General features: G+C 41.8%; 2 protein-coding genes across 2 annotated transcripts; one reads left to right on the top strand and one right to left on the bottom strand.

Annotated features, from left to right (window-relative positions):
• The first annotated feature begins 3,855 nt into the window (after positions 1-3,855).
• On the top strand, positions 3,856-28,752 carry TXNDC5 (thioredoxin domain containing 5). Its single transcript, XM_053946727.1, has 10 exons — positions 3,856-4,210; positions 8,706-8,855; positions 11,597-11,702; positions 12,962-13,058; positions 15,372-15,487; positions 17,645-17,731; positions 20,574-20,714; positions 23,487-23,569; positions 26,364-26,493; positions 27,067-28,752. The coding sequence occupies exons 1-10, from the start codon at positions 3,990-3,992 to the stop codon at positions 27,187-27,189; spliced, it is 1,254 nt and encodes a 417-aa protein (XP_053802702.1). The 5' UTR covers positions 3,856-3,989; the 3' UTR covers positions 27,190-28,752.
• Positions 28,577-114,732, bottom strand: BMP6 (bone morphogenetic protein 6). Its single transcript, XM_053946714.1, has 7 exons — positions 114,306-114,732; positions 53,591-53,783; positions 41,355-41,503; positions 39,957-40,154; positions 32,138-32,214; positions 30,107-30,217; positions 28,577-30,015 (listed from the first exon to the last, which is right to left on the bottom strand). Exons 1-7 carry the CDS (start codon positions 114,730-114,732, stop codon positions 29,866-29,868), a joined length of 1,305 nt encoding a protein of 434 aa, XP_053802689.1. The 3' UTR covers positions 28,577-29,865.
• Positions 114,733-144,179: the final 29,447 nt, after the last annotated feature.

Consider the following 144,179-nt stretch of genomic DNA (forward strand, 5'->3'; position numbering starts at 1 on the left):
TGTGGGATGGTACTCAGGCATGAATGGGAGCTGTTGGCTTGTTCAGTCTAGCAGAACAAAAGAGAGAAAGGATGTCACTACTACCTCTAAATACTATTAGAGGGGAAAAGAGTATGTCATTGAAAATTCAATGCTGGCAGAGGAATGCCCTGGTATGGATAAGCTATAAGTAAATATAGGCTGACTATGAAAAAGTTCATAATTCTAGGCAAGGAACTAACTTTCAGAGAGGGGTAGGCAAAAATACCTCCAACCTTTTGCTTATTTTAAAGTAGAGATGAGACAATTTACAAATATGGTTGTATGATGCTATTATCTGGCAGAATGAGGACTAAAATTATCCACTCTGAGGTCTTTTTCAGTCCTAGGCTCCTTGGTCCTACAAAGCATTTACATCAGACTTATGCATTGCACAGCCTCCCTGAGCACATACTACCCGCTGAGGACTTTCTTTGGCCAAGCACATGTGGATAAATAATTTGTTTTTCCTGTTTGACCTCTGTAGGTCAAAGCTTCCACCAGGAATAAGGTGGTGCCTCTTAGCCAGAGGGATCTGACTGCATGGGGAGTTAAGAGGTAGTGGGCTAGGTTGGAGGTATCAGGATTATTTCTCTACAAAGCTTTTGAGATTGTGCTTCCAGAACTGAGATCAAGAGGACATTGGGAGATGGCATATGTGCACAGGGTCTGTAGGATTCGCTGGAAGGCATAATCAGCAGTGACTCTGACATCCAAGGATGAGCCTTCATGTTTATAAACATTGTGGGCTAATTGCTGTGTATTGGCAATTTCCTCTCCATTAGGAGGTTAGTCTAGATCAGTCTTTGCAACCATCAGCTACCATCTGTAGCTTTGTCTTTCCTAATGTTTTTTTACCTCCAGATGCATGTTCTCACTCAAAATGAGTTTCTGTGAGCTGCTGACCAGTGAGAAGCAATTGCAGCAAGCATAAGTGGTTGATGTTGGTGTTCCATAACATTTACTCTTGGACAGGCAGAGGGAGCAGGGAGCTGGAGTGAGGTGGTGGACAAAGTAATTGAGTTTTAATCAAAATGCAAATCAGCAAGCAGGAAAAACTAACTTATATAAACAATATTAAACTTATAAGCATTTTATGGAGAGGAAAGAGGTGTTCTCAGAGATTATTGGCAGTTCTGACCTAGTAGTAGTTCTGGCTAATTTACAAGAGCTTAACTACAATCTGTACCTGTTCCTCTAGGGAATGTTATTTTATATTGTACTCACATTTCTACTGAAAGTGATGTCATATTGCTGTCCCTTTCTCTGTGGTATGTCCCTTAGATGGAAGCCTTAATTCCACACATTCGTTAAAAAATATTTTAAAATAGCTTTTAATTAGTCCATTTTTAATTAAGGTAAGAGGATCTGTAATTTAAAAGTCTATTTTTTAATATGGTAAATGTACAGAGAAAAAGCAGATCAAAAATACCTTCTTGGGGAAAAGAAACAGCTCTCTTAAAAACAGGAGGTACTTTCTGTGGTTAGACAACTCACCTGGTTGTATCGACACTTGTATTCTGCAAGGTCTGAGAATTAGTCATTCTCACTCTTTCTGATACTGCCTTTTCGTTTAGGGGGTTTGTTGGCTTTTTTCATATGCTGAAGAGGGAGATAATCTGCACTTGTATTTTTTTTTCTTTTCTTTTATGCATCATTTTTTTAGTCAATCACTTAATTTAAACACCACAGAAAGAAACTTTGTTTAAAGAAAGGGCTACTGCTTTGTATTTAATCTTAGTGATTTGAAATTAAATTTTGATTCAGGTGATTAGCTACTTTTCTGGACACTCTAGGTTTGTCCTTTCTTCTAGCTTGGCAATAAGTGTAGTTTGAGTCTTTTGTAGTTTGTTTCATGTATACATAATGAGGAATTTTTGAAGACTAATTTTGAGGCAGATAATAGCTTTAGAAAGCAATTAAAAATTTCAAAGAAAAGACATATCATTTTAATTTCTATTTTTTGGGGGGGCGTGGGGGGGGGGGGTTAAGAAGTGATTTTTGTTGACTCTAAGGATGGCCTTTGTGGCATAAAAGTGAGCTGAGCAACCAAGAGTTGCTCTAAGCAAAAACCAGCCCAGGAAATGAGATGGATGTTACACAAGTACATGGGCAGCACAGCCAGGTCCTTCCTTGTGTTAGTCCTGTGGAAGAGGGGATGTTAGAGTGAAGCGTTCAGTGATGAGATTATGTGGGGAAAGAGGAGTCTGGAGGACAAAATTTGAAGTGAACTCTACCTGTCTGGGCACTTGACTGCAAGTAGCAGCTTGTCAGCGAGCAGAGCAGTGCCAGGATGAGCCTGTCTTGCTGGTTTTGAGTCCTGATATTACACCAACACAGACCACTGCAGGTACAAAGGTCAGATATGTATCTGAGTGCACATGTGCATGATGAATTATTTAGTTTTTCATAAAAGTGTATTAGGTGAATCCCTGATTATTACCCACTTCGCTATCACAAGCTCAATGACTTGAAGTTCAAATCTAAACTGAAAATAATTAAAATTGAAGCAATTATAGAAATGCTCTGGGACCTCCAACACAAGAAAGTTATGGGTCTGTTGGAACAAGCCCACAGCAGGGCCACAAAGATGCTGAGAGGGCTGGAGCACCTCTGCTATGAAGGCAGGCTGAGAGAGCTGGGATTGTTCATCCTGGAGAAGAGAAGGCTCTGGAGACACCTTGGAATAGCATTCCAGTACCTAAAGGGGGCCTGCAAGGGAACTGGAGAGGGACTTTTTACAGGGACATGGAATGATAAGATAAGGGTAAGGGCTTTAAGGTGAAGGAGGGTAGGTTTAGATTAGATTAGGTATTGGGAAGAAATTCTTTACTGTGAGAGTGGAGAGGCCATGGAGCAGGTTGCCCAGAGAAACTGTGGATGCTCCATCCCTGGAAGTGTTCAAGGTCAGGTTGGATGAGGCTTTTCTTGTGGGAGCTGTCCCTGCCCATGGCAGGGGTTTGGAACTAGATGATCTTTAAGATCTCTTTGACTCCAAATCATTCTGTGATTCCATGAAACACAATTCCCTTCTCCCAGTGTTACATCAGCTTGCAGCTATCTCATACTGATCTCCTTGTCCTATTATTTGCTGCTACTATTATTACTGTTTACTGATTATCGTTACTCTGTTGCAGTTCAAAAACCTTCAAGCAGTGCGAGCGCCCATTTGTTCCCTTCCGTCAGAAGTAAGGGAACCAAGCCAAGGGAATGGAGACCTGTTTCCAGTTGGGCATGGAGCTGGGACTGAGGACCTCGGGGGCCAGGCTTTCTCCCAGAGGCACAGCACCGTTACTGACCTGGCTGGTACCACCACACCTGCCTTCTCATCACTCATTTATGGTACAGAAAGCTTCATTGCACTGTGTCTGCGTGTGTAAATATATACCCAAAAATTATTATTTGACATTGTAATATAAATCCATGGATCCATATAACTAATATATAATATAAAACAGATATTACATGTTATAGAAATAATACTTTAAGGCCTTTATAAAATTATTTATTTCCAGAAACGAGTTTGTGTATAAAAAGATGTAAAATTTGCTATTGTTTTAAATTCTAATATAGATATATGGATCAATAGAATCAAAATATAATATATATATAATCAATATATAATATAATAGATACTATTATATGGTATTTAAATAAATTTATAAAATTAAGGATTAGAAAAATTAGCATGTTTATGTATTAAAGAATATAAAACCTGCAATTATTTTACACTTTAATATGGATGCATAGAGCAATTTAATTACTAAGGAGCATAAAATAATAGATGTCGCGTTCTATACAAACAACACTTATACAGAATGGTGTATTTCCAGACAGGAGGGTCCGGCTGTGCGTGAGGGGGTGCCCGAGCAGAGGGGGAGGGAGGAAGGCGGGCGGGGGCGGGGGCCGCGGGCGGGGCGGAGGCGGCAGCGGCCGCCCGGGGCTTTGCCCGCTCTCTCTCCGGCGCTGCCATGGCTCCGCTCCGCTCCGGCCCGGCGTGGTGGCGCGTCCTGTCCCTGGCCGTGCTCGGCCCCGTGCTCTGCGGCCGCCCGGCGCGGGCCGAGCCGGAGCCGGGGCCGGGGCCGGGCCCGGCGGCGGCGGAGGACCCGCACGGGCGGCACCTCTACAGCGCGGAGATGCTGCGGCACGGCGCCGCCGCCGCCCCCCACTTCGTCATGTTCTTCGCCCCGTGGTGGGTACCCGAGCGCGGCGCGGCCGGCCCGGCCCGCGCCCTCCGCCCGCCTCTTCCCCGTTGACGTGGCGGCGGGAGGCGGCGGGGCCGGGCCGGGCCGGCGGGGAGGCCGCGGGGTCGCGCTGCCCCGAGCCCCGCGGCGGGGCCGGCGGGCGGACTGGCGGGGAAGGGCAGCCCCGGGGGCCGGGAAGGGCCGGGACGGGGGAGTGGGACCCCCGCGTGTGCCCGGCCCGGGCCTCGGCGGCCGTCACAGAGCCACGGGCTCAGCTAGGTTGGAAAAGACCTCTGAGATCATCAGGTCCAACCTACGGCGCCCGAAGCCGCCCCCGGCTGGGGCTGCGGGGGGAGCTGCTTCGGCGTGCCTCGAAGAGACCGAGAGCTGTTGCATCTTGGCCACCATCACTTACTTATCCTGTGCCCAAGCTCGCAGATGCTTTCATTGCAGAATTTATGTTCTCTTTGCATATACAAAATTTAAGGGTAAATTTGCTGTTAACCACCGTGCTGCGTCCCCAAGGCCGCAGGTTTCCTTAGGAGAGCTGGAGAGTTAATTAGATTTGCGAGAGACCCACTGTGGGCTTTTGTCCTGGACTGGTACTTTTGGCACGAGAATCGTTGAGATGAATGAGGGAACGGTGCTTTGCTGGACATTCCTAGTCAAGAGCACAGCACTTCTCATCACTGGGTCTTTCTCATGGTTGCTCATATTCTTCTCTTTGCCTCTTCCCCTACCCTTTTTTATCTTACTGATATCCAGTAGATGTTATTGGGAGTTCTATTGTTAGGGTTGTTAGGTTTCTTTTTTATTTTTTTTTCCTCCCAAGTTTTGTTTAATCTAGATAAAATAAAGGGAACAATGTGCAAAAGTTATGTTTTGATCCAAAGTTATCCATTGCTACATGGTGCCATTTAGGCGTATGAGTCTTTGAAATCCATAGCAGGAAAGCATTTCCTTTGAAAACTTTTTTTTTGTTATTAACATTGACTTATTTATGCCATGTGAAAATGTTAAGTAAAAGCTTGAAAGAGCAGATGCCTTTGTTCTCTGAAGATCACAAAAGTGAAGGATGCCTGACTTGCTGGTGAAGGACTCCTGCCTGAGAGTGCAGTAAGGCTTAAGAAATGCCTGTGCAGAGCAGGAGTGCTTCTGTTCTCTTCTGTACTCAGGTGATGATGTCTGTGTCTGTCCACTCTTTGACTGACTCTTTTACAGGCATCCCTAAAACCAGATGAGCTCTCTCTTATCCCGAGACACTATTTGTAGGAGACCCTCTGCCAAAAGGGCAGTTGCAAAATCCAGTATATGCTGCACATCCTCAGTACAGATCAAAGGGAGTGCTGGCAGAGTTGGATCACACTGTGCCCTTGGGAGGGCTGAAGATCTCTGCCCAGCTTAAGTGTGAGGGAACTGTGTTGTTTACCAGATTTCTCTGGTATGTTCTCTTCATCCTTAGAAAATCCTCCAGATCTCTGGTTCTTGGCTTCAGGGCCCTTGGTCTGGATGTCTGGCTCCTGACAGGCAGTAATAGGGCCAGGTTTCAGGTCCAAGGGAAGAGCAGAACAAAGGGAACATCCTGAGAGAGGTGCTTATACACACCAGGAGTTTGTCAGTAGGATCAGATGGGCAGCCTGACAGTGCTGGAGTCTATGTTAGAGCCTCTTACCCTGTTCTGAGGTGATGTGCTAATCTCCTAATGCTTCCCACAGGCTGTTGTCTGTAGTTCCAAGGCAAACAGCCCAACCTTCAGCTGGGATTGTCTTTCAGATTTATGTGGGTGCTGCTAATGTTGCATCATCAATGCTACCAGTAAGTGCTGGGTTAGAGCCAACACCGCCCTTCTCTTCCAGATTCTTGAAACAAATGTTGCTGAGGACCTCACTCAGAAACGGTGGTGGTACACGTGAGGGCCTACATTTGTTTCAAAGATGGCAGGATACTCCAAGAAGAGAGCATTCCAAGTCATTTGCCATCAGATATTATAAGGTTTTTGTTCAGAAGGCTGTCCCACTTGGTAGGTACACTTGGGGATAGAACAGGTTACTCTCTTGGTGGCACAAAATATTCTTAAGTTGTCTGCCATGCCAGTTGCATTTCTACAGAGGAGTGAGGTTCCCCTGGTTCCTTAGCAGGAAGGAATGTCAACTGAGTAGTTTCACTTCATTATTTTGACTCTTACGGGTCTTTTCAACCCATGTTCTTACTTGGTAGACCTGGCAAGTCCACTGAGCTGCAGCAGAATTGATCACCAGAGTTCGTTGTTGTTGAATCCAACTCTGTTGACTGGATTTTACTTCAGTTGAATTCTTCTGTGCAGAGCAAGACTGGTCCTGGGCTGCTTATACCATGTCTATGTTTTTAGCTGGATAAGGATTTGAGCTGTGCCTTGCTGAGGAGCTGCCCTTGCTGGCTGCAGGGCTCAGGCTCTACTAGTGGTCCCCAGAAAAGTCTGTGTTAGTCTCTTTTGGATCTTCATTTGTGCTTGTCAGTGGAGGTTGAGGATGCTTACAACTTTCTAGCCCAGGTAGGGATAAAAGAGCAGAACTCCTCATTGACACCCAGGTCTCCACTGTCCCCAGCAGCTCCTGCAGCCCCACTAATGTGTTGTAGAGTGGCAGCAGTAAAGGACTGTGTAGGTGCATGGGGTTGAGGGAAGCATGTGATATTGCATGGTCTTGCTCTTTGATTTTGCCCTCCTTGATTTTATATATATTTCCTTGGAAACTTCAGAAAAAGTGTTTTCAGGACTGTCATGTATTTCCTTCTGTATAATACTGTTTTGGTTTTTTTCAAACTGGGAATGACTAACTAGTCGATTACTGATTCAGATAGGAACATTTTTTCCTGCTTTAGTCTCAGTTTTACCTTCCATAATCCAAAGAAGGAAGGAAAGGGGTGTGTATAGCAGAGATCACAGTGTTAAGTAGGGACAAGGCAACTCTGTTGTGCTTAAAAAACAGGAGGTTAATTAATTGTGATTCCCTTCACTAGTTTTCCATGCTCTGTTCTCTAACACCAGCCAGTATTCATTTGGTGTTTTGAATCACTACATCTGCTAGGGGAAAGGATCAGGGTATCCAAAATCCTCCTCTTAATTCAAGCTCTGTGAAGGAGTTGACTATGGAGGGACTTCAGTCAGAAGTTAAATATTTAAGGAATATTTGATTTTAATAAGAACACATTGTATCCCTTCACCAGGACACTTCAAAATAAGATCACAAGATTGTATTCAGCCACATCATGGGAGCATGTATGACCCACTGTGCCTGACTGTTACAGGACCTTATTAAGATCAGAAAAAATTCTTTCTCTTAAAGTAAATCTCAGGTTTTTTTTTTTTTTTTTTTGTTTTTTTGGTTGGTTGGTTTTTTCTCTTAATGATCTCAGGAGAGAAAGGTGTGAATCCATGCAACTTTTCTGCAAGTGTACTCAAAATCATTTGTATGAGTGAAACTAATTTAAGTCCAAGCAAAGTTCTCCAAAGTCCTAATGGTGATTTAATTGTTGCTTACAAAGTAGATGTTGAACAATTACATATTGCAACATGTAAATTGTTGTATTTACACGCTGTAAATGCCAAGCAATAACTGTTTTCATACTGTCAGTCTGAGAATGTTTTCTGTTACTCCAACTTTGTATTTCTTAGATGTCTTGGAGGGTTGGAAAAAGCAGCCATTAAAGAGAATTGAAAATCCATTCCTTAAAACTTTCCATCATTCTTTGAGGAACAGAGTATTGCTATAATGATTTGAAAGACTAGGAAGACAGTGAGAAGAATAATAGCTTTTTTTTTTTTTTTTGGTTCTGGGGAGGTGCTGTTTTAGGAACTATATGAGGCCAGTTTTCTGTGTATATGCAGGTATAAAGAGTTGATGGTGTCCTGCTGGGGCAGAGCATAGGATGGGAAGATTTTCACAGAATATTCTGAACTGGAAGTGACCCACAAGGGTCATTAAAATTTTGGGAAACTGTATTGTGAAATTGGATGTGATGTTTCTTGACTTGTGTGTTATAATTCCTCTGAAGCATAGAAGCGCAAGTGGCATTACAAAGAGGCTAGAAACTATTATCTTCTTACCTACTTGCTAAAAAAAAGAGTAATTTTGAAATATTAGAATGTAAAGAAAGTTGGGCAACCTTGCAGTTTTTTTTCTAGAAAGCTGAAAGACTGACAGTGCTTTGATTAATAGCCTTACTAAGTTCGGGGGGTATTCATAGGATTAGTACTGTAAAAGGAGAGTACCAAGAGGTTCTCAAATCTTGATGATTTTTACACGAGATGTGTTTGCAGCATGCTACAGTTCTTAATAGCATTTACTGTTGCTTCGTGTAACAGTGCTTGAGTATGGAAGATTTCTGATGTAACTGATTTAACTTTTAATTTTAAAATTTGTTTAAATTTATCAAAATCACCATTCTGCATATGACTTTTCCATGGGCTCATTCCCCTCTAAGTGGGAGCAGCTATTAAACAGTATCTTGTTCCTCCTGTCACAGGTGTGGACATTGTCAGCGCCTCCAGCCAACTTGGAATGATTTGGGAGATAAATACAACAACATGGAAAACCCACAGGTCTATGTTGTTAAAGTGGATTGTACTGTAGATATTCCACTGTGCTCTGAATTTGGCGTGCGAGGATACCCTACGTAAGTATAGAAAGAAATCTGCTCCTATTTTTCTTTTTTAGTTTTCCATGATCCTCTGCCAATTTCTTGAAGCTAACTTCTAAGCTATATTTTTTCTGGATTTCTTTGTAGCCCTTTGGACCTGCTATATTCATTTTAAGCCTTTTTGCAATGTTGCCAAGTATCGTGTGATACATAGTACTCTTCGGCTTTTTTTTTTTTTCCTTTTTTTTTTTTTTTTTTTTTTCTTTCAAGAAGCTGTTTTATGTCTTGGAAGGTGGCTGTGTTTAACTGAAGTCCAGAATTTTCCTGTTCTTTTGTGTGGGAGTACCTCTTTCTGAAGCAACAGTACATTGTGCAGCTGTGATATGCATGACAGAGCTGGTTTCTACTAACAGTACTTTTAAAAGTAACTTGCCACAAATTTTTCAGTACACTGCATCCTTCATAATTGCATTATAGGTGGTCTCTTAGATTTTTAGTGAACTTAGTGCTTATAAAGCAATAGTATCACTTAGCATAGCAGAGGTGATATTGTGTGAATTTTTTTTTTTTCTAGCTAAATTTGCTTATATTGGTCTAGTATTTTAAGGTTGCTATGTTTATGCTGTTATCAAGGATGTATGTCTCACTACCTCAGCTTTGGTAGGCAGAACATGGTCTAGAGTATCTATGAGAGGTCAGTGCCTTTGGGTTAGATGTGTGTTCCCTTTTAAACTGAGAGAAAAGGAGCAAAAGGATTTCTTTTTCACTCGTGTCTTCTTTAAAGCTTCTTGTAAATATGGATGGGATCCTTTCAACTGCTTTATTAATTACTCATTTTAGAGGTAATAAGTGGAGATTGTATAGATGATTATCTATAGCCCTTCCACAGGCTGTATTTTTCAGTTTCCTTCCCTTTGCTCACTTTGTCTGGTGTTTTTGCCAACCCCAGCAACAGCGTAAACTTTTCATTCGCTCCTGGCTGCACTCACTTGGACGCCGATGTGTGTGACTGAGTGGAAGTTCAGAGTTATAAATAGCATAGTCCTTGTTGAGATAGGAATTATCCTTAAGGGCAGTGTGTGTCATGCTTCCACTACAAATACCAAGAAAGAATGAATATTACAGCTCTGAAGCTCTTGAATATTCAAGACTGAATATTACAGTTTTCATATCTTCAGAAGTGAGCATTGGTTGTTGTTGCCTATTTGCATAGATTATATTATGATGCTGTTCCTCTTAAAATAGAGTGGCAGAGATTTTTGAGTAGGAAAAAATCAATGGATGTGTAATTGCTGGAGGGTTTTTTCCCCTCCCTCCTCTTTAAGGTCATTGAATACATAGGAATAGTTAGTGCTTGCTTTTATCTATTTGAAAAGTTAAAAATAATAAGGCAGTTATCTGCTAGGTATAGAAATACAGCAATGAAGGGGAATTCATGGTATCACATCTCTTCCTATTTGAGTCAGGTTTGAACGAGCTTGTTTCTAAAAACCTCCAGCAAGGGAAATTTCACTGCTTCCTCAGGCAGAGGAATTGTTGCAAGTCCAGGTTATGTTGATCCCTACACTGCTTTTCCAAACACCTGTCAAAGGAAAGGTTGCATCCTCTTTTCATCCCCTCAGAGAAAAAATGGCTGCACTTCCTATTACAGTTGTCTCAGGATTATTTGGTGCTGCAAAATAAATATTCTCTCAACTGAACTAGAGAAAGCTTAACCTTGTTTGCAGAAAATAAAGGTGCAGCTAGCTTTTTTTAAGATGTTACCTGAATTTGTTTTGTTACTTTTCAAAAGTATTGCCAGGAGCTGTGTTTTAGATGTTCTTCTTTTTCATTTCTTTTTCTTCCTTATTATTCTGACTTTCTGTCATCACAAGGAACATTCAAGAGTACCTTGAACAGAAAAAACAGTGGGAGCTCTTATCTCTTTTGAATGTATTTGCATTATGTGGTTTTTCAACACTTTCATATGTTCATTTCTTCCAACTGTGGAAGAAGAAGAGAGAGAAAAACATTTCAGGAAACTAAAGAAGCAGTACAAAATGACAGCTTGGCAAGGGGAACTGAGGGCTAGGTGATAGTAGTAATTGAAACTCTGATTTGCTTTAAAAAATAAGAATAGGTCAGAATTCAGTATCACACCTTTATTAAATATACTTCCAATTTTAACTTAAAATTTAGTAGTAGAAATTTTATGTAGTCTATGGAAAAGTTTTGATGGTGATTATTGAACGTTATAATCATGGAGTCTGGATGCCTACAAGCAGTCATCTTCTTGTCCTATTGACTTGTCTCAATGTGTTTTTAATCAGTTTAATACCACATGACAAGCCCTGCACTATAGCAGCAGTCAGAGAACAAGAGGTGAAAAAGAAATTCCTGGGAAAATAAACACTAGATAATTTTCTTTTGGTGATGGAGAAAGGTGAACAAAACAAAACTGATGCTCTTTGACAAACTGAAATAGGATTAATAGAACTGAATGCTGCAATTTTTAAATTGCTCTTTCTTATTGATCAAAATAATATTTCATTACACTGATTTTTAACTTGGTATGTCTTATTTTCTCTTTTAAAAATCTCCTTAAAGCTTACATGGGAAAGAAAGAGGATCTTTTAAGTTCCAGCTATGTCACTTTAATCTGAAAGGGGTGCCTGATGCTGATGTTAATAGTCAAGAGATCTGTTGCTGCAGTCTGAGATGCATTGCCATGGATTAGCAAAGCACGTTTCCTGTGTGAAAATTTTTGCCTCACTCTTCTCTATATTTTGACCCTTTAGGCTAAAGTTGCTTAAGCCAGGACAAGAACCTCTGAAATACCAAGGCCCTAGGGACTTCCAGGCACTGGAAAACTGGATGTTGGAGAAACTAAATGAGGAACCATCTGTAAGTCTAAAGGAAATAATATTTTCTGCAGGCTTACTTATCTATCATTTCTTTAAGTTAGGTTTCAATTTCCAGGAGGAAATCTGCTCCTGAGAATAAAAGTCAGGTTGCAGTACCAATCTGAAACGGCTTACATGTAAGTCAGAGCAGTAATTAAAATTGTCATCCTGTGACCTGCTCTCTTTCCTGCTTTTAAAATTGCAGTACATAATGCAGTTTTAATGCTTATACATTTGACATTTTAAGTTACAGTCCTTGCTGTCAATTAATTTGACATTTAATGTTTCTAGAGTAAGAAAAGCAATTTAGCTCTAATGCATTATAAATTGCATTTGTGTTGGGCCTAATTACCTCTAAGAACATAGATGCCATCTTTGGCTGAGGTACTTTCGGATAATATTGTGGCCTAAAGAAAAGGTTTTAAGTGATCAGTTAAGTAAGGTAAGCTAATACCATCACTAGGAGAATCCTTAAGTTTAGGGGTATAATTCACATATGGGAGCCAAGCCTCACCTGAAATTAAATTTTTGATTGCTATTTCTAATCAAGAGAAAGCTTAAGTGGTTGCTGAACCACAGTTAGAATGTGATTACATTTAAACAAACACTATATTTTTAATAATTGAACATTAAATGTCAAATTATTTTAAGAAATACACTTTGAGGTTCCTAAAAAAATCTTTTTTGCTATAGGGTTAGAGTCTAGAAAGTATTCACTTGCTTTTGCTGAAATGCTCATGCGTTTCTTGCAAGTTATATATATTAAGTGTTTGCTCTATTTCCATTGTTGTGGTCTTCATGGAGCCATTAGGTAGACAGCACTAGGAGAACAGAAAGTAGCTTTTGCACTATTTTTAAATAGCCCAGAGACCACTGAAATTAGTGTGATGGCAGTTGTGGATGATGTGTGATGCTCTGGAGGCACTGTTATATAATTTAAGTGTTCTAATGTATGGTGATGCAATGAATGCTACAGCAATTATTGTGCCCTGTGACTGTACTAGAGTACAGTGAAAGACTGGTATTCCACAGACTCTAGTAACTCTCTTTTATGTGGCAGTCCTTTTCATCTTTTGCTTTCATGTAGTTGTTTTTTAGGAAACATTAGGTACCTAAATCAAGCTAAATTAGGACATTGCTTTAGGAATTTAAAATTTCAGAGTCTATGGCACTATCACAGAATGGTGTGATACAAGAAAAGAAAATGTTGTGTATTTGCTGTAGAAGAGAAATAAAAGTTAATTTTTTTCTCATGAATAGGACCCTGAATCTGATGTGGAACCACCAAAAACCCCTGAACCTAAGCAGGGAATGTATGAACTCTCAGCAGACAATTTCAAGATGCATATAGCAGAAGGTAACCTTTTTTCTGAACAAGAGAAACTTGGTTACAGAGACATTAGTAGTGGGAAGTCTGCATCAGAAATGTTAGTTTTCAGAGTACCTGCTTCCCACTTTTATTTTACGGTAATACCTAGTGAAAGAGGATGAAACTGCAAACGAAATAAAAATGGTGGTTAAATTGGTTAAATTACATATTGCAGACTATGAGAAAGTTGAAGTACAGCACTCAGAATGCAGTAAAATTATGACTTCTAACTCCAGGGCAGAAGCTAGTGGGGCCTGCTCAACTAAACTGTCTCTTTTCCTGAGTTCCTTGCTCAGTCACAGCCTTGCCACTTTGTGTTTTTGCAAGTCCCATTTCCTCCTTCCCTAAGGTGCTGGCTTGTTCTTCCTCCCAGGCTGTTATTCTGGATAAGTATAATCCACCCGCTTCCTCCTTCCAGCCCCCATCCCACTCCAGTCTGGCCTTTTATTTGATATTCTTTAGCTTCCTTCCTCCAGAATTTAATGTGGGCAAAACACTTTGTCTGTCGGGCTATTTTAAAAAATATTTTGTCTGGAAGCTTTAAAATTAATGCCAGGAGGGATACCTAATATGGGAAATTTCACCACTCACATGATGTTTTTTTAGACAATGAGCAAAATCTTAGAATACAAACTTTGGGCTGGCATGACAACAGAGGATCCTACTTTCTCCATCTGTAATCTGAAAAAGAAAGGCTGGATAAAATTAAATGTTTGCCCATTTTGAAATCACTAGGGAGGTTGAACTCGAACTTCTTAAAGTAACCATTAGCTCATTAGAAATATTTTCACGTGTAAAACAGCATTTTGTGCAGCTAGCTTAAAATTTCCCAGCATATCTGGCTTAATGTGGAATTCAATCAAAATTCTCAATTAATTTTCCTCTAAGCCATCAGCGATATGCTAAGCATTTGTCAACTTAACTACCTTCTCCGACTGTAAAGTTCAGTGCATTGTAAATGCTTTAGTGTTTTTATTATGTATCCATTGGCCTTCATAGAGGAGACATTCTCATGGTCATATGTGATGGTTAAACAGGTTTACAATCATCTGTAAATCTGTTGTCCTCTCCTGACTTCAGTTATGAGAAGTTCAGTGCTTAAATTTAATGTGAGCCTCAGCAGTTACACCAGCAAAATTGACTTCTGTTCTTAAATAGCTTCCTTTTACTTTTTTGCTGCTCTGGGACAAAAATAAATTATGTTGTTTTCTATTGAGGAGAGTATGTCAGAGTAAATGGTAAAGAATAGCTGATTTTGACTAGTATTCTTATTAATTCATGGGAAATTTAATTTTGCAGTTTACTTGACCAATACAGAGCATGTCAATCAGTTTGAAAATCTTCTACATGCAGACCAGTCAAGTCCGGTCTTTCTTCTGACCTTCCTTTGTGGACAAGCCTTCAAACTAGAAATTAATTCAATACCAGCCCCAAAGCATTCTTCAAAGGATTATGAATAATTCTGCTAAAAAGAGCTTTTCTTCAGTTGCTGGTGTTTCCTGCAAATTGATTTTTTTTTCCTTATTTTAATTAAGTTCATTTTTATTTCATTTAATAGAGCCTCGCCTAGATATATTGCAAAAATGTGCAGCAATTTGAATTAATTAATCTTAATTGAAAGAAATTACATATTCTAGTACTCTGCAATCAATTATATATACTTTTAAACTAAATCTTAGTAGGAGATAGCACAGGGACTCTCCCCTGCATAAAATGCCACATACATCTACTAAAGGCAGAAATTTCTGAGTAGTTGACATGAAAATTCAAATAGCAGGGCAGAAAAAGAAGAATGGAAAACTGAAAAACATTTTTCAGTTAATTCATGGACTTAAGTTTACTTAGGAAACACCATTGCATGAAGATGAAGTTTAATACTTCAATTTATGCTGTTATCAACATATATTCCATGGTAGTTCTTTCTACTCTGTAACAGGGCAACTGATTGACATGGTAGAATTAAACATTAAAGTAAATGGTTAGGTTTAAAGTATCAGTTTTAATACCTCTCTTGTTGGCTTGAGATTGTGAAGCTGTTTGAATTTTCAGGAAATTTGGCAACGCTGTGGGACTGCATACAGTATTGAAAACCTAATTGCTGAAGTATTTTGTCCTGGCCTTTGATTCACAGTGTTTCCTATCTCTAACTCAGGAAATACCATGATAAATTTGCAGCCTGAGATTAGTACCTAGGCTTTAATTGCAACCAAGTTCATTCCAAATTAGCTAAATATATATATAAATATATATATATATATATAAATATATATATATTTTTTTTTTTTTTTTTTTACTTAAAAGGTAATCACTTCATCAAGTTCTTTGCCCCTTGGTGTGGTCACTGCAAGGCTTTGGCCCCGACCTGGGAACAGCTGGCTCAAGTCTTTGAGCATTCGGAAGCTGTCAAAATTGGTAAGGTAGGTGAAGCACTCTTAGTTTGATAATATGGTTTCTGTCAACATACATTTCAGCCAAGAATCATGCCTTTTGTGCTATGATTTGCAAATCACAATTCTTTTGTTTGTCACCTCTTAAATCCTTTTATAGTCATAGTTCATATTTTTGTTTTGAGATGGTCATGTTTTTTTCTCACACGTCCACAGTTAGCAGAACCTCCCCCATTTTAAGCCAAGCCTTGTTGCAAACAGAGCTGCCTCTGTATTTCAGAGACCTGGGAACAAGTCTGATATTTCAGATGCAGGGAACAATATTTTGAGACTTGTTTTTTATTATTCATTTGCTTTGTCAGAACTTGATAGACTTCAGTATTTGAGTGGGAAAGTGACTTCTAATTTGTTCTTTGCAGCATTGGATTCCTTAGCAATCTTTAGCCCTACTGGGTATTTATGATTAGTTATTTCTTTGTTGGTTTTGGTTTTTTTCCTCTTTTTCCCCATAAAACTTTTAAAAGGTTTCAGGGGGTCTTACACCTTAAAAATTGATATCTTGTCCTGCTTTACTTATTTCCCTTAGGGTTGATAACCAGGTTCTGTGGGGTATTTACAATGGGAGCTTGTTACTTGTACGTGGAGTGACTACTATGCAGAGGTATGGAGGTGGTCTGGCAATTGCAGTTACTGGCTTTATTTGCTGACCCATACCTAAGTCCAGGTGGCTCATGATGGGAATCCCTCTGTTTCTGCCAACCGTGGAAATCGATCTGGGGTCAACTTCCATGTCCCTAAACTTTCACAGTGGTTCCACTGACCTGAAATACTGCCTGGCAGCAGTGTTGTCAGTCCTGCAGAGGGACTCTCCCTCTGCTGTCTCCCCTGCCTCTGCCCTTGCAGCACTTTCAGCTGCAGTAGGAGGGATGAGTTTGTTTTTGTTTTTGTTTTTGTTTTTTTATTGCTTTTGAAAATCTGTTAATTCAGGTATGCTGTATATGTACAGCACAGGCCAGCAGAGTTGAACTTTAGAGGAGACATACATACATACATACATACATACATATATATATATATATATATATATATAAGCACAGTTGAACTTCAGAGAAGACACACAAATATATACATATATATATATATATACACATACCAGGTGGATATAAAGTTAGATTTCCTCTGAGAATGGAATGTCAGAAGCTTTTTCTCCTTTGAATCTTTCTGTACTTTTTGATAGCCTTGTTTGCTGTCTGATGAAATCGTTGCTTAAATATCTTTATGAAGTTACTGTTCTCTGAGAACAGTACCAGAGTTTTCTCTGAGTTACCCAGAGAAAAATAAACAATAAATTTCCAAAGTTTCTGTTTTAATCAGTTGTCTATGGTGTTTGCAGTTCGTATTACTGAGATTTGCTTAGTACCTCCACTAAGATTTGTCTTGATGCCTAGACAATTTTATGTAACTGTATAGCTTGTGAAATATATCTTGAAGCATGTCTTGGCTAAGATTTTAAGTCTGTAAGTAAACAGGAAACACAACTGTTTCTAAGAAGGTTGAACTATGACCTTCATCTAATTTCGGGGAAATCTTTAATCTTTAGAATTGATCTTCAGTGAAAAGCTAATAAACAAGTAACTTTACAGACTGGTTTGTGACATATTAGAATTGACTGTTGCTATGCTCTTGGAGCTTCCCTTGGAACACAGTTTACTTGCTAGCTGTTGACATCCCTTCTGAAGTCTTTAAAGAGTACTCTTTAAAAAAAAATGGGCGAGCCAGTATGTCTTCACTGTAAAGCTCTCTCACATTAGTGTTTTGTGTCTCATTGTCCATGTACTGATTTTATTAGCTGAGAATACCAAGTACTTTTTAATTGAAATATTTAATTATGTCTTCATTGTTCTTTGTAATTGCTACTACTTCCTTCTAGCCATACTTCCCTCCCCGATCCCTCCTTAAAAAAAAAAAAAAATCAAATACACACAGAGCCTCCCAATTACACAACCAAACCACTGTTTGGAAGACAGACATAATCATTCTCAAGACAGTACTTAGTATTGAGTTTTGCCAAGCCTTGTATTGCTTGTTCCTGTATTTTTCTGAGCTTTTAAACAAGGGAGGCTGTGATGCTTGTTGTATGTTTATTTTAGGCACTGAATAGTTTTGGATTTTATTCCCAAAATGTAGGTCGACTGTACCCAGCATTATGAAGTCTGCTCTGAAACCCAAGTTCGTGGTTATCCCACACTCCTCTGGTTTAGGAATGGTGAAAAGGTGAGTCTGCAAGTTCAGCAAAAGATCACACCATTTTTCTCTGAATAGTATTTGGACTATGCTTACATCCTGGAAAAAAAATTTGCTTGTGAGAGAAAAGATGTTGGATGTTCATTTGGGTACTAGAAGAGGTAGACTTTGTCCACAGATAAAAGTTAAAGGTTTTTGTTCTCTGTTTTGCAAACAACTGACATAATGTTCATAAATCTGTAAGCAGGATCTCCAGTTATGCTGCTATATGAGAGAATTCTGGGTTTACTTTATCATAGTATTTTGCTTTGTATGAGATACAAAAATGTAACTGAAATAGAAATAATAATAAAGTATGTAATTTTCACAATGTGTGTCAGAAGGTTCTCACCTCTACGTGGTGCCCATCTGCTGAGTGATATCTAGAGATGCAAATTTTCTTTCTTATATAAACCCAAACATTTCACATGACACTTGCATTTCACATGCAAGTGAGAATCTTGTGGGCCCACTTGACATTTTTCCTTGCAGCAATTCAGAGAACTAAAATATTCTAAAATTATGGGGAGATAAAGTATTTATAAATACCACATATCTGAACATCAGTAAACAAACATTTTCTAAATTGTTGTGTTATTTATGCTATATTTCATAATTTCAAGATTAGTTAAATATATTCAATGGATATTAAAAACAGGCCTGCAAGAGAACCCAGGACTACACTTCTAGCTCTTACATGCTAAGTTCTTGGCAGGTAGAAGGAAGAGGGGGTTTTCTCCCATTCATCTTGCATTCCTTTTTGAACATTTACAGTATCAGCAACCTTAAGTTTTGTTACTTGAAACAGTGTAGTGGCCACTGCTTGTGGCAATTTTCTGGCATTCTAAAGAGAAACTGGCCATTAGTACACAGCATATGAGGTTTGGTATAAGGACCCCTATAAGATCAGACACTAGGGAATTTAAATGAAGCAACCCCTGCGTTTTTGAATCCCAACCAGGTTCACGTAAGCGCGCAGCCTTGTGCTCTCTCAGGGCACACACGTCAGCAGCACAACTGGAAGCTGAGGGAGTGCTCAAATCAAGCATGTGCAAGGCTAGAGGTTTTCAGTTAATTAAACCTTAGTTTAAACGTTGTAATAAAGTTGAAGTTGGAGTTCCTTGGAGTTCTTTCAATCAAGAGTGCAGTGAAAGAAAAAAACCCACTGCTGTTGCATTTGGTAAAGCTGAACTTCGGTCTTAAATCTGAACAATGTATTTCAGTTGACATCAAACTGTCTTCCCCTGCTGGCAGTGTGGCATTTCTTGGTGGAATACTGCTACCAAAATCATATGTTCCTCCATGGGCTGATATATTTGAAAAAACACAGAACAACCTCAACAATTTTCCAATAATCTGGCCTAGAAATTCATGAAACTCTGTCTGGCAGCTAGCTATCTCCTGATCAGTAAGGGGAAGTAGGAGAACTGATTCAGTCATCCAGCCTTATCTGTAGAACCTTCATCCCCTTTGCCATAACTGAAATCTGGCATCACACCACTGCTGTTGGTGAGATGCAGCAGATACCCTGGGAGGAACCCTGACCCTGCCCTGCTGACATGGGTACAAACGAACAGGTACCAGCTTCTCTCTCCTTAGGGATTGACACCCAGTGCCAGGAAAGGGGTAGTAGTTACAGGAAACATTGTCTATTACAAAAGGAAAATGTGTAGAAAGAGTTCCAATGAAAAAGGAAATTTGAAGAGATGTCTGCTCTTCCTTCTAATGTATGGAAAATTGTATGTTGTTTCTTAAAGAATGTTCCTCGTCTGCAAGAGGAAATACATCTTGCAGCCCACACCACATAGGACCACATCTCAAGAATTCTATCCAAAATGGATATGTAATGCCTCAAAGATATGATCTCTCTTCTGAACAGGAAAATTAATACTAATTTTCACAGACAGCCCTGAGGCAAATCATGCAAGAGCCAAATTGGAGAGGGCTGACAGTGGGTTTGAGATTGAAAGCTGCTCACAAGTGCTCTGATTTCTTGTTCTGACAATCTCTTGATTGTCTTGTTCTCTGGATTTGGAAACTACCTGAAATATGGGGAAGCATCCAAGGTGAACTGTGGCCTCTCAAAGATCTGGCTGGCTGACTGCTTTATGTGCAGGTTAAAAAATAGGATTAGACTTCTGGGACAGTGGTGCCATTGGAAATGTCTGCCCTGAAGCAGGCTGCTGTTGTCTTTTGCTCTCAGGTGAACCTAGGTGTCCAGAGTGCAATACCCTACTCTTGGGATTTTCCAAGGAGTTGTGGCAGGTCTGTAGGCTAGAGGAATGACTGTAGTCCAGAGACAGGCAAGTTAAGGTTTTCAGCCCTGTCAAAGCACTGTGTAGAGCTCACAGGGTAACAGAGACCACACCCAAACCACAGTGGATATTTTATTGTTCCTTGTAGTAGAGTTAGATTTAACAAAAAAAAAAAAAAAAAAAAAAAAAAAAAAAAAAAAAAAAAAAAAAAACCCAAAAAAAACAAACAAACAAAAAAAAAAAAAAAAAAAAAAAAACAAACAAAAAAAAAAAAAAAAACAAAAAAAACCTTTGAAAAAACTGTCTAGGGTGAGACCAGAAGGTCCAAGTGGAAATGTTTCAAAAATTTGCTTCTATGTTTCTAAAATACCTTTCATTTCCCTTTGGGTACTGAAGAATCTATGGCAAAAGCTGAAGACATGTAGTGAATGGAATGTCATAGAGAAGTTTAAGAACTAGATAATAATATTTATTTATTTATATGCTTACCCTTGGCAATCTTATGTCTTGCTTGTAATTATTTATTTGCTACATCAACCTGCATATTGAAGGTTGCACAAACTATTTGCTAATTGTAGGGTGACCAGTACAAAGGGAAGAGGGATTTTGATTCTTTAAAAGAATATGTGGAGTCCCAACTACAGAGCTCTGGGAAAGAGCCACCAGCAGATAAACCTGTTGAAGCCCCACAGCCACCTGCAGAACCCACCCATGTTGAGGTAAGTGTTCCTGCACTCTGCAGCAATGTAAGGTGTTCAGACTGTTAGAGCTGCCTGAGCCTTCCATGTGTTTCTCTCTCTGATAGCTTGACAATTTCTGGATGTAAACTGTACCAAATATTTCCCTGGTTATTTTTTTGAGTAATCAGTGGAATCAGATAATAAATCCTAGATATACTTTTACTAACCTGATGAATTGGAGAAGGGAAAAAAAATCTAATTCCTATTTTATGGTTGCAATAAATTATTTAGATACAGGCATAAATGTGGTCCTTTTGGCCCATGGAACTGCTGCCACCTGGGTCTGTATGACAGCATATTTCACCACTGTAGAGATGAACATTTCTTGCAACATTATCACTTGAACCCTGGAGGATGGTGCACACTGCTAAGCCCCTAAAAAAAAGCCAGGGTTCTATACTTAAAAATCTATTTGCAGAAACAATGAACAAAGATTATGAAGACCAGTACCAATATGGTAAGGTAATATGCCCTGTGACAAGAAAACTCCTTGGGGTTTGGAGACTTATTTTTTTCTTGGTTGTTGGAGCTACAGGCCTATGTTGTGAAGAAATTGACAGAAATAACCTTTTTACAATTGTAGTTCATGTCATATAATTTTCTGTCTTTTCTAATCCCTTTCGCATTTCATCTGCCACTTTTCTTGGAGATGAATGAAAAATTGGTGAGGCTGAGAAATTAGGGATGGATTTCAAACATAATTTTTCCTTAAATGTGCAGAACATACTTTCTGCCTATCAAATAAGGGACAGGGATTGGCACTTCTTTATGATATAGATAATTAGGCAACAATATTATAAATACAGTTTCTATGCAGCTTCTTACAGGAGAATATTACCTTTCCCAGCTGACTTCTTCAGCAGCATTACCCATCTTGCATAAAGTGGCTTACCAAACATTACAGACCACATAGATTTGCAATTTTCATACTCTTCAATTTTTATTTTCTTAATTGACCTCATATTTGGAAGATCCCAATGAGCTGGTGTTAGTACAATGCTGGAAGTAATTAGTTGTCTTTCTATTTTTATAGAAATAACACAAACCAAATGTAACACAAATTCCCACTTCTGCCTTGCATTCACCAGCACACACACAAGGAGGAAAGGATTGTTGGGGGACTTTTTTGCCAAATAATAGTAGACATAGTGTAGGATTCAACTTGTCCTTCCAACTTTTATCTTCAGACCCCCTGACTCTTTGTTTTCATGAATTTTGAAACAAGGGGCCAGCCCCTGTAGCCAGCAAACACTGACTGCATTTGCCATCAGTTGACAACAGGCAGCAAAAGCAATGAGTTCCCACTCCAAATTTGTGTCCCAGTGTTGGCCCCCTACTTGGATTTCCCCATGTCTTATATAGCCCAAGTGCTTGCCAGCCCTTTTACAGAAGCTGTACTTTTACATCCATGAGACTTCTCTACTGCCAGACATGGCTAAAATCATTCAAAAAATGATCCTGATGGATTAAGGCAGTGTGACCAGCAGATGCTCAGATTATGTGATTGCATTAGATGTCTTTTTTTGAGACACAGAGCTAAAATTGAGATATCTGATATTAAATTCCTTTTTGTCGTTATATAGTTCACATTGCTCTTCTGATAGTAATCTACAGATCTTTAAAATTCGTTTTACTGTGCAAATCATGGGGAAGTTGTTACTAATCAGGTTTTCAAATTTTGTATCTTAGATTGTATATTATGTTTTGAACATCAGTTTTAGATATCCATTTAGGAAAATCAGAGTAGGAGCACAGTGCTTACATTTTGCTTCCTTTAATTATTTCTGATTATTTAATAATTAGAAAGTATAAAAGTATAATTTCTATTTTCTAAATAATTATTTAGAGGTAAAAATACTTCAGCATAGTGAAATAATTCCATGAACTAACAGTTATTTACAGAAATATTTAAAGGTACTGGATAATTTGGATTTTCAAATTTATTTTTGGCTTCACAAAACTTACTGGAGTTAAAATAGAATTGATAATACTGTCGGCTGTGATCTTGTTTTTCTTTTCTTTCATTTGATTTTGAAGCTTTTATAGGCATGAGGTGCATAAATTTGTTTTTAATCCCTCCCACCCTTAAAGGTCTCACACAAAAAATGAAATTGCAGTCTCATATGAGAGCTCCATGCTCTCATATGAGACTGCAAGCAATGTGCTTTCCTCCCATCATTCCCTTGCTCCTGATATTATCAGGATTAGAAACATTTCCTGGCACCCATGCAAGTGTGGTGTTGGGATGTCCTCTTGACAGGCAAATCTGTGTTTCTGGTAACAGTTTTTTCTGTGCATGCAATGCAGGGGAAGAAAGAACAGAGAGAACAGCTCTTGAGACACCACTTGTGCGCCTTGAACACCTCATTAAAATCTCAATGGCCATTACCTGCTTGAAGCCAGGTCCTCTAAGGGCTGTTCCTTGAAACATAGTGTATTAAAATTAATGTGATTTTTTACAATTACTGAAAATCTGGATACAGGCAAATCCTTTGAAAATAGGAAAGTTTTGTTTCTTCAGTTATGGATGAGATTCAGTGTAAAATACACTTTTCTCTGCATCTCTCTGGGGAAGGAAAGCAGCTGAGAAGTAAAAGGCAGGTCTGCTGCTGCTACTCTTGTTTATATTACCAACAATATTATCTTTTCCAATTCCAGTTTCCCTTTTAGGAAGGTAAAAGCTCAGTAGGCTGATGTTGTATATACAAAAATTTTTGACTTTTTTTTCTCTTTTTCTTTTTTTGGGGGCAGGCTGCAGTGCTTTCTCTCTCTGAAAAAGACTTTGATGCAACCATTGCTAGGGGGATCACCTTTATTAAATTCTACGCTCCATGGTAAGAGGTTTGCAGCTGTTGCTGTTCAGGATTATTGCTGGCCTAAGATGTGAGTGCGATAGTTGGTGTAGGTCTTTGAGCTGTAGTACTGTATTTGTTGTCTTGATCTAAACTGTGAATTAGCTGAAGAATGTGTGTATTGGCAAGAGTCACAGCAAAAAAAAAGCTCAGTCTTGTTTAGCTCCCTTGAGCTGCCTCTCTGTGGAAAGGCTGACACAGAAGCTTTACCGTGTCAGCCTCCAGGTACTGCTGGGGTAACAGGGAGAGTGAAGCTTTCTTTGCAGGTGCAGCATGTTCCTATCCCTGAGTTAGGGTAAGATGAGGGGAGCATATCACCATATCTCAGTGCTGAGAAAGGAGAGGATGCTTGCCTTAGGGCACTCTCCAGCCTTGCTTGGAAGCCTCATTGGAGCACCTGAGTTTTGATACAGACTGTTGTACTATGGATAATTAGCTGCCTGTTACTCCTCAAATAACTGTCCAAAAACTAATTTACACAAGTGGCAATTTTAAGATGTTCTTAAGAGTGTATGTTCATGCAGTATGTTCTTAGAGGGACCCAAGGTAGAAGTGCCCAGTGCAGATGGTATAGGTGTAGATGCCCAATGGAACGCATTAGAGGGGGAACTGAAAGTCATGTCTGGCATCTGCCATTTCTGCTGTATCCAGCAGAGCCTGGGACCCCAGATGGGTTAAGACCTCCGTATTACAAACTTGTAGAAAAAGTATTTCCCCCTTTTTCTTACTATTCCTTTTCTGAGACAAAAAGAAAGTTTCACGCTTCTCTCTCTGGTTTATAGAATTCATCTTATTTGTGCCTCTACTGAATTTAATGAAACTTGCATGCCATCTTGCTCATCCATTGCTGGTCTTTTAGCCAACAGAAGGAAGCCTAGTGTAGGGGGAGAGATTAAAATTAAGCTGTATTTCACTGTGTGAAAGATAACACATGTCTGATTTAATCACTAGCATTCCATTAACATGATGTATAAAATATAAAAAGACCTTTTGTTTAAGTTACAAAAGGCCCCATTACAAAGCAACACAAGCAAATGCCACCCATATTTAGATGTGCTCAGGCATCTCAAAATATTGCCATTTAACTTCAACAGTAGGCATGAATGTGTTTCTTAGTGTAGGCAAGAATTACCTGGGAGCATTTAATTTCACTTAAGCTCAATGCTGCAGGCTTTTCCCATGTTGTCACCTTTTGCTGCTTGAGAACCACTGCTATGCTCTCTTCCATTTGTAAGATCTGCTTTTGGATGTGAGCAAGTATCTGTCACCACTGGGTTAAGAAATGTCCTGCCCATAGCACGCACACCCCTCATCGTTTACTGCTCTTTCCTCACTGTCTTTATCCCCTCTGTAGTCTTGGAGGGACTTAGTCTGTGCCTGTGCTGCTTCTGCCCCACCTGCAGAACTGGCTGGGAAATTCAGTTCACACCTGTGCTCAAGAGCAGCTTTCAGTCTGATTTCTGAACCCAGGGCTTGTTGGCATACCTACTAGTTCATTACCTGGAGCAACTTTTTCTGGGAGAGTTTGAGATCAAGAAATTCTACCCTTTTGATTATCTTTTATTAACAATACCATGTCCTCATCTCATGAGATTCTTGTGGGATGCTGCTGGATCTCACAGATAGGATCAGTGTTGGATGGCAGGCTGAGAAACAGCGGTTTCATGATGTAGAGTCACCAGTGTGTGCTGCCTGGCTGCAATGCTCAGAAAGCCACCATTTAGGAAAATGCTTCCTATATTTATGTAGCTCGTATCCTAGTTTTGGCTCTGAAAGTCAGGCTTGTGACTGCCTGTAGTGCTCTGCATATAAATGACCATATTCCCTTCCAAGTGGATTAACTTATGTAGGGCTCAGTGAACACTATTATGTTGCTTTCTAGCTCTGCTGTTCAGTAAGTTTTGGATAAATATTAATGTTAACTTGCATCGTAAGCACAAAATCATCCCGTTCTCATAGTTTTTGTGCATGGTCAGAAATGCTTTTATACTGTCCCTGTGTATTAACAAGGTAGTTTAAATATACACTGGCTTGCATTAAGAAAACTTGTGCTGAGACATCTTTCATTATTTTTGTAAATGCCCTGATCCAGCCTCAAGGCAATTATGAGTCTATTTTAATAACCCAATTAAGGTGCAGCTGGGTTAGAACAGTATGAGCAATTCAGATTTAAAGTCTAAAGTTCTTTGGGAATTCTTCTTAAAGGCAGTAAGAAGTTCACATTAGGAACTTGATTAAGCCAAGTTAAAATATAAACAAAATGAATGCTAGTGGTCAAGGAGGCCATTAGGAACTGGAAGGAATTTAATAGGGAAATTAAAATCTCATTTACCTAATTAAAACTCAGGCTATGTAGCTTTAGCATGACTGGCATGTGCTACCTGAAAAATTAATTCATACTACAGACATTCTGTGTCTTCCTAAAAGCATTTTTGTTTCCAAGAGATCTTTTTTTTTTTTTTCCATTTAAGTATTCGCTGTATTTGTCTTTATTTGGCTTCATATTCTTCTGTGGGGTAAAATGTTAATGTACCAAGATCTGGAATACCATTCTAGGCAAGACTAACAAAGGTCAGAAAGTACTTCAGTGCTTAACTTAAATAAAATCACTTGTTTTCTTAGCTCATTTACTGACATAATAGTGCAAGGGAGTTGGAGGGCCAAATCATTAGGGGATAGGAAAGGTTGCTAGTTAAACTTACAGCAATTGCAGCAAGACAGTAGAGATAAAGTGGGAAGTGTATCTGCTAAACAAATATCCCTCCTTTGCTTCTAGGTGTGGTCACTGTAAGAACTTGGCTCCAACCTGGGAGAACCTTGCCAAAGAGCAATTTCCAGGTTTGACTGATGTCAAAATAGCAGAAGTGGACTGCACTGTGGAACGTAACGTCTGCAACAGATTTTCTGTAAGTGTGAAAGTTCTGAAATGAAGGGGACAGTACTATGTTCCAGATGTTGAAGGGTCCAGTGTGCAGCCCAACTGGCTGCTGCACTCCAGATGCCTGGTGACAGTACAGCTGTGGTCTCTGTTAGCCAAAAAGAGGCAGCTGGTGACACCATTTTGTTCCTGAACTGTTTGTTCGGGCTTGGTCATTTTCATTATTGGACAAAGCTGAAGAAGTCCCTACTTTAGGAAACCTCTCTCTCTGAAAGCACTAAAGCTGTCTTGCGGTATCCAATGCTGAATTCTGTTCCTAGAAAAGAAATGTCTTTTAGAGCTGTTAGGCAGGCAATTGAAGACAGAGCTGAGGCTGTCATTCCAAGAGCCTAGAGGAGCATGTATTACCCCATTCTTAAAAATGTTCAGAAATTGCAGGTTGGCATTGAAAGTTCTGCTGTGGGTTTGTTTTTTTTTAATTAAAATGGCTTATTGTTTTAGAGGGGTTGATGGCTTTTCAGAATCAGGTAAATATGAGTGATGGATACAAGTTTGAACATTATTAATAGCAAGTTTCTTTTTTTGTGTGTGTCTTTTGAAGGTACGTGGTTATCCTACACTTCTGCTTTTCCGAGGTGGAAAGAAAGTCAGTGAACACAACGGAACAAGAGACCTTGAATCACTGCATAACTTTGTCTTGCGTCAGGCAAGGGATGAACTGTAATAGAAGTCTGGATGCTCTGTCCCTGGCTCTGTACAGTAGCTGAGGGATTTCTATCTTTGCTAATTTTCAAATAGTGTATTTGGGGGGGTGGGGCTTTTTTTGTTTCTTTGTTTCTAGGAAATTGAATGTACTAAACTTTGGTATCTTCCCCTTGTGTGTGTGTTAGAGACATGTCTCTCTGTGTGTGAAGGAAAGCTAACAAGTTGTTAGTGTGCAAATCAAGAGTATTTTCAGCATTGGTAGTTGCACTGCATTTCTGCAATGAAAGTGTAAATGGTTTCCTTTGAGACCAAAATACGTTAAGAAAACCAACTGAAGGGCAGCAGTAGAATATTTTTGTCTTCATGTTAGATCTGGTTAAAAAGTAATCCTTACAAACTTCTTGCCATTACTAGAAAGGCAAAAGCTACAGCTGTGTTGAGTCACTTTTGCCTCTAGAATTATACTTAATCCTTATTTGTCTCAATATAGCTGCTGAAAGGTTGAAAACACACACATCTTTGGAAGATACCAGGCCACCATGAGCTGGTTGTTTCCTGTTAATCCTCTCAGCATGGGAGGTCTAGCCATAATGAAAGTGATGGTACTGTAACATGTGCCTGAACGTTACTGATGCCATAGTGTACATGTGTCAGGTGCATTTCCATAGGCTTCTGCCATCCAGCTCCAGAGGCACAACTATGCTCTACTTCTCTAGAGCCAGAGTGAAAAAATAGGTGCTGTTACAACTGCTCCGTTAATGGTAAATGATCAGTCAGACTCCGGAGCTTACAATGTGTTTCCTACCCCAGCCTGAATCCAGACATTGTGCTGACCTGCTCCTTAGTCAGAGTACCTAGAGAACAACAAATAATATAATGTTTAATATTTTTTCCATTCAGCTCTTCTGCAGTAGTGTAAAATAGTTCCCCCTCTCTTCTTGAGCCTTAACATTTTCTCCAAGCTGTAAGCATTGATAAGTTTGAATTCTAGGACCACACATTTTGTGGTGTCTTGGATTATAATATGAATCTATTCTTTGGTGCATAAGATGTTCCATGTTAGACTTAACTGAAAGCCAAAGAATTTAAATTGCAGAGACTGTCACAATACAAAGGCAACAGCAAACCAAGGACTGAATTCTGCTGTCTCATGTGCACAGAAACTCATGAGGAATGAGGATTGCTGCAGGCTAATTTGACTAATCTGTCAAGATGCTGGGTTTTGTCCATCATATGGAGTAAGTTGGGTTGCTTTTTTTTTTTTTATTTAAAAAAAAGGCAAAACATCAATGGACTTTTAAACCAGTGAATTTCTCCTGGTTCTTCACTTTACTGTCTGTCCAGAACTTTTGATTCTGTTCAGTCTGAAAATATGTGAAGGTGAAAAAGCCACAGTGAAAGCTAAGTGTTGTACTGGCAGATGTATTGCATCAACATGTGTACTTCTGCCTTTCAGGAAGCCTTTATTATGTTTTAACAACTTTCTAGTGAAGCACAATCTCATGAGTTTCTTGTATAAAATCAAAGTGGTACAATTGTTTACACTGAGATTTTTTCTAAATAAAAACTTCTTAAAAAAGCAGTCTTTCTATAAATGATACAGCACAATGAATATACAGTGACAAGTGCAATAAATTATAGCTTGTATTTACAAGAAGCCTTTTAAATGCAAGTAGAGGTAAGTGCATTTAATACAAGTTTAATATTGATCAAAACAATTTGCTATTAGCTTCTGCTAGACAAACCATGGCTCTACACTGCATATCCTTTATACCAGTTTGTTAGTTGCATGAGTTGAAAGGGAAAGATTGCAAATGTTGTTGACATTCTGTCTTCCTGTAAACAAACTGTCCAGCTAGAGAACGAATGGTCCCTAAGCTTTTACTTCTGAATTACAGCTGAAGAAGTGTCCTGACTTCCTTCCTGGGAAAGTGGTAGTAGATGAGGCAGCTCCACGTGGGGAGTGGAAGGAAGTTGCATAAGAGCAAGTGTATAAATTTGTATGCCCAGTCAGATGGTGAGCTAGGAAGACCAGACAAGGTCTGAGTTCATGGCAATGTTTCTAACACAGGGTGCAGCCATGCCATCTTACACCTGCAAGATCAGAGTCAAACAGTGCTGGGAGCATAAGAGAACTGAAACATCTGCTTTGGCACAATTTTAGATGTTTACTGTCATGACAGAAGTCAGAAGACTAACAGTCTAGGTGCAGTAACCTGTCCCTCTGGCCACAAGGATCTTGCATGAGATGTACACTCAATGTCTGAAGTGCTAACACCACTTTCTTTAGCTTCTCTGCCTCTTCCCCTCATCTTCCCTCCCTGCCCGCAAAGAAAGACCACACTTGTTTTGGGTGTTGAGTGCTTATCTGTTTAAACTGCAGCACATATCCAAGCACCTGCTACAGGTCACTCTTCTTTGTGAGATTAGGACCATCCCAGCCAAATAAAGTGTCAGGGCATTTTGCTGCTGCTGAGCTGAGCTGGGCAGCCACCATGGTGTGGGGTCTGTAAGAAGTCCAGCAGTCTACTCCCACCCTGGGGGGTGGTCCCCACACCCCCTCCTCCCACAAGGCACATACATGGTGTTCTGAAGGGTTGTTCATCACATGGTTTTTTTTCCCAAGGTCGTGAAAACAGGGAGGGTTGTATCCAAGTTCATGGTAGCATTACAGAGTCCGTGTGAAGACTGTTTGTCAGTGACATCCACAAGCTCTTACTACCATATTCCTGTATTTCTTCAAGATTACATTAGAATTATCATCGAAGTAAAGGACAGATATGGCATTTAGTTTGGTAGGTGCACAGCATGGTTTGGGAACGTAATCAGGATTCATAAGATGAACCTGTTGCCAAGAAAGAAAACACAACTGAGACACTGGTATATTGTTTACAAATTCACCTGGTGCTTTGGCACTGAGCTGCCTGGAGACTTACCAGAGTTTGTACAATGGCATGATTGGTTGCATTCATATGGGCGTTGAGTGGGAACGAGCACTCCCCATCACAGTAGTTGGCTGCGTAGCCTTTTGGAGCGATTATCCAGTCCTTTTTAGGGAAACAAACAGAACATGGTTCAACAGACAACTGCACACAATTAAGAGCAGCTGAAAATTTTCCACTAACTTCTTCCTTGAGGGTGAAAATGTGTTTTCACTGAAACTGCTCGGGTTTTAGTTGGGTTTTTAAAATTTCTTTTTGTGTGCCACTTTTTGTGTGTCAAAAAAGTCCTTCTCCATGGACTTTTTCTGATTTTAATGTCTAGAGAATGATGTACATCTATGTACAGCTCAACTACCATTGACTAAGAGGGCTTTACCCCTAAAACTCTCATTGGGTTGCATTGTGGGGATTGTGGTTTGGAAGCCTTTATGTTCCAACATTTCCTGCAGGCCCTCTGGCTGAAATACCTTTCCTAGGTTGAGTCACAGCCACAGCTGGTGTCCTGCAGAGAGAACCTAGCTTATACACTCTTATAGAGGGACACTACTCTGCTAAAGACACTGTGGGAGATCTTAGCTGCCTAACAGCTTCTCCACATCTGCCAGACTCCTAAAAGAGGGGCAGGACAGCCAGCCTGAGCTGCATGAGCAAGCAGGTGGCCCCAGTGGCAATCTGAATGCCATGCTAGGCAAAAAGGGGACTCTTCACCAAAGGAAGCTTGTCTGCTGCTGACACAAAAGAGCCAAAGGAAAATTAAAAGCAGCACCACAGAACAGAAGACACTTGACCTCCCTTGGTGTCGGGCTGTGCAGGTCACCCTGCAGAAGGACATACTGGTATGTTTCACATGCATGTATCTCTTAGGCAATTTCCACTCTACCTGACAATTACCTGAGTGCCTGAATTTTGCTACAGTAGGCCTGAGCAGCTATGCACTCTTGCTGTGGCTTTGCCAGCCAAGTTTGTTCTGAAGGAAATAGCAGTGCCCAATGACTACAGGGGGTTCTACCTTGCCTTGATCATCTTCCTACAAAAAGTAGGACCTGGATTCCAGCTCTTACAATAAGTCCTACTGTGGCTGTGGCCTTCCTTTGGCAGCATCTTACCTTTCTGCAACTAGAATGGTGAAGGTAGTGCCTTCACAATCATGAACTTCCCAACTGGAATCCACTTCCTGCCCAAAAGCCAGGCAAGTAAGATAAGGAAGAGGTGGAACGACTGCTCAAGTGAAAAGCTACCCGTAAGTAATGGGGAATGGAGTCAGCACACACCCACAGCTGCAGCTACTGGGCTGGAGTTGACACATGAGCTACAAAAAATGCTGCTGTCCCATTAGCTGAGAGAGGATTTGCATGTGTTGGGTATTACAGAAGCAGCAGGGACAGCCCTGGCATCCTGAATTATAACCTGGTGAAAACATTAGCTGATAGAAATGGGACCTCCCTCACGAGTGCTGAATGAAGGAATGAAAAAAAAAATTAAAAAAGAGAAGGTGAGGACATTCTTGAAATGTGATGTTTGTTTGTACTATAGCCTTGTCCTAAATAACTTACTCTAAATGACTTTCTGGCCTCATGGTGTTGCAACTAAACTCAGTCTTCAGTCTACCTACCGCAGGCAGTGCTAATTGTGGGGCAGGGATTGTGGAGGATTTCAAACAATGACCAGGGTTAAAATCAGGGTGATTGCTAGAAGAAAATTTAGTTAAAATCACTGCTTAACATCAGATTGTTTTCCTTATCATTAGAGGTACACAGATATAAGCCCTTGCCCGTACTGTGACTCCCATGAGTGACAGAGAATGACTGTATACTTGAATCCCATAAAGTATCAAGCTTTCTCTGGGTCTTATCAAATGTCACAACTATCAATATTTATTTGCCCTTCTCTGTGACTGGTTTTAGTGAGGAGGCACAAGGGACATTTTAAAGCATAATGGCAGACTTGAGTGGAATTACCGTGACACTGTTTAGATAACATTTCATAACAAAATGTCTGGTTTACCCAGAGAGAAACATCACACACCTGCCATCCCAAGTCTTGGAAGCTAACGTAAAGCTCATGCTTTCTGCACGCTGTTTTTAAGTCACTGCTGTTGTAATCTGTTAAAAGAAAAAGATCAAAACAAGAATTTAGAAAGTAAAACAGACCAAGCATTGCTGGAGGGCACATCTGGCCATATGCATTGCATGCTGCGGGCTCAGCAGCGAGAAGTGACGAGCTCCCTCAGCAGCTAAAAGGATAAGGGTGTTGAGGGACATCCACAGCAGGGCTGAAGCTTTTAAGATGCCTGTGGGAATGGAGGAACCCAAGTAACAGTGACTCAATTATAGTTACTTGAGCTGTCTTTAAAGTGCTTGGAAAACACCTCCAGTGAAACGACTTCTTAAAAATAAATCTACTGCTTCAACCCCACACAGGCTGCATCCCTACTGGGTGCTCACACTCACCCCACTTCCTCGGCTCCCATTTCTGTACATGTGCTGGGGAGCTCAATCTACACACACTCACTGAGAGAGAGAATTACAGCCCCAGGAAAGTTAATCATCACCTGGTGCCCCTGCACCAGTCTGCAGAAGTCCTTAAACAGCTAAGGTGTCCCATAGGCAGGGAAGTCATGTCCTTGTTCCTCTCTGTGCCTTACCCTAGCTTGCCCCACACAATTCATATGACCCATGGCACCACCTCTGCCCTTGGACCTTTACAAACCATGCTCTGAAAAACACATTTCTCCTTTCCATAAACTGCTTATCTGAAGATGACATAGCACTTGACATACTCTCACCATTCACTTGCTCCTTATTGTCAATAAAGTGGGGACATACGATGCAAAGACCTGAACAAGACCCTCTCCCTTGCCATGGCACAATGTATGAGGATGTTTCAACCATGCAGGAGCTGCTCCTGATGATCCCACAAACTACAGCTATTGACAGCGAGTGGAATTTCCCATTTATATTTGGAAAGAGAGGCAGCTCGGCATGTGCACACCTGAAACCACAGTGAGCAGAGGAGCTGAGCTGTGACAGACGGGCCTTTCACCTCCAGGTGGCTGCACAGATCTACCCTGATGGGGGGTTGCTGTCACACCTCAGGTGGCTGCTGGACCTCAGCAGCCACAGAAACCACCCTTGCAGTGAGGTGACTTGGCCACCAGCTACAGCTGCTGATCCTGTGCTTTGCACCCAATGGTAGGCACGAGAGAAAGAGATGGCAACAAAATCAGCCAAGCAGCTTGAGAGCCCAGGTCACTGTCCATGTTTTCCTTCCATGCCTTTCCAGAGGGGCCTTCTCCTCCTTCACAGCTCCCATTTGCAAGTAAAGGCATCCTGTCAGCAGGCAGATGCCACAGGCTGATGCCCCTGCCTCCTGCTGCCCTGGGCCTTTCGGCTTACCAGCCCCCTGGTGCTCCCAGCATGGCTTGAAAGGGCACCCTCCCAGTGCAGCTTTCCCCAAATGTGGCAGCTGGGATAGAAAAATATTTTTAGTGATTTTTTTTCCTTGGCTCTGAATAAGCCTTTCTTTTTCTGCCCTCCAGCACCATTCCCCCTCCCCACCCCCACCCCCCCCCCCGCCCTCAAGTTTGGGAACTACAAATGCAAATATTTATTCAGAAGAAAAACTATAATACTAAAAGCACATCCAACTGACATTAAGGGCAGCACAGCAGTACAGCTGGGTAGAGTTAACACTGAAGGCTGAAAAAAACCCTACACCTCAAACCCAGCTTCCCAACCACCAAAGATTAGAGAGTTGTTTTTAGAAGCAGTTGGGTTTTAAACTCTGAGGATTGCATTTCAGACTTTGAATAGCTTCGCTTCAATCACGGATTTAATCAGGTGAGCAGAGCTGGTTAACAGCCTGCTGCAGCATAAACATTCGCTCTTCCAGGAGCACGCGGTAGCAAGAACGGAGGCGAGTCTCTCTATTCAAGCTTTCCATTTTCAAACCAGACATACCCAGTAGAAACCAGGGTGTGGTGGTTTATTTCAGATGAAGCTTTCCAGTCCCTGGCTCAGCCCAGGAGCTCATTTCCAGCATGAGATGTTTCAAAATTATTTGGTCATAATGAGGGAAAAAAATGAGAAGATTCTTTTCGTGATCAACGGCTTTCATTAAAGCATGTGAGAACACAACTTTATTGTTCTTCAATGGGATATATAGACTGTTTAGAGGAAAATCATCTGTATTTGACAGTGGAATTGATCTGTTCACAACTGAGTGGGTAAAATGGTGCTACATTCCAAATCCAGCTACAAGTTACCGAAATCTGCTTCAGGAAAGGGAAGAAGGCAAGGGAGGCAGAGAAAACAGGAGTGGGAAGGAAGGCTGCAAGCAATCACAAGTTTAAGAAAACACAGGGGTGGAAAAAAAAGAGCTGCTTAAGAAGCTACACCAAGCAGAACATGTTATGAACGTGTCCTCTCTCACACTACCCCCAAAAACTCTCCTCAGCTCATTGGTCAGAGTCACTTGATTCACACTCTGCATGGAGCCCTGGCTGCTCTCCACCCAGGGCAGATGCAGACAGCTCTACCTCCTCATTTGCCCAGCCTCAGCCTTTGCTTTTCTAAACATCAACACACTAAACATCCCCTCTCCCTGGTTTTACACTCTTCCCCGCTTAACCCTCACCCCAAGATCCCCTGTCCTCTTTTCTTGTTATGTGTTTGCCTCCTATGTTTGCTTTATGGAAGCTATTTTAGCCCAACTTTAAGTAAGTCACAAATCTTTAAGTAACCCTTAGCAGTGGCTTTCTGAATTGGGGAAAAAGATGCAGCAGTACAGATGTACATAATCATGACCCATTCCGTACGGCTGGGGGCTCAGCATATGCCCTACACTGGGCATACATCCTGAAATCCCATCAGTTATGGGTCTGAAAAGAAGAGGAATACACAGAGTCACAGGGTTTTTGGCAGTGAGCTAAAGCTCATTGAGCTACTGAAGTTGGCTTTCACAACACATTTTCTGCAAAGCCTGGAAAGCAGCATCAGCCACCCCAGGCCAGCATGCTCAGCTGTTTTAGCCCAAATTGCCACTTGGGGTGGTTTGCCGTGCAAGATCCAACTGCCAAGAGGCAACAGGGTTTGTGTCCCTTCCCACCAGCCTTGCAGCAGGGAGCCAGGAGGGCCAAGAGCAGGCAGTCTGCAGAGGGGAGGTGCTGCAAACAACTGCCACAGGGCTGGCCTACGCTGCCATGGCACAACTGGCAGGGACTGCTCACCAGAAGCCTTCAGCATCTCTGAGAGTTTAGGGAGCTGCTTTGGGAGCTCCTGTAGGCTCATTGTGGGCTTAGCAAAATTGTCTCTATTTTTTCCCCTGAACATACCAATTCAGAAACACTAACTTGGCACTTACAAGGCACTGCTTTTAATCATGCTGCAAACAATTTTGTCTAAAACAGAGATTCAAAAAAAGCTCAAACCCCTAGTTCTGCACTTAAAAATAACTCCTGGAGCAGTATAGTTAAAACAGCACAGTTAAGACGGCTTGTCTCTGTGGTGTGTTTGCACTGAATGTTGTCTGCCTTCACCAGGACCCAAGTCTGACTTTCTGCAAGCACAGATGTTTCTCTTAAGGCTGGACACTGGCATGTGTGTTGCTGAAAAGGGTGAGAGAACAGCCTGACCCTAATGGTCTTCCTCCTACAGATACTTATGCACCCACCTTGGATTTCCTATAACCTCTCCCACTTTAAGTGCTGGCAAAGAACATATAAATATTTACTGCGGTCGATCCATCTGAGAACACCCTCGCTGCTCCCAAGGTGCCAGTTTACCAAATTCCACACAGTAATTAATTGCTTCTGTGATTCAAAATAGCTTTGACAGAGGTCTCCAAGGCCAGCCCCTTCTTCTTGGTGTTTGACTTTGGTGATTTGTCCGGATAAAGCTGGTGTAAACTGATCACACAGTTAATAACAGCCCAGTTCACATGAAAGTGATCTGCCTGGGAGGGAAGAAGGGGAGATGTTGGGCTGATGTGAACCCACATGTGAAGGCACATATAGAAATGCTGGCCATGCTGCTCCAGCCTCCATCCAAACACTGCACTGAAGGGAAAACTATACTGGAGGCAAGATTAACTGCCAGATAACAAAGTTTATTAACAAGGCCCTTGCCATCATAAAAGCATTTGCCTTATTTGCCTTCAGTGTTTGTGCATGCTGCCCTTTGCAATAGCTGGTTCCTGTACACATGGGGAAATCTGTCTGGTGCAGTGCATGTCTGCTGGAAGGAAAGGCCACTTGAAGGATTTCACCATTTTTCATGGAGCACCTCACATCAGTCCAGGGGGCATTAAAGAGAAGGACCTGAAAAGAGGCCTGGCTTGAATTTCATTCAGAGCAGCAAGTGCAGCCCAAAACCAGGCATTTAAATTCTCTCTATGAGGAGGGGCTGACAGGAACGGATGTGCCTGGAGGCTGACATGCAGAAGAGAAGTATTATCGCCACTGGAGAGAGAGATAGCCCTGTGCAAAACCCATAAATCATGGAGTTGGCTGAAGAGCAGAGGTTCACCGCCTGTTACGCTGGACAGTCCCATCTCTTCGGTCAGCTGGAGGGGTCAGCAAGAGTCTGAGAGCACGAGTTCAAGCCACTGCAAGGTTCATATGAGCCAGGGCCTCTAGACCCTGCAGACAACAGCAGAGAAATACCTGCGGGCTCCTCCCACCCACCGTGTCCCTCCATGTCCGGGGCCAGACCTGGCATGTGACTTCTTGCCTCAGCAGATGAAAATACTCCCTTTTCTTCCTGCTCATCCTCCTTCTGCAGAAGAATTGAGGCTCCAGGAATGCATTGGTGCAGGACTCTATGTCAAAGCAGTTTAAAACCATGGGGGTTGCTCAGTTCTGCTTTTTATAAGCCAGTGATAATTATGTGTTTATAATACATGGAAATAAGCATTCTTGGCAAAAAAAAAAAAAAATACAGACCATTGAGAACCTTGTGCCACAGACACAGCCTTAGCATCTGAGCTCTTGGTACTGACTGCAGGACAACTGTGCATCAAAGGGAGCATTGTGGGGTCTATTTAGGTCCCTTTCCCACACACAGCAGCATGCCCTCACTTAACTCCCTGCCTCCCCAGGTCCAATACCAGCCCAGCAGCACACTTCATGCACTCCAAACTGATTGAAACCCTTGCCATATCCAGACACTTGCCATATCTAGTAACTGGGGCTTTTTAAAACATATTGCCCCAAAACAACTCACAGCATCTTTTGGGAAAGGGGTTCCTTTTTAGACTGAAAAAAGAAAACCCCATGTATTGATTAACACAGAGGAAGGAAGTTGCAGTCTACAAAAAACACCCATCAAAACCAAAACCTGCCTTGCTCTGCAGAAAAGAAACTGCTCTCAAGCCCTGGTAGGGAACAGCAATCCTACCTTGGGGAAGAGCACTGACCAAAAATCTGACAAGATGTGAGATACAACAAGAGAAGAAGATGCACAGGCAAGGAGAGGCACAGAAAGGAACTGCAGCATCCCAGCTCTGCACCCACTTTGGGTCCAGATGCATCAGGGCACCCTCAGAAGTGCTAGGCAGCCTTCAGGATAATCCCTGAGGTTGCCTACCGCTGTGTCCTGGGGCAAATGCTTCCTCAGCCCCACCATGCACCAGGATTTTTTTATCCCCCCAGGTTAAAAAAAAAAGAAAAAAGCCCTGTGATCTCTAACACTACAAACACTTTTTGGTCATTGGTGCCTCTTGGGCCGTTAAATCAACCACTTCTTAAAGAGAACAGAATCTGAAAGTATCACACTTAAAAAGGAAAACAAGATGATGTAGTCTCTCTTTTCTAAACACAGAAACCAACCAAACATACATCTTAAATTTAAATTCCCCTCCTTTCCCCTGCCTTAAATCTACAGTCTCAATGATACCTTGTTGACTACAAGTTGACTACTGCACTGCCAAATTCCAGGTTTTAAATTAAAGCTGGCCCAGAAAAGGCCTTCGAGACCACAGAATGCCAGCTATTTTCCTTTTTTGTCGTTTTAGAATTTTATGACCTGATGCGTGTTGTAGTCAAAAAAGCAGCAAGGTACAAATGACCCTTTTTGCCCAACATATCTGCTCCCTCTGGGGAGCCCCTCTGGGGCTTTGAGTCACATCACCTGATTTAATAGTGTGAAAATTTTGTTTCAGCACTGTGAAGTTTGCAGAGCCAGGGAGAGAAAACTGGAGCTTATCCTGACTCCAAGTGCCAATAGCACCACAAAGCAGCAGTGCAGCACGTAACTTTCCCAAAGCACCGTGAATGCATTAAAAAATTGGCTCTTGTGAAGGGAGCACAGAAGCTGAGCCTACCTAAGTGGGAGAACTGCCTGCATAACAGCTGGGCTTACAACACCCAGATGAATAAACTACCTGTGCCCTTGGCAAGCTCATAATGTGGGAAAGTAACCCAGCAAGCAGCTACGATGCCCAGCTTTACAACTGGAAAAAGTGCGGAAATCTGAAGGAGGACCAAAGCAGGTCTCAGCAACTTAGATCCACAGAAGGTGTTCCCATGGCAGATTAGATGATAACTCCTCCAGAAATGCCAAGTTGTCATTGGCCAGCATCCCCCAGGGAGCTTAGGCTGCAGAACCGAGTTGTTTCTCCTGCCTTTAAAATCCACAAAGGACATCTCTCACCCAGCCGAGTCTGGCACTTGCATGGCATGGCATTGGAACCCACAGCCACACTGCAGTGTGAGCCACAAGGACATGCAAAGGCCACTAGTGGCCAACTGCTGCTGGCACACACTAGCCCAGAGGGCAAGTCCATCACCACAGTGGGCTGGAGCAATTGAACAAACCCTGGCTACCAGCCCTGGAAGGGCTCCCACCCTGGCTCTGCTCCCTGCAGCATGGAACCACCTTGGGTGCAAGCATGGCTCACCCACAATCCAAGCATGCAAGAGCAGGGAACAGCCTACATATTCCCATCAGCTAAGCATCAGCAATACTGGCTCATCTCCCTCTGCTGTGTTTGGACATGGACTAAAAAATACAGCTGCCTCTCTTCCTTGGGGCACAGTCATTTCTAGACATGGGAAAAACAGGGATCCTATTGAAAACGAAGGGGGCAGCATAAGCAAATTAATCAAGCAACTTGGAATGGGCTGAAATGTTTGAGAGAAAAGAAGGTACTCAGTGAACGATGGGTTTCTAGCACTGTGGTGATGGAAAACAGACAAGACCAAGAAGACAGAAAACTCTTGATTTTTGCTGAAATGTTATCGTTACTCTATTGCCCCACCAGCCCACAACAGCCCTCACAAGGCTGCTGTACAAAACCTGCAACATGCAACCTCTCCACAGCAAAAAGGCAAACTTCTTTGCCTGCCTGGAAAGGTACTTCTGTACCATGTGTACACTGATGTTCTCACAATATTGAAAAAATAAAGCATCTCATGCTGTTCTTCCATGTTTTTCCAAGGAAAACTGAAAAAGGACTCTGCTGAGAATGCAACACCATAAATCTCAGTGTACACAGAGATAGAGTCTTTTAAATACTGCATTTCACGGGGCATAATTCTAGACAAATACTGCATAGCACATAACCTGCAAGCACAAGAGTTGTGGTTAAAATACCTCACCACCTTGAATTCAATGGATGCAACTTCACATGGGGGTCTGGGCTCCATGCTGGATTCAAGAGGACTCCTGTAAGTTTCATTAAGTCAGACCTCCTCTTCAACAACCTTGCAGATGTAACCTACACCCCCAAGGAGAGCATCCCATCTCATGACCCCCTTCTTGTTTCTGCCCTCCAAAGCATCCAGAGCCATTACAAGAAATCATCCCAGCTTGTGCTGCACGACTGATTACCCCTGTTCCATGATTACCTGTGACACTGGACACCCTGGAAACGTCCTGAGTCTGGGTGGAGCGGTTCCGGCTCTGCTGCCTGCGCCTGCTGGTCGCTGACCTAGTGGTGCGTAGGTGAACCTCGCTCACTTTGAAGAAGGCCACCATGAAAGGCTGCTTGTCATAAGGGCCATCTCGTCCTACCAGCCCTGCTTCTCTAGGGTTTACACTGAAACCTTCAAGCCAAACAGAAAAGGGAGAAAAGTCAGAGAAATGGTGCAGTTGTGTTGCTCCTTTCAGCAACCCGGTATCCCCATAAGCAGGGTCTCCTCTCTTCTTGCTCATACTCTTCTTTAAACACCAAACATTCCTTTCCTGCCACCATAACCTATGGACATTTTTATGACAGGTCTCCACCTATGCTGAACAAGACTTCACTGCAGCATCTGGTTCCTTGGTTCCCCTCTGGCATCTCTAGTCCCAGTTTGGCAGTAAAGTTATATAGATATATATAGATATGTAAAACATTAAACTCTGATGTGTCATTACATTAGTCTTGCTGTCTGTGAAATACAAGCAGACATGAGATTAGGAGATGTCTAGGAACAGCAGAGGGCAAAGAGATGGTGTGCTTTTGCCAGGAGCACAGTGATGGGCTCTCAGCCCAGCTGGGGAGGCAGAGTTTGGCACTAACATTTCCTCAGGGAGAAGTGGACAGCCCCTTTAGTCTTACTTGACATCACAGGTGTATTAAACTGCAGCATGAAACAACAGAAAAAAACAAGGCTGGAGATGGGTTCCTTTAGAATACAGATGTCACTGTCACCTTCTGCTCATCTAGATCCTCTCCATTGCTTATCTCCCAACACTCAATTTCATGCTCTTTTGCAGTATCTTCTTTTCTTTTCCACCTTTCAAAGTTTCAGTAGGCTGTGAAATGCTGCCATTACAGCTGCCCCACACAGCAACCACATCAGTGCAATCTCCAGCAGTGCTCCCACATCAGCTTTGATCCTGGCAGCCACAGTAGCCATGACAGCTGACATAAACCCACATGGGGAGGTACATACCTCTGCCTTTTCTCTTCCTCTCATCCCGAAACCTCACCCCACATGGCATCCCAGTTCCATGTCCCCTTCCACCTCCAACCCAGAAACTGACACCCTACTCAAACCCACCTCCACCAGCTGGTCCTGGTACTATCTAGGGACAGCTGACCTCACTTATGGGGAAGGACATGTCCATCACAGGACAGCCAGGAACCAAGAGCCCAGCACCTGTATCCTCAAGACATCTTACTCGTGGTGTTGGCTACAGCTGCCTTAGGAATGCAAAGTGTTCACCCTGCCTCATCCCAGCAGAGCTCCGCTAGCACCACTTCCAGATGGCATCCAAGAGACTGAGGGGTGACTTGTGTCACCTGGCCCATAACCTACCATCCCGGGTCACCACGCTCAGCTGCAGTCCCATATTGTGTTGGGGGTTCATCACCCACATGTTGCTGGTGGCAGTGACGTCAAACTCCAGCCAGCCCTCTTCCGATGCCCACACCGCCCGTGTGTCCAGCAGAAACAGGTCAGAAGCCCTGCAGAGAAGGGTAAGGACAAGATTGTGAGGTTGGGGAATCTCTCTCCCAGCTTTTGCGGTCACAGAAACAAAATCCAAAATAGATCTTAATTATGTTGATGTCTAAAACAAAACAATGTCTCAAATCTGCCTGTTTGTATCCAGAGTTTTGCCACATACTTCCACATGTGAAATTCAGGATTATAAAGGTTTTCACCATTTCTAAGACAGAGGAAAGCAATCCTACTCCCCAGGGCTGTCCATTTCTCCACCAGCAAGGGATGAGTAAGGCACTCTTCTTCCTGAAGAGTGCACAGCTAGCCCTGACATTACTTCATTCATACATTTATTACATTAACAGCCGGTGGAACCACCAGCATGACCAGGCATTCAATGGCTTTTGCCACAGGAGTATCATGGTTTAAGCTCCCCATACACAAACACAGGCTTACCTCAACTGATCAGAATAAAGACCCAAATAAACAACTGGCCAAGCATCAAACAGTGAAGGAAAATGGACCTCTAAAGGCCTCTAAAGACATTTTTATGAGGCTTATCAACAACAATTGGACACCTTGCTCTAAGGCTGCTGGTCTTGTACCACCTTCATGGGCTTCAGCTTCAAATGCTTTTAAGTCAATAACTTTTTTGCAGCACCAAGTACTCACCCAAACTCTATTCAATGAAATCAGCTGCAGAAGAAATCCCATGTACATTTTCTTACTGTATTAGAGATGTAACTTTCCTGTGCAAGAAAGCCACAATTCCTACCCTTTACCCGTGGCCATCACCACAAAATGGATACCAGGTGTCAATCCCATCTTCATCTCTTTTCCCCACTGGATTTTTTTTCTAACAATGCAAATGAGGAAGCAGGGTACCTGTCTCTCCTACCCATCAAAGGTTAAGTTCAGAAAAAAAAAAAAATTAATTATGTTTTATTTTTGGCCAACTGCTATGTCATACTGCCCAGCAGCTTGGTTTGCATGAGATCACACATGGAAAAATAAGCACTTAAGTGTACTAGAGCTCCTAGTGCAGCTATTTTTAGAGCATGGAGGCTTTCCTCCACCTCACTGGTAGCCGCACACTGTGGTTGACTCAGCAGCCTTTCCTACAGGAGTCTTTGCCACCGTTCCTCCAGCAGGAAGAGGGCTCAGGATCAACTCTGGCCTTCACCTCCAACAGCAGCAAGCAGCTACAGCTGGTCAGCTGCTACATGTTTTGGAAACCCTAAGGTTGAGAGATCTGGGCTATCCCAGGCAGGATATTTAAACTGAAATGTTGCTTAAAGGCAACTGCAAACAGCAGCTGCAGCTGTGACCACTCTTTCCCTCTTTTAAGAGAGGAATGAACTTCTAGATCATTCCCACCTCTGAATATGACCTAAACATTGGGCCTCTCCAATGCCTGAAGTCAACTATATCTGAAAAGGGGTTTTCCTAGCACCTGTTCTGACCTTCCTCCTCACACCAGTTGCTTCCTGATCTCTGTAACTCCTCTACACAAGGAACTCTGTGAGAGCAAACATTGAAACACACACATAGTAGTCAGGTCTAAATAAACACAAAGAGGAGGTTGAAAGTTTACATTCCCACTGCCTTGACCTTTGGGAAGGCACTTGGACATCAGAGACCTATAAAGCCAAAATGGTTCACATGGCATCATGTAGCCCACTCCCTGAACTCCAGGCAGGATCACCTACAACCATGTTGTTCCTGAGAGATGTTTGCCTGACCTGATCTTGTATATCTCCAGCCTTGGGAACTCTCTCATCTTTCCAGGAAATTGAATGGGCTTCATGTGACCTTAAATGCCACAACAATATCCCCTTCTTACTACAACAATAGCTTCAGTCTCCCTTTAACAAGCCCTGTTTTATAGACTTTCACTTCTCTCATTGCTTTTTATTGACCCAGCTCAGATCAAGACCTCACTGATGCTGAGTACAGTGGAAGGATAATCTTTATACATCTCACAGACTGTGCCTCTACTCATACACCTCAGAATATGATTTTGGCTTCTTCACAAAACTCACACTGTTTACTCATGTTCACCTTGTGATCCACTATAATCCTTGGATTCATGCTGCTGAACTGCAAAGGACACTGTCATTCCCTGGGGTGTATCTACATCAATGATTTTTCATGTCCAAATGCAACTGTCCTTTCCACCAAATCAAATTTCCCCCCAGCCCACCTCAGACTGAACCTCCACAATTATTAGATCGCCTAAAATACAGACTTGCCTTCCAATGGGTATGCCCCATTTTAGTGTCCTCCACAGATATAGTAAGAAAACTGCCCGACCAGAGAACAATTCTACCAAACAAGAATGAGCCACTTTATCTCAGTCTGTCACTCTCCCTTTGGAAAGATTTTGATTCCTTTGTAAAATGAAGAAAAACGGACCATCGGGCTTTCCAGTCCAGTTAAATCTCTGCGAAAAGTCCCATATAGGACTGGTTTTCAATCAGCTCTGCTATTCAGACGACTTTTGCATTGTGCGACTGGATGAAGGTTCACCCCTCAAGTATTTTAGGGCATAGTGGATGTGTAGGCAACACATCTGAGTACCTTTTCTTTAAGCCTCTTTTCAATCAACATTTGTCACCCAAGCCTCAGCAGGCTGCACAGAACTGCGTATCATTACTAGTTTCCGTTTTGGCATGAAGGTTTTAAAAAATATTCAGTCATCTATTTCCAAAGACAAAATTAGGGAGGAAGAGGGACAAAAAAAAATTTACTCACATAACAAAACCTCACAGCTATTTAACTGTGTGTCTTTAACCACTCCTTTACATTTTTCAGAACAGAAATCTTGTATGCCCCTCCACACTTAAGAAAATCACCTCAAATTTGGCCAAGCAGGAAGTACTTGAAAATTGCAACCCACAAAGGCTCAACAGAGATTCAGCTCTTAACAACAAAATTCTCTGGACTTTTTGCATGCAGGGAACATACTTTCCCATCCCTTTCCCCCCTGGTAAACCAAATACCGTGAATCACCTGAGGGGAATCTGCTCTTTCCTACAGCTGTGTGGCTAAGAGATACCCCTGCTGCTCCTGCAAAAAAAGGTGTATGATGTCTGATCTTGAAATGGACACTGGGAAATCTCCCAGACTAGTCTCTGGTCAAAGAGAAATAGGAAGGAAGGTTAAAGAGAATGAACATATCATCTCAACCCCTGGTCAAAGGGAAAGAATATCTCATTAGACAGGGAAAGGTGGAGGGTTTTTTGTAGTCATGGGGGACACAGAGACATGTAAGGACTAGATGGAGAGACCTTGGATAAAAAGTCTGCAGAGAAAAAGGGATTACAAAGATTTTCATCTGCACAACAAGAATGAGGCCTTATAGCATGTGCAAAAGAGAAATAGTTTAGGAAGCAGTCAAACATCATGCGGAAGGCACTACACATAAGTAGATGCAAGTCCACAGTCAAAGCAAAATTTAAGAGTGAACAAGAAAGTGAGAAATGGATCATATATGAACAAGTCACACAAAAAGTATTGAATTTCTAGTCATTAAATGACAACATTGATCCTGTGCAGTGAGGTGGGCAGTGGCCTTCCAAGAGGAAGCAGCAACTGTGTATGTGGTCACATTCATGGAAGGGTGTCTGAAAGCTTCAGCTTTTGAGAACAACAGAGGCAAGATGGAACCTGAGGGAAACAGGAAGAGAGTGTGAGGAACAAGAAAAACTAGAAAAATAAAAGCTGGAAGAACTTTTTGAGCCAGCATCACTGAAGAGAGAAGAAGAAGTATCTGCTCTTAACATAGGCTGAAGAAAGCAGGGTCAGTGCAAAGGTTTCATGCCTAAGCAACCCCAGATGTCAAGGACATCAAAGGACCTCCGGCATCTCCACAGAACTTTAAAATTCAGTATACAGAAGATAAATTTCATCAACAGAACAGGCAGCTTCTTATCATATTCTCTGTCTAAACCTGCCTCTGAGTTTTCACACAGCTACTGTCACCTCACTGTTACTAGTGGGCCCAACAGTCGCATCTTTATTTTCAGTGTGCTTGACATCTGGATGAGTCCAGTTACTGATTTCTATAGGAAGGCTGCTGCAGGCATATTATGTATTAACCTTTTATTATTAAAGAGAAGTAAGTGAATTGGAGAAACTGAGGTGATGAGCTGAAACAACTTTCCTGATCCAAGAAAGTAGATTAAATAGGAAGATGCAAATTAGAGACTCCCAGCTCAAAACAGGAGCTCTTTGCTCTGCATCAAGGCCCTGAAGTATGGCTCAAGTCTCAAGAAATAAAATGGGAGTGTTTCCATGGCCTTCAGAAGACTTTGGAGAAGGATAGAGAAGCAAAGGTCAACAGAGCAATCACAAGTGGCTGCAATAAACAGAACCGAGTACACAGTTTACTGGAGAAAATATGGACTGTGTAATTCAGAAGGCAGGATTTAGCTCCAGTGTCCTCAGAGAGCAGATTGGTCTGATATAAATATAAAATATAGCTACTATTCTTAATGCCAGCATCCCAACCATGTACTCGGGGCATTTATAGGAGAAACAGAGTGCATTTAACTTCAGTGCTTTCCCCCTCTAAGATAAATATTTTGTTAACTGAAATCTCTGTGTAAACCTTTCAACAGAACGTCTCTAGGTGTTAATTCTTTTTAATTAAACACTAATTAAATTAGAATTCAGTCAAATTACTAACCAGGTCAAGTGGTTTCTCTTAGTTACTATACTTAGTGAAATGTTCACATGAAAATAATTTCTCTGTTCTGGATACACATTACAACATGGAACTTTGCTACAGGAAAAACACCAAAGCTATAAAAAGCTAAATTTAAAGACGCATCTGTTGAAGAAGTTTTTTTTTTTTACTTTCCCACCCTCCCTGGCCTTCTTTCCCTGAGCAGACAGAAGTTTTACCAGGGAGACAGTGAGAACAAACAGAAATCTCACCTTCAAAATGACCAAGTTAAAGGGCTTGTATTTTAATTACATGTCTTGGAACAACATTTTTGGCCCAACTTCAAAGCTTGCAATTATCCAGGTGTTTAAAGGATTGTTACGCATCAACAGCCATTTACCAAAACATTAATTACTATTAGTCTCTAAAACTTTCCTCAGCTCAACCTTTTTGTTTACTTTTATTCAAAGACAAGTTGACATAATTGTCTAGACTGCCTAGCAGCAGCTTCTCAAAAGGGAATTTTGCACAGAAGTGTGTGGAACGTACATTTTAATTAATACACTTTCTAAATGCTCTTCTGCACACCTCAGGATTAGCGTCTTTAGTTTGTGGTGACATCAACTTTCTGTAAATTTATCCTGTGTATAGTAAATTATCAAGATTATTTGCTCTTATCTACCTTCAATGGGCAAATAACACAACTGACTTGGTGTTACAGAGTTGGATGGAGCTCCACATAGATAAAACTTTGAAACTGCAGCCTCTTCAGACCTGTAGATCCCCCATCTTGCAGTAGATGTAAGCATGACTTCAAATTTAAAAGTGTTTATTACTTATAGAATGGACCTTATGTGGAGCTCCCACAGCACGAGGTACTGCCAAGAGATGCAATACAAAACCTTAACAACTTAGTGTATCTAAATAACCAGCACATTTACTGTATCTAAATGACCAGCACTCCAAAGACTTAACAGCAGCACAGAAAATTTAATCTATCAGTGCTCCCCTGAAAAGAGAGCCTCAGGCAGGGGAATGCCAGCACCTGGAGTGAATTACCATGGAAAGCAAAGGCAGTCTCTACTGTTTCATGAGAAGTGAGGTTCAGTTTAACTGTCCTGCAGAAGCAATGCCACCTGCGGGCCAAAAGGCCAGGAGAGATGTACACAACCTGTAAGAGTTTCTTAGAAACAAGGAAGGAAATATGGAGAAATGTCAACCTACAAATGAAGTTGCTTCCAAGGTGGAAGAGAAGACCAGCAGCTGGGCATTGATTTGCAAGGACTGAGGAAAAAAAGCACAGAATGGAGATGTTGGAACATTCTGGAGGAGGTCTGCAATTCAGCATAGGGAAGGGAAAGTCATCCTGGATTCATCCAGACATGGAAAAGTACAAGAAGGAATGGGTAAGCTCAGACTTGCACCTCCACTGCTCCCTCTAATGAGCAACCCTGTGCTGAAAAGGATATTCTGTAACACTGTGTCCATTGCCTCTGGCAGAAAAGTCTCCAAGGGCAGAGGGTTAAGTCTTCCAGACTCACCAGAGAGAAGCAAGGTGAAACCCAGGTTTCAGAGCTGCTGCTGGCAAAGGGTGGAAAATCAGAGCCTAGAGCTAGAAGAATCTAAGACTATGGGAAGTTCAACCTACAGGTACATGATAATCCTCAGTAAAGTCAATACAAATATCTTGGTGCAAAGGTGTCCCAACCCATTCAGCTTAAGGTCTTGAGCTTTACAAATCTGAGGAATTAGTATTTTACCAATTGGAACAGTTAAAGAAAAAAAAATAATCCCAAATCATAGGAATAAGAAATATATTTACCTTTTTTTTTACTTTTTACTGCAATTCTATAAGAAAAAGGAGCATTCCAGCTGCAGTGACAGCTATATTACTGCACTTCAAAGTTTAAATTCAGTTTGAGGCACAAAAATGGGGGAGAAGACAAAGGAGTAGTACTTATCTTTGTCCATTAAGTAAAGAAATAAAGCACTGATATGGCATTCTTTAGTTTAGATAGAAAGTGCCAGCTGGTTATGGAACCAGTATGTTCCACCCAGAATAACTCTGACTTTCAAACTACTCTAAACCAACCAGCCTAAAACACAACAAATCACATACCCACAGTGGAAGCTGAACTGAGATGCAGACAGATGCCCCTCTATAGCATCATGGAAACAGCTCCATCATATACAAATATATGCACACTATATACAGATCTGACCCCAACTTGAAACAGATTGATGCTAGCTTTGTCATTTGTATTACACAACCCATTCCAAAACCCAGTCAAGGAGGGTTATTTATTTTCAAAGCTATAAACACTGCAGTTGAATCAATTTGCCCTTTAGATTAGAAGCTCGGATCACATTTGTATAAATATCCTGTTGCAAAGAGGAAGACTTTATTACCACTATAACTGGCAGCTAAAACCAACAAGCGCCTTAACCCTTAAGGAATTGTGTTCAGTAGAACAGGAACATGGTCCCCAGGCAGTTGCTCTGCAGGGCACATTTATGTCCACACATGTCTTTTCATGTAGGAGGAATCTTCCTGACCATCATGCTCCCATATTTCATTCCGGGTGCAAACAAAACTGTTTAATAAACTGACCATTAACGTACCGTATCTTCCTTTGATCACTAACACAGGCCACTGTGTTTTTCATAGATCAGTTGTTTGGACAGTGTGGGAGTGTTTTGAGGTCTGCATTAGCAGGATATTTACACTTGAAAACATACTGATGATCCAAACCAAGGACTAACATCTTTGATCAACCATAAACTGCCTTCCCTAGTCCTGACCTGACACCTCTCTGGGTGAGGGCATGGAAGTTTAAGAAAGAAACTGTTTAAATAATGATCAGTTTTCAGGGACAAACTCATTTCTTCCCTTCCCTTGTAAAGGTCTTGTTTACACGGCATTCCACTCCCAAGAGGTACCAGAAATCACAGAGGGCTTTGCTGGTTCTTCCACAAAATCAGTCCTGCACTTTGGACTCAAGTCCAGGTGCCAGGTTTAGCTGTGTGTTGGTACCACACAAGGGAGGAGAGTTGAGGCTGTGTAGCTCCTGCCTGCTGAAATTAAACAGCCTGTCAGAGATGGCCAAAGTGGGACAAGCATCTGGAAGCGGACACCACTTGCCTTCCTAAACTGGTGCTTTGGCAAACGTCCCTGTTTTCTGCATATTCCAAAGAATCAAAAAAAAAAAAAAAAAAAAAAGATCCCACCCTAGTGTTCAAACATCCCAGTCTCTTAAAACTCTGGGGGGGTCAGAAACTGAAGGGCAGCAACATCCGCCAGATGTGTCGTCCATTCCCTCTCCCAGCATCAGTCCCTACAGCCCCACAGCCTGTTTCAAAACCCAGCCATCCCCCTCAAAGCAAACCAGATGTCACCTCAGCCCTGCCTGGTGAAGCCTCTTCTCCACACAATCCAAAATGCATACCACCGATGGCTGGCCACAAGCTTGACCCATCCATCCTGAGGATTTCATTAATCTCCTCGCAGCATCCCACTGACAGCTCCAGCAGTTTGTGTTATGACAAAACGTGGCCGTTAACCACGGTTTGGTTAAAAAACAAAAGCTTCATTTCTAGGCACTATTTTTCTTACCTTATGAAAGGGTGGAAGGAATGAGGAGATGAAAATATTACTGACACAAGTGAGTCAGTATTAAAAATGTTTTCTTTTTTGAGAGAGAATGTACATAGACCACACTGTCCTCTACGTGAGTTTAACTGCCTGGAGCCCCCACAGGTATATTTTTCGTATTTCTGATGGGATAAGGTCACATTTCTGCCCAGAGGTTTTTATGCGATTTCAATCAGCATTGATCTCTGATCATTCATGCTCTCTTTCCATACGTGTCTACCTAGAAGACAGCCTCAAATGGGCCCATATAGTCCCTGGTATTAGCCTTGTCTACAGTGGCAAAAATCAGTTTGGTAATTCAGTAACTGGCAGAAATTTTAGCCTCAGGCTTGGTTCCATTTTTAGCCAACAGGGAGCAGCCAGCAATGCCTCCCGAATCCATGCAGCAGTGCACATCTGGGCTGGAGTCACACGCTCACACTGTTACTGTCCAGATGAGCTTTTTTTTCCCCTTGCTCCAGTAGTACTGAATTAAGCCACTTCATTACACTTAATTGGAGCCAAGGGATACTTCCAAGCTCTGAGCTTTACTGAAGATTTCTCTTATCTCCTGCCCTGTCAAACTTGTTTCTTTGACAGAAGCAGGCAGGATCCTTTTTCTTTATATTTTTCCCCAGAGGTGCGTGCTGCCTTTCTCTTGTAGACTCCTGGTTTAAATCTATACATGCCAGCTGCCCTCTTAAGAATCATTTGTGCTCAGAAGTATTTTAGGAGCTACCAACAATTGCTCCAGACAACTGTTAACCTCATAAACACCAAGATTAATATGGTGTCTTTGAACTGCCTCTGAAGACTTCAAATGTTAACTGAACAGGCACCTTCTGCAGCCCTTAGAGAAGAATTGTCCTAACCAGAAGGGATATATGTCAGAAAAATAAGATGAAAAAAGATGTGACATCAACTCCTCTCTCTCACCTGCTAGTTCACCAGCTAGACTTCAAGATCTGTATAGACTCCTCTTCTAAAATGTCATTAAATGTCAGGAAAGATCAAGTTGTTGTTCAAAACCATTAATCTAAAGGAAGTGTGACACAACTTTTTTTAGTAGCTTTTGGTTTTTTAAGTCAAAGGCAGCTGTTATTTTCTGGCTCATAAGATGTTTTCTAAAATTCAATAGAAGCCTTACAAATATTTAGCAAGTTCCTTCAAAACCCAGTGTTTTCTTTTCCTTATAATTTAACCTTCCAGTGTTCTGATCTGGAAAAGAGAACACTGTATTCCAAATTAATCCACTGAGACAAGAGGGGAGAAAAAAACATTTTGGACTTTTTTCCCTCGAGTAAAAGCAAGTAAGTGAATGGATGGTCAAAACCCATAATCTCTCAAATAATATAGTTTCTTCAGGCATACCAGAATAATCTGAGGCATTTTCCCCCTCCATGCAGAGATATTAGCAAACAGCTAAATACATTTTTTTAGTATTTGTTGTCAAGAATGTTTAGAGGCCTAAGTCCACCCAGGTCACCAGTTAGGGTGAATGTTTGTAGCCAATGGAGTCAGACCTCAACTGAATGTAACACTGAATATGCAATATGCAGCTTCTACTATCTTAACTCTTTTAACATCTGCATATTTTCAATATAAAGGGGACAATTAATAAATATATATGCACTTTTATTTACAGATTATGTACAGAAAATAGAAGCCTATCCATGTATTAATAGAGAATCACACTTTTCAAATATGATTTTATATGTTACACGTACATGAAAGAGTCCTTTAAGCTGAAAGGAAAAAAGAATGGAAAAGGGCATGTCCTTTCTACAGCTGCAAGAATCTGTGAGCCACATCTTGTCCACCTCTGTGAGGATGATGTGACAAGTCCCACACACTCATCTGAAGTACAAAATGCTTTAGCCAAACATCTCCCTCCTCACCAGTAAAAGTAAATAAATAAAGCAGGAAAAGAAACAAAAAGGGAGCCTTGAGGGACTGGATGAGTCAGAGGTTAGTAATGAACTACAGACACTCATCCCTGGGCCAGTGGCTCACGCCTAGCCCCTGTCAGGAGGGACAGGGAATTGCTGGCAGTCTGGGCCTGGAGGAAGCCACATTAGGATTCCCAGTCCCAGCAGCGGGATCCCCTCAGCATGGCCACCAGCAACGGCAAAAGGAACATGGCAGAGGGGAATGGAAAGATCCAAAATACTCGCCAGCTCTTGGACAGAGACCACCCTGGTGATCCCCCATCAGGTGCCCCTGCCTCTGCTCTGTCTGTAGGGAGGCCTCTAGCACCCAGGAATGCCCAGGACATGCAGATGCCAAAGGACATGTCACAGCTTCGCAGTGCAATCCCATTATGGCATGCTTCTGGTATGGTGTGTGAAACAGAGATACAAAGTCTCAGCATCATTGTTGCACACAGCCACTTTCAGAACAGAGAGTTTGTAAATTTGTTAGGAACAGAGTATACTAGGGGCCATATCCTGTACTTTATCCAATACTTTATTCTCTTTCCCACATTGTCTTGCTTGCTCAGTTTACTATGAAAAAATGTTATATCCACATAAAAGTTGACAGTTCTCTTACTCTGTGCCCTGCTTTACTGACTGTCACAGAGCAGCGTATCAATTTCTTCCACAGACACTTGGCAGAGGTTTCTTTCTTGCTCCAGAGGTGGGATCTCTACTTCTGGAAAATGAAGCAGACTAACACTCGCCATTTCTCCTGCAATGTGTCTCCAAATGAACAATATATCTAATGTCTATGAAATCTGCATGACTGACTGGACTTTGATCAGTTCTTCAACTGGGCACTGATGTAACATCCTAACCAGCAGGCACATTACCCCAGGAGGCTCTCCAGCAATCTGCAAGTTGAAGCACAAAGGGAACACTGATCTCCCAAAACCCATACCTTCCTCTCCATCACCTATTTACCCAAGTATTTATCTCTTTTCCCCAGAATCCACACTCCCCACAGAACAACCATGAGCTATTTGATGTTGTCCTAAGGACTGCCAATCATCAAAGGCCAATCCCTCCAAATGGTACCAGTGGAAAGGCTGGAGAAAGAAGGAGCAGAAACGAAAACGCCCATGAAGCCTTCAAAGAGAAAACAAACGGAGGTTTTTTTTAAACACTGCTGGTTTTGATTTCTTTTTTTTTTTTTTTTTTAATGCCTGCAGCAGAGGAACAGTTACAGTCCTGACAAGTCTCGGTAGAAGTAATGAAACACTTTTGTACCACAGCATTACTCTGACATTTAATTGACCATGTATTTCCATCTTTTAGCCTTACATGATTCCTCCATCTGAAACATTACTCTTTTAAAATTAATCACTCCATTTACACTTGTTTGGATTTTTGTGTCACAGTTTCTACCCTGCCTCTCTCACTTTTCCTCTCTCATTGCCACTGAAAGACCAGAAATTATTTTGTACCTGTGGTCAGCATGTTGAATTTTCTTCAGCTTTATTTACTTTAATATAAGTCCAGCTGAGAGCAGATCAAGTCTGAGCTAATTACCAGTATTTTTCTAACAGGCTGCTAGTATTAAGTTGAAAAGGGATATGTGAATTTCAGTATACAACAGCAATGCCAGCAGTACTTTAAAAATCTACTGCTTCTCAACAGATTCTTTCTTTATTTAAAGACAAAGCAGCTAAGTCACACCCTCATTCACACCCTACCATGCCCATTTCCCATAAGGAAAGGACCATGCAATAACATAACCCTGTTAACATGAAAAAACCTGATATTTATTTTCAGCCCTATCGATATTTATGCATAAGCTCAGCCTTCTCCAGGACAGCAACTGGTGGCACACAGTAAGGTCCCTCTTGCATACCTGTTCTGATGTTCCTGCAGCACCTGGTAGATGCTGATAAGGAAGGTTTGGTTTATAAAGCTTCCCACAACGCAGTCCTTGTAGATCCGAAACTCAGCAGCTGTGACGGCCTCGCCCTCAGGAATCTGAGACAAATTAAATTTGAATTCCTTATGGTGCCGCTGGTGAGGCGTGAACTCCTTGTCATACTCAACTGCAGATGGGAAAAGGAAAGAAAAGGAAAAAAAAAGGAACCATGACTAAAATTTAACAACAAAAGGTTTCTACATGCTGCCACCTGTTCCTTCAAAAAAAACAAGAATCTTGTTTTTTCTCCAAAGATAGCCCTGTTGAGTGTCAGGAAAACTTATGCAATTAAAGCTTTTCAAATACAGTACTAAGTGAAGATGAATGTTCCTCCTCTATAGCCAATTCCTTTGGGATTTCCTGTTTTTTAAAGAAAAGTCAGCTTTGACAGGTGAAATATGACCATGCATTTTGCCCCTATGGAAAACTCTGAAGCTTGGGACCACTCCCAGCATTTTCCACCTGTGGCTCTCCATGTTCTTTACAGCATTTCCCTATGTCTCATAGCCCTCTTCCAAGCAAGGAGACAAGTAGCTCCATTTTGCTTTAGCACACACAGGCACAGGCAGAACCAAGTGATAGCACCAGGTCAACCAATTCCCTAAGTGCCCTAAAACGTCCTGTTTTCTGACTCCCAGGTTTGTACACTAGCCATTGGACCAACTTGTGAGTGAGTATGATTAACATGACATTTATTTTGAGGGTTAAAGTCAGCCAGAGCTCTCCCTCCTTTGCAGAAGCTTATTTAAGAAGGAGAGAGGTGAAGAGTGACCACTTTTGGTTGTTGGTCTTAGATCTCCTTGGGTACACTCTCAAGCATAGGATTTAAGACAGACACAAAACAGAATTCCTCCTTCTTTAGGTCTCAGGATTTTCTCTGTTTGGGGCTCCCTTTGCAAACTCTGCTTCCAGTCCCACTCTTGTATTACTTGATTACATCTCAGTTTAGTCTGACTTTGATTAATTGTTTGTTATTTTTTCTAATTTTCTACTAGAAATTGCTTAAAACATTAACATACTATATAAACATACAAAATTAAATCTTTACAGGCCTGAGGGGACAAAAAGTAAAAACAAAAAGCTGTTCCCACCAGTGGAACTCAAGGAGTGTATGTCAGTGATGAATAAGTCACCATTACATTATCATTAGGGACATGATTACATGCAGAGGCAGCAAGGGAAGAACAGATCCCTTTTAATGTTTGTCTTTGTGGTCACTTTTTGTTGTTCGCCCCTGCCTCCATTTAATACATCAGACTGTAAAGGCATTCAGAGGCCTACTCTAACAACATCCCCGTGAGGTAAGCAGCAATGCCTGTTCTCCAGCTGGGACACTGAGTCACCAGGAGAGTGACTTGTCCAAGGACAGGCGGTGGAGGCTTGCGGCAGGGCCAGGAATGACAGCCAGCGTGCTTGAGGTTCGGCACTTTACCCACAGGTTACCTCCCAGAAGAACAGACATCTCCCAGCTGCTGGAAACAGCCCACAGAGACTTTCCCCTCCACCTTGCCCAATTGCCTATTCCTCCTCATTCTCCAGTCACAGTTTTGTCAGTCCTCTCCCTTTCTTTTGGCAGCCCTTCCATGTGAGCTACCTCATCTGGCTGGGTCCACGTCCTGGCTCCCTGTGAGAGAGTTAGTCACATCCTTCTCTTTGAAGCTCACCTGGAAATCTTTTCACCTCTTCGTGACTGCTGCCAAGCATTCTGTGGGACACCACATTGGGGGATGCTGTGTTAAGGGCTGCCACAAGGCAAACAGGCAAATTCTCAACTGCTGTCAGACACCGCTGCCAATTTTGTTAGTCTTGCACTGCATCTGTCTGAGCAGCGCATATGTCAAACAAGAGACAAATGAGGATGATTGGGCTCTATGGCTTCCAGAAATGAGGTTGTGACACCCAGCATCTCTGTCACCAAGGCCACCAAGAGAGACTGCACCAAGGCCAATGATGGTAACACTCAAAGCTCAATTCCAGCGTCACCAGGAATTACCTCTCTGGCTATTGGTTATGGGTGATCTGGGCTTCCCTTTGGAACACCTGCCCCTGTGTTTAATGGGGATCAATTCCGGCAATATCGGACTGGTTGGTGTCACTTGCATGTGCACCCTCTGAGACAGGACCTGAGCTGCCCAATCACTCTCCATCCTGAGGAGAGTCCCACAGGATGCACTTCCCAAAAAAGAGGAGCCATGTACTTTGAGAAACTTGTAAGTAGCCAACCAATGAGAAACTGCGTTGGACTTCTTGCAGCAGGATGTGCCCAGCTTGGCCCATTTACTCGCTGCTAAAAGATGAGAGGATGTAATTAACGGTGAGGGAATGTCTAAATCCACAGGTTTGGAGAGGCACACGTATGAAGCAACAGTTCTCAATTTAGACCTCGCTACATCCTTGCTCATGGGTGCAGTGACCAGCTGAAACCCACAGCCTCTTCTGTGCTGTCACAGGGATGAGCTGACCTACAGGCAAGGTGCAGTGAGATGGCTTTTCCCCAGGCTCGTGGCTGAGGATGATAAAGAAGAAGCAGGAAGACCAAGCGGAAGGACACAACCAGGATAAGCAACAGAACTCCATCAGGGTGTCAGAAAGCTAAAATTACACCAGAGACAGCAAAGGAGTCATTGATGCTTCCTGCCAGCTCTTGCCCCACATCAAGATGTGATATGGTCTCTCTCTCTGTGCATGAGAGAGCCTGGAGCTGTCCCACACAGCACACAGCTCAAAATGAGCCCAAACATCACTTTTTGTTGTTCCTTTCTGACCTCAAACCGGCTACAATGGCCTGACCTCCACTCACCACTACAAAATGAGCAGTTTAAAAGTGATATAACCAAACTCTAGTCCTTTAAATCAGTATTTTCCCACACTCTCTCCTAAAAAGTCAAACACAAGTCACAAGAAGAAGGAAAGTCCACCAAAACAACTACCACAGAGCATGACAAGTAGCAGTAGGTATGATGCTTGACTCCAATTACCCTTTCCCAGTTTATAACTTGCCTGATATATTCACAATAGTATTTTCCTGTTTTTTTCAAACTTTCTTCCTTTATCCCTGTCCTTGCCCAAATACGCCACACAATCATAGAAGCTGACTAAACTGATTACAGGGGAAACATTCAGACTGATTTCGTTATCAGGCTTGGCAGAATAAACAACCCGAAACACACAAACAAGGAAATCTTTTTTTAATCCTTCAGTTTAAGCAATTCAGCTCATTCTGTTATAAGAAAGGCAGGTTTCTGATATAAGAAAAAAAATACTGCTAAGCTGATGGTGTCCTCCTCCACTGGGATCAGTTCAGAAGCAGCCCAACAACATCACAGGATGGAAAAAAGCCTACATTAAGCTTGTATGAAGCAAGTATAAAAGTTTAATGAGTTGGAAAGTTTTTCTGGCTATGTATCTTCCCATGATACAATGGAGGGTGGATTTTTTTTTTCTTTGTGGGAGTGGTGAGATATTTAAGTTCTATACACTCATTGTCACCCCATCAAGCTAATAATCAACTGTTTTCATTCAGCAAGACAGCTTAAAAATATAAAATGCCAACAGTCCTTCTCTGGGGGTTTTTTGCCCCCTGGAAACTCTTCATTTTTAACAAAGAAATCAAGTTTTAAAACAGTAAAATTTGGAAAGGCAAGATTCAAGCTATGGTTCCCAGGAATCACTGCAACCCAGTCTGGATTGCTATTGCATTACAATGCATCAGATCAGCTTGTATTCAAAATACAGACAGCATACACCAAAATGCAAGGCAACAGCAAAAAGCAGAAATAATTTCTCAAGCTACTTTCCCATTATTATTTTTTCCACATGAATACATTTGGGTCAGTCTGACCGGTGATGTGAAATCCAAACCTAACTTCCGTCTGACGATGGACATAAGAATGTCCCAACTGTGCAAAGCTTTTGCAGGGAAAATCAGGCAGCTTACAGCTGGGGCAGGTTGGAAGGTAGAAGCCCTGAGTGGTGTTGGGCTCCTATAACCTTTTCCCAGAGTGCTGGCTAGAACACTAGGACCAAGCCAGGCAGAACCAGTCTTTGTAAGGCCATGGCATGAACTACAGCCTATAAAATTCATCTTCATGGTCAGACTGTATTATCCCAAACACTACTATTCTTTTGCTGGAGTAAGTCCTTGGAGGTTACAAATCCAGGCCTGCACATATCAGGGCGAGTTGGGAAAGCAGATGTCAAACAGATCTTAGCCCATCATCAGCCAGAGGGACTGCCCACTCCACCATGCAGGTTTGCCCCCATCCTGGCTGGTGGCTGTTCCTTTGCTTGCAATGCAAAGGAAGGTGTGAGCTCTGGACATTGCACTCACCCCTAACTTTTCAGTAGAGCCCATTTCTGAGCAGACTGGCAGAGTGTGCAGAAAGAGTTAACAGAGAAGCCTGCCAGTAGCTCTTTACATTCCCCTTAACAAATATTTTTCAATATTATACAAACATAGCACTATTGTTGAGCAGTTAAAAAGGCAAGAATGGCAAAATTAGGGTCACTGTGGTTTTGAATTTTGTGTATTCTAGTTCTAACCCAGTGTTGCAATAGCCAATTTCAGCACAAAATGTCCCTGGTTTAAAAATAGCGTGCTGCTTACAATACTTGTTACTTTAAAAACACTGCACAGAAAAAAAAAAAAATTGAGAAATTAACACATCTGTTTTGGCAACTATACCATCCTACTTCCATTTGACTGTATGGCACACAGGACCAAAGGAAGCATAAGCCTAATGACAGTCATGGAAATAAATTCTCCTTCGCATTGGAATTTTAGGCATTTCTTTTTGGATCTAAATTAAACCAGTATGCAGAAATAACAGGTCAAGAGCCTTTCCTGAGGAAACACAATTTTCACTTAGAACAGCAGCACCACGTATCATGATATCTGGTGATTTTCTCCAGTTCTCAGCTGCTGAGAAAAGTGTTAGGTCAAGTGCTCAGTTGAGAATTAAAACACTGGCTTAAGAAAGTCTCTAGCTCAAACTCTAGGTAATAAAGCCAAAAATACTAACCTAGAGCTCCAGAAGTAATTTTTTGAAAATAAATTTCCTATATAAATAATTATTATTTCCATGACACTGTGGTTCCTTGGAGGGTGCAGAGAAGGAGTGGGGTTACAAATTATTAAGATAGGACTATTTAGGACATTCTGCATCTGTCCTGACCCCAGCAAAGCTGAAACTACTGAAAAATCTTTTTGCACATCAAGATCTTTAATGGTGACTTGGTTTCGCAGGGCCACATGCTCCAAGAAAAGCAGCCAGGATTCCTAATCTGCTTGTGCAAAGTGAGTTTTGCATAAGTGTTCCTGAATTCAGTTTGAGAACAAATCTAAGTAGTTCCTATTTATTTATTCTCAGCCTTCACACATGACCCACTCCCAAATAAAATGAGAAAACATCTGAAAACTGGAATTGCTAACAGGAGATTCACCACCACATCTACATAATCAGCACAAAGTCAATTCCTCTGTATTACATCACCAACCTCTGCTCTAAGTCAACAGCATTTATCACATCTGGAGCAATGAAGCAGTGTATTATGCCTCAAATGCTTTAAGCATTACTAAAGCTCCAACAGTCCCCTCTAATAAATGGACTGTGTACATATGTGAGTGATCTACTGCTGTGAACTTACAGTGGCATCACCAGAATTTCTTCAATACTGGCAGACAATTGCTTGCACAGAACAAAAGTCATGTAAGCTTAAATCCTCCCTTTTTGATCTTGGTCCACAGTTGATAGTTGCTTCTTTAGAAGCAAAAGAGAGTAAGAATGTGGGCATTTGTACACCAAATCTGCAGGATGTCCAGCTTTAGACTCAGTCTTCACTTGGGCCTTACAATTTGCCTTCTGTTTCACAGTGGATCTACATGGATGGGGTCTGCAGCGCATTCTTTTTACTCTGAAGAGATGCCCACAATGTGCCCGAAGGCTTGTTTGTGTTTTCCAAATCCATCAGGTCAACCTAAAAAAAGATACCAAGTCTCTCCAACAGTCCCACATCTCTGACAGATGATCACAACTGCAGAAGCACTGTTACTCTTAAAGATTAAAGCTGACATTTCTTCCTAAAATAAGCAGCATTTCCTAAACATTGTTTTAAAAACTGCAGAGTACAACACAAAGAGCACAATGTATCAGTTTAATGTCTTCAAATAGGATGAAGACAGAAAGGTTTTACAGGTACTTGCTGCTGTTTAACAAGGAAACAGAAGTTACGTTGCTTTAGGTGGACCTACAGGTTCAAGAGCAGGTCAGCAGCAAAAACAGATGTCTCCAGAAAGTAGTGAGGATGCCTCAGAAAAGGATCACTGCTGCCTGTTTTTCACACTTCCATATACACAATGTGTGCCACTGTCACTTGGGCACCAAGATAAAGAGATAAGTGGTCCATCCCACTGCAGCAACAGCCTAAATCCACTACTGCTTATGGACAGAACTGATCAATTTCTCTTTACTCTAAAGACCCAAAAGAAAGCAAAACCTTCCCGTTTTCAAAACTATGATTTATTAACATACAGGTGGTGAGAAGGACAATTCTTTAAGAGAAGAAATTCGGAGACATTAAAATACAAGGTCTGAAAGCAAATCCTTTTCTGCCCAACATGCACAAGAGGTGGGGAGATAATTTCTTCCCACCTTGGTCTCAGCCCAGCAACTTCAGCTACTGTCTGTGATCGCAGTAATTCTACACAGCCTCTCAGAATCTCCTAAAAATGACTGTTTCTTTCTTTTACCCCAATCATGATGAGGGATTCATGACTTACATCAAGTCCACTACCTACAGCTCCTGCTGCTGCTCTTCTACATGCCAGATCTCTCCAAATTCCACCCCCCCCCCCAGCTCCTTCACCCATTTATGAAAAGCAGAATGAGCAAAAATAACTAATTCCAAAAAGAAGCTGTCCCTCTTCTTCTCAGACACCTCCCCTGGATTTTCAGTACAGTATCCCAAACAAACTGACCAAGGTTTGTTCTCATGGATAAGAGCACATAAAAGTTTGCCAGACCTCTCCGATGAACTTATCCCATATCCACAGGGAAAAAAAGCAGTTTTTAACATAAAAAAAAGTCAAGATACCCACGGTTCAGTCTGGCATTACACCATTTGCTGATCCCTCTGGGTCCAGCTGAGGTGGGTTAGACACAACAACCAGATGTGCAACCATAAATCTAATGCAGTTTTAAGTAAATGCCTAGACACCTGTTCAATAATATGAAGATTCAAGGCCAACAAATTCCAAAAGGATGTTTTCTTCAAAACAGCTCTAATATCACATCTGGGCCTACACAATATAAAGTGGAATTATTCCACTGGTTTTGGTGGAGTGATGCCAGTTTACAGCCAATGAAGACCTGGCTTTATGCTCAATAGCTGTGTGTGCCAGCAAATAATGACTCAGAAAATAACCCATCATTAATCCAATCCCAATGCAATTATGGAGATTAAATTTAAACAATAGCAAAATAGCTTCAGAGGAGGAGGGGTTTTTTACTTTTGGATGAAAAATGCAACTGAGCTCTTCTCTGTTTCTTTCTGCTAGGAATCAAGTTGGAATCGGCTTGTAAAATCAGATTAAAATAGTTGCACAACAGCTTCCTTTCAGGATTCTTGAACCAAAGACAGTCTAAAAATCAAAATAATGCCCTAATCAAATAGATAATACCCATGAGACACCAGAAAGTACTAAAAAGGCATTTTCACATTTTCACAAAGATGCCTACTGTACAGCCAGTTAAGCTTTCCACTCTGCAATGGGAAGAGGCAGCAGTGGGGACCAGCCTTGCTCTAGCACATGATGGGAAAAGTTAAAGCAAAACTGAGGAGAAGGAGAGCCCCTGGCAAAGTGCTTGGGGGCAGCTAAGCCAGGAGGCTGACTGCAGGCCACCAGCACCTCTGCCACCAACACTGACTTTTGGGCTTCCTGGGCTGTCCCCCTTGCAATAACAGAGATCGCTTTGCAACTGGTTCCACAGCCACCTCCCCTTCATTCCTTCCCCACAGCTTCCCAACACAAATGTTAACAAAGCTGGTGTTTTCTTTCCATATGCTGGCACATATGGCAGGTCCCTGCACTGCAAACAGTGTTGTATCTTAGGAACACAAAACATCTTTTTGCTTAAGAGATGCCAAACTGCTTTATCAAAGGCACTACTGTTTGCATTTTTGTGGCAATATTAATGCAGTTCCCACTGAGAAGCTGATAAAGACCCTGACTGCAAAAACAGCCCTCTGGAAGAAGTGATCTGAAGCTATTTTTGTATTGCATTTCCAAATAACTTGTGATTAAAATAATATTATGCTTTTCAAAAAGCATTTCTATTTCACAGCCAGGCTTCATGCGTGCAGAGCCAGCTTGCAGGAGGGGAGAAGCCGATGCTGTCAGCCATCGGCACAGAGACATGATCAGAACTGCTCTGCAGCTGTGCACATGGTGGGAAGACAACTCTCCTACTGCTCCTGTTTGCTTCCTTGGCTTAGCATTGGCTCCTGTGTCCATACCCACACAGTAACTGCCTGGGACACTCAGAGCCGCCCATAGAAATCTTCTCGCAGCATTTCCCACCCTCCAGGTTTGCCACAGGTCACGCTGCATTTCCTGCTGGCATGGCCACTGGCATCCAGCTCCCTGGAAGTGCAGCTGCCCCGAGTACGCTGACTGGGTCTGGAAATATTTTCAGAATTTTTTAAATGGCATAGTCATCTCGCACCATCTCTCAAAATTATCTGTCCTTCTGCAGGAATTTAAGCCAGACAGACCAATTCACTTGCAAGTTTGAGCTAAATTTCAAAATACACGTTGTGCAAAGAGGGGAAGTTTTTTTAATTTATGGGCATTACCCACTCTGCTTTTCTTGCAGGTGAGGTTTTATGTTTTTTGGTATGACTGTGACTCAACCAGCAGCAAGTAGGAAAGCAGGCAACAGATGAATGTTTGCAATTTAAGTTGCAAGCTTTCATTTTGTTGAGCATTCATCTCTTGGCATCACAGGCAGGTTTCAGATTTTTGTTTAATAGCCCAGCTGAGAAAGATATCTCCTGAGCACAATGCAATCACTCCCCATAAAAATACTGTCCAGAGCGCTTACAGTTTTATAAATTTTTGGAAAAGTTTGATCCAGCACTCAAGACTCAGATACATAGAAGAATTCAGCCCTGCTCCAGAGATTGTCAGGCTGTCCTGGAGACTACACCACCACTGTAAGGGCATGGCCATTGCTGACACAACTTGTGACTCCAACACCACAAAATGCTGTTGCCTCACTTATTGTTCAGTATTTAGTATTTTACACAGGGCTCCAATTTCAAATGACTGAACTAAGCAGCATCCAGCCAAAAGACCACCAAAGATCATGGGCTTTGGGGAATGGGCAGGGCACTCTGTGAGACAGCATGAAGAACAGCAGACTTGGCATGAGCCAGAGAACAGTAGATACAAGAAAGGAGGAAGCACTGCCCCTAAGGAGGGCAGAAAGTGGCTGCAGGGATAAAAAGAGTAAAATCATGGTCTGGAGATCCCACAAATTCCCAACCTTTAACATGACTACAAAGCAAACACTCTTTGTGACAGTCAAGGCAAGAAGATGCTACAATTCGGAAGACTGAGAAGAGCAAATGCATGAAGTGCCGGAAGAAACAATTAAGTGTTTTAAAGATTGTTACTCCTGGCTATGTATATTGTCCAAGGAACAGCACGGTTTGTAAGCGAACCTCCCCTCAGTGCATCCATTCACTATGTGCTGGCTTGGCACACTGATCCAGAGGAAGGGGTTCCAACATGTCACTGGGTGGGAGATTCTCAACCACCACTGGGGTGGAACACCATCACGGTGTTAGGACAACTCCTTGTGCCAAATGGAAGAAACAGCACCTTGGATGACATTGATCTACACAGAAATACCAGAGCACCTTTGAAAAACCTACTATTTCTCTTGCCACCCTTCTTAATTATCATTCCTTCCTCCCTGTCCTTCTGTCCTGGTCATCCTGACAGGTTCCCTGTAGGTTCAGGCAAGACTCTCTCAGGCCAGGAAGCTGGCAAAGAGAGAGGATGGGCAAAGAAGGACGGAGGAGGCAAACGAAAGTCTCACCACTTCCACAGCCTTCTCCAGCAAAGGCAGAAGGGCCGTGAAGCCGCTCATTGTGCAACCCTAACACATCTGGGAAGTGGTCAAGAGCAGCAACCATGAAAACGGAAAGAAACCCCCCAGAAATCCCAGATTATTTTACATCCCTTACAGAAATATGAGGTAAGTGTTCCTCCTTCTGAGGCAATAACACCTTGCAAAGCCCTCTCTCTACACTAGCCCTGTGTCATTATTTGCCCCCAGCATGCATGCAGCCAGAAAGAACCAGAGGGAACTCTTGGCATGGCTTGCTCATAAAAACCGAGTTCTCCTGCCCTACCGTGCCACTGAACTCCCTCCCATTTTTTAATCTGTCTACTGGCCATGCCAGCAGGGAGCAATCTGGGAAGTGACTTTTTTACCTCTGAAACCTCATCTGCTGTCAACCAACATAATGATGCTGCAGAGAGCCAAGCAGCCGTCAGACGTTTAAAAATTTGCAGCCGCTGTGGGCGGTTGGAGCAGAGGTCAAAAAATGGTCATTAATAGTTTTACCTAGCCTGCAGCTTTCAGCTGCTCAAAACACAGCCTTAAAAAGAAAAGAAAATGACATCACATAGCTTTAACAATCTGCTTAGGAGTAAAGAATTTCACTCTTTAAGAAAAGAAATAAAGAAAAAAAAAAAAGCCTTGACAAAAACGCCTTTGGTCTAAGCCTTCCTTTTTCATTATTTTTCATATTCCCATATCCCACAGTGACCAGAAGCATACTTGGAATGTCTCTGTCCATCTGATAAAGCCATCAGTGGCGGCAGCCCCGCGCCGGGCCTGCAGGGGACACAGCTCCTATTCCCGGCTGCAGAGCACAGTACCCAGCCCAGGTGAAAGCCAGGGAGATGCAATGCTTTGGGAATGATGGGAGACTCCCAGTCAGGGTAGGAAATCCTAGGCAAAAAGTAAGACTTGAGGAAAAGCACCATTAAAAGAACTATTAAAAGGGGATTTGTGGAATAATCCTTAGTTCCACATAGTTGGCCTGACTTACACACAGTAGCATAGCTGGGTAACTCACCTGAAAAACATCCAGCAGGAAAAGGGACAGACTGCCAAGTACTACTTTTTTTTTTATCTCCCCTTTCTCCCCACCCCCTTCACTTTCACCAAATATGTGCAGCAATCCTTGGGCTCTAGGCATTTAAAAATCAAAAGTTATCTACAAATGTTCTTAAAGTAATAGCACATAAATTGACTCCAAAAGGTCTCAAGTTAACAAATAAGAAATTAATAAACTTCACTGGTTTAAAAAACAACCTGTTATGTTAGCATTTCTGGCTTTCAGTTTATCTTGCACTTTTTCTGTAAGTTATCAGGTTCCTGGAGACAGAATTTAAAAAGAAAAAAAAAAAAAAAGAAAAAAGAAAATGTGTTAAAATTTTCAGCAGAGCTGCTTGCCCACAAATTAATTTTTAGACATTTGGCTTCTGTATCTTCACTCCTTGCAATCATGTCCTGGCTGTTTGGCTGTCCCAGCATTTCTCTGCCCCACCCAATCCAGCCTTGTCATCACTGATTTTATTTTTCCGCTCTTCTCTCTTAGTAATGCCCTCCTCTCTTGCCTTGGCTGGTCGCATGCCATCCTTGGAGAAAAACATCAAAACACTTTAAAATTTGAATATACATAAACATATAGAGAGAAATCAATTTAAATTGATTTAAATCAAATTAAACTATTTTCTTCTTAAAATACATATTTTATGTTTTGTTGTGCCTGAAGTGTTTTTTAATGTTGTCAACAACTAAATTACCCAGACACAGATTTTAGTTTATGACTCAGTTTATGATTTAGTTTGTGACTATTTATTTTAGGTTATGACTTTAGGCACATTGGTTAAAAAATTACTTTTTTTTTCCTTAAGTCCTTTAAAATTTTTTTTTAAGTTACAGCAGGAGGGTAATGCTATGTATCTGACAGTATTAACAAGATTCCATGGAGACAGCTGCCATACCTACTCAGTTTTTATTTGTGTTTAATAAGAAAACCATCAACCATAAGAAAGTTTGGATCAGGTTAGCACGTCAAAGCACACTTTTTGCAAACATATAGACAGTGGGAAGAGTTGAAAAGCATCAGACGTTTTTAACACAATTTTACTGAATCTTTTTCTCTCCTGTACACTAAGCCACCCTAACAAGTGGGGTTGTGGCTTCAGCAAGTGAATCTTTTTATGGCTAGTCTCTCATAGACCCAGCAAGACTAAAGATTTTACAATGTTTGCATGCAGAGAAAAAGCCAATTAATTACATGGCAAGTCTTAGTGAAGAACTTCCTCCAGTCAAAACAGGACAACAGGAACCTCAGTGTTATATAATTGATGATATTAGCTGCAGCTGCTATCATCCTTGAAGAAATCTCCAACTCAGAAACAGCAGTGATGAAGTACTCCAAGATGAGTAATAATATGCTTGATATTAAGGGAGGGGGATAAAACAGATTCTAAAAAATGTGCTCTCTGGTACAGTAACAGTCTCAGATAATTGTCACGCAGAAAACACTGAGGGATACCAAAAGAAAAATGCACCACATTTTAAGTGTTGTCTCCATGAAACTGAAATTGAGGAGGGGAGAAGTGGGTAGAGAGGAAATCTCTTATATTTGCCTAACCTGTATGAATGCTAATGCTCACACGTGTGTTGTAACAAGACTGGGGACTTTGAAAGCTCTAATCAGTAGGTGCATGAGCAAATATTTATTCTGATCTATTCCAACTCTGTGGTTTGTAAATCCCTAAGAAAAAAAATTGCAGAACAAACCAGTCTAGACCACAGAATTTGGCTACTTTATACTAGTTGGAAAATTACAGGAAATAGACCAACTCATGAAGGGATTATTTGGTGGACTTTTTTGTTTGTTTTCTGAAGACCTGTGACTACCTGATATATGTGCACTTGTTTGAGTAGCTGAGAAGAATTCTTTTGAGCATTCTTTCAAGCATAATCACTGCAATATTGAATTCCACATGCTTGATATCTTGGTGAGGTGTTGATGTATATAACCTTCCAGATTCTTTCTGACCCACACTTTTCATCTGAAGACATTATAAAAAAAAAACAAAAAAAACCCCAACCCTAACCTGAATAATATCGTCTCTGTATTTCAAGATCCTGAAGAGCTTGTAGCAACATTATTTTTCACCCTGGTACTCAAATGCATGGAAAGAATCACTCAATATCTTTCCATCAGAGGAAAATCTGAGATGGAAAATATTTTAGATAGAAGGTTTATCTTACTGGGGATAGCATCCATTCAAAGTGTTAGAATGTCTTTCCACCAAATATTAGAAAATCTTTTATATGGGATGAAAAGTTTCTGCCTTTACCATGTGGAAAATATCAATAGCTTGAGGAACTCTGCTTTATGCTGAGCCAGAAAGAGGCTGGGTGAAACAGTGCTCTCAGCTTCTACTGTAGGCACTGAGATAAGGCTGGGGATCTAAAAAAATCCTGGCAAAGACAAAATATTTTCTAATAAGTATTTCCATAAGAAATGCTTTTCTCATAATTATGCTCTTAATATTTTGGAATCTGAAATATATTTTTTTCTACTAGGGAAAACAAAAAAAATAAAAGCACAGTAAGTTTTTTCAGTGGGAAGAAATGTTTTTCAAAGGCAAGATTTTATTCTCTATACAAAAAACCTTGATAATCAACAACAGTAAAAATTATACAAACCTTTTTGAGTAACTATTTTAACCTCATACGCCTAGCTCAATTTTATGAAAAGTTTCTTTCCTCTGTCACTGCCTTTCTGCTGTTTCTTCAGCAGAGCAGCAGCAGCTGGGAAGGCTGCCCTGCATCCAATGCATTGTTTGTCATAGGATCAACCCAAGTTGCATCTCACCCAAAATGGCTCAGGGCACGGGCAGTGGCCTGATAGCTGACAGTTTGGCTGACCTGAGATAAGGTTATTACCCCCTGTGATTTGCTACACTCAAATGTTTGGTTTGGCTCAGTGTCCGAAACAGACCAGTCCTGTTTGGGTACCATGGGATTACAAAGCACAGATATCAAGGTGTTTAGTCAGGTATCTGAAGCAGTAGGACTATTTAATTTTTAAAAAAGGAGTCAACTGTATTCTGCATACAGAAGAAAGTGTGATTGAAAGGCTTTGAAGAGACAGTCAAGTGTGAATTCTGCTTTCAGAAAGGATCGAAGGGAGAAATATTATCTAGTCCATCCATAATGCAAGTTTAGCTGGATTTGCTAAGGTTTTTAGTTTGGTTACATTGCTAACAGCAAAATGTGCACTGATAAACTTCCCCAACTAGTACATATATAAGTGTGGAATCAAGTACATGCCGATTCACTTTGAATTAAAAAAAAAGTTTTGCTATTTTTAAATAAAGAGAAACATGAATGCAATAGTTCCATGCCTTAACACTTAGAACCTGCTGTTAGGTACAAATAGCCAATGCTCAGATTAACATTCTGCGCTCCTTATTCATGATGTCCTGTATGCAGAACAGCAGTAGAGGCTAAAGCTGCATTTCTGTATGGCTCAGGTAAAGCTATGGGATGTATTTGCACTATATCCTTCTTCAAAGACTGGCATTTCTTTTATATGCAGTTTTAATGTTTTATTTTCTGACATGAAATAGTTTTCTTCTTAAAACTGAAAGTTTCTGAAAGGCTGCACACTCTTAAATTCAGCACAGGCTGAATCAACAGTCTTTTGGACTGATATGTCATATTCAGAATACAACAAATATTCCTTCTGTCCCTACCTTTCATTCCTTGTCCAAGGAGATACAGCTTACAAGTTCAAATATTACAAGTTCATGCATTAAGCAACAGCAAGAAACTGCCCCCCAGAACCCCTTTCGAATGCAGCCACATTTGCTAGGAAAGTCATGGTCTTGCTTGAATTCCACATAACTGGAAAACAGAGCTTCAACAGGGAATGTTACTGAATGAGAAGCAAATATTTCTTATTTATCTTCCAATTTGAATTACTTTACAAACTTTATGGCCACCATCACAGCTCAGATGCCTTACAGGGAAGCGTTAAAAGATTAATGTCACAGGAACACACCCAGGGGGCTTGGGATCCTGGAGTTATTATAGGGCTAGAAATGGAGCTTCCATTTTCAAAAGCTCAACACTTCCAAAGGGATGCTCTTTAATGTCAGACTGGAACCAAAACATCCCAAAGTGAACCAAAACCACTGAAATCATATTTCACTGAAGCAAAAGGTCTCATGCTAACAGTACATAAAAACTCCAGCTTGTAAGAAAACACAAATTGCTAGACGGAAATATACAAATGGCCTAATTTCACCTCAATAGAGGGCAGAGCAAGCTAAGAGAAAGAGGCCAAGGAAACCTGACCCAGTTTCATCAAAAGTTGCTGTTTTATCAGGTAGAATCCAAAAGTACACTTAAGCCACTCCTGGTAATTCACAAAGAACTCAGCAGAGCTGAAACAATTACCAGAAACACAGAAGGCCTTGGCCCTTCTGGTTGGAGCAAGAAGGCTCAATCAAAACCATGCCTGACACTCCTGAGTTATTTGAAGCACTGCAATCAAAACAGAGCCCCAGTTAAAAGCTCTTTAGGACAAGTTTTTTAAGTGATGGAATAGCCATACTTTTCACAAAACTACAATGGTAGGTAAAGACTCATGAAAACCCCTTTCCATTCTTAAGCTGTTGTTAAGAGTCTTGTGAAAACTCCTTCCCACAAAAACCACCTCTCTCCAAGTTATTTTACCAACTGCACTTTGCTTTTTTTTTGCTTTTTTTTTTTCCCAATAAAGACCTTGGAAAGACCTTGGAAAACCAGAATGTAAATTATTTTGCAGCTTCCCTTACAATGCTTTTCTTTCTACAAGATGAAATATTTTGCTGGCACCCATAGCAAATCTATATTTTTAATACCAGTAGCATGATGGAGAAGCAAGGCAATTTAATGGTGGAAAATATTCTACTTGATTTTCCTCATTTCCCAAAAAATTGGCTGAACTTTATTTGGCTGTTCACCTCCACCAACTCAAGACTAACATCTGCTTTTTGGTCTAAGTAGGTAATAGAAAGTTTCCATATATTTAGAGTTCATTTTGCATTCCTATAGATAGCAGAAAACTGTAACAAAAGTTTGCATTTGCAGAAAATAGCATCCACATCACAAGGTACAGGAGCAGACATTCAGAAAGACTAGAAAATACCTGATAAAATACTGCATAATCTACTTTGCTCAACAGCTATTTTACCTCCTAAAAATCTACTCTCCACTGCTCATTTAGTATACATGCAGGCACTTGCTAAACCTTTATCCAGGTTACAAATGTTGCAGTGTAAAAAATTTGTTTTCAGGCCATTTCCTAATTTTTCCTGTAGATGTAACTGTGTTTTATAGCTGGGGAAGAGCTTTGAGGCAGATGGTATTGCTAAGTACCAGTGTAGGTGCATTAATAAAGGAAATGAAACTCTCCCTCTCGTTTGATCAGCATATGTAATAGCATAATCACAGATGAGATGCAGCTCTTCTGTTTCTTTCTCCTGCCCACTGGCTGCACCTTTGCCATGACTCACAAAACATTGTGGGCATGTGGGTTTTCCACCCTCCAACTGAGTTGCTTCCTCCCAAGTGCGCAATCCCTTGCTCTCACACGCACACTTACTGAACCAGCAGTAGTGGGACGGGGTATAAATGCTTGCCTTCATTTGAGTGATGAGAGACTGGCAGTAGATAGGTCAAAACAGATGTTCAAATTCACTATTTTCTTGTCTGTTGAGTTTGCACCCACATAATGAAGGCCTCAGGTCCTCCATACCACCAGTTATCATCTAAGGAGGGCCATGCTTTGTATCCACATAAAGTGCTACATTAACTCCAGCAATAGACACTTGCCTCCATCAGGAAGGGAGAAGCATCTCGGTGGCACATACACCCCATCCACTTCTCTTACCTCTCAAATAAGAGGTCAAGACAATTGTTTGAAAACTAAATTTACATCAAGTTAAGTCGTCCCTTTGTTCTGGCTACATGGACCAGGATGTTTGCATACTGCATTGTCAGAGACCACTGGTGAGACACTGGGAGGAGAGGATGTGTGCTTCTCTCTCAAGCACCTGAAAACTCAGAGAGGGAAACAAGTTACTGGTTCCCCAGTCACCTCCAGCACATTCACCAGGACAGCACTGGCAAGGACCTGGCTTTTTCTTTCCAAGCACAGAGGCTCATCAAGGGAATAAGAATTTTGGGAACATGAACTTCTTCTGCATGTTAGATTCAGCTTTGATTAACTGTACAGGAGGAAAAAAGCTTTTATGATATATACAAACCCAGCTGAAAAGCACATCAAATAGAATTGATAAAGCTGACAAAAGCCTCTGAGTGCGAAAATGTGAATTTTAGCCTCTTTTACATGTGGTCAAGGCTAATGAGAGGACTGATGCTAGAGTCTGTTTACAGAAGTTTGACTGGCCACAGCAGTGTTCATGCTGGAGTGTCAGGACATGGGCTGGAAGCACCAGCCCAGATCCCAGGAGCTGAACTTCAAAATGCAAGTTTTAAGTGAGTTAGAAACATATGACATGTTGGAGTTGAAAGGGGTTAAGCCACTTGTCTAAACTTAGCCAACCACACTTTGAAATAAAGCCTTTTAAGACTGAGACTATTCAGTGCAGTATTTTGAAAGCTTTATGCTACTGTACTCAAAATACTGGGGATAGAGTGAAAACAGAGAAGACAAATCCCCTTCCATAGGGCAGCTGAATCGGTGGTTTAGATCTACAAATAGTTTAAATCCCCAGGAAGAACTTGCAAATGCCCAGAATAAATTCCCCATTCTTTGTCTATGGAACCTTTCCCACCCCCTCCCAACCCAGATAAAGCCTCAAGTTCAGATAGAAACTCAACTTGCCAGGTGCAAAAGCTTAGAAGAGATACTCACAATAAACTGCCCCTCATAAAAAAAAAAAAAAAACAACAAAAAAAACCTGTCTCTTGCCATTGGCTTGCTTGTGGACACTGAAAATCCCTAATGGGTGGTGAGTGGGATGTGGTCAGTGGCCAGCTATGTCTCCTGCACACACACACTTTCTGTGCATCCTCCAAGGCGAACAGAGGTTGACTGCGTTTGATTTCTGAACCACATTTTCATCCTTTTGTGCCTGCACCCTACCACAAATCAAAAACAGCATCCACACTGTGCATTCTTTTCCTGGCTTGAGAGCTGCTCTCCTTGGGACAGATCACCTGCTAAAAAGTGCTTCATCTCTCAGCAAGGCAAGCTGGGATGCAAACACCAGGACCATGAGCTTTATTTTTTGGGGACTGCCAGCCAAATTAGTTCTTGTAGGGATGTGGATCTATTTCTGTCTGCAAAGGATTATACACTGAAACCACTTCTGACAGTCCAAGTTCAACTGCAAAGAGGAGGAGGGTGGGGATGGGGTAGGGGGTGAGGCCCTTTCCAATGTATGGATCAAAGACAAGAGTGTATATCCTGTCATTGCTTGAAAGCATTGGAATTTTTGCAAGAATATATGTGGTTTTCAAGTTAAGAAAAAAAAAAAGAAAAAGAAGACGACTCTGTGCTTTCCTTACAGTCTCAAGATTTCAGAAGTTTAAGGAAGCATCAGAAATAATAAGAAGCAGGTGATGCTGGTTACTGTGGTTCAGTCAGTTGTCCAATTTCCCCTGCCTCTCAAACTAAATAAAAATAGACAACTCCAGTGTTGGTGGTGAGGGGGAAATATCAACATCTTTCTAAGCCCTTCTGTTTCCTGAGAACAAATGTTCAAATAGAAAAAAAAAAAAAATTCAAAATCAGGATCTCAACTGAGCTATTTGTTCCACTGAGTCCAGAGTAACAGATTGTGACACACCGGCTTAATGCTCAAGACCATGAAAAAGGCTCCCAAAGAAAGATTTACAAGATTCATAATCCTGTTTTAGAAACATCCCTCCATTAGGCCTTGCTGATCAGAATATTTCCTTTGACATTCAACAACAAAAGCTGTGAGAGGACTTTAAGAGATGAAACACCTATAAGAACAACACTGATCTTAAATTTTGAAATATTTAATTGATTGTGCCTCCTTTTACTAAATCATATAAAAAGTAAGCCACAAAGCAATGTACACTAATTAAACTCATCTTCCCACTGTTTTACACAGCCACAAAATCAACACTGACATAATCTATGCCTTTCTGAAATAAATGTGCCAGTAGTCTAGGTTAAAAGAAAGGTCTGAATGAAGAATGTTACCACCACAGAAATGTGTTCCTCTTAAGATTTTATACTGCAGAGGCTATTGCATTCCTTTAAAGTTATGACTAAGGCAAATTGTCCACATGCCACTCCAAAAAAGGCAGTATATTAAGCAGTTTTTTAGCCAGTCAATCCTGAATTATTTAGACTTAACAAGGAATGATAAACCATCACCAAAAGTGATATTCCTGACAAGATAGAAGAAGACACCAGTTTCTTTTAGTTACTCGTTTTAGACATCTACCACTAGAGTTACAATGCTAAAAGTCACCAGAGATACTGTGTGGTATGTTGGAAAAGCTCATGGAAGGTTTTTAAACTGTGGGTATTAGGAGGGCACTATGTCACCTATTTTTTTGCCACTAAAATGGCAATAGTAACTGCAACCTTCACCCTTTTGGGTAAGGGCTTTTGGAGGCTTTGGTTTTGTTTGTTTTGGGGTGTTTTTGTTGGGGTTTTTTTTCCATTTTTTCAGTTTTGACTAATTTGGTTTTGTTTGAATGGAGTTTTTTTTTAGTTTCATTATATGACAGGAGGAATGTAGAAGGTAAAGTCAGAAATGGGAAACTCCCGATTGAAAAGTAGCAACACTTTCTTGCTTGACTTAGGTTGGACACTTGCTCTCCTCTCACAGCCCAAGACTGACACGTTTGTGTAATGTAATTCATCCTGGCAACCTTTGAGGATGCAAGAGAACAGAGACTGCCAGGACCACTCAGTGAAGAACAATAGGGTTTGAAAAAAATATGTTGTTCTGGTTTTGTTTCAGCCCTCCACTGCCAGCAGTAATAGCACACTATATTCCTTGAAACAGTTGAATACCAAGAAGTCCCAATCACAGATGTCCACAGGGTTAATTTTGTATTCTCAAGGATTTCAGTTTAAAATGTATTAAACATTAATAGTTTGAAATGTTTTAAGCCATAGCGTTGACCTGACCCATTAAAACAGAGCAATCCCTAGGGGTGAAAAGCATGTAGTCTTTTTTAACCTGACACTTCACACTTCAGCAGTAATGAGACTAAAACCCAAATGAAGTCATGTGTCGCTTTGACTGGAGATAAACAGAACTAACTCTGCTTTACTTGATGACCTCCCATAGTGTGGGAAGGCTCAGCCTGAAATTTTTCACATACATATCTAAGGCATTGAAGCTCTTGTGACATTTTTCATTGTACAGTATTTTATGCTCTCATTTGAACCCTTTGATGCTTCTCTCTGGGATTCTATTTTGCCTTAAATGGTTCTGCAAGTTCCTTTTTGAAACAAATGCTGCTAAACTCGCTGTTGATGCCATGTTTGTTTTCTTTCGTCATAATGAAGTCAGTCTCAAGTAATTGATTCATAGTCATTCTCATTACATGAAAACTTCAGCATGACCCTCACTGGGAAAGATCTGGTTTCATTCCGAAGTATCTGACCATCTATATAATTAAAATGCCATCTATTTTGAACTATTTAAAACAGAGATAAGCTGTGAGAAGAAAAGCAACCTGATAATGCAAAAAAAAACCCAACATAAGCATCTTAATGTCTGAACTCTATAAAGCTATCATAGGGAAACAGTCAAGTCCAGTCTCCTATTCAAGCTAATCACTGTCTAGATAACAATCTCACCTGTGCTGAATGGATCCAGAGCCCTTCTCATACCTGTATATCAGTACATGATTTCATAATTCAAAAAAAACATGAGGCATGAACTACAAATTGACATTTGCAATGAGCCCATTTGTGGCAGTCCAGCTCACCAAGTGAGTCAACATCTGACAAAGGCCAGTCTGTTGTAAAGGAAAATATACATTTCTCCCTTCCTGCTTGCAAAGCAGATAAACAGTAGGGCACTAAATATCACAGATGATTTAAGGAACATCAGGTTTTTATAATCATCACAGAAATAAAAAAATAAAGGCAAGCCCTCAGTGACAGCTTCCACTAACACAGCCACCAAAGCATCCATGCTGGCCTTGACAGAAATGATGGAGGAAGCAAAGCACAGTTGAAGTGACGCTGGTTACTCTATTTCTGATCAATTAATGGGAAACAACAAAGGTTTTTTTAAAAAAACAATGCTTTTGAATGGTACAAATATGTGCATGCAGCATAGTACAGACTGTGTGCAAAAAGCATTTTTGTTTCTTTCAAACAAAGTGAGCGAGGCAGCTGCTCTGCTCTTCTCCTGATATAGAGAAGAGTTTCAGGATGCTCAGTGAGTGATAAGAGGCTCCCCTGCCCAAAACATCACATGTCTCCAGCATTCAGGAAAACAATATCAATCCTCCCTCCATTACTCCCAAATGTTCTATTCCTCATTTGTCATTAGCTAGGCAGGCTTTTAACTGTCATTCAGACTTTGTGCCAGACCAAAAAAAAACCTCATTGTGGCAGAAGCCAGCTTCCAGATGAATGAATGACTCTTCCCATTGCTCTGCAAAGAGAAGACAGAGCAGTCAGCTCCCCAACCTGACAGCAAACAAGAATGGCTTCCAGGAGTTGAACAGGAAAGCCAGAAAAGGGATGAGCCAAGAACCACAGGTTCAAAGGTCAAGGTCCCTAATGTTTCTTAGGGGAAATTACATGATTTACACAAGGTCAGGAGGGATCCAAGGTCCAAGCCATGATCCAAATTCAGATGTTTTTGGAAGCTTCATTTTTGACACAGTTTAGAGTGTTTCATCTTATCAGAAGAGAGTCTGAGAGTCTGCCTTGATGTTTCCAAATTATTAAGTGCTCAACTAACCATGTGTCCCGCAATCCGTCTTTTCTTGCTCCCTCCAGGACTTTCAGGGACAAGTACTTCCCAGGACCCTCAATCCCAGCTGGCAATAAACAAAGCAGGAGTGGTACCAATCCCCTGCACCCTGGAAAAGCACAGAGAAACCAACTGTTGGGGGTAGTCTGTAGCCCACACCATGGCCCTCAGCTTCCCCCACCACCAGCCAAGCATTAGCACACTCTGGCTCTGCCATAAACCTCCCAGTGCAACTCCTCATGCCAAGAGGGGAAGGTTGCAACAACAGACACTCACGGCTGCAGCAGCACGGGCAACACCTCAGCATCAGCATCTGGCATCAGCACTGAAAACACAGTGTGGAGGAAGCTCTCCTGCCCTTCTGAAATGCAATCTTAGCGTGTCCAAGCAAAGCCTCTGTGCTATGTTTCTGCAGCGCAATGAGGATCCAGTCCTGCGGAGCAGAGAAGTCACCCATGCACTCAGGGCTTGTTGCCTTTTTACAACCCTGATGTATTGAACATTGGAAAGATTTCTTTTTTTCCTTGGGACTTTTTTTTTTTTTTTTGTGTGTGGGAGGAGGAAAGAGTGCTTGTTCTTAGGAAAAAATCTGTAACAGATTTTTTATGTAAAAGACTCTCAAGCATTTAATAAAGTGGAAAGTTAGTCTTTTTTGGGGAAAAAAACCTCACAACATTTATAGCCTTCACATCTATGCCAAAGTTAGACCTCTTCAGAAGTAAACTTGGTGCTCATCAGGCAAAGACTGGGAGATCACAGAGAAGAGTGGGGCAAAGATTCTTCATTACATCTCTTGATTACTATACAGCTGGTGCAGTTCAGTGTTTACTAAGAGTATTTTTACAGGTCATGCCTGAGTACAGCAGAAGACACAAGTGTCATTCGCCAGTGTGGGGCCAGGACACAGGAGAGGAGTGATCACAATTTCTTGTAACATTCTCTCCTTCTCAGCCTACAGAATATAATCTGCAAATGGAGATAACTTTACCCCTGTTTAGTCTGCATTCTGCCCCACCATGTCAGTGGAAAAGCTCCCAGTGAGGTGCTCTTAACCATCACGAGGCAGAAGGTACAGCTGATGCCTGAGGAGAGCACCACATGGGGTATGAGGACATACCATGCCAGAAACCCAAAGACAAGACCCAAAATTCTTGTCTCAAAATGCTCCGCATGACATATAAACAGACTAAAAGCTACTTCAGCTCTCAGCTAGATCAAAAGCAAGAAAAACTTTTTGGCACAATAAAAGAGAAAGCAAGCAAGGCTTTATCATATGATTCCAATCACAGACAAGAGGCCTTTCAGCCCTCTAGAGATTAGCTTGAATGAGCAGCATAGGTTTGGGGCAGAATAACTCTCCATTTCTTAGGAAGTTAATCTGTCTAATTTTGGAGGGGGTTGGTGAGGGAGCTCTCCTCCTCAGGAGATAAGCTGCTTTTATAGACTTGGCAATTCTTACAGCTGCCAGGGGCATTAGCAAGGCTCATACACACAGCGTGATCCCCTCTGCTTTCAGTAAGAGCAAAGCTAGAGCTGCTGGCAGCCCACTTTACAGCCATCGGGTCACATCACCGACAAACAGGTTCCCAAGCATTACCAGATTGTTTGTATTAGTTTACAGGAGACTTCCATTTGTGGTTTTGTTGTTTTGAGTTTTTTTTTTAAATAGGAGGCAAGGAAAATATCAGCATTTCCCTCAAGCATAACTACATTTCTGACATGTTAATTGCTGCTCAGAAAGCCTGCAATTAGCCAAGCCTAACTTCATTGCTCTCCATGTCTATCATCAAAATCATAATTTCAGACCAATTAAAGGAGCCCCTCACCCACCTGATGAATCGGGTCAGGCTCCTTTGACACAAAATCCCTTTTGTGGTGGATACAATTACTTGAGGGATGATGCTGGCCCTGTCACCAGTTGGAACAAAGCTCTTTCTTCAATAAAATTTTACTGACAGAGAAGGTCTGCTTCCTGCCCCTGACAGAAAGAATACAAAACTACTTTGAGACCATCTTTGAATACCATCCATCCCACTTGCTGACTGGCTATGCTTTATGAGCGAAACCCCCAGCTCACACTAACTAATGTGAAAGGCTACTCGCATTCAAACCTCCCCATGCAGTCTGACATGTGAGAAAAACTTCTGCTAAAAAAGGGTCTGCTATGGTTAAGGCAAAGTAAAAATGCCCCCAATAAGTACAGCATTACTCTGGAAACCCACGTTTGGCTGCTGGACCACCAGGAGAGTCAGGAACAAACATAGCATGGCAGGCACAGGTACAGCAGAGCAACAGGAGTAGAAGACCTTCCCACCTGCTCTGGGTGGTACCAACAGCAGCAAGCCAAAACTTCTCTTCCCTTCACACCACCGTCCTCAGACAAAGGTGCTCAGATTCCCACCCATCACAGGGGTGGCAAAACTCAGAAAAAAACCCACAACAATTTCAAGAAGAAAGACATGGAAAGCCTTTAGCTAAAAAAAGGACAAAAGAAATTATAACATAACTATATTTACTGTGAATTCAAGAACTCTTTTTTTTTCCTCACAAGCAGAAAGGAGAAACCTTCCCATGGGTCAGTTAAAGGTCTGTACAAAATGCAGGTGATAGCCTGTGGCTATTCCAGTCCCTGAGCCTCACAGCTGAACCAGAGGGGGTGCCATGCTGAGGATGACTCCTCCAGTTCACTGGAGAAGCCTAAGCAGAAAATACCACTCTTCAATCATGTTCTTTCCTACATATGACACACCTGCTTCCTCCTGTGACTAATCCCCTTTTCTGTTGTGGAAACATCTGGTTATGAAGACAGCGTGGGCACAGAGAGGCAGCTAACAGCCTACGGCACTTGCTGACAGTCCATAAACATGGGTAATGGGATGACTGTGAATAACAAATAAGCTGTCCTGCAGTGACAGCATGATTAAGTACAGCCTGCCAAACACAGGGTCTAATCCAAAGGCCAACAAAATGAACAGGAGCTTTTTGGGACACAGATGTCAATGGCAGCCTTACCAAGGCTTAGTTACACATGCCTGGGGCAGCAGCACCACTTGCAAGCCCCACTGCCACCAAGACTGGTCACAGGGACACAGTACCTCCTTAAGACAAGCCATGTGGGCTCCACTGCTGGTGCTCTTAAATCTCACTCTGCACAGAGTCTCATTTGAAGTCTGGGCAAGTGAAGCAAATCAGAGGAGCAACCATCTGCCTGCAAGCTGCTGCTATCACAGAGAGCCTGGGACTGAAACAGCTTCGTGACAAATTGCACCACTTCCTAGATTTCTGTGACAGAGAGAGGGAAGAGGTATTTTGGAGGATACTTTATGGGTGGGATTTTAAGAACACCTGAAGCCTTTTCAAGGAGTTCCCTACAATCCCAGTTGACAGAGGCATTCATTAGTTCTCATCTTAATTCAAATCCTACCTTACTTGGGACCCAAGATACTGTCCTCATTGTTCATGAAAGCACATGTGAACATTTAACACACAATGCAACACAAAGACAGAGTAAAAAAAGTTATACTCCAACTTGCTCTGCCTAATGAATAAAACGTTCTCAGACCAGACAGTCAGGATGATAACAAAAGCTCACTTAAAATGCTAACAAAAAAGAATTTTGCCTTTGGTTTCTTTTAGTATTGTTAAAACATGCTTAGGCCAGTCTTCAAATACTTTTTCTGTTCTCCATTTACTGCCTGAAGGCATCTCTCCAAAGACAGTTCTTTCCACCCCATCTCCAGTAATCATCTACATTAAAAATACCAGGGATTTAAATATAAAAACTGAATATAAGATTTAGTTCATACATCCAGAGTTACAAGAAACGTCTTACTTTTCTTAGTGACTGTAGGTTTGTTATGATGCAGGTGTTTCCACAAAGATTTCTCCTTACTGGAGAAATCTGTTGCTGTGCTGAAGCGTGCCCTGAACGAATAAACTCCTGATGAAATGTCTGTAACCTTTCTACTGGGGAACAGGGATGGGAAGGGCAGTGGTTTTTCCCAGTTCAGGTTCTAGAAGAAATGTCAACTGGAAGCCATCTCAGAAGGAGTCCTTCTTGCCAATCCCTGTGGAAAGGCTCCTTAATAGACAAGAGGGATGCAGCCATCATGTCCCCAGGTCTAGGAGAGAGGACACCAGTGGAACAGCATGGCAGAGTGTGTATTGCTGCTGCTCATTCCAAACCTGTCCACAGGACTCCTGAGGAGGAGCAGGCAGTGGTTTAACCCTCCTGTTTTACAAGGCAACACCTACATTTTTCCAGCAGGGCTCCCTCCTACCAGCAACATGGGTTGCAACTTGCTTGTAATCAGAGGCAGAGAGAGGACTAGGAGCAACCTGGAAACATGAACAGGTCAAGGCATATACAAAATGTCTGGTCAAGTATGCTCAGTGGAAGTGTAATAATGCAGAGACTTCTATTAGCTTTCTGCCTGTGTTTCTTTGCAGACTGAGCTGCTGACAGTTGAGGCTGCAGCACTTAGGTCCAAGACTCCAGCAGATGTGTCTCCATGAGCTTTCCACTTGTCCAGGCTCCCACCAGGAGATCTTTCTACCACTACAACCTTCAAACTTTCATCTGAACACAGCTGTAGAAATCCAACTGTGAAAAAATGCAAAAGATACCAGCAAAACAAAGAGTTTCATAACTTAAAATACTGCTGTCACAATTTCCTATGAATTTGGGGGATTTTAAACGTGAATCCAGAGACAACAAAAAACACCATGCTTTACCATTTCCCTCTTCCCATTCCCTTTTAAATTTTTGGCAAAGCTACTCCTTGAATCTAGTTTTAATTAGACTGTGAACTCTCCTAGACAAAGATTGATCCTTATGTACAGTGCCTTGCACTACAGGAGGACACCAGTTCAGATCAAGGCTTCCAGATGTCAGCATAAACCAAACAAAACAGTATGTTCATAAATGTCAATGCTTGGAGTAGCTCTTAAGGCATAAAAGGCCAGTCATGTATGCACTTCCTTCACTTATTTAGCCAAGAAAACTGCCTTTCCAGTTTTAAACCCCACAAAAGCAAAGGTAGTCCCTGAGAATTGCTCAAAGACTCAGGAGTGGCAAGATACACATTCATAATTTTACAGCCATCAATTGACATTTTCTGAGCTAATTAATATGTCTGCTACCAGCATAAGTGAAAGATACTAGAGCATACATCAAACTGTAATAAGCTTTTACAATCAAACTGTTTGGAAATGTAGCTCCCAAGTTCATATTTAATATGTTATAATGTTTCCAAGAGGGAACAATATTTTCTACTCTAATTCTATTATGTAAAAATATGTTTTCCCTGCCAGTGAAGCATATGGGACAGTTTTTCTGTTGTTAATAAATGAAGTCATGCAGTACAGATTTTCACATTTAGTATTCTGAAACTAAGCCCTTTTTGGTAAAAAAAAAAACTTGGCCAAAAATAATCCTAAACTGAAGTGAAATTAAGTGCTTTCCCATAATCTTCTCTAAAGGGTGAACTTTTACACAGTGTTTTTAAACAGTCATTGAAACGCAACGATCATGGGTGACAAAGCTTCCTAGCATGGATCTTTCACTGAAGTCAGCTGGTAACAACTCTGTAAGAGAAGGGGGTTGCAGAAAGAGGCTCTCAGGAAGATGCATGGTTATGCTTCTCAAGCTACACAGAACAAAGCAGTGCTCTCATTCAGTTGAACACAAATGCTTCATCAGTCCTCCAAAATGGTATTCACATGCACAGCTTTTCAAGTTGTCTGCATTCCACTCAAATTTTAATAAGTCTTTTCTGAGTACACAGGTTTAAGTATCAGCTTAAGCTTTTGTGGTGTTTAAAACTAAATCAGAAGCAAGTAGATTTCAAAGGGGATCTGTCTATCTAAACTAGTATCTGGGCAGGACTGGTAAACCTACATGAACTGAAAAAAAAAAATCAGACCTCTTATTTATTAGGAATAAAGGTGCATCACTTCAGGATATAAAAAAAATCCCAACTCTTACTGTTTCATTAACCTTAAAAAGTGGTTTTGTCCTAAAGAACATCTTTAAAAATATGAAAGCCAAATACATCTTTCTAGCCTTATAATACTTTTCATAGCACATTTCCTAATACTGCAAACACCATAATAATGATAAAATCACAGGAAAAACTTGCTGCATAACTTTTTTTGCTGATACTAAACTGCGTCTCACCACGCTAACTCTGAAGAGTTCACTTCAGCAGCAGATAAGCTCTGAAACAAATTAACTGCTACAACAGAAAAAGAGCTCAAATCTGCCAAATACCCAAAGTATGGAAATGAGTTAACTAGCTAATGCCATCCCTGTTCTTGGCCCTCCTGACACAGCAGGCAAAGAAATGGCATTTAATTTTGCATGACACCACATGAGTCTGGTATGTTCAGCTTTAACCCATTTCATCTGGCATGGGAGATGCAGGTCAGTGACAGTGATGTAGAAAGAGCAGTATTGAAAGGAGTGACACAACTCAAATGCCAACAAAAAGTGACTTTCTCTTTCAAAAGCTAAGTTGGAAAGTGTTTCAAATGAGAAATCACCTCCAGCCACTTGCAGAACAGTAGTCTGCTCAAGTGAAATAGAGGGAAGAGTCCATCTCTGATCCAGCTGTGTGAGGAAACTGGGCAACAGGCATGAAGGACAGATATGGTGATGTGTCCACAATGCTTACTTACACATCATTCTCTTTCATGGGCACTCTGATCCCAGCCCAGAGGGTGAGTGCCACCACATTCCTGCCTCGACCCTCATCTCAGGCAACCTTCTGGCTTCCCTGCTGCACAAGCACATCTTGGATAGAAGCCCAACCCAATTCACCCAACCTCACGCATTTGCCCCCTGCTCCTGGACAGGAAGGACCCCCACCAGTGGTGCTGCCCTCTGACCCTGCTGTTCCCCTGCCACAGGCAACCTCCACCTCACTCCCTGCTGAGGATCCCCAGAAATCAGATTTCAGAAAGCAGATTTCAGGGGCTCAGGCCCCCTGTCATTCCTCTCCAGGACACAAAGATTCCTGCCAGCCTGCATAAAAATCTACTCTATTCAGATCTGATTTCTCAGTGCTTCTTCCTTCCATGCCAGAGCTGCCCCCACTCCCCATGCTCTGCAAGAAGCCAGAGCACGATAGCCATCTATTAAAAGAGAATGGCAGTGTCTTGCTCTTCCTTTTGCAAGACCACGCAGACAATTTAACTCCTCATTAGGGGTGGCCAGCTGAGCTCTTTTACAAAAGAATCGCAAAATGCAAAATCATTTTACCACTTGTCTCTTTATCCAGCAAACCCTTTGGTTTGGCATCCAACCTTCCAGCTGCTGCTCTAAGAGTCTGAACTGAAAAAAAATCAACCATATTTCTCAGAGTTGTGAAGATGTCACAAGTAATTATCTGCCCAGCTTAGACTTGACAAAACAATGACAAGAGAGCTCACAGGCCTTTGAGATAAAGCCGGACCAGACCCTCAACCAACCAATTCCATCAGCATCCTCCAGTCACGAGACATGTGAAATCTGCTGTTTTAAAACTTGAAACCTTGTTGGGAAAAAGCAGCCCCAGATTTATTGGCCCACACAACAGAAGCAAACATGGCTGTAACAACTCTGGAGCCTTCCAACAGCATTCACTTTTCCTGCACTCCAATGAAAAAAGGAACTGCCATAAAGAAAAATTAAAAGAAAAAGCAGCAGATTAAATATATTCGTGATTTTGCAAACAAGTTAAGAAACAAACATCTTTGTTAGAAGGCAAGTGCAGAAAGGATTCATCTTTGGACTTCTTCCCCCAAAACAATCCACAGAAATCTGCCTGCTGAAAGGGAATACGAATGGGAAAAATCCGTCTCATGAGCCAAGGACTGGTTGCGAACGCCTGGGGATTTTTGTCAGCTGGCCAAATAGGGCCCTCTGGCTTGTTTTCATTCTTCCTTCTGCCCACTACCTGCAATCAAAACTTGTCGTTTCAGTAGAGGACAAATCTCTGCTGAAGGCACATGAGGGAACACTGTGGGTAGATGACAGCAGCAGGTGAGCAAGCGTGCACTCCTCTCCGGGATGATAGACAGGGTACATGCCTTGATGTTTTAAGCCAGAGAGCTCATTTAAGGACCTGTAGTTGGACAAAAGCTATTCAGATGCCGCTCCCTCAAGGCAGAGGACAGCTCCAGCCACCACAGAGGGGCCCTGGCATGACGAACCCTTGTCTCAAGTGCTTTTCCATCTTTTTCCCAGACCATTTTTAAGAGAAGCTGCTTGTCTGCCCACGGCTGAGCCTGCAGAGCCCCATCCCCGGGATTGCTGCAACCTGCTGAAGTGACCCCCGCAACCAGTAGCAGGTGCTGCCGGGGGTCTGCCCCCAGGTTCCGTGCTACGGCTCTTATGGAGGGACCCCTGCCAGGGTTGTGAGAAGTCAGCCTTCCTCAGGGACTTGATAAATAAAGGAAAAACAGACGAAAGAAGGAAAAAGCAGCTGTTCGGAAACGAACTGTAAAAACATCTGTAGTGCACCACCAACCGCTTCTGGCTGTGGCCACAAAGCATTTTAAAGGGCCATGAAGTTCCAGCAGAGAACTGGAACCTGAGCATCCTGACTAGAAGGACACCAGGGCCAAATGGCACCCCCAAAAAAAACAAAACCAGAGCAAATCTGAGTCATGCCACCACAGTGAACCCTCTGCTTTTGGGGCCAGGCAAAAGAAGGAAAGACAAGTTAAAACTATAAACAAGAAAAAGTCCTTAATATCACTGTAGTGCACCTCCCATAGCTCCTCACGGGTGGTGATCATTTATTGAGTGGCAGCAAGGGGAGATTTAAAAAGGGCTTCATGACATTTTAGTTTATTGCTGGAAGGCTGGCGGCTGCACCACTGGAAGTGGTTAGTTCACACACAGATGAACTCCATCGCTGCCTGCAATTCACTAGCTGACAACATACCAAAGAAACATTAAAATCAATCTACTTGGCTTCGGTGTGTATCATTCCAGCAAAATTTTATGCATTTGCTTCAGACCCAGCAGGAGGGGAAGAAAAAAAATAAGAAGGTTCAAGGGTCTAAGTAGCTCAATTTATTTTTCAGTAACTAAGTTACCAGAGACTTGTAGGGCGATTGTATTTACTTTCTGAAGGAGGCTCCAAGTTGGCAGAGAGGTCTTTGGAAGTACATATTTCTTCACGTTCTCTTGATCTCAGTGTGTGGAGATTCACTTAACAGCTGTTTTATGTGCAAATATTTTTTCAGGCATGTCCTCCTCAACCATAAACAGATTTTTAAAGGAAACCCTCTTAAAAGAAGTTAAGAGACAACAAATCTCTGAGCCTGTTCTCACTCAGACCTGGAGAAGAGATTTGAGCAAAGCCCAGAGGGTCTTCACACTACAGAACATTGAGGGGATTTGAGTTTTTTCTTTGGGATTAGTTTTTTTCTTTTTTCCCCTTTGCTTTTAATGTATCAATACTGATACAGAAAAAAACCAAGGTTCTGCCTTCTGCCCAGCTGTACTTCATTCCTTTTTCTACATATACATGCATTTACATGGATTGATAGGGGCAATATCTATATTAGGTGTATCTATATTTAACCTTAAAACTACAAAATCAACAAGGTTTTCTGGCAAGGCAGATGCAAGAGAGACAGTCACCTCACAAGAGCTGCAATGAAAGCTGCCACACAAGCTAGGCACATCAGTATATCTGTAAACATGTGTGCCTACAAGCAGGAATGAAGAATTCTGGAAAGACTAAAGCAAACCCACCCTACAATTTTCTGGGGCACATATTTAATAGAGAACATTTGGGGTAACTGTTTATGAATACATCTAAGGGCCTACAAAAAACACTTGAAGGTTCTTACCTCATACTACAAAATTGCTTATATTAACTTCTTCAGGTTCACTAGAACAAAAAAAGGATCTGTAGACAGGGCTTCTAAATAAATATATAATTTGTGATTCTAATGATAAACTGTCACGAATTACAGCAATAAAAATATGCAAAACTGGTTTTAAGAACCAGAAAAGGAAAAACAACAACAACAAAAAAAATCCCAAACAAAAACCCCAAAAAGAAAAGAAAAAGAGGAAAGACAAACTGTATTTGAAAGGAATAATATTTAGCACCAAAAGAAGCACCTCTGAAGCCAGCTGGAAAGCTAGGATGGCAGATTCTAGCTCTGAGAAGGGAGTCCCACAACCTACATCCCTTGGTGGCAGAGACAGTTTAGAGGTTGCTGTCTGCCTTTCTATTTCCAGGATGCCATTCTAGACAGCACATCCTCAATTGCTCTTGCTGGCCCCTTGTTGTGCCGAGTGAAGCATGTGTGAATCCAAGCTCCAGGTCAGATCTGCAAAACAACCCAGCTAAACAAAGCAGAAGGAAAGGGGATAAAAACCAGTATTAATGCTGATGCTGTGGTTTACTGGTATGGTGAACCCAGTTTTAAAACTCCTACTACCAAATTTAAAAAAATGTGATAAAGAACGATGATACAGGAAAACTTTCCTCTGGTGGTTGAAACCTGCTCCAGTCCTTGCTACCTATTCAACTTCGTATTGGCAGGCTCCTGGCCAAGTCATCTGTCAGTCTGTGCCTCCCATAGGCAATATAAGGCCAACATAAAAGCACCAAGGTAGCTTTATATTCCGTATTATATCCCATTTCATCTGTTCACAGCTGATCCAGATCACATCCATACTGAAGAGTGATCCGGTCTGAGACAGGGACCCGGGGCCAGACCACAGATCCACAGTGGAGCCATTGCCTCACATCAATGAGTAGGCAGGGCAGTTGACAAAGCCCTGATGAAATCTCCTTCCTGCATTTAGCAGTGCCATTACCTCTTCTGTCCCAAGCTGTCAGCCAGTAATTAGCATCTTGCAGGTTGTTTCCATTAGGAGATGAAATTGGAGCCAGGTATAGAGCTGGCAGAAAACCAGCATTCCCAGTTGTTAGGAAATTTTAATTTCTTTTGAGTATGGTTTTGGGCTAAATTTGATGTACTTTTTCTGCAGCTGGGGATCATGGTTTAGATCCTCCTGTAATACCTGTGCTGGAATTGGGGACCCCAGCACTCCCAGCACCTCCTGCCACAGGGGAGGGCTGCCACATGCAACACATTTCTCCTGGACTTCAGATTCAGCAGCAGTTCAGCAGCCCAAGATATTCCAAGTGAAACAATGTAGGGTCAGCTATTGGCATGTCCTCCTTAATCCTTGCAAGTATTTCCTTGAGGCAATACACCTGATCCACAGAGAAGTTATCCCTGTGCAAAGCCCTGCTGTCCTGAGCAGTCCAGGGGGCCCTGCTGAGTTCTCCAAAGTGCCTTTCACATCCCCCAAACTGCAATCCAAACTCGTATAATCTATATTCTGAACTCACAGAAGTAATGGACAGTCAAAACAAAACTCAGCATCTGAGATAAAGTGTCAGAAACGTCTCAGGGAAGTGGGTACGGAAGAAGCAAATCCTCCATCTTGGAAACCCATCAGCCCAGTGAGTAAAGAGGAATGATACATTTCAGATAGCTCACAGGTGAACCAGAGAATCACAGAATATGCTGAGATGGATGGGACTCATCAGGATCATTGAGTCCCACACCTGGGCCTGCACAGCATCGTCCATAAGAACCACACCATGTGCCCAAAAGAACTGCCCAAACCCTTCTTAAACTCTGTCAGGCTTGGTGCTGTGACCACTTCCCTGGGGAGCCTGCTCCAGTGCCCAATCACCCTCTGGGTGAAAATATCCAACTTAAACCTCTCCTGACACAACTTCAGGCCATTCCCTTAGGTCCTGTCACTGGTCACCACAGGAAAGAGATCGGCATCTGCCCCTCCTCTTCCCCTCACAAGGAAGCTGTAGACTGCAATGAGATCTCCCCTCAGTCTCCTCCAGGCTGAACAGACCAAGTGACCTCAGGTCACACCTCATAAGGGTTTCCCTCAGACCCTTCACCATCTTTATAGCCCTCCTTTGGATGCTCTCTAGTAGGTTAATATCCTTCTTCTATTGTGTCACCCAAAACTGTCCCCAGCACTTGAGGTGAGGCCACCCCAGCTCAGAGCAGAGCAGGACAATCCCCTCCCTTGCCTGCCTGGCCATGCTGTGCCTGATACCCCCCAGGACATGCTTGGCCCTCCTGGCTGCCAGGGCACTGCTGACTCATGTTCAACTTGCCATCCACCAGGACCCCCAGGGCCCTTTCCATGGGGCTGCTTTCCACCCTCTCATTCCCCAGTCTGTCTGTACATCCAGGGTTGTTCCATCCAAGGTGCATAATCCAGAACTTCCCCTTGTTGAATTTCATATAGCTGGGGATTGCACATCTCTAATTTGTCTCTCTGCAGGGCCTCTCTGCCTTTGAAGGAGTCAGCAACTCCTCTCAGTTTTGTATCATCTGTGAACTTGCTCGGTGTCCCTTCCAGTCCTGCATCCAAGTCATTTATGGAGATTTTGAAGAGCACAGGGCCAAGGATGGGGCCCTGTAGAACCCCACTAGTGACAGGTCACCAGTCTGATGTCACCCCTTCACTGTAACCCTTTGTGCCTGACCCATGAGCCATTTGTTCACCCATCACATGATGTGTTGTTTGTCCAGCTGTGGGTTGGACATTTTATGCCGGAGGATTCTGTGAGAAACACTACCAAAATCTGTACTAAAATCCAGAAAGGTTATAACAACTGGCTTCCCTTGATCAGCTGACTGCGTTACCTTGCCATACAAGGAAATTAGGTTTGATAATCAGGACTCTCCTGTCATGAAGCTGTGCTGGCTGTGACTGATTGACTGTGTTGTCTTTCAGGTGTTTTTCCACACCTCCCAGAATAATCTTATTCATAACTTTACCAGGCACTGAAGTGAGACTGACAGGCCTGTAATTTCCGGCATCCTCTTTCTTGCCCTTTAAAATCAGGACATGCCCTCTCAAAATCATCAAGAGACATTTTGAGATTGACAGCAGCCAGCTCTTTGAGGATTCTCAAGAGGAGGAGGGCAATTCATACCACACTCACTTTTCCTGACAGTTGCTATGAAAGGTATCTTTCCAAATTTCAACTTATGAAAGGAAAAAAAGCAACAAAAACTCTTGAACTAGTTTCTTTATTTATTTGAAGCACTCCTCCCACCCATCAAGCGCTACTGTTCTCAAGGTTAATAATCCTTCAAGGATTTAACCAGCCAAAAGATCTTATTCCATTTTCCAGTTGTCAATGAGTAGCTTGTGAACAACCCAGATCTGTTAGTCAGAATAATTAATTCTACTCTTTTTTACAACAAATTTCCAGGGCCTGTCAGCTGCAAACAGGCCGTTCACTGCCATCCCATTGACTTGTTCCATGGACACTAAATCTGCAGATCCTTTTCATTCACTTATACAACCCTACTAAAATCTTATGCCAGCAACAGATTTTTAATTTGTCTACTCACTTGACTGCAAAAAAAGCCCCAAACCAAAACAACAAAATTCTTGCAGGATCCAAAAAGCACACAGAAAGACAGCATTGCCATAATGCACAGCACATAGACCAGGATCAGTGAAAGCAGCCCCACTGCAGGACTGCCACTTGGCAGAGGGTCAGCTTCCCTGTCCACTCTGAATCTGTAGGTCAGCGATGTTCATGGCTATCACTACAATTTATGCTGGTGCTCACTTTTTGAGTCATTTCAGGGCTTTCTAAGTCAGTCGCGAAATCTCCCACCTGCTTTGAACCAGAACTTGGCCTAAAAAAACCCTGAGCTAGGACTGGATACTTTAATTCAAAACAAAACAAAACCTCAAAACATACATGTGCAAGTTTTTGTTTTTCTAATTGTAGGTATGTCCAAACCAAACAATCTTGCCTCAAAAGGTTACTGCCTGTTTGTGCTCTCATAACTCGAAGTCCATATTGATAACAGGTTTACTTTTTTCCTAGGTCTGTAGTTCACCACTTGGGTATCTGCTCAAGGACCTCTACTGAACAGGTCTAGAACTGAAATAGTTGTTACTGGTACCTACTTTTTCTCATCAGTGTAACGCAGCTTGCCTGGTGCACAATCTGTCCAGCAGACCAACAGGAAGGGGTTTTCTGCAGCCAAAGTACAGCTGATGGCCTTGTACCATCAATATTGCACTTTATCCCATCCCCATATTGAGAAGTTTTATCATGAGTCTTATATTATACACTTACATTTGATGTCATAGATTCAAAACCCTTGAGTCAGCCACTAAACTAAACACAACTCCTTCTGGTATTAAATGACACATATAGAGGTATCTTTCTAGACTTCTATAGGAGGATTCAGAACTAAAGACTGAAAAGCAAAGAACAAAGATATTAACCAACAACTTCTTTTCAGTCAAGACACCAGTCTGAGGAGTTTGATCTTTGTTGTTCATTTCTGCTCTAGAAACACACAAAAAAGAAAGGCTGGCAATCTACTCCCTACAGTTTTCATGTGGGAAAAGGCTGATGGGGGCAAAAATCACAGAAGTGGTTGTGGGTCCCTAGTGGACTGCACGCAAGTTCATGTCCTAGAGGCAGGTGCTGTAAGGCAATATGTGAGCAAAGCTTCTCAGAAAAGAAAACCAGCAACATGCAAGCAAAGGAACAATTTCCAATAAAGTCTCTTGATACTGCTCCATGACAAGCCCAAAAACAGAAAGATCTTCCTCCTTTTCATTTGCTCAACCAACGCAACAGCCAACAAAGGCTGATGGTGGGCTGAGGCTGATCCTTCTCTCTGTGATGTGGCATTTAGCAAGTCACACTTATTTACAGCCCTAACCAGACAGTCAGATTGATGAGATCACAGAAAGAGCTTTGATAGACCAGACCAAGAACTCAGGAAGCCCAGAGCCTTGTTTCCAAATGCGGCCAGTAAGAAATGTTCAGGGACAAAGGCAAGACAACACAGGAGGATCAGCACCCCATCACACTCTTCCAGCCATCAGAAGCTTAGCACTACAAAGGGAGTCTTGGAGGAGAAAGGCGGGGATGAAGGGAAGGAGAAGAAATCACGCTCATATCGTAGGACAAACTGAACTGGAACTGATAATAAGACACACACAGACTATAAGCCAACAAAAAAATGATGAAACAATGAAGGTATAAGAATGAAATTAAGGAAAAAAACACATGTCCTGAGATAAAAATCAGAGAAAAACAATAAAGGAATTTTTGAAGAGCTGTGCAAGAAAAAGTTATGAAAAGACAAGGTCAACACTAAAACACTTATGCATGACTATATGAAAATAACTGATTTTTCAATTATTTTAAAAGGGAAGCAAAAAAATTTGCTCCAAAGTGCTGCAATCTGGTTATTTTATTTGCACTCTGCAAGCTAACCTTCAGAAGATGATACTTTTTATCCCTGGTGTTTTTCACAATGCATGAGATGTGTGTTTTCTGCATAATTCATCTGGACTAACAGTTTAATCTATGCACACTCTCTATCTTTTGGCTGATTCTTTCATTCTAATCCTACTCTGGAAAAAAAGAAGAGGGAAAATGTTATGCAGAGATCCACTGACAAAAACAGATTCAAGAGATCAACGAGGTAGCTCCAGTTGGTAAACTGAGCTCACAGCAAGAAAACCCCTCCGAAATTAAGTAAATGAAAAATCAAGTTAATGAAAAACGATGTTTTCCATATTTAAAACATTTCCTTCAAGAAAAAAAGGCTGGGGACTCTTAAAAAAAATATGAAAGGAACTTTTGCAAATAACCATCACATATGCCAGTAAAAGCATGGAAAAAAGAATCTTTTTTAATGGAAAAGACACTATTATTTTTTTCTTTTTCTTCCATTTTTCATTTCTATTTCAATAGAAAGAAGAATAATGTCCTTAAAAAGTCCAAACCATAACACTTTGGTTCTTTTGTTAAAAAAGCTAAAATGTTAATTTTTAAAAAAAGACTGACCAACAACAATGCTGAAACCCAGCAATGCAACTCATGACAAGTCATACTTAATACCAAAATTGTTATTTACTAGAACTAATCAAAAATACAGGAGAAGGGTTACTTTCAAGCCACATTGCATCTGCTCACTGTTGGCACCTGTGAGCTAACTCAGACTCCAAAATAACTGCAAGCTGGTGGCCCCCAGCACTTCCAGAAGAAGAGGCAAGCAGAGGTCATGCCCAGCCCTCCCCCTCAATCACGTATGCTGCAATACAAGGTTTGGAATAATTTTATATCTGTGGTAGGGGTGCTCAGATTGGTCCCAGGAAGTGGAGGGGATCATGCCCAGTTCATCCCCAAGGAGGACTGGCCACAGATAGGACAAAAGACGACTCGGAGTAGGAATTCTGGCACCCAGTGCTCAAGAGCCTTTTCCTCCTTCTTGCGGATTTGGTTGAGATTAGGTTAGAGCACCATTGAAAGTCAGCAGTAGTAAAATTACTCCAACTTTCTTTGCAAACTTGTCCACTCCCTCAAAATATCACTTGTAGGGTAATTCAGCATCTCAAACTCTTAAGAACACTCTTTAAATTTCTTTAATGCCACCATTTACCACTGCTTCCACAAAGAGCACTGCATTTCTGCAGTGCTGTGCCAGCTACAACCAGAAGCTCAGCAGCAACCTTACCCGCCAACTTGCTCACACAGCGCATCAGTAATCCACCTCATTCACTCCTCCACCCAGGAATCTGTGCAGAAACGTTCCTGCCTGGCTCATCTATTTCACCAGTCCCACATTTCTCTCTCCTCCATCACTGACCAATGCAGAGTCCTGGCCCCAGCCTCTGGCCACTTTTTCCACTTCAATGGATTTAGTACTCATCTGTTCTCAACACCACCAACCAGGAACACGATTTACCATCTGAATTCTTCACTGCCACGTATTTCAGAGGAGTCCACAAGTGTCCAAACTCACCCTGGCACCAGCCACCTCTCACCCATGAGGGCTAGCAGATCATCAGTGCAAACCACAGCGTGTACGAAGCCAACCCAGGAGTCACATTGTGAACACTGGCTGGACTGTGGTGGAGATTGCTGCTTTCTTCAAAGTTAAGAACAGGAAGATGCAGAAATTAAGCCCTAAGACTGAAACCTCAGCATTTGTGTAATCAGCGAACAGGAGGCTTAAATGGTAAAACCCAAGAGAGCAAGGGTGCGACGTGGCACGCAGCCTCCCACATTCATCCACAAAAATGCGACCACCTCAGAATTACTTGTTCAAATTACAAGCCCTTGCATAGCTGAACAGACAATGTTCCTCCACTGAGGCATGGGCTGTCTTCAATTGCTGCAAAAAGCCCACAGCAAACAAACTCAGAGCTGAGACCAATATCTGCATTACTGTAAGAAATGGGAATGCATTTGCATTTCCAGACTTCTCAGGCAACTTTTGTTCATTGTTCAACCCACTTGGTCTCTGTGATTTCACAGTATGGACATCAAAATGGCCAGAAAGCCCATTTAGCAGACACAGGAAGAATGTGCTCCTCTCACCTCCAGGGAGTCCATAAGCTCCCCTGTAGAATATACCATGAAATGCAAAGCCATGCCTACAAGCCTCTGAAAGCCACAGCACACAATGTGGGCAGCAAATGACAGGTTACCTTTACCTCAGTGACTGCTTTGTGTCACAAACCTTATACAAACTCTTGCCATCCTCCCAAAAAAATACCTTTAAGGGGAAAGATTCCTTTCTGTCCATCTTTGGGCTTTGCACTGAAATAGAAATTTGCTTGCTTTTCTCCTGTTCAGTTAACTGACTCAAACCCCTACACACTGTTCTCCAAAATGCCAAGTGATTCTGAATATTCTGCTGAGACCAACCATCAATACAGGTCCATCATTCAACATGAGAAATGATCCCTCTGCTCTCCACCAAGAAGAGAGTTCAAAACATCCATTTGTGAGCAGATATCAAAGTTCTAAACCCAGACACCACCAATGTCTCATTTTCCGTTTCAGCTGCACCAGCCTAAAAATGATTTCCATGTACACATGCCTCCCAGGGACATAAAAGCATGATTAGGTACAGAAGAGTATTCTGCTTGTACAGAAATAAACTTTGTACAATCCTTAGTTTTTCTTAAAGATTAAAAAAAAACATATAAATCTCTAAATGTGACAAGAAATACTCAGGAAGCCAAATATTCCTGCATATTGATACATAACACACATTAGTTGAAATTAGTATTTCAACTAATTTATTTAATGTGGGTAAACACATACTTTTCTGTTAATCTCTGAGCATTTTGCTACTCTGTCCTCCACCCCTTTTGTTATTCCTGTCATCCCGTCATGTCCTCTTAGCAGTCAAGGGCAGAGCTGCCTTCTCTGTTATGTATTGGTACAACGCCCAGCACAGACTTCTCATTACGAACTCCAAGCCCTGCTGTAAAAGAAATAGCAATTAAACCCATGAATAAATAGATACATTTCTGAAGAGAATGTACAACTTACATAATGACACAAATTCACAAAAATGCTGGTTTCGTGTCAGTCAGTGTTGTAGACACCAACTCCCTAAAGAACCTCCATATTTTATAGGGCTTTTTATGGCACGCTGGGACAGAAATGAGAAGATGACAGCCTAAAGCCAGCTCTTAATCAAATGCAGATTTACCTATGGAGCATGGACTGATAATTAGCAAGTTGCATTGGGAAACAGCTGGGGAACCAAAATGACTCCTGGTGGTAATGAAACCTCAGGTCACCTGAATTTAAAATAAAACCCTTCAAGAAAAGACTCTTCAGTTAGCCATCATTTTTTTATTACCGGTATGTGGGACACTCCCTGCTAAAAATTCCTGCTTCTCTGGGTGGAGACTGATCACTTCTGAGCCATTTCTTCACAGAGTCTGAACCACCCACATCTACCAGGAACATTTATTGTGATGAATAGACCTATTAATACCAGCTTCACCCCACCCTATACTGCTTCAGAGTATGGAAACTCAATGGATGTATCTGGTTTTGGTTAATATGCCATGACCCTCAAGTTTTACAATGGGAAGAGGCAGAGGAAACACATTATGTATTTTATTGTAGTATTCTGGCACATTCTCCATAAAGTGGAAAATTCAACCTATCAAGGATGCAATTTTCAGTCTTTGTTTACCAAATCTTACATCCTTCTTCACCTTTTTCCAGAAAAAAATATTTTCTCCTTTGCTCTTTGTCAGGAAGAGCCAAGAGCAAGCTTTAGGTCCTCCCAAGCTCAAGTTGAAACCATATCCAAAAGGACAAGAAAGGGATAACCACATGTGAGCCTTATTGTGGGAAAATCTTTCAGGAGCAGTTTTGAATGTGGCGTAGACTTGCTTCCACCTCACCTTTAAAATCCTTCCTACATCTAACATCCCTGGACATCAGAAATTAAATGCTGATGTAAAAATCAAAGTTACTAAAACCTGATGAAAACCCTATGCAATTTTTTTCACTCAGAAGAACCACATACAAAAAGATAACAGCTTGGATTGCTGTGAGCTATCCCATAATAACAGATCACAAATGTAGAGCAAAGAATATAAAAATAAATGAGACAGAGCAACCATCGTAACAACAGAAGGACAGCAGAAATGGGGAAGACACTGAACTGCTTTAGTTATGAGCTAGAGGGCAGGCATATTAAGCCTAAGATGAGAGAAAGAAAATGCAACAAGCTTTCAAACCATAAACACTTTAAACATAAAGTCCAACTCCTCAGGAAAACCAAAGGGTGAATTTCCTCATTCATAAGACAGCTGAGGCTGCTACATGGCAGGAATCCAACATCATTTCCAGCACTTCACCAAAATGGCTTCTGGACAGGGATGCCCCAAGTACAGGACCTGAGGTGAGCTCTGTATGGAAATCCTCTCATCAAAGTCACTTGTCTGCCTCCAAGGTGCAACTCTTACTTTTCTGTGTTTCCTGGCACCGCGGGAGATGCTTGATGGGCACGTCCTTGGGGAACAAGGACTTTTTGACAACATGTTCCAGACCAATTTCATTTTCACGATTACTAGTGTGACCAGGTCGCACCTGTCCCTCCCAGTAAGGCAACTTCTTAACTACTTTGGCAACTCTTGCTCCTCCAGTTGGGAAGCACCAAACAGCCAATGCAGGGAAGGGCAGGAGGAGCCACCAGTGCTTCATCTACATTTCAGAGCCAACCAGGACCCCGGATCAGGGAGAAGCAGTATTGCAACAGCTCCACTTTCCCCAGCACATCGGATAGTGCCATTAGCACAGCTGGCTCCCAGCCACCTAAAGTGAGAAAAAGAACAACTGGATGCTTGTGAGGAATGATCAAATAAAAATTTAACATCTGAATAAATGGAACAGAACACCTGGCAGACGACTTGGACGACTTGGACTTGGACGACTGCGGTCCAACCACACATACTGGCAGCACCAGCAAGAGCTCCAGCCTTGAGCTCAGGCTGGTTCCACTGCAGACACTGTAAACAGTTTTGGGCCACTTCTTAGCAGAGCTCTTCAATTTATTTTAGATTTCTGGCACTTGCCAGAGGGAACTATTGGGAGGCCCATAAAAATTGAGTTTCCTCTCACAGTGTCAACTGATGAAGTAGCCTTTGCTTCCTGGCCTCAGTCATTGTAGAGTGCTACCGCCTGCTGTAGCAACAGAAAGTTGCTGTGTGACAGTAAGCAAGCTGACACCTAATTGTTACATTTGACCAAGTGTTTTAATTAACGGCAGAGTGTCTTTAAAATAAACTCTTAGGAGGCTTTGGCCCACATTCAGGAAAGCACTTAAGTATACGCCTTAGACTGTCCCTATTCAGGAAAGCATGTGCCTAAGTGCTTTCCTGAATGCAGATATATTCCCGTCCTGGGGCCTTAAAAGTGCACTAAATAATAACATTTATTGCAATTTGACTTCACTGTTTTCTTGAAATATTTATTTAGCTGTTTCTTTATTAAGAGTAGAGTCACTTGAATTTCGTATCTATTTAACAGCCCTTACAGCTTGCTGATTGCATTCCAAGATACAATCTGTTAATGTTGTTTCAGTTAAACTCTAGGGCTTTTTCCCCCACCATCATGAAGCTGTCTCATTTTCTTGACACACCAGTTACTCTCACACAGGTTACCTACTGGCCACATACCACTCAAAATAATTTTGCATGGAGTTGGAGATCTTTGAGGCTGTTCTCCACCATACACACAAGAAAAATATAAAGTCAAGCTTTATCTAAACCAATGCTCATGCCTGAGGCATTCACTGAACAGCGTTTTTAGTCACTGCTCCTACCAATAGTAATGCTTGTATGGTTACACCAATATAGATGTCACAGATCAGAACAAAAAGCCAAATTTCAACTAGCAGATCCTTCCCCCGCACAGCCAATACGCAGTACCTGTCTTTTACATCTCTCACAAGCCACCTCCAACACCTTCACACTGCAAACTTTAGATTTTCCTGATAGAAAGCTGAGTGTTGAGCAGGAGGAGAAGAGCACATGAGCACAGCATGCACACATCCATGTGAAAAACTGGGAGAAGAGATGGGGTATGTTTTGTCCTACTTAACCACTGCTCCTGCAGCTTCTGAAACAGGAACTTGAAACTTGGGAAATAAGGACAGAGGTGTCAAATTTGTCAGTACTGCTAGAGCACAATGAAGTGGGAGGAGATAATTCTTTTTCCCATGCTCATCTGGCCCATAGTTACACTGTATCAGTCCCACATTTCGCAACTTACATCAACAATCTGAGCCTTTTCCTGTGGTCCTGTGAAGAATCATCAGGTATTGATTGACCCAAGGTAGAGAGCCTCAGTGACTCTTGTGGGGCTAGAGCCTGCTCAGACCCCATTACTGACTTACAGACAATCTCTCACATGCTCAGGCTAGGACTAGTGATGAAATTTTCCTCAAATCAAAGCAGCAGGAGAAGTTTGCATGTTAGCTTTTTTTTTCCCCTCTGTAACACTGAGAACAGTTCACATCCACCTGGGAACACCACCTAACAGCTGCTGCACTGCTGTAAGGACCCATGACACCAGTGACACTGCTGACCTCTCCTGCTCCCAGCACATCTTCCCGAGCAGCTTACAACTGCAGGTGCTGGTTTTCACTTTTTCACTCCTACTTTTTTTTTTTTTCAGGGCAGCTGACAGGAGTCCTGTGACCTGTGAGACATGGAGGAAAACTGGAACAGATTTCTGTGGAGCTTGCTGGACAAAATGCCTACAACATCTTTGTTTTCAATAGCTCTGAGGGTCTTTGCTAGTCCTAACATGAATTTACCTTTCTAGTTCAGACTTGGGCTTTTTGTGTACACCATCATTGCTAATGAAAGTACCAACTGTTGTACTCTAGCTTACTACCTCTGCACTCCAAGCACATAAAGAAATGCCAAAGTGATGGAAAAACAGGACATTAAAGTGATTTAACATAATCTGCACAATATACAAAAGAAGTTTTCAAAGGCTGGGAAAAAAATCTGCAGCATTAATTGTCCTCTGGCTACACAAAGAAGCAGATGCAAATATAGGTGTCCCAACTGTGACCAGCAGGTACTTAATTAAGGGAACACCACATGAAGACACATGCTTAATTTGTTCAGGTGGCAAGGTTAACAAAATAAGCTCAGGGACTGAATGCAACATAAGCAGAATGACTTAAAAACTAAGAAAAAGCCAGTCAAGAAGAATCACACATCTCAGTCAAATAAAGGAACAGTCTGCTTGCTTTAAACTTGATCATAATTGGTTTCCCCTCACCTTCCAAAAACATATTTAAAAAGGAAAATAGTATTTATGGCTCAAGGTAAACCACAACCACTTTATTCATCTGTTGTTTCAATTTTTCCTTAAGGCTTGTGTTTAAAGACAACCTGAAGCACCCTCCTTCTCAGCAGCCTTTTCACACACACTGCATTTAACGAGAAGCAACAAAAGTCATTACAAAGAAGTTTTGTGGGAGAAGACATTGCAAGAAAAGAAAGCATCATTTTCTTCAGACTTCTCTTCTGGGCACCACCAAACAGAGATATCTGAACCCTCACTCTAGCAGTTGCCTGAGGGTATCTCATGGACAAAAAGGCTTTCAGGACAGATCTCCTGCCCCTGTGAGCCTTGTCTCTTTCACACAGCACTGCTCTCACCGCAGTGAGGCACCATTACTAGTGTTTACATAAGTCTGAATCATGCAAGCAAGGAAAGACAGAATAAGAGGTAAAATAATCAAAAGCTGCATCAGCAAGAGCTGTGGTTTCAGTCAGTGGAAAGCATTATTTTTAGAAAACCAGAATCTCTTAGTCACCATCCTTCGAACTCACTTGACTGCACAGGCAAGAGCCATGACCCTCTCTCTGGTCCAGTTCATTTCTCCTTCTCCAGAGTTTCTCCTCTCCTTCATGTCCATGAAATCAGGCATGCATGGCCAGCCCATGTGATTTGCTGGACATGACCCACCCATGACCAGCTGCTGCATTTAATACAGCTCTGGTGGAGTCTTCCATATTTTGCTTGTGATTGTATCCAACATTCTAAAGGCTGACTTTTTCAGGGGTCTTCCCCAGTTGTGCTTCACATGTACTTCAGCCTCAGATAACCAAAGCAGCTTTTACAACTCAGCTGCCCCAGAAGGCACTCCAACTTTTTTTTTTTTCTCCTCGAGTACAGCTTGGGTTTATTCAACAGAAAGGGCAGAAGTAGCAATGTGTGCCCTTCATGCCACACACAGTGGCAGGCAAATACCCTGCAACCCAGCTAGAAATGGTCTGAATTGCTGGATAATTGACTTAAAAGATTGAATTGAAATCTAGGATGGCAGATCACACGCAACTCTGCTGAGGATTCCCCTCTTCTTCTCTCATGCTTCTTTGCATCCCAGTTAACCTGAACACACCCACGTGCTCACGGAATCCTTGCTGCAGCACACGGCAAGGCAAAACCAGTGGAGACCTCTGCTACAGCGGTTCTGACACAGAGGGTGTGGCAGGGAGCAATAAGACAGCAACAAGGTGGATCCCACCAGGACACTGTGGCAGAGCACAGGCCAGGTATTCTTCAGCAACAAGCTCTTGTCTGCATGACTTCCTGATGTGACTTTTCCCACCTTATCTTTGGGATCCAGAACAGATCTCGAGTAACTTCCCACAGGCAAGAGGGCGGTGAGGCAAGAAAATCTGAGACATGGAGACAAACCGTGAAACCCACAAAGGACAGCAAGCATCTCCTTCCAGGCCACTATGACCTGGGCTTAGTACACAATCCCTAACCTCAGCTGAGGTTTTGTCTGTACGTGCTGAGGGCAAGTTTTGGTGTCCTTACTCCTTCAATCAGCAGCAGTGAAATCTTTTCTCTGGGTAACTGCTGCCTCTGACTCTGGCAAAAGGCTGCACTTCCAGCAGGAGAAACACATTAGAAAACCACTCTTTGATATCAAAGGCTCCACAGTCTCTTAATCATCCTTCATATTTTTTGTAGCTTCATACAGTTTTAGAAAATTTCAATTTAAAAAAAATGAGTTTATTTAACTATGATATTTCCCTCTTCTTGATTGTTGAGAGGATCTGAAGTACAAATCCAGGTTTTCTTCTATCTCAAATTGGTACAGTGCAAAGCCAAGAATACATATGTTGCTAGCTGGAAAATAAAGTGCCCTTGATTCCTAACTTTATTTTGGACAGTTCACTCCAAGTTATTAAAAGCCAAATTCAGTAGTGAGAAAATATATATAGCTTCAACTGTTTTGTGTGGGTTTAAAGTACTATTTGCTTTATGAGTAAGAGATTCAATAATGCATATATTTACATAAAAATAGTTTTGACATTTAAGTTAATTTCTTGCCAAGCTGGTGCAAAAATGGAAATGTAAAGAGCATAAGCACAGAAATAAGCTCCTATGCTGTAAGTCTGCTATTTACAGGTAATTTTTTTCCCTTGGCAATAATACCTGAACAGTATGTTTTATAGCACTAGACCCAGCCACTCTGAGTCAATTTAGTGTTTACAGAACGTGCCAGACTGACAGTTTGAGATTTAAATGCTCCATGCCAGCTGGTAGTTGAGCAGGGGTAGGGACTAGGAGAGTTTCCAGAACCCGGGCCACTGATGGACCCCAGTCATGTTCTGCAGACATGACAAAATCCATGATGGCACGAGTCCAGTACACAGCAATGCGAACACCCAATTATTCCTCAAGCCCCAGGAGCCTTCTGAAGAGGGTGGCACCAACCTGTGCTGCGCAAGAGGATGGAATGATGCGCCTACCACAAGTCAAAGCCCCAAAATGGCTATAAAATGCCCAAAACTTTAAAACTGATGCTGTTCAAAAGTGCCCTACTCTGCTAGCTATGGGGATGACCATGCAGCAGTCCCTAGATAATGGATTTGATGGACAGAAGAGGTTGGAAACTTTTCTACTACAGTAACCAAGTCTCTTTTTCTTCCCCCAGAGCAATTAGTCAGTTCAGGGATGTCAAAACATATAACTGGGCCATGAGACAAATTACAGTGTAAGTGCTGCTACTTTGCCAATGACCTAGCAGGCTTGACCCTGAGATTTCTAATGTTTGAAGTCTCACGTTCTTTGTTCAGTATTGCAGTACTTCTAAAGACATTTTAATTAAGATGAAGTGGCAGGTAAAGCTATCTGCATGGATCCTTATATATAAACAAACAACAACAAAGCCCAGATGACCAAAGCGGTGATATTTTATATTTCTCTCTTTTATGTGAATCGCCAAAGAGGTGATTCATATAAAAGAGAGAAATATAAAATAAATACATATACCTTGATCGAGCCTTTGGTTGCCAATTCACTCTTTTGCAAAAGTTCATGACAACTGGCTCATCAATACTTAATACTCTGACTGTCCCAGCTGAATGGTCTGACAATCAACAGTAATCTTTACATTCTAAGCATCATAAATAGATGAACAGAAACAATTATTCAGAGCTGAGAATAGTCTTGATCCTTACTGCAGCCTCATGTGTTACATATTTTTTCTGCTGTGATCTCACTAGCAATGCATCACTGTTTTTAACCACTCTGAGCACTGATTCTACGTTCAGCAGCTGTGTTTGTTTACAGGGATAGAAATTAGCACAGGACAAATGGACTTCATCCAACTGAAATTTTATTTTGGCATTTTCCACTACACTTCACAATATATTGGTCCTCGTAGACCAATTATGTATTTGCCACTGATGCTGGCCAAGGAGAGTGCATAAGCAAAGATGGTGCTCACTAATACTACACAGGGATGCTTTTATTGCTCCAAAGGCGGGCTCCCTAATTACTAAACACAGCCCAGTCACTTGTGGCCAGGAAAGTCCACTACTGTATTGTCCATACTTTTTTTTTCACTAGGAACATAAAGAATGTCATCATAATCCATCCTGCACTTTGCACTCTGCCAGTTCAGTAAGAGCGATTAAATGCAATATTTTATATTTAAAGAGACCTGCCTGTGCCCTTCACACCTATAATCAAGCTCCCAAAGCCAACTCCAAAAGACTGTAAACCAAATTCAGACAAGTCAGCCCTAACATCATTTTCCATTTGAACATTCACGTGCTGTTTCACAGACATGTATTTCAAAACAAACAAAAGAGCAGCCCTTTGCCCCTATGCCCTTTTCATCTCCTTGACCATTACCTTAGCACAGAGCTGGGGGGTACTTCAGTTTTCCCCATCCTGCTCTAAAATAAACTGTTCAAGAGGAGTTACTGAAATCATTGGAACATGGTGGCAAACACACCTGCCGAGTTCTCACACACCTGACGTGTAATTTTAAATGTTCGCCCTAGTTATTCAGAATATGTTTGTAAGCAATTCCTATTTATGTCACACAAGAGACAAAGTGCATTAAACTGTAATTTAGGGACTTCATGCTGCTAAAAATACTCTGGTTCTATCTTAAAAAACGTATTTTAGAGAAACTACCAAACAGTCCCACAGGCACCAAACAATTACTTCAGGAAAATATCCACAGCTAATATGTCAATTAAACCAGTAAGTCCTGATCAAGCACCTCTCTGGAGAGAATAAAGTTAAAAGTACTATGCAACCTCTTGAAATGTGTTTTTTTGGGGACTGAAAAAGCCCAGGAATATTTGCAGGGCATTTTGTTTCTGAGGAACTACCTCTCCCTATTTTTAACTTTGTTTCATGCAACAAACTCTGATAATTTAAAATAATAGCAATGATGATGTTCTGACATCACAAGATGCATGAAGAGCCCTGTCAAAGTAATATATTGCACTGTGCCGTGTAATTATGTTATGTTGGAGCAGAGTGTTGGAAAACTTAGTATAATCATTAGCTGAGCGCTGAATGTTCTGATTGTCAGACAGGTTGTATATGATGCAAATATATGACTCATAAATGATTTCACATAAACATTTTGGTAACAGTAATCTGACTCATAACCTCCAACATAGAAAATAACAAGCTGCACAAAACATCTGTGCGCTCCAAGCAACCCCAGCTTGCAGCAACCTTCACAAGTCTCCTGGCACAGAGAGACCAGAAGTCCTATCCCTGAGGACCTGAAGCTGAGAGATGTTGACACCTACCTTCCCAAAAAGAGTCAAAGAAGGAGCAAAATGTGCTGTCATTCCCACCAGGGATCCCTGGCAGAGATAGTTTATGCCATCTGATAGCCTGCCCAGTGGGCATTGCTTGCTTTCGGTCCACAATTAACAGGGCTAAGATGGGAGGAAAAGTTTGTTGTTATTCCACCCCAAAGCTTCACCATGTCAAGCACGACACAATGAACAGTTCTTCTTCTATTTATTTGTTCATTCATTAGGAGACGGACAGCTTCTTTCATGGCCCCCTTCTGAAGACAAATGTGCAGTCTTGAGTGACAAGGAGGATTTACCGTCTGTTATTTCAAAGGAGGTTTGCCATGTTTATTCTGGAAAGTGCCATGAATTAATGAACTATCTCTTCAAGCCTCAGTGCATCGGAGCTGCCAGCTCTCTGGCTGCCAGAAGCAACAGACTGTTTTGGGACCCCATAAAACTGCTTTTACTGAGACTAGAGATAGCAACAGTATCAGGCAGACCCAATCCCAATAGCTTCTGAAACATAAAGGAGTCATTATACCGACTTCAGCTGTTACACTGCATTTTTATGGGGAGCTTCTCAACAAAACTCTCAGTTAATTCAGAAGAACATTGACTATTAGCTTCCCTGCAGCATGGGCATTACCAAAAGTCAACCAAACCTTTATTAGGCTCGCCAATAGTTTCAAATGAAACATGTGCTAGCCTGTGACCTCTTTCATCCCTCCTGTGTTCAGCTGTTGGCAAACATGTATGAAGAGCCATGTCCCTAACGGAGCATGGCTGCAGAAGGCACAGACTGTGCAACACTGATGAGCAAGGTTCACAAGCAGGAAGAACTAAAGCCTAAGTCAAGTGAGAACCTGTAGGCTCCAGCTGATTCATGCTGCCACCTGAAAAAAGCCAGGTTTCACCAGATAAGACCTCCCTCCTTGTTTCACTGGCTCCATGAGCCACTGAAGGACTGGCCAGGTCAGTAAAACAGGTGAGATTGCAAGACCAGAAGCAAGAATTTCAGGGATCTCATCACAGCCCTGGTCCAGTCATAACCCCTGAGCCTCAGCTTAATTATTTGGAAAATCAGTATAAGAGTGATTTACATGTATCAGAGCACACTGTGAGAGTTCAATGCTTATGAAGTGTTTTGAGGTTCTGAATAAGAGACAGAGTAGTATCTTGATGTTGTCTAGCAAGTAACGAGCATTACATATCCTGCAGAATGGAACAGTTTTGGACAGGACAGCTGCTACAATCATTAAAGTGTAAAAACTATTACATGCAAGAGACAAGACACAGACATCTCAAAGAGAAAATCTACTGTAATACATTAAACAAATGTATTTTCTCTCCAGCTATCTTCCATAGCATAATAAGTTGGAACTTCCTTAAATATGAGAACTCTTTTTTTTTTTTTTAAGTCTCCCTTCATTTCTCTTCATTCCCTTTCCCCCTCTGCCTTTTTTCTTTGTGGGTTTAAAAAAATTTTAAAAAACAAAAAAAATTGAAAGAGCAAGCCAAGAGATTCACAATCACCAAAGCCTGCAGAACATACAGTGAATTTTGGCAGGACATGCATGTTTATCCTTTTCATATGTTGTTTAAATTATTTTTATAAACAAGTCATTATCTTGCATAGCCACTGCTTGGTCCCTTTCATGTGAAAGATGTTTGATGTTACAATAATTAAGCAAAAAGGTCTGCACGCTTGAAATGCTGTCTCAGGATGACGGTTTGTGGGCAAGAGAGGCTGCTGCTTTTCTAAAATGAAGGGTTTCTTTGCCAACCTTCATAATTTAAGTTGAGCACCTGGATTCTGTACTTGTGAATCAAATCTTTGTGTAGATATTAAAACATGAATTTCAAACCAGGCTTAAATTTTAGAACTATCCTCCTACTTTTTTGCATCAAAATTGTGCACACGTGTCAAGGCTTGCAGAGAAGCCTCTCCCTGCTTGCACATGAATATTTTGAAGAACCAAGCTTGGCATCATTATGAAGACTCAGGTACATTAAAAGTGTGTAAGGCCTCCTCCTGCACCACACCATCAGTGCAGCCAAAAGTAGTGAAGAAACGTGAATGGTAAGCCCATGGTAAGTGACATAGGAAATGCCTCCTCCTTTTTTCCTGCAGAGCATGTGGCAATTAAAGACAGCTACCTCTACCTCTGTTTGTCTGAATTTGGATAGAGGGAGCTTGTGCATCTGTGCCTTGATGAATTAAAGCTCTGACCACGCCTTTAACCCCTGATACAGAACCTTTATCCAGATACTTTAAAGCAGTTTGAAAAATATGGAAGCTAGGCTGCAGCAAGTGTTCATGTTCAAACAACTTAGTATTATTACAGAGTTTACAAAGGCAGAGGCAGACAAGTCTTTTGCATCTTGTACGCATTAGTTACAATTAGACCTTATTTTCCAACTTATTTGGATAATTTTATTCCTTGTAAAAAGACTGGAATTGACTGCTAAGAGCCTTACTCTTCTGGATTTCTCTCTCAAGTGGTCTGGAAAACCCAGGAGAGACAAGGATGCAAGGAGGCACATCTGTTTCACACTTCAGCTGTCGACCCTTTCCTCCCGCCAACACCTCTTGGCTTACGTGTGCAACTATCAGACCCTACTCATGAGCTCTAATCTGTTCTCTTTTTTTAAGTGCTCTTTGTTGCCTGGTGTGGAGCCTAACACTTGTGCTTCAATAGACATTATGTCACCCTTTAGCCCTTGTACAAACAGAGTGTCTAATACCTTGACCATACACACCACGCGAACGCGATGCGGTGAGCAACAAGATAAGAAAACTGCAGTACACTTCAACATAAACATCTCTGTGCATGCTTTAAACATGGCACATTTTACAGCCTGCACTTGATAAAAGAAACGGTAGATCTCCGTTTGACAAGATTTTGGGTAGAACAAATATATATTCGTTAGAAGAGTGTTTCAAATAGCCAATTCATACATTTCTCACACTGCAAACAACCATTAACATACATGGAATAACACATCTTTGGAATACTGTTTGAAAACACTCTCTCATTTACTATCAGGAAATTTGACTCTTCAGAACAAGTGTTAACACTGTCTTGTTTAATTTGTAAAGCTATTCAAGCCGTTAAGTACATCTGCACATTCAGTATATTTCCAATACTGTGCTTCTGTTTTCATTTTCAAAATGTTTTTATTTATACACTAATATTTGACCTATGAATGTTCCAAGTTTATATGGAGCCAGCTGTTCTAAATTCTGGTTACACTGAGCATTAGTGCAAAACATCAGGTGATATCATTGGATATTTTTAAGGGGAAAGTTCACAGGAAAGCAGTTATGTATTCTTGTGATTAACACCACATTGGATCAAAACAGTCATGTCTAGCTCTCTGAAAAATACAGCTACTGTTTTAGTTAGCAGAACACTTCGGCTCTGTCTACATTATCCTTTTTTGCCAAAAGTTCCCACTGTTGCTACCACTGATTCAATTCTGTCATTGTGCTATGATGAACACTGCTACGTAAAATAAAAAGAGCTGAAAGCACGGCTGTCAAAATCTTTGTGCCCTTAACAACAAAACAAAAAAAAATAATCTCATTACATCACCAAAAAAAACCCAACCAACTCAAAATGCAAACAAACAAAAAAATCCAGTCCAAACTCTACCCAACACTAAAAGACTGTTTCTTAAGTAACTGAAAGTTCAGGAAATGCCAGCCCCAGTCCACAGCAGTTTTTAGGAATCAAAGTCCATTACGAGGTATTAAACACCCCTGCAATCCCACAGGGACTCAGCTTCTTTAATTAAGCTTTTTTCTTTTGCAACAGCCCTGCAGCAGCTGCAGCCACATGCCCTTCCCAAGCCACTGTGTAGGAGCCTGCTCTGGGTGCAAAGCACCAGGCCACTTAGTGTGCTGCTGCCAGCCACCCCTACTGCAAGGGCTGCAGCTCTGCAGAAGGCACCACTCCTCATCGTCTGCCAGCCACGAATGAAAAAAGGCAGAAAGAAACGACTCACTGAATGTTTCTCAGGCATGTCTCCTCACCCTCAGCATATCAAGGCTACAGAATCCCAGTCCTGAGTGCCATCCCAATTCCCACTTAGAATTCCAGGCAGTTTGGGCTGGAATGGATCTTCAAAAGTCATCCAGATCAATCCCTGCCATGGGCAGGAAATTGTTCAGTAAAACAGATTGCTCAAGGCCCCATCCAACCTGATTATGAACAGCTCCAAGGATGGGGCATCCACAGCTCCTCTGGGGAACTCCTCAGTGTCTCACTACTGCTGTTTGAAAAACTTCTGCCTTCTATCCAATCTAAACCTACCCTCTTTGAGTTTAAAACTGCTGCTCCGTTGAACAGGGAATCTAGGTGTGATCCAAAACCAGGCTCCAAGAATCAGGTGAGCAGCAGTTTTCCAGTCCTTAATCTCCATCTCCCAGGCTCTGAGGTCTGATACTTGCTGTAACAAATGGGAATCTCTCACCCATGAGCCATTTTTCCATTTGGGCAATAGTGCTTGCTCTTTGCTTCACACTGCTATATAAATGGTCAAGTGGAAATGTTAAATGATGAGGAGGTGGGCTGTGCTTTACAGCATAGCTGTGCATCTGCTGGGATACAGCAGAAACACACAATGAGACTGTTTATGTCCCAAGTAAATCATACCTTCCTCTAACTCCCTACAAGTTAGCAATGAGGCAAGATGACCTAAAAAGAATCGTGACTCCATGGCATGGAAAGTCTAAACACCACCTTCCTTCCTCCTAAATCAAAAACATTGCTTAGAAGTTTATATTTATAACTACAAGAGAGAGTGTAACCACTGCAATGCACCGGGCTAGACCCAGCAAGGATCCACAGCTCCTTGGCAGAGGTACAAGCCTGCAGCAAGCAGTCCCAGCAGGAGCTCAGCACAAGACATCCATGACAGCTGCCCAAGTGATTTTCTGCTAAAGCCATGTTGAGCTGGAAAAAAATTGCCAAAAGAAAACCTTTTTATAAGAAGTGGTTTGGCTTCAATTTTTTCTGAGGGAAAGAACTAGGAAGTCCTGCTTTTATTTTTACAAAGAAAAAAAAAATAGTCCCACACCTGGGTTTCTAATTCAAAATGCAACTTTTCATTTATTTACATATAAAAAAATTGGCTTGAAGTAATCATGACTGGTTTGGCAATATCAGCTTTTTAAATTATAATAAATTGCTGTTGTTATTGTTGTTGCTGGAAGAAAATTTTGTGTGAAATGTTGAAGTCTAAGACTGTAAATTTTGAAGCTCTGAAAAGCTTTCACAAGACAGAGAATAATCCTACTAATGTCACACTGTCTGCTTTCAGTAGCTTAGTCCAGATGACAGTCAGATCTGGATAAATTGCTTACATGCACATGACCCTCCACTTATTTCAACAGTACAGGTTTTGAAGAGCAGCATTTCCAGGAGCCACACATCTTCTAGGGCTCCTAGCCAAAGACAGAAGGATGACAGTTCCTCAAATTCCAATTCCAGAGGAGCTGAGGACTTCTAAAAGACCATTTGCCCTTTCTTTAACCATGCTGTCAGGCAGCTTCCCACTAGTAGGCAGCTCACAAGCAGCAGCTACTTCAAGGAGATTACGTAAATGAGGATCTCAAGCTGCATCAGTTGATAGCAAATATAAGGCTGCTCTTCGTCACATGGGAATCTGTCTTGGCATCAAAGCCCACTACACAAGGCTTGGCATAAGTCAGTAAACTCATTCCCATCATCAGCTTCATGAATTCTAATATTGGCCTGCTCTGGACACACGTGGAGGACACTGCTCACATGCCGAGCAAGTGAGGCTGTACGCAGCCAGCTGGCAGCACAGCCAGATCTGCAGCATCACACACTCCAGTTATTCCCTCTGAGTAGATGTCTTGACCTTTACAACACGTGGCCAAGAGTATAAACAGATGGGATGACAGTATGAATGGTAGGGTCCCATCAATACAATCACGCAACATCCCTGATACATCTTGGTTGCCTAATTTCATATCTCCCAACAGCAAGCATGGTACTGGGAAAAAGGCAGGTGGGCTGATCAAATCCTTCAGATGAAAAAATTCACCTGCTTTAGAAACACACGTAAGGATGTTGGAGCACTGCTTCCCTCCTGTGAAAAGCCATGCAGAACAAAGGCATATTGCTTGCACCTAAGGTGCTATGGATTTGTGCAAGATCATTCCTAGAAGGAAATCTGGTAGGTCACTACTGGCAAAAAGATGAAAAGCCTGTTTGTAAGACATCACATCCATAAGGTGCTACTTTATAGGCAAGGAGAGAGAGAGAGAGTGTATTTGTAAAACAAGTCTTATATCTACCTCCAAGCAACTTCCTTGCACTGAAAGGGAGCACCCTTGCCCCAGCTGACACTTGAAGTCTTGCAGAGAAGATGGGGATTGCCTAGAGTTTGGGGATTCAAAAATAGAAGAGACTTTTCACCACAACCCCAATTTAAACAGTGTTGAAGCCTCAGGGCTGACTGCAGGACTGCCTGGCAAAAGGTGAGCTTCCCCTCAACCTTTTGCATGAAGCCCTCCCAAGAGACCTGTGGGTCTTATGATAAAAGGGAAAACCCTCTCTCCAAAAGTGGACATAAAGTGAATCAGTGCTGTTAGTCTGCTACAAAAAGCCACAATGCTGAATAACCAAGTACCACACCCCAAAGCACACTTTTTATGATCCTTATCTCTGGCAGGTTTGATGGATTCAGACTTCTCCTGCACATCTATCAACAGCCCCAGATTCGGGTCACAGCAAACTCAGACTGCCACTGAATTCCTTGATTTTGATTGCAGGAAGTGCATGGCTGTTTTTCCCTCTCAGTGTGGATGCCAGGATAGGAAGACATGAGTGAAGACCACATTCTGACACAGGATTGCTTCACAGCACCTTTCATGGCACACAAATAATTCTGGATGCCGTTAAAGTAGCAAAGTCATTGAGAGTCTTGTTTTCTGCTGCGTCACGCAGCATGCACTACTCTGAAGACACCAGCTGGTGAAACAGAGGACACAACGCAGATCCCCTTCACATCAGCACTGACGTGCCTGAGAACACTGGGGTCAAGCTGTCAATCCAGCATCACTGCCTCAAAAGGTTTCTCCATACCAACCCCAGGCTGTTCTGCCAAGAGGAGATAACCTTATCTCGTGCCATGAGGAAGGCACACTTTCCAGATAGGAAACATTAACGGATATTATTCTCCCAACAGTACTGTGTCAAGACACGCCACATATTTACATCAAGGCTGTTCCTACAAGAAGAGCTGAACAGTTTCACAAAGATGCCTGCTGGCCCACAATGCACCCCCCACCCCAGCCCCACAACCCTGCTATACAGCCATTTCCACAGCACAGAAGTTTGGTACCCTGCTTTGTCAGTGAATCCATGCAGATGTTTCCATCTGTGCTAACTATTCAGACTTCCTACGTGTGAAATGAAAAGAAACAGGCACTTGTCGGATGCTTCATCCTAATGAAAACACCCAAAATAGACACTTCTAGGATCCTCTTCCCAAAAAAGGGACCAGATTTACCAAGGACAGGCTATGTTTTCTGTCAAATTATGTTTTGGTATTTAACCTGATAGACTAAATTTATTATCTAAATTATCTGAACTGGTTTATATCTCGCGTGATTTTGCTTGTAATGAGAACAAAAAATTATCACTCCTCCCTGATACTGCTCTCCAGGTGCTTCATCAAATTGAGTGCTAAGCATCTCCTGGAAACCCTGGACACGTTAGGACACATTAAGCTCCCCTATAATCAGCCCCTCTGGGAATCATTGCCCACACCATGATACAGACACCACCAAGTAAGCAAGATAAATCCCAAACTCCCCATTTCAAAGACTGATATTTCTTGTCCCTCTGTAAGACAGCAACTCCCTGTGACCTTCCTATTTCACTTTAAAAAAGCCCCAAAACAAAATAGAAACCATCTCCAAGAACACCATCACCTTCGAGACTGGGACAAGCCTGTACTGCCTGAATAATCTGAGACCTCACTGAAGTCCCTCATCTTTGCAAGACCTTTGCAAAGAGGACTCATACCCTGAGCACATATGGAAACATAGCCTTCCTCAGAGAGAAAACACATCTTCTGTGTGCCCAGACTGAAGGATGTAGGTTGGTCAGGAAGGGCTAGAGCCCTGCATGTTTGAAATCAGCAGTGACTACAAGCTAGTGACTCTCTTTGGGCTAAAGGGCTGGAAAAATTAAATGCACTTTTATAAGAACATCAACACCTGCAAACTTTCATGACAAAGTAGGACTCCTCTGCACAGCTGACCTAGATGATGGCTTTCCAGCACAACAAGATGCATCAAACTTTTGGCCGGTTCTGAGCTGCAGCAGAAGCAGCACCAACACCTGCAGGCAGGTCACGCATACTGACTTGACACCCACACAGCCACATTCACCTGCATATCCAGGTGATACCATATACTCCTCACCCTGAGAGAACATCAAGGGTCTCTCAGATCTCTTTGGTAGTAGCCCCTTCAATAATGGAATGGGAAGTCTTTAAGGTTGAAAACAAAGATCTTCAAAAGTCAGTTTTAACGGAACTGAATTAACTGTATATATGGCCACATGCAGAAAGCCCCAACTAAAATAATTCTGGCAGTGTCCACTTATAAGCAGATTCCAGCTGTGAGTTTTCAGGGTTGTTTGACATGTACTTCATTGGATTAGTCAGTGTGCTCGAAACCAAGAATTCTTCCCTTTCTGCTGTGATCGCACCGTCTTTTGCTGCATTTCTGACTTCATCTAATAAGCTACTTTGACAGATCACAAGCTGGCTTTCTCCCATCAAACCTTTGGTTTCTATATTGGAATATAACCTTAGGCTTCCTCTAGTTTTCCGACCGACCTGAATTACAGTTAAATGGAAAAGTAAATGTCAATTCACAGGTGAAAGACCCCAAAAAATCCCTGGTATGTCAGAGAAGCCACAGAAAACAGCCAAACAGCTGTTCAGTCCCAGCCCATCGATTTGTCAACACTCTGGTAACAAACAATCACATTAAATGACATTATGTTTTATGACTCGGGATTTGGAAGTTGATGAGAAATTTCTACAGTTGATTCATGCTTCCTGAGACACATAACTAGCATTTCAATTGCACTATTTGACTACATCACATGAATAATTTTCCTCGTTGTTACATAAGTGTCTAGATCTAAATTGTCAGAACTGATTTGAATCATATGAGTTGAAGGGGTTATTTTCAAAAGAAACACATACCTTCAGATTGTACCATCTAATAATACTCTCCTGGTGCCTTACAAACAGCTAATTACCTTCTTAAACACCACATGCTCACACTTATCCCTGAAATCAGCTCTTTAGAGAACTGCCTAGCTCCTTGCAGGCACCTTGTTTCACATCCCTCAAGTAAAATGTGACATGGGGGTTGCTTACAGACAGCTACAGCAAGCACCACACTTCTTAAACTCATAGCTGCAAGTATAGGTCCTGAAAGTCCCCAAGGCAAAGAACAGAGACAGTAGCAGCACCTCTGTGTACTCAAAGGACAGAGAGGTTTGGGGAGGCTGGGAGGGAAGAAAAACAGGTGCCCTTTGAATTTAAAACCTGTATAGTATTTTCCAGATCTGAGCGCTGAGACCACAGACCATGCTAGTTTCATTGATGGACAATTTCAGGATGTCTCAATCAAATACATCCGAGCTTTGAGCTAGCAGCACCACCTAAACATCCCCTTGTTTTAAGCTGACTCAACACAAGGTAGGTAAGACCCTGACAGGTACACATCTACAGTACAAGGAGACAACAGGGCTCCACGCTCCTGGAAGGTCTGGGCACCTAAGGCAGCTCAGCTGTACCTGTATGGGTCATGGTCACCTCGGTTTCAAATCCTTCAGCAACTATTTTCAGCTCTTTTGACCTACTATGTGATTTCCATCAGGTACAAAAATTAATCAGCTGTTGTTTCCGGATGCCACAGTATGGCACAAAGCTATTGAACACCTGTACCAGCATTGGGAGCTCTGAGAAATTTACTGCTGCAGTAACATATCCCTGCTCCAAACAAGTAAACACACAACAAATTCGGTTTGGTTTCTTTCTTTTTTTTTTTTTTTTTAACAAGACAAGTGGTTGTCGTTCTGGCACACAGCTCTGGCAGCACAAGTAAAAAGGCAAAGTCTTCAGCTGATCAGCTAAGATACTTGAGCTTCCCAGGAATTCCCTAAAAAAAGGAACTGTTATTTGCCAACTGAAATATTTTCATTCTCCACATTAGGCTGAATCTAATTACACTGTTTCCTTACAATTGTATAGTACTAAGAGCGCCTTTAAGTAAGAAACTTAATGACTTTCCCACTGCAACGCCCGCCTCAGAGCCCTTCAAAGTGCTGACAGGATGATTTGTTTGAAGAGCAGGTTGACATCTAACAAACCTTAATTCAAGATTTCCACATGATACAGATTTTTATCACGTTCCTGTGCTCAATCACCAGAATAACCTACAGAGTAGTACACATATTCACCACCACACTACCTCTGATCCCTTAAACTAAAAACAAACAAAAAATATTTAAAATGGAGAAGACGAGGACACCGTGAAGTAGCGTGGCTGTACTTTGTTCAAGCCCAAAAGGCATCTCTGCTGCTGGACCTTGCATAGAGTGAGCGCAACCTGTACTCTGGCATTACCCCAGCTCTGCGGCCCAAGAAGCAGAGAAGGGTGTGCTCAATTCTGAACTACAGGCTCTGACCACTACCACATCAGAACAAGGACTACTAAAAAAATAATTATTCTTTTTTTTTTCCTTCCTCTCACTCCCTCCCCCCAAGGTTTTGCATGCTGGGGTATATTCTTTGTTTACAGTTTGCGAGAGGTTTTGCCCTTCCCCGAAGTGAGCTGCCGTCCTGACCGAAACCCGCGCAGTCCAAGGTGGGTCCCAGCCGGCAAAGCCTCGACCCCGTCGCGCCCCACCGGGGGGCGGCCGCCCGTCCCCACTGCCCGGGCCAGAGGTGTCCGCGGGACGGGCGAGTGGCTGGGTGGGCTGCACGCAGCCCAGGACTCCCTCCCTCCTTCTCTCACTCACCCAGGTTGACGAAGCTCATGACCATGTCGGCGTCGTTGAGGAAGGCGCTGTCCTGCGGGCTGGGCAGCGGCGGGGCAGGGGTCGGCGGGCGGCCCCCGCGCTCCGCGCCCGCGCTGCCCTCCGCGCCCTCGGCCAGGGAGTGGTAGAGGTCCAGCATGAAGCGCGGTGCCGCCCTCAGCCGTCCCGGCGGCGGGGCCGGCGGCTCCCGCGGCAGCGGCCGGGGGCGGTGGGGCAGCCCCAGCACCGAGAGGATCTCCCGCTGCATCTCCCGCTTCTCGTGCGACTTCAGCCGCCGGTAGAGGAAGCCCGAGGCGGCGGCGGGCGGCGGCGGCTCCCCGCCCTCGGCGGGCAGCGCGGGCTCGGCGGGGCGGCAGGCGCCGCTCAGCAGCGCCCAGCAGCAGCACAGCCAGGCCAGCCGGCGCGGCATGGCGCTCGGCCGGGCGCGGGCGGGCGACGTCCCCGCTCCGCGCTGTCCCCGGGGGCTGCCCGCCGCCCTCCAGCCCTGCCCCCCCGCGGCGGGTTCGGCCCGGGCCGGCGGGGGGCGGCCAGGCCGGGGGGGCTCAGCGCTCGCCCCCGCCGCGCATGGCCGCCCGCGGGGCACCGCGCTGCGGAGCCCCCCGCGCCCGCCGCCGCTCAGGTGCGGCGGGGCCGCCCCCGGGCCGCTCCGGCCGCTCAGTTCGCCATGCCCCTGCCCGGGGGATCCGCGCCGGGCCGCGGGGGCTGCGTACGGGGGGAGAAGGAGCAGGGTGAAGAGCAGCAAACTTTTCTCGCTGCCAGGGAGCGAGGCAGGGACGGAGGGAGCGAGCGAGCGGCTCCTGCGGCTGCAGCCCCGGTCCCCGCGGGCTGGCCGGAGCGTGGCTGCTGACAGCGAAGGCAAATCAGCAGCGCGCCCGCCTCTCGGCGGGGCGGGCGACCGCTCCTCCGGGGCGGGGAGCGGGCGCAGGTAGCGCGGCCCCGCGGGGGCGGACGGGCGGGGTGGGGGCGGCGGAGGAGCAGGTTGAGAAGCGCCGGCCCCCGTCGGATGTTGCGGACTCGCTGCGCTGGAGCGGCGCTCCGCCGAACTGCGGCTCCTGCCGCCTGTGCCGCTGGACTCTGCCGTCTTGTTTCTTGTTGAAGGAAGGGTTTCGGCCACCCTTCCTGCCTCCAGCGGGTGTTGGCCGTTTGTCCTGAAAATAGGTGGACTTTTCTAAATCTGAATACGCGTTGCGGTTCATTTTAGCAGGTTATGACATACTACACAGTTTTTGGGGGGTTTTGGGGTTTTTTTGGGGTTTTGTTTTGTTTTGTTGGGTTTTTTTGTTTTTTTTTTTTTTGTTCTGGAGTATCTTGCAAAACTGAACATGGAGCTGTGGTACATGGCTGGGTGTACCCAGGTATCCACGCCAGCTCTGATTGATTAAGTACCAGCCTGCATCCTATGGAGCAGGCTATACTGCCAGAAAAGAATATACCCCTTCCTACAGTAATGCTGCAGCTCTGATTTCATCACTTTCATCAAAGAGTGAAAAAAAAAAAAAAAAAAAAAAAAAAAAAAACCATAAACCAAACACCATCCAACACTCCAATAACAGCAGTTTGGTTGAGCAAGAGGCAGCTCTTCCATACCCTGATCTCTGACTTCATGGATCTTCCTCAGACTGGATGACTAAAGCCAGTCTAGTCCCACTGAAATCAGTGCAATGGCTCTAGGTTTGAACTGGGATAATTTCATAGGAGTTGGCCCGAGAATAATATCTGGACCATTTGAAGTCACTGGCAAAATTTCCATTAACTTTATTAGAATCAGAATCTGGCAATAAGCTCATATTCAGCTTCCCAGAGACACAGCTGAGAATATTCAGGACAGAATACAGTATTTTCAGAAGTGGAAGCTACACTGAGCCTTCACGTCTCTGAAAGCAAGGGTACAGATGTGTGTTTTAACTGCACCAGTCAAGGAACACTGTAATGCTGGATATTTTAAAACTTGTTTTGATAGGAAAAAGGGCATCTATTAGGAGGTTTGAGCATAGCAGTCATCGGGGTGGGAGGGAAGAGTACAAGTTTCTTTTGCAACTGTCTTTTTTTTTTTTTTTTTCCCAGATTGTGAAGACACTCAAAATTTGAAAATGGGGGTGCATGTGATAGCACAGACCCAACATGCTCATTTTGCTGTAGTGGATCCCACTACCTTTATGAAAGAGGTCTGTGTTTCTCAGGAAGGACTAAAGAAGGCAATGCCCAGGGAAATTTTTGTACTGCTGGTTCATTTATTCACTTTTCTCAACATAGAGCAATGGGGCTGCTTTTATTAGATGAGGAGACTAGGGCTCACTCTCAGAGAGGTGGTGAGCAACACACCTTTCCTTCTGTAAGGCAGTGTGGGATCCTGCTGGGAAAACCCAGGAGTAGAGCCCAGTGCACAAGCTGTCCCCTTGGTGAGCTGAGAGGAATGCAGGACATTTTGCTATCCCTTAGGAAGGGCGTCTGGAGGTTGGGAGGAAGTGCAGGAGCCCTTAGGTGAGTGAGGGACATTTCCTAGGCAGGTATTTATCCCGCACATGCTGGGGGAAGAGAGCAGCCACTTCCCACAGACATTCACTTCCCGGTTTCTGAGCTTGTTTGGGTGTAGCTCCTGTCGCTGTGTCCAGAAGAGCTTTGTAGCCTCGGCTTCCTGTTTTGACAATGAGAGAGGGAAGTGTCCCATTATACGGTTATTGCTGAAGAATGAACCTTTTCATCCGAAGTGTCCCCTGTTTCTCTTGAAGATAGGAAGAGATGGTGCACATTTAGCAACTGACAATGTCAAACTCTGGAGCAGCTTTTGGGTGTTTCTGCTTCTGTGATTCTCAAATATGTATCACCTTTACATTTTTAATCTGAAATAGTGGTTACTGCAATAAACAGCAGCTGTTATAACAGTTGGAAGCATTCAGGCATCTGAGTTTAAAGAAGTCTGAGGACAGGGACACACAGCAAACCTTCCAGTAGTTCCCTCTTAAGTTACTTTATTCTGGGGAAATTTCCTCTTGTAGGTGGAAAGCTAATGCCCTCCTTAAGAAGTCATTGCACCTTAATAAGTGTTCCATTTTTTTTCCAGAAGTGCTTTCCATAGTTGTATGCTACTTATGCCTGGAAATGCCTCTTGCTTGTGGATGTGAATGCTTTACTGTGGGATTCAGTTAATGCTATCAGACCTACAAAAGTTACAGCACACTCAGCAACTCGAGGAGGCTGAAAAGGACTAGGTCTCCTTCCAGAGGTCAAATATAGTGACTCTCTCAGATATTCCTGCCATCTGAAAGGGCAAGTTTTCCAAAAGGATTTTTAGGACTTTGGATGAGAGCTGCATACCTAAATCTCTGGAGAAGTGCCCAGGCTCTATTCTACAACTGCTGCAGGCTAAGACACACACGTTTTAAGAGTTAAACATATATTTTAGAGCTACCGGTAGGATTTTGGATTTTTCGCAGCCAATAAGCCTTTGCAGCATACCTGCAGTCCAAAACTCTATGGTAACACGTAATTTCACTCGAGTTTTCGCGTCAGATCTTCAAAAATGCTGCGAATCCAGGTTTTTGGCTATCGTGCAAGTCACCAGCTTTCCCTGCTCATGACGGACATCTGGTGGCAAAAGGGAGAAACTCGGGTCAGTTCCTCGAAGTTTCCATCGTTGGCAAGTTAGCAATAAGACATTTCCTTGTCTCTCAAACAAACAAGCAAAAACCAAAATAAAACAAAAATAAAGGAAACCAACAAAAGAAACCTACTACTCCTAAACAAAATAAGCAACACTCCCTCTATATAATACAAAAAAGGTCTCCTCCCTCCCCTGGACCAATCCTTATGTAATTTTCTGTCCTTAAGCCAAACTTCAGTCTATATTCAATCTCACATATGCTCAGTGCTTCATGAAGAAAGTCTTTTATACATGACCATGACCAGAGCCTGTACCCCACAGAATATCCATCCCAAAGTGTGGCATGGTGCCAGCAAGGATTAACTATAGCAGTTAATTCTTCTGGTAGTGACAGTATTTAGATTATATGCAATTAAAAGCTGGGCTACCTGTTTCTAGTCAAAGCAGATTTACTGTTTTTTATCTACTTTTATCAAATCATTCCTTGCTCTTATTTAAGCAAATTAAGTTTCCTCATTGTTTTATGCAAAAGTTGCGAGGAGCAAGCAGTTCAAGGCACATGAAACACTGAAAGGGTAAAGAGGTAGTTCACTTTAGTTGGAAGTCTTCAGAATAAAAAGAGCCAAATAACAAAACAAACAAAAAACCCTGAACAAACAAACAAAAAATAGAGTTTTCATCACAATGCTTAAAATACACTACCTCTTCTGTACTCATAAGGAGAACTATGCAAATTCTTCATAAATCATCCCATATACTGGGATTACACAATCCTAGCAGAATGATATACATTAAATTAAATTAAATTTTTTTCAGGATTAATAAAATACTGTTGAATAGAGTGGAGAACTTACTATTCTAGTGATCCCTTCTCCATCTCCTGAGCATAGAAAAGACACAACTTTGCATTCACACCTTCCCTCTAGATGAGCCACTGGCTATCAAAGTGCCTGTGACAAATGTAGGCTCCTATGCCTATGGGGTCAGCAAGGACACTGCAGTAAAGGCAGCTTTGGTCCCCACACTCATTTTGCCAAAAAAAGTAGGGTTTTTTTTTTAAAGCAATGTGGAAGAGATGTAAGTAGTGACATTTGCTTTCTAAAAAAATCTCCAAACCCTATGTTGTACAATAATGACATAGCAGGAATGAACTATTTGGAGTGCTGCACTTGGAGAGGTTGAAAACGCAAACATGCCTCCTAATTTTAGTGTATCAGTTTCCAAAGTCTGCTTGTGCAATGAGAAAAAGTGGTTGAGTATAATCTTAGTTCAAAGATTGAAGCAGGCTAAAAACAGCATTTGCTATGAAAGCTCAATTTTTTCTTTTTGCTTGCTGAACGAACTTTCTCCACTGCAAGTAGAGGCAGTTGAAAAATAGTAACATCATCTTATTTGCACATAGCAAACCACTACTCTCTTTACTCAGAAATCTGATCTAAAAATATGCAATGGTAATTTCCCAGATCAGAACGCTTTAAAAAATGATTATTAATATCAATTCAATAACACAACTGGACTGCTATCCCTGCAAAAGCAAACAGTTAAAAGTGAAATAAGTCCCAGTATGAGATTCACAAACAATTCCAACTCTGTTCCAATACTGGCCACCATCTTCAACTTACCGAGGACGTATGTACTTATGTATGAACAATTATACTTTAAATTTTATTTGAAGTATCAAGGGAATCTGACCTCAAATTGCAGCAATTAAGAAAATAGCAATATATTGCATCATTGATATAATTTTTCTTGTTATTTTCATGGTATTTGCTTTTACTTTTATTTTTTCTTAATGGTATCTTAGAGAAAGAACTGAATTTCTTCTGAACAATGAAAACTAGAGAGGTGCCTGGCTCCAAGAAAGTGAATGCTGCAAAAAGAGATGACAAGAGGAGGAGAGGCCCTCACTGCATCCTCTCCTGGTGTCAGCTGGTGACCCATCAGCCAGTGTCCCTCCATGAGCATTGTCTGGCACATAGACTAGAAAAAATGAACACCAGTGGTGGTAGCTCACAACATGAGGATGAACAGTAAGACTCAGGTTTTAGCAAGTGGCACTTTGTATCACTCTGCATTAGCCATTACTAGAATTAGTGCATCATCTCTACCTCAAGGTGGTAAGGAAAGGATCCAGCTGTATTTCCCACGTCATGGTGCTTGGGTACTTGCTGCTCATCCTCTGGCTATCCAGCTCGCTGTCAGCAGAAGAGGAGGATTGGGCAGTGTACTTTGCTGGAAGAATTCCCTTCCACTTCTGCCTTGTCCTGCTTCCAGCTTTGAGCACACACATCCCTCTGTGGCTGGTGTGCTGCAGAAAGGCACCTACAATTGCTTCTCAGGGCTGAACACCTGAGCTTACTCACCTGCAGAGGTGCACATTTCTATACAGACAACAGAAAAAGTGTGTATTGGAGATGCAAGGGCCTGGCCATCACCTTCTGCCTTGGGTCAAAAAACAAACAAAAAAAAAAAAAAAAAAAAAAAAAACCAAACAAAAAAAAAAAAAAAAAAACCAAGACCAATGCCAATGGTTAAGGAAAGAACAGCTGTTAAAATTGCTCACAAACGCTGCAGAATGGGGCTGGAAAATATCCTGGAGAGAAAAAAAAAAGGGTTCTGAAATCTTATTTAGAGTAACTCCGATGAGGTCTGCTCTTACCAGTGTGCAAAATATGTCTTTTCAACAACACTTTTCAATAAAATTGGGATAGACCCAAGTAGTATGGGGCCACAGTGGGGACTGCCAGATTATTAAAGTTTGAAAATACAAATGCCATTCCCAGCAGTATCCTATTATAAAGTCCACTGTACTCAGACTGCCTTTCCCTTATCAATTTGCACACAGAGGCAAGTTTTCAAAGGCAATAGGTCCTAAACATCCTCCAAAAATAAATGTCAGAGACTGTTCCCAGCTGCTTTAGGCTCAGTTGCTGTTTTGTACCAGAAAGCCAAGTGGCCTCACACCCATCCCACCCTGGAGCCAGTGGACATCTCCTTCCTGGGTGGAGCAGCTGCAGGAAGCCTGACAGGCAGCTTGGTGCCTTTTCCCATCTTCAGCCATCTCCATGGCTTCCCCACTGCTACCATTACCCCTTCTTGCAGCAGAGCTGCCACCAAGGGGTTTTCTGCCTTGTGGTCTCCTCAAGCTCTGGGGAATAACACACATTCCCTACAGTTCTTTGCCACTTACTAGCATTCAATAGGCACCACTAGCTTTCGTTCACTTTTGCTTTAAAAGGCACCTCATACAGTGCCAAATCAAACATGGTATTTTAGGAAAAAGCAGGGTCCCAGAAGACACTGCACAGGGCAGCAAGTCTACAAAGGCATTTTTAAACATCAAGAACTGTAGCAGCTTAAAAAAACTTTTAAACCCCTGTTGTCTTATAGCTGAGCCTTTTCTTTCATACACTTTTCTTTCAAACACTCTCTCATCCCCCAGTGAGAATATTTTTCATTACCTGTACTTACTATGACAGCTAATAGCCTTATGGATTAGTTCCTTAAGGGAACTGATTCAGCTAAGAAGAAAGAGGACATGAATTGTTCCCAAACAGCATTTAAGGTTTAAATTTAAGAGGCGCGCATTGCAATAATCATTTTGTTAACAAGTCAGGAGAAGAGCTGAGGTAAGCGGCAGCCATATAGCAATTCTAGCTTAAAAGATGCAGCTGCCATTGTGCACTAAACAAGTTTCCATGCCAGTTCAAGATGAGGTAACTCAGAAAAAAGAACCATCTTTTTTTCTTTCTACAGGAAATGTTTAGAGGCTGATAAAAGAGATTTTATACATGTGCCTTCTGGAGGTAGGCAGAAACCACAGAGAAAGAAATGTGGTTTCTGTAGAGACTATTAGAAGGAAACCTTGTAAAAGAAAAAAACCTTTTTTTCTGTGTCCTTAGTGTTCTCTAGATTAATAAATTTCCTCCTTGGTGAGGCAGAAGTGATAAGCAGCTAGTAATTGCATTGCTTTTGAGAGGCTTCAAGTTTCCAGAGCAACAGCACGCCAGTAACGCAGGGCTTGTCTTTGTTGCACTGTTGGCCCAAAGAAGAGCTCAAATTTTCTGTCTCAGCCAGCTTGCACACAAGCTCTGAAGCCTCTATCGCTCCTGCAGGATGTCAGCAGCCCAGACCTTGCTGAGTCCCCAGGGGATGCAGGCTAAGAAGCCATGGCTGCTTCTCAGGGTAGGAAAACCAGTTGGGACATGGCCACCCAGTGTCATTGGGCAGTATGGATGCTCCCTGGAGCCAGCACATCCACCCAGGTCAGCGTGACTGTGGGCACAGACTCACAGTCACAGCACTGAAAAGCAGGTAAAACCTTCCCTTGCCAGACCCAGCCCCTGCAAGCCATTCGGAAGGGACTTGGGCAGCTGATCTGCTCCAGGTCCACATAGGTCTTTGTTCCTATGTAAAAGGATGACTCACATGGGGTGGAAAGAGTAGCCCCTAATGTATTGTTACTGTTTTCATATTTGACAAGTACAGTACTATAATAAATAATGTAAAACAATGAATAAATAATGTCAATGAGAAGATATGATTAGCTTAAAACTGAGTACCTCCAGTGTGTAGGATGCCAGAGGTCAGACACCAGAAGCTGCAGAGTTGTGCTGATGTGGTGCTCTGCTCAGACTTTCTAGATGGATGGAGCACTGTGACCACCCCGTATCTCACTGTGCGGGGGTGGTGGGACAGCCTCTGAAGGCACATCAATGCCTGCAGGACTCTCACTCTGTTTTGAAATTAAATGTCATTAGGACTTCTCTCTGGGACTGACCTCCCACCAGGCAGGGGAGGATCATGACCAGGGCACTCCTTACTCCCCAGGACTTCCTCTGGACGCTCCCAGCATCCGCCCACCTCGGAAGCCATTTGAGATGGCACTGCCTGGCCCAGGCTGAAATAACGCCCAAGACCATTGTGCACAACCACAAGGACAATCTGTCCCAGGACCCAGCAACATAAACCGTCACTGCTTAATGTACGGGAACAGATGTAGTGTGAATTGCCTGTGATGCAGGCTGGATGCTTCCTGAGCATTCTTCATGGCAGCCTTGGGAAAGGCACTGCTCTTGGCCCTGGGCAAGCAACTGCGTTTTGTGCTATGTGAATTTAAAACACTATTCTTTTCAAAATGTTACCTGAGGTTTGGGGCAGTTATTTGCAAACTGCTAAGCAGAGCTCCCAGTAGAAATACAGCATTTGGCTCGGGAAGGAAACACTTCTAAGCTAACTTCTGGCTTAGAGTAATTCTATTCTCTTACGACGTCTTTATTTCACTCGGCTTTAAAGAGATAGAGGAGTCAGATAATGAATTATAAAAGACAGTTAAAAAAAAAAAAAAAAAAAATCAGTCATTCCAGAGTCCTGCAGCCCCAAGACAAAACTGATACACCAATGACAGCATATGGGCCCTTGTTAGTGTGGAACTAAATGCCTGCATCTGATCTCCATTAGAGAAGCCTCTGTTCACTTCCCTCGCCCAAAACGATAGGGAAATCCATTTAATCTTCTTCAAACCATACAACAACACTTAGTGAGTTTTGTTTTCTCCCATGTAAAATGGAATAAAGCAGTAAAATATGATAACAGTCTATCAAGTGATGTTTCAGTTTCATTTATGTGATGTTCAGAACAGTTTGTGGCAATAAAAGGAATGGGTACTCAAATGAGGTATTATGGTCAGCAGCCTGTGGGAAGATATATTTAGTTTAAATACTAATAATAGCCTAATAGCATCAAAGCAAGATAATGGAATGTGACAGATGTTGGATGTTCTCTCTTTGCAGTGTGCCAGATGTATATTTTAAATTACTGTTTGCATGACAAAAGGGCCAAGAGGCCTCACTTTTGGATTCAGGGCCCTCTGAGGCTGGGCTCCGTAGACAGGAATGCAATCCCTTTCTCATGGTTTAACCCCTGCCAGAAAACCAGCCCCACACAGCCACTCACTCTGCCCTGGTAGGATGGGGAAGAGAATCAAGAGGGTAAAAGTGAGAAAACTTGTGGGTTGAGATGAACACTATTTAACAAGCAAAGAAAATCAAGGAATTTTCAGCTACTTCTTATTTTCAGGCAGATGTTTGGCCGTCTCCAAAAAAGCAGGGCTTCATCATGGGTAACAGTTACTTAGGAAGACAAATTCCATAACTCCAAATATTCCCCCTTCCTCCTCCTTCCCTGGGCTTTTATATGCTGAGCACAATGCCATATGGTCCAGGACATCCCTTTGGTCATTTGGGGTCAGTTGTCCCAGCTGTGTTCCTCCACAATCTCCTGTGCATCCCCAGCCTATTTCTTGACAGGGTGGGGTTGAGAAGCAGAAAAAATCTTGTCTCTGTACAAGCACAGCTCAGCAATAATGAGAAACATCTCTACATTACTGACACTGTTTCGTGCACATACTCAAAACATAGCTCCATGCTAATTACTGTGAAAAAAATCATTGTGCACAAAACCAGCACACTCTCTCTAAAAATAGAAATGAAAAGTTATTTTTATCATGTTTTTCAATGTTTTTGCATAGCCTAGAGCATCCTTAAAGGTGGCATTGTCGAAATACTCGCATGAAACCCATTTATTTCCCTGTGCAGGTCAACCAACAGTGAGCCTGGCTGTGTGGAGCAGTGCTTGGCAAGGTGCTGACTCCAGGCTGGCTGCCTGGACTGAGATCCAAAGCTCCTGGGGGATCACTTCATTTGGACAGTCAGACAGTGCCACCAGCAATTGGAGGAACCCTTTCCAAGAACAAATGCATATATATACTACAGACATTTTCTTGGAATTACGTTACTGTCAGGAATGCTCTGCACAATTGAGCACTATCATTAGGAAGCATTTTTAGTATTTTCCCTTCAGTTTTACATTTGAAGAGGCAAAAAGTTATGTATAATGTCAACTGCAAGTTCATGTTATAGAAATAACTCTGAAAAGGAGTGTTGACCTCTGTGTTTTACTCGCACCAGAGATATCAGATACTCATTTCCATGTAATTTGTCTGTCGTATGAACTAAGACTCGATTTCTAAACTCAGACAAAGCCCTTCACAGACTTTCACAAATATTTATCATTGATCCATATTATGCCCTGCAATATAGTTTTTGTAGACTTGATGCCATCAACAAAATTTTACAGAATCGGTAACTTGGTAAAATATGGGATCTGTGCTATAGACCAGCAGTTTCCAGCTCACATCCTCTCCAACTTGTTGGCTCTGTGAAACTGTCAGAAGGAAAATACAGAGACCTGCTGTAAGTCTCTATAATCCATGCAGTAAGACTTGCCTTTCCACAAAAACTCTCCAGGTTGGAGCTGTACTAGAATTAAATGCTGAGACAAGATAATGGTTTTGGGAATTACTCCAAAGAGTCAACATGGTCTTCCATGCAGCTACTCTGTGATTTGCTAAATGACTGTGCTCTTTGCTCTGACATCAAAGTTCTCAGGAGCTGCAAACATTAAGCGCAGAGCTACACCTCTGTCCAGCATATCACTGGGGGCTGAATCACTCTCACACCAGAGGATAACCCCTTAGGCCTTCAACTGCACCCATCTGAACTCCTAGCATTGTCAGAATGCTCAGATGTCCCTGTACTTAATGGAGTCATTCTTACAGGCCTCTACAGGAAAAAAAAAAAAGATCTATTTTCACAAGAGAACTAAGGAACAAGGAGAATGGAACATCTATTCCATGGTTAGATGGGAAAATGAGAGCTGAATCCTGTTTTCTAGTTCCCAAATGGTTCTCTAAACATTAGTCTTTTTTCCTCCAATAACAGATTCAAGATGTTACAGATTCTGACATATGGATTTCCTCCTGCAGCCAAAGGTTTTTGAGCATTTGGGGTTTGATCAGCTACTGTCACCACTATGTTTCTTCAAAGAGATGTCCTGAAGTGTTCTAATGAGCAGCTGCAACCCAAAACAGGGAGAAAGAGAGAAATGGTTCACAGACCCTCAGAGCTGCTACGTGGATATGTGGTTGGGATCAAAGAGGACTGCAGATGACAACAGCAGTGCTTAAAAGTGATCTCAAGAGCTGCATTTTCTTGCACAAAGTTTTATATAACCACACCACTTTGTTCTCAAGTATTTGAGCAGGTTAGTGACAATGAATAAACTGTAATCACTATAATATGACAACACATTGAAGCCAGTGTGGTGAAAGTGCTTTGTATTCCCAGGCATCCTACAGTCATCATCATCTTCAATATCTGACCATAATTCAGATCCAAGAAAGTATTAGAACGAACTAGACTGCCAACAGTTGAATAATTAAATACCTCCTTGATCAAATACTTCCTTTACATAGAGGCCCGTATGGTTATTATATTACACTGTCATCATTGAAATCTTTTGCTGTGTAAGGCAGAGCGTACAACCCTCTGTGCTATGAAGTACAGTTAGAGCAATCCACCTCCAGAACATGTGGATTTTTTTTTTCTTCAAGTCATATGTGAATTTAAGAAAATTCAGCTAAGATACACTAAGCAAATAATAGTAACAACTAAGGAAAACTTCCCCAGCCACCAAAGGACTTCCCAAATGTCAAGGGAGCAAGTTCCATAGGAGACAGACTACAGTTCTCCCCTTCTTGCTCTCAGGCAAATTTTTTTTTTACTTTCTTAAGGCATCTCAGCATGGTGTAGACTCTATGAAATTTCCTGGTAAATGATCATTGAGGTACAAATAAATACAGGTTTAGTAAGAAACTCTGAACTCCTCTGACAATTAGAAGGTGGTACTGTCCATTTGCTGGCAAGCGTGGTTCCATGGGAGACAATGTGAGCTCTGGATGTGTGACCCAGTGGGAAACTCAAGGATATACAATGAGTCATGAAAATGCCACTCTCCAAAGAAAAGAGCCAGGAAATTAAAAGACAGAGATCCATCACTTCCCAGATCCCAAATAATTTCCAGCAGGTGTTGTACAGCTAATTATTTCTCATTCCAAATTCCTTCCAAAAATAACACGGGCTTTACTGCTCAAAATAACAGAACTGAGTATTGCTGCATAAGTTTGCGAGATTGAGACTTTCTGCCCTCTCCTTGAGCCTTGCCTCTTCCCAGGACCCTGTTCCTCAAACTTGCCTTTGCTTCTGTAATTCCTGGCTGAGACTCCATAATCTTAAGCCCTTCATACCAAATTTCCCACAGAGACAATGAAAGAAAATGCATCAATAATATGTTTTCATGCACTCTGCTTCCACAGGATTTCCTATATATCTCTGTCCTTCAAGGATGTGGTAAGGAAAACACTGGGACTAGGGGTTTGCTTTGCTGGATTATTAAAATGGCAAATGACCTTTTGTTTCAGTTGTAAATAAACTATCATTATCCTTTGTGCCTTACCTTTAATCAAACACATATAACAATTTCTATTTCTATTTTCATTGTCTGTGCCCAACTGAAAAACTTGACAGAATTTTAGTTCCAGAATATTTGTTAGTTGTGGCTACAATTGCTAGGCATGCCTTTAGAGGAATTTGAATTAACAGTTGATCAATTTAAATTAACAGTAACTGCATCAATGAAACATCCCAAGTCATGGTAACACTGTAGTAAACTATTTACTTTGAATCTTTTCCAGGGTACAGAAAATGGGAAGAATTGCAAAAGAATAATGAAATATAATGAGTGCAAGAGCTGGAGGGATTCGATCAGGAGAGAAAATTGAGTGCGGGTATCACCAGAGACGCAATAGAATTCAACAACAACAACAACAACAACAACAACAACAACAACAACAACAACAACAACAAAACAGAGCTCAGCAAAGCAAGCTACTGAAATCACTTCTTGTCTCAAAATTAATATGTTCCAACTACAAACTTAAATATACTTTCAGCATTATATTCAAAGTAATTGAGTCTAACTCACTTAATAACCAATTTTCATTTGTGCAACTTTAAGTGTATTTGTCCTTTTCAGCAGCATCTTGGCCACTGCAGAGTGGACCTAAATAGACCTTTCTCACATCCCTTCCCAAAGTCAGCATTACCGCATTTTAAAATTATTTCTTTCTTTCCCTATTGATGGCTTTGATTGATTAGAACTTACAGTCATTTTGGATCACTATATATTAAGAAAATCCCTTGCTAACATTACCAGCACATGTTCAAGGTCCACTCAAATTCAGCCTCTTTGCAGCACTTCTCAACTTCTCACTGTACTAACAGAAGTCATTGTAAGGTTCCTTAATTTTCAAGCTTACCCTGAGAAAATGACAATTTAAAAAGCTGACCAAAAAACAAAAACAAAAACAAAAAAACCAAACAAAAAAAAAAAAAAAAAAAAAACCAAAAAAAACCAAAAAACCCCAAAAAAACCAAAAAAACAAACAAAAAACCCAAACAAAAAAAAAAAAAAACCCAAAAAACCAAAAAAAAACCAGAAAAAAAAAAACAAAAAAAAAAACCAAAACAAAAAAAAGAGAGAGAGGGTAGAGGGTTTAGGTCTTATTCTCAAATGGGTTTGCAATCTTAAGTTTTGCAAGCCTAGATTACATACAAGCCAGACACTGATAAGTTTAAGAAAGGGATTTACAGCAAGACAGAGGTTTTACCTATGTAAAATCTGTGTATGTGCATTTGTACATAGAAGTGGCTGTAAGCCCTAAGAGCATTTTCAGATATTTAGCATGTGCCTTTTCTATAGAAATGTTCTCAAAAGTGCACTGAGATGACGCAGAGGATTCCAAAGGGTTCTTTTCTCCAAAACATATCAGTCAGCAAGAAAACATACTTCCAGTCCACCAGCACTGCACACTTGCCTCTTTCAACAGCCCCATGCTTAGGAAACTTTTCATGAGGAAGAATGCCATTGAAATGTTCCAAACCCCCATACAGATATATACATTTATATACTATTTTGGTATAGTACATAAGAAGAATCTAATTTTACAGAAACACAATTCAGTGGATAAGTAGAATGGAATGGAGGACACAAAGATTTCATCTAAGACCTCAGACCTGTGCCTGACCTGAAGTATTTGCAAACTTGACCTTTGCAGTAATTCTGTTTGCAACTAATATGCATGCTGATCCTGGGTTTGGTTTGAGCAGTTTCTATTTTTATTAGTACAGTTGGCTTAGCTTATTGGAGACTGCTGCACTGTGACACATCCCAAACACCTACTAGTGCAATAAAACTCAGCCCTCCCATTTAATCAGACCTGTATGGGAAAAAAAAGTAACTCAGTGGGACAATAGGGACTGTTACTGGTTATCATGTAGTTAGCAGAGAGAACCCTCTGTGACCATTCACAGCCCAGTTTAAGGTATAATGAACTAGCAGTTAGAAAAACATTTTTTTACTTGTAAACTGAGCAAGAAAGTGAAGATTTTCTTGCTGCCTTTTCTATTGATTCACTCTTCAGAACCAAACTGAGCTTTGAATTAATGCACAAATCTGACAAAGGACAAAACAACATTTAAATTACCATTGACAAATGCCCAGCCAAAAGTAATTACTTATTCTACTGTGGCTCATTAAGAAACTGTTCCATTAAAGTAGAGTTAAATAATGAAGGAGATGAGAGAGTTAAGGTTAGGGGAGCTACTGCACAAATGTGAAAATGCTTGTAAAATGCTCAGATTGTACTTTTAAAAGGCATGATTTTTCTCCCTGTTTCCAACCCACCTTAGTTCTCCCTAATATCTTCTCAATGATGAAATGAATCTTGCCATTTTTGCCTGTCTGGACCTGGAAGGAATCAGGCAGGCTATGAGGGGTTGTAGGGAGATGGTAAAGGGAGAGGGAGAAATTATTTCAGAGGATTTAAGCTGAGCACCACCATGGCTAGTCCAGCTGAGCTCATAGAGCAAGAATATGTGGAGACAATGGACTTGAGCTGGGAGTGTTAGAGGGGGGTGGATATCGAGCTGCAGAAGGTCCTCAGTGCCATTATATAAAATGGGAAGGCTAGAATAGGGTGATAATATAAAACTGTTGGGTGGCACAGACTGTATTCACATAATTAGGTGTTATTCTACATTATGGTTTTGGCTGACTATCCCAGCTCTATAATCCTGTTGCTACCATAACGAAAGACAAAAATAACTGATAGAAATCATCTCACTTAACAGCTTGGCTTGATTTCTCTGGTTATGCTCCAATTTCACATTGCAATATCTCTGCAATAATTAGACATAAATGGACAGCATCGAGCACCAAGAATCACTGATCACTTAATAGAGAAATAACCCATGTGATTGTATCCCATGGCCAGCCCACTGAATTTTGCACTTCTGCCATCCTCATTTCAAACAGTCTGTTTGTTAATATAGCTAAATACTTGGAAAATTAATAATTATATTTTTAAGAGGGAAGAAACAGATGTGTGACACTGTTTGCAATGATCCATTCAAACGTACTTTGCTCAGTGGAAGTATATTGAGGCTAGGACTCTTAGGATAACATGAATAAAGCATCTGGAAAACTAACTTTGAGGAAGCAAACCCTCTGTATTAGTTACATAGCTTTGTCTGTCAAAAACCAAGCGTGATCTCCAAATGAAAGGAGCTGCTACAAATTTCAGATGATACAACTGCCCTGTTTCCATTTCAACTGGAAAAGCCTACTGACCTGGCTAGCTCTAACATTACCTGAGGTGAGACCAGAAGAGATACAGTGTTGGGTCAATAGATACTGATACCTGTGAATCCAATACTGATACCCGTGTATCTAATTCAAGAGTTTGCTTTCTGAAACTGTATCCACCTGCATTGCTTTTTATTAACAGTCCATTTTGAATGTGCCTCCGGCAAATTCACAGCTGATGGAAATGCAGCCATGTCCCTTGCTACGGTCCAAAATGACTTATAAAGAATGGATAATGGGCCACGTGCCAGTGAAGAGGTCAGAAGCAGTGTAAAAATCACTTGCCCAACATTCCCTGTCAGTAACAGGCTGGTTTGTCCCAAACTTCTTTGGTAAAACAGGAGTCTTTCCGAGGCTAGCTCTGAAAGCACAGGCCACTGTTTTTAGAAGCATTTGGCTCATCAGCCTTTATTCCACTGTGAGGTGGTATAGACAGCTCTCCTGACATCTTTGCAGGAGACATGGTGGAAGGTGCTCCACCCATAAGAGCTGAAGAGTGAATTATGACTTTTCACACAACAGAAAAACCCTGCACCCTTGCTTGCCACCAACATTGCAAAAAACCCCAAAAATGTCACCTGAAGAATTGGCTCAGGAGCTCTTGCTGTATGCTTTATCTTCCTTGCCCTTGCTAAGATCAAAGTTAAGCTGTTTTCTGGGCTTCAGTCTAACTCTCAGTCCCAGGAAGACAGGACACATACATCCTTCAAATCTTTAGGTGACACCACACATAGACAATGGTAATTACTTCATATTTGCAGTGGAAAAGTTCATCTAAGTGGGAAGTTTGGTGCAGAGGAAGCCTTCTTAGAGCTGAAATAAGACACAGACTACCCAAAGCTTGTAAAGGTTCTGGAAAAACTAATGAAACTGGGGAGGGTAGACAGAGACGTGACACAAGACGTGACACAGATGTCATGACACAGATTGGGAACAAAACTACAGATTAGGAACAAAACATTTTGTCTATGAGGCAATTGTCATGACGTTCCTACTTTGTAAGCATCATATTTGAACTGCCCAGAGCTACTAAGTTAGGGATTTTGTCTAAGTTTCCTCAGAGAATTTGCAAGAAGACATAAGGCAGTAGAAAGTAAAGTTCAAGGATGTAAACAAAAAGACCAAAAACATAACTGAATGCCCTATGGTGAAATTAAATTTGATAAACTCTCAGCTTAAAAGATAGAAGGACACCCAGTCAGAAATAAGTCTTTCTGCTGACATACAGAAACATGATTTTCTGAGAGAGAAAAAACCCAAGTGTTTCAGAAGGCAATTTATTTATGGCTTAATGACAATTAAACCAACTATTATTACGTTAGCTGAAATGAAAAAGAAATCACTGGCAAATTGGAAAAGAACAACCCTTAGGTCAATATGACAAATTTGTTATCCTGCGTGTGGGAAAACATCCCTTACAAAATTTGAACTTCACAGCTGGATGAGAACACATAAGCAAATTTAATGCAGAGCATGAACTGTTGGTTGTCACCATCCACAACAATGTACAATCAGAGCATCCTATACAAATGAGAGACAATCAGCCCCTTTCCATTTAAAGCTGCGCAGAAACTTGGATTTACCAGCAAAACTAGGATGTCTTCTTGTAATGCCAGGCCAAAGCTTTCTTGCAGATCTGCCCAAAACCACTGAATATTTGAAAAGGGTTAAATGACAGATCCCCTCAATCTCTCCATAGCCTCTGCCTAGCAGCATTGCATTTCCATTTGAACTACAAATGACCCTGTACACACAATCATGTAATTCATATTTATATAAACAGAGGGTACCGTATGTATAATTTGAAAGATTTCTGGGAGGGGATGCATCAGAACTAAACTCCTACTTTTCCCTCGAGGAAACAATCCCATTTGGTTTTAGTTAACTTCAAAGGACAAAAGTATTTTTCCTTCTGTGTCAATAATTTAACAGAAATTTGTCATTTCTGTCCACAAATCCAACTTTCAGAGTTGCCCTATCTCAGTGACACACACACCCACAAGCAAGCCTGCAATGTCCCCCACATCCCCACACAAACCCACAGAGCACAGCAACTGCAGCACAATGAAATGCTCCTGCAGCAATTTCTAGCCATGGAAATTGAGTTTAGTTTCACTGACTTGCCAGAAACCTCTCTGCACTGGGGAGTTGTATTTCCAAGCACATACCATGGGACCAGGACCTTTGGTGACATGTTGTTCCAATTTGATTGAGGTTGGGTTGCAGGCCAGGCCTTTCAAATCATAACCAGCACAGAAATTACCTCCTACAAAACACTGCAGAAAAGTGAGACTGCAGCAGCAAATCTGGGAAAACTTCATTTTGGGGTCGATGCAGCTTAAAGCATTGATAACATTTTTTCCCCTCAGAGTTTGTCCAAGAACTGTTTTGGAGGAGGCTGAAAGGACACTGTTCACTTTCATTTGGAAATTTATGTGCCCTGATTGCCTAATTCAGAATTTGGGGGAGGAAAAAGTTAAGTATGAACATTTAAAGGAACAGATTTGGATTAGAAAACATTGCATATAAATCTTAGACAATCATCACTTTTTTCCAACCCATTCACTGTCTTCAGCACAGAGCTAGAAAGGCATTCTTTTCAAAACAAATTAATAAAAAAGTGCAGTGATGTCTATTGTCTATAATAAAGCTACAGTTTAATACATAGCAAGTCACACTGTCCCCATCTTAAACATCTGCAAATACATTAGCCAGAGACACAGCTGTACCTCAATGGGACCAGCCTTAGCTCGGGGTGATGCCAGGTTGATACTCCCATGGTTTCAGATCCATGGCAGTGAAAACCTCGGCATGGTCACTGTCCATCTTCTCCAACTGAGCCCTGCTCAGGCTCCAGGGCCAATTCTCCAAGTGTTTGCTTCTTTGCAGAAGCAACTCCCTCACTTTGAAAGTGATTTTAGGCCAGACTACAGCATTTCATAATGAATTATAATGTTTGATAGAGCTGTTAAAACATAGTAGGAAATGTTAACAGCTAGAAACATGTTCTTAAATGTATCCTAATCATGTATCTTCCTTTCAAGTGCTTTAGTTTAATGTAGAAATTATTTGAAATATAAAATTCCATGGGGCTTTGGGCCATATAAATAAGTCATATTTAGAGATACAGGGCCAGTAGATTGGAGTAGTTTCTTTGACATATCATTGGGATTACACTAATTCAAACTCTCTGGAAATCTGACTCATAAAGTAGAGGTATTAAATGGGAAGTAACACTTTTAATATGTCTCACTCTGTCAGCTGTATAAAGTGTAAGCAGGAGAAGGAAAAGTACTTCATTCTTACTTACACTAAGAGGTATTTACACCACCATGGAAACACAAAAGTCCTTATAAAGGTATGTTATATCTTAAGACTGCAGGGAAAAGTCATAGAATATTTTGAGCAGCTTGCTACATGACTCCATTTCTCACTAACAGCATGACATGCTCAATAACATTAATTTCCTTAAGACTGCAATATATTAAATATTTGTGTTAGGGGTTTTTTTGTTTTTGTTTTTTTTTTTTCTTACATCTATTAAATAGCTAATTGGAAAACTAGTGAGAGGTAATGAAGCAAGTTCTAAGCACTAATGGATATACAAGAGGGCAGAGGAGAAAGCTGCACAGGCAGCCTTAATTCCTCACTCTCATAGCCCAATAGCTCCTCTTTCCAGTCTTCATTTCAGTGCTCTGTAACCCAAGGCAGCAATGAGGGGGACAAGCCTCTTCCCTATTGTGGGTTTGCCAGATGTTCTCCACCACCTGAGGGCCTTTTTGGTTGGACAAGCATATGTCTCAGCATTTGTTACAGGAGTCATGAATCACCATTCCTAAACTTCTAAATGAACAGCACTGCCTTCACCCCAAGCAAACAGCTTTGTCCATGGAGCTAACTACAGTGCTTGTACAAAGCCCTGCCCTGGCAGCAGCCAGAATATCCCCTCTACAGGGATGGGACAAGGCATACCAAGACAAAATGTGACCCATTGCTTTGCAAGCAGACAAGTCAGAATCCATGATCTCAACAACACAGGATGGATGATGGATGGAAAAAAACACAACTCTCCAGGGAATAGTAAACCCATCCAAACTTCATTCACAGATAAATGGTGTTCTTCCTCTCTGTCAGGATCCCTATTGCTTGGCTACTTCTCCTGTGGGATAATAGTGAGAGAAGAGAGTGAGTACTTCATCTTCCCCCAGGGAAGAAAAAATCCTTTCCAGAGACGGATGCATAAAGGAAAGATGACAGAAAGAAGCCTACATGGGCTACTAGCTTACAGGCCATCTAAAGCCAGGTTACAAACATAGATAGAAACAACTGATTCAGTCTTTTAAAATAATTTTTTAAAGTGTATATTGAGCTGAAGCATTGTCATTCTAAGTATAACATCAAGAAGAGAAGATGAAAGAGATTTTGCTTTCCTGCACTATGACCAATGCAAAGCCATGTTGCTCCTTAATGAACAGTGAGGGATGTTCTGCTCCAGGACAGGAATTCTCCTGGAAACAGTTTGTTGGTTGTTAGTGAACTGGTTTCCCTGCCAATAGGTTAAGAATAAATTCATACCTTTGGGCTCTCTTCTGAAACTATTCTTGGGCATGTTGGGAAAGATGAGGATATATTCCCCTGAGCCCTTATATTGAAAAAGGCCCTTATATAGGAAAAGGCCCTTATATTGAAAGTGGAAAACCACATATAAATATGTTGTGCTGACTCTTTATCCTTGAGACAATCAGAACAGAGTTCAGAAATATACTCAAGAGAAGAGAAAAAGTTCCTCAGCACATGAGTTCATTCCAGTGCTGTGGAACTGGAACTTTGGAAGACATTAAAAAGGAGCACTTCATTAACATGATGCTGAGAGTCAGCAACAGCTGTATAAACCTAAACATCTACTTGAATTCCAAATTGAGAACAGATTAAAAGATAACCAAGATTTTTTTCACCCCTGAATGTCAAAGAGATGCTGATTTAAAATTAAGTTTTCGTTCACATTTACAGCAGGAATGAGGCAAAGAACTTAAGGGATGTAGAAAACTAAAAAAAAAGGAAGGAAATGGGGGAAAAGGAAGAAATAGTGCCTTTCTGACTGAGTCTCCAAGAATTACTGTTCAAGAGTATCAAATCTGTTACTGTGAAAATGCCACAATAGTGTTCAAATACAAACCTGGATAAGCAAAATTTTAAAATTACTGTGTCTGAAGGAGGCTCTTGGGCTATAAAACCACTCACGGTGGACCAGATCTAGTAATGTCCAAATGTATGTCCTAGCCAGGGCCTTTAAATTTAGAAGATTCCTAGGCACATACAGAATCAGACAAAACACACAGTTTTAGATACACACATATATATAGTCTATCCATATAACAAAATGCAGTACATGGTAACACACAGGAAGGGAATGATTCACTTTCCAGTACTGCATCCAATGAACCATGGAATATAACATTTTTTATTTCTTGGTGGTAGCTGTCAAAATGCATTTACTTTGGGGAGATGAAGAGGGAACACACAAAGAAGTGTAGAATAATTATGTGTTGAAAATTAAACCCAGTTGTCTGAATTGGGAAGAACAATATAATGTACCAAAGGAGGTCTAAAGTGTTTTGGCCAAAAAACTTAGAGGTCATCCAAGACAACATACTTTGTAAATGAAAGGCAAAGGCAGTTTTCTGTAGTGTATTCTTTACCTCTGTTTTTGGGAGTTTAGATCTACATTTAACATGAAAGAATTCATAGTTTAGTTTATTCATATTATAGGGCTGTTTCTCTTAGACGTATCAAAAAAACTGTGGGTTATGTCTAAGGGCACGGAGTCAGGCCCACATTCCTTGTTCATGGATGTTTATATGTGCAGGACTCCAAAAAGAGATTTTAAAGAACAAATTCCCATTCAAGAGTGGCATGAAGAAAAGGCACTTTCTGATTCAGAACAACAGCAGTGACGGGGTTATAAGAATTATGAAATACTAACTTTCCAGGATGTCTATGGAACCAGGGATGTGGTGGCCAAACTTCTAACTCCCAGTTTGTGTCCTGAATGAACCCACAGGACAGGCTCTCTAAGACCCAAAGGGTCTGTGTTGACCATATGGAACACCTGAATTACAGTCTGCTCTGCCAGAAATTCCTGCTAAGGAAGCAGTGGGAAGACATGATTATCACTGTGGAGCATCTATGCAAAAACCACAGCTCCCTGAAAGGTCCAGAAGTTGCCAAAAGTCTCAGCGCTCCAATGACCAATGCTGTGACAAGACTAGAGACGTATAGCATGCGCTCACAGTGATTAAGACATTGCTTCCCAAAAAGCAAATACAGCAATAAAATAAGTTGCTTGCTCTGCTGATGGGGGAGATTCTTGCCTATCAGCAAGTTATCAGCATTGCAGTGATTTTTCTGTTAATCTGTCCCATGTTCTTTCCTTGCACCCTGACTGATTATGCCCTGAAGAGATACTGCATTCCACAAAGATGTTGAAAAGAGAGCAAGCACGGAGCCAAAGCAAGCCTTGCAAGGACTCGTGCCAAGATGAAGGGGCACCCAAAGGGAGGTGAGGCAAATGGTGTAATCTGAGCATTCTGGACCACAAGGGAAGATGGTATGCACTCCTCAAGGCTGTCCATATACCACAAAATATAAAGAGAGACTGCAGGCAGGGAACAGCCATGTTCCCTGCATTTTAAGAATGGATACACAGAATGAAAACTGAATACATTTCCATAGTCTTTTGACAGGGTAAACCAGAATTATATCCCCTCCTAATCCATAGCTGTATTTCCTCATCACTGGGGATATATTTCCTCTGTCTATGCAACCAGGCCAGACAGAAGACTAAATTCATTTTTGGGTGACTATGGTATCGTTATTTTTAGGTTCTGCAAGAAAACCTAGCTGCTGATTAAACCACAGTGATGGAAACCAGGACACAAAATATACTTTAGTACCAGATTGTATGACAACACAAATTCTCCAAAACATACATGGAAAGCAGGAATTCACTTGCACAGTTTAACAGACAGAATCATTGTAAAGATCTGCAAAATTCAATGTTACAATTTTCTCATTTTACATTAGATGATTTCTATGCTATATATAATTCATATATATGCCCCAAGAAAATGAGCTTCAAATCACACACAAGTTCCTCTTTCTTCCACCTTTTTTCTTAAGTTTGTTACACTGAATTACATTAATTTTTAGGACTTGTCATACCAGTGTTTTCCAATTCCTTTCTTTTATCTCTTTTCCTTCTGGATAAAAAGTGGTATGGTTTTTGAATAGGCACTAACACATTAGTATTGTGATCATGTTGTAAGTATTATAAGATAGAATAAGCAACAGCCTGGAAAATGAGGAAAAAAGTGAATAGCTAGGCTCAGGAGGAAGTTTTCAAAAACTATATGACATTCCCCGTGTGTTTGTTTTAGAATGCTCAAGTTGAGGTGTATTATAAAGGTTTTTGGTTTTGAGGTGTGTTAGAAAGATTTTTGGTTTTTTCTAGTTATGTGGTCAATACCCCTTTGCATTACATGTGTATCTGCAAGGTATGTCAGGCCACACTCATCCAGACACTGCAAAGAGTTAAAGGCTTTCTCTACCTCACTCCAAGGGTGACAGCAACTGTCCCAATGGCACGCAGACAGAAGCTCTGCCTGAGACAACAGGTTACGATGACAGACTAGTTCAAAGCAGAAGCAGAGCAATTTTGCATTTGTTAACACCAGACTGTTTTAGGGTGCCATCAGCATCCAAAACCTAAGAAAAAATTTCCCACAAAACAAAATGTAAACAAACAATCTTGTAACTTATCTTTTTAAGGTGGCAACATTGGGAATACATATATTTTTACAATTAATATGATGTCATTCTAAATTACAGGAATTTTTCTAATTACAGGTGGCTTTCAAGGTTATGGGGTCAGCTAGCTTTTCAGGAAACAAAAAAAAAGATATTGTAAATGTCACAGAGGGAAGAGGACAACAACTAAATTCACAGTCTATTACTCTATGTCTATAGAGGTAAATGAAGATCCTGTCTACAGATTCTGGCCCATCATAATTTTCTTGACGTAAAGAAACAAAATCATTACAGTGCTATGAGTGGAGCTGTTCTTCCTGAAATTCCACACTGTCTCCTCTGACACTCATGTGATGACAAACCCAAAGGCTCACGCACCTACATTTTTGTGTGTCTTTGAGAAGAAGGATAACATAGTGAATGACCCACCTAGCCAATATGGGAAAGCCAGTTGATGTAATCTTTTTGGACTTCAGCAAGCTTTTGACACGGTCTCTCATGGGATCCTTCTGGACAAAAGGTCCAGCCCACAGCTGGGTAAACAACACATCATGCAATGGGTGAACAAATGTCTCACGGGTCAGGCACAAAGGGTTACAGTGACATCAGACTGGTGACCTGTCACTAGTGGGGTTCCACAGAGCCCCATCCTCGGCCCTGTGCTCTTCAAAATCTTCATAAATTACTTGGATGTAGGACTGGAAGGGACACTGAGCAAGTTCACAGATGATACAAAGCTGAGAGGAATTGACTCCCTCAAAGGCAGCGAGGCCCTGCAGAGAGAGCGTGACAAATCAGAGACATGGGCAATCACCAACTGTATGAAATCCAACAAGGGAAAGTTCTGGATTCTGCACCTGGGACAGTACAACCCTTGTTATATATAAAGACTGGGGAATGAGATGCTGGAAAGAAGTGCTGCTGAAAGGGCCCTGGGGGTCCTGGTGGATGGCAAATTGAACATGAGTCAGCAGTGCCCTGGCAGCCAGGAGGGCCAAGCATGTCCCGGGGGGCATCAGGCACAGCATGGCCAGGCAGGCAAGGGAGGGAATTGTCCTGCTCTGCTCTGAGCTGGGGCGGCCTCACCTCGAGTGCTGCAGGGGCAGTTTTGGGTGCCACAACACAAAAAAGGTATTGAGCAATTAGAGACCATCCAAAGGAGGATAGGAAGCGCCTTGAGGGGAAGCCATATGAGGTTTGTTCAGTCCGGAGAAGAGGGGGCTGAGGGGGGACCTTGTTGCAGTCTACAACTTCTTCCCAGGGGGAAGAGGAGGGCCAGGTACCAATCTTAACTCTTGACCAGTGACCAGTGACAGGATTCAAGGAAACAGCATGAACCTGAGTGAGGGTAGGTTTAGGCTGGTTATCAGGAGAAAGGTTCTTTACCTGGAGGGTATGTGGGCGCTGGAACAGGCTCCCCAGGGAAGTGGTCGCAGCACCAAGCCTGGCAGAGTTCAAGAAGTGTTTGGAAAATGCTCTCAGGTACATGGTGTGCCCCTAGGGATGTCCTGTGCAGGGCCAGGAGTTGGGCTCAATGATCTTGATGGGTACCTTCCCACTCAATATATTCTATGATTCAATGACTTACATCACAAACGTGTCCCTTGTTAATTGCTATACTGCCACATATATGACTTTAATTCAAATAAAAATCCTAGAAAAGCTAAGATCCCAGCAGGCTGCAACGAGCAGGGTGTATCTGTCTGCGGTTACCAGGTAATAAGCAATTATACAGTTGACTACATTATTTTTCAGTATAAACCAAAGTAAAGACAGATTCAAGTTTTCATTTGCTTTTTCATTTGATTCACTAAATTTAGCAAAATTAACTTCACTGGAAGTACTGGTTTGCAAAAGCCTGGCCATCTCCAAACTTAGAACTGTAATGCTAGGTTGGGTGTTTGATCTGCTACTTTCCTGAAGCAGATCTGTTTTCTCTCAAAACTGACATGAAGATTGGATTTAGACTTACTGTTCAGAAACACTGAGTTCCACTCATTCAACATGTATATTTAAAGTCTGTTGGAAATTCACTGTATAAAAATGAATTCCTCCATTTTTATTCATGATATTTCAAAGGCTAATAATCACTGTTTAATACTCTAAAGTGCAGATTTTATGAATATGTACTTATGCATTTCTTTCATAGTATTTTAAATTACAAAAACCAAATTCAAATGCTAAATTAGTTTGGGGGCACAGTATGCCTTTATTTTACTCTCTGTGCATTTACAGCAGCGATAGAATCAGCTCTGAGGCTACTTTCTAAGGTAAACCAGAGGACAGGAGCATACATGCAAAAAAAAAAAAAAGTTAGTATAGTAATAAGGGCAATTAGTTGTAAGTGCTGGTCCATGCAAGATGTTACTACTAAGATTTTAACCTGCAAATGTAAATAACTACCTTTGAACTAACACTGCAGGGACTTTGGTAAGATTTTTTTAATACTTTAATGATGAACAATAGATACAAATGTCTCCTACCTAAAAAATGTCAGGGCACTTTGTTCTAATTAGCAATTAATAATGTCTCTCCCTGATGTGCTGTCTTTGCTTGACAAAACACAAAAAGTTCTTTGATATATTCTCTGAAATGAGGTACAAGTTTGCAGTTTACAGACCTAGGGTTAATGTATCCCCTGTCCATTATTCCTCTGCTAAATTTTCAAGATAACGAATATATTATGAAAAAGAGGTACACATTAAATAACACACTCACTCGTCCCCTATTTTGGCTTTTGTATATCATGAGCCCCAAGTTATGGCTGCACTAACAAGTGGAGCGGCCTGAAATTGTTGGGGCCAAGCACAAGATGTCTGTGCTAAACACATTTCAAGGCACGTTACTTGCCTTTAGTTCTCATGCGCTCCCATGGATGGAACACTGGTTAGCAGGTGGAGCACGGCCACGAGACAGCATCTTCCAGTTCTGTGTGGTGTGAAAGCAACCTTGTAAGTTGTAGACATGAAAGTAAACCCTGTGAGAGAGGACATTCAGGACCTGGGCTTCAGAAACACACCCATGCTGCAAAACTAATTTGCTATTTGAGATGCAGCCTGTGTTTCATGCTCATAAATGGTCCCATGTGAAAAAGAAGTCACAAAGTTTCCTGCCATGTCACATGAGGTATGCCTCCATGCAAGGACAAAGAACACTCTCAGAAGTCATACAGTTCCCCAATCACTGTAAATAAAACAATTCCCAGATTAGACCCTTTGTGGGAGAAATGCAGGAAACCACACTGTTTTACAATGGATGAGGTTCAGGTACTAAATTTTCTGATTAACATGCTACTCTACATGTTTAAAGAGAACAAAAATAAGACTTAGTAGTTCAAAAGAAATAAAAGGTGTGTTTTACTGCAAACACCAAAGAAAACCATTATGGCATTTAAAAATGTTTCACATAACTTCAACTTTAACATGTAATTTTCAATATTTAGGTGGACTGCTAAGAAAAATGATGAGTATTTCACAGCCTAAGATTTTCACATGCCCATTTTCATCCAGTTGTTGAAAAACATACAGGATTGAGAACTTTTTTGCCTCAAATAGATGCAAGCCACATTTGATTACTCATCTATGCAGTCACATTTTAGGAAGGGCAAGGAGACCATAGAAGTGTAAGAAAACCCCTCATTTGGGCACTTTTATTTCCTCGTGCACAACCATTTTAGCATCTTTAGTGATGGGGAGATCAGAGGGTTGTTTTGGTTTTTTATACTGGAAAATCCAAATTTCAACTGCCTTAGGAAAAAAAATAAACCAAAAAAAAAAAAAAAAAAAAGGAAAAAAAAAAAAAAAAGAAAAAATTAGTCTCACAGTGTTTTGTTGTTGTTTTTTTTCTTGGAGAAATACTATTCACTGTGTGCTAAAGCCTCACCTTAACAGCTAACAGTGTTAAAGTAAAACCAAACCATTGCTGGCAATTGGCAGATGAATGGCTCTGCCACGGTGTAAGGCAAGGATTTAGCACTGTTAGAACCCAATTCTCTGCCCAGCTATCCCTAAAGAAGAACCGGTTCAATAAAAACTCCACAACAGAAAATAAGAAAAAGAAGTGGCATTCACAAATAAAGACCTTTAAGTGCAGATGCAACCTAAGGATGAGAGCTGGACAGAAATCAGCAGTCTGGGGATGCAGGAACAAGAACAGCTCGGCATATTTTCCTCAGTGATGATTTTCTTCATAGTGATGAAAGCCCTCAGAATCTTTAGGAGTTGTAAGGTGAAGGCTGCAAGACTATATTCTCCTGCAACTCACTCTTTAACTCTTTTACATGGCTTATGAGAAAAGCATGTGTTTTTAGCAAGTTCTTTTGCAAAGCATTGCACTTTCTGCTTTAACTGTGATTTGTTCTTGACCAGCAGGATGATAAATTAGAGTGCTGAAGTAATTGGAATTTTGGAAATAGCCAAGCACCAGCTGGGAATGAACTAGGAGAAAATTAGTGTCTGCTTCAAGGCCTCAGACACGCAAACTAAGAGAACTCCCATTGGAGCACTGACAGCCAGGCACAGTCCTTGCAGATGGAGACTATGCACTGGAAAAACAGAGAAGCTAGAACTGGTTTTTAGCCAGACCTACCTGGCTAGAAAGCACATAGGACCCTAATGAGCCCTCCATTGTCATTATCTGCTGATTATTCATTGTCAGAGTTGACAGTCCTGAGAAACTTCACCTTTTCAGGAAACACATGTAGAGCAACCCACTTCAAATTTTGAACATGAATAAAAACAAAGCATTAGTTTCCTGGGTTTTGGCATCATTAAGATTAACAGTCTTCTGGACTGTTAATTCAGTTGTTATTATGATCAGTGCTTTTCTGTGCTGACATCTCTCTTCCCATGTAAAATCAAAAAACATCAGCCAGAAAAAAAATGAATTTGGGTTCAGGAAGGAGTGTACTTGGGATGCTTATGTTGTCTGATTACATTTACCACAATACTTCAAAATAAACACCAGAGATGAACCTGGGATATTACTTCTTTACACCCACAAAAGTTACTTCTTCACAAATGTGATCCACCACAAAGTATGATTTCAATTTTTCCACTATTGTGTTTCAATGAATTTTGCTCAGTTTGTATTTAAAAATCACCAAATTAGAACATAGGCTATTTCCTGGGGATTAATAAGAAGGGCCAGCTGTGAAGAATGGATGGTCTCAGGCACAGCTGGGGACCACTAATCTCCCTGCACAAAATGAAAAATACTAAACTTTTCCTTAATGCCTTAGAGAGATCTAGTGGGGTCTGTAGGCATGCACCATCTGTAGAGACTTAGTTCAAAACTCTGCATGCTTCACATTGCTTGAAAACTCTCTTGGTAGTCCCCCCTCAAAAAACATTAACTTCTAATTAGGCAATAACTGGGATTAAATGAGAACAGAGAAAAATAAAGTTTTCTTGAGATTCAAGAACTCAAATGTACCAAGAAATGAAATCCAGGAATTTAATTCTATTCTCAGTAAAGAGCTAGCCTGAAAACCTTCTGGGGAGGGATTGTCCCGTAGTACATATTTGAACAGCATCTAGCAAACACAGTTCAGATTTCTAGGCACTATTGTAACACAAAACAATAAAAATAGCTGCAGGAATTTACGCAGAACTACTCCAAACAACTCAAGCATAATGGTGAGTACCAAAGATGAAGGTACCTTCCTTGTAAAGGTTTTTACCGTGCACAATCAAAGATAAAATATTTTGCCTTTAAATAGAACCACAGAGGGAGATGATGGTTGAAATTCAAAAGAAACAATATGGCTGATTCGCATTCTGTTTTCTCCTACTTTCCTCAACACAGCCAGTTGCATTGACACTAACTGTGTTCTGTCCTTATTGCTC

This window comes from Vidua chalybeata, chromosome 1 (genome assembly GCF_026979565.1).
Source record: "Vidua chalybeata isolate OUT-0048 chromosome 1, bVidCha1 merged haplotype, whole genome shotgun sequence".
In the NCBI taxonomy this organism is placed as follows: Eukaryota; Metazoa; Chordata; class Aves; order Passeriformes; family Viduidae; genus Vidua; species Vidua chalybeata.

Excerpts from the sequence above, each read along its gene's own strand:
- TXNDC5 (XM_053946727.1), top strand. The coding sequence starts at position 3,990 with ATGGCTCCGCTCCGCTCCGGCCCGGCGTGGTGGCGCGTCCTGTCCCTG. Across the intron at positions 8,856-11,596 it reads GGCGTGCGAGGATACCCTAC|GCTAAAGTTGCTTAAGCCAG; the intron begins GTAAGTATAGAA and ends TTGACCCTTTAG. Across the intron at positions 23,570-26,363 it reads ATTAAATTCTACGCTCCATG|GTGTGGTCACTGTAAGAACT; the intron begins GTAAGAGGTTTG and ends CTTTGCTTCTAG.
- BMP6 (XM_053946714.1), bottom strand. The coding sequence starts at position 114,732 with ATGCCGCGCCGGCTGGCCTGGCTGTGCTGCTGCTGGGCGCTGCTGAGC. Across the intron at positions 53,784-114,305 it reads CATGAGCTTCGTCAACCTGG|TTGAGTATGACAAGGAGTTC; the intron begins GTGAGTGAGAGA and ends TCCCATCTGCAG. Across the intron at positions 41,504-53,590 it reads CTGCAGGAACATCAGAACAG|GGCTTCTGACCTGTTTCTGC; the intron begins GTATGCAAGAGG and ends CCTTCTCTGCAG.